The sequence below is a fragment of the Pseudorca crassidens genome, chromosome 3, assembly GCF_039906515.1.
Source record: "Pseudorca crassidens isolate mPseCra1 chromosome 3, mPseCra1.hap1, whole genome shotgun sequence".
Lineage (NCBI taxonomy): Eukaryota > Metazoa > Chordata > Mammalia > Artiodactyla > Delphinidae > Pseudorca > Pseudorca crassidens.
In genome coordinates, this window is record NC_090298.1 from 21,843,107 (window position 1) to 21,987,285 (window position 144,179).

Below are 144,179 nucleotides of genomic sequence, written 5' to 3' on the forward strand. Positions count from 1 at the left end.
TCAAAGATTTTTGGTTTGGTTTTGGTTTTGGTTTTTAGTTCAGGTCAAAGTTTTTCTCTGATTACAATAGATTATGTAGGTGTTTGAAGAACTCATTAAAGAAAGAACGCACAAGTGAAAAAGTCAAGTTAGCGAAAAGCCAGATTTTTTGCAGAGCCATAAAATTACAAGCTTTGAATTATCATTTCTTATAAAAATACACTTCAACATATTAAATAATCAGTTATCATTTTGCCTTATTTTCATGTTTGGGTAAATTATTTCTTTGTGAGTAAAAAAAAACATGAAGGGAAGAAAGAAAAAAAGGAGAGGAAAAGAAATAACTGTCTGGAAGCTTTAGAGGAATAGTCAAATTTTCAGTTGCACAATGCACAGCTTGTTAGGGAAGCATAGGGTTTCTGAACACTTTTTCCGTGATTTAATCTTCAATAAAATAGGCAAGCCTAACATTTATCCTGCTTCTGTGAATACATTTTTTCCTTAAATGAATAGAGTTTATTATCATTTTTTTGCTAATATGATTTATATAAGTATGAAGAACATTCTAATATACATAGGTTTTTTCCTTAGTCTGGTAGAGATAATTTAAAGTAGTTGACTTGGATCAGTTGAATCTCTATATTATCAGAAGTTGACACCATAAATTTTAATCAGTATGCATTTATATAACTTTCACTGTTTAACAGCATATGTACTCACCTGTTAATAACTGAAAAATATAATCTTACTGATTGAAAAATAGTAAAATGCTAACTCTAGAATATTAGGGGATTTTGTATAGTGATGAGGTTTATGATAGGATGAATTTAATATACAATTTAAATAACAGGTCTTTCATTTCACTAGTTTCATAAATGAGAATATAATTTCAAAGTCAGATGAACCCAAATATTCAGAATTTGGCCAAGAGTTAATTTTTTAGATTTATTCTGAGGGTCAGGTATATGTCTCCAACTCCAAAAGTTTTATTGTCTTCTGGGTAAATACACTACACTTTCAGTTGTATCTTGTCTTCCTTGAGTCACAAACATATTTGGATGTATATTGAGGCAGCCAGATGAATTTAAAGCAAGATTTACATGAACACAAATCTGTTAATTTTTTTCATAGTTATGGCTTCATCTCCAAAAATAGCTGCAAATCTGATTCCAATGAGCTCAGAGTTTGGCGTTAGGAAATAAATGGTTTCTTCACTTGCCAACTGCATAACTTATTTGTTCAATTTGAGTCTGAAATTTCTAGTTCATGTGTCCATAAATCTTGTCGTATGTTTATCAGTTTATTATACAGAATATGATAAAGGATATAGATGAATAGTCAGATGAAGAGTTACATAGACAAGCTCCAGAGGGTCTTGAGTGCACGAGCTTCTGTTCCCACGGCTCTGGGTGTGCCACCCTCCTGACAAATGGACGCTTTCACCAACTAGGAAGCTCCTGTGAATACTTTTTGTGAGAGAAATGTTGCTTTCTTCTATAGTTTAGGATTTTTTTCTTGTGATTTCTTAATTTAACCTAAATGCTTTGCATATATGTTTGACCCTTGTACGGTACAGGGGTTGAGGGGTTCGACCCTCAACTCAGTTGAAAATCTGCATATAATTTGTAGTCTGCCTTCCATATCCATGGTTCCACATCCCTGGATTCAACCAACCATTGATCTTGTAGTACTGTAGTATGTACTACTGAAAAAAATCCTTGTGTAAATGGACTCACACAGTTCAAACCCATGTTGTTAAAGTGTCACCTGAATTATAAATTTAATGCTTAAGCATTATTATGAAATAGTTATTCCTATCTTGCTTTATGGATATGAAAACTGAGGCTCAGAGAATTTAAGATATTGGCAATGATTCAAGACTACAATGCCTTTAATTGATATCACACTGCTCCTTGAACAGAAGTTTGTTCCTGGTAATTCCCATTTAGGCCAAACAAACAAACAAAAAACTATAAGCAGTTACATATGTGGCAATCTGTAACTATATAAGGAAAATGTCTTCCTCTCTTCTTCAGAAACATCTTGAGAAAAATATGTGCATATAGAGGAATATACACTTGAATTGTATTCTAAGTAAAAATTTTGTATGTCATATAGCAATAATGCATTGTATTTATTTAACTAATATAAAGTTTTAAGTTATGTCAGATTTTGAAAATTATATACCCTGCTTGTTCACAAAAGTGTTGTAAGACTTTTCTGCCTTTGGAGGCTGGTTGCTGTATGTTTGTTCTGCCCTAGTGCAGTTATTCTCTATAATTGGTGAATATTTTGTATCAGAATCAAGCTGAAATATCCAGTTTTCCCTTATCTTCCCTCATAAAAAGACTGATCTCACTCCTGTTGGTACTGCTGCTAGGTTAGGAAAAAGGCCTGTGAGATCAAAAAGGAGTCTTTTTCCCTACAGTATGGGTCCTTAACATTTCTCAGTTTGTACTTGTGCATCCGGCTTAGCAATTTTAAATACTGTTAATCTTCAAAGTCCTAAGTGTCTACAAATGAACAGTAGCTTATTTCACTACTCAAAGGCAAGTATTTAACCTCTCCGAGTAATAGCAAGCATTTATTGAACACTGTCTTAAAACTGCTCTATGTGCTTTTGTGAAATTGTTTCCCTAAAGTTCATTACTCTAGGAGGCAAAGTAGTCACCACAAGAATGTACCTCATAGACCCCCAACTACAGGGAGAATATTTGACCCAGGGACCTAGCAGCAATACTCTGAAACCCATCTCAGCATTTGTGCTAAATCCACACTTTCACTTAAGCAGCTCGCAGACAGTAAGTAAGCTCATCAGAGCTACTTTTGTAGACTCATTCCTGAGTCTACATACCTCTGACAGTTGTTTTTGGCTTAAAGGCTTTCCAGTGCCTTGCTGAAATTTCCTACATTGCACAGCAGTTTACAGATCTTCCCCCAAATCTATCTTCTTTTTAATATTTTTTTTCTCCTTCTTACCAGGTCAGATTTCAATTGTATTTAGATGGCTGACCTAATCTTATGAAGTTCTCTCCAATTTCTCTCTAACATCCTTGCATGTTTAAATAATCTTGGAGCCTGTTTCTCAGATGATTCAACCAGCACAGGTATATATTACTTTCATGCAATTTTAATACCGTAATAGAAATTAAGGTAAGTAATTTATCCAAGATTGCCTACTGGGGAAGGTACAAATCTGGGACTACACTGAGTTCCCCAAAGAGGAATCACCAGACAATCAACTTATTGCAAGAGTTGTAGGAAAGAGTACTTGTGAGTTGGAACTCAGGATCTCCATATAGATTGAAATATATCCCAACTATGTTATACTTAGTGGAAACTTTGTGTTCTGTAAAATGTTATTCTTCCACAATTTTTAGAACTGATGCAGTGAGTCTTATACTCCCATTTTTTTCTTCATGTTATTTTATTTTACAGTGTCCACATGTGGACAGGAAGACAACATCTTTGTAAAAGTGGGTTTGTAATTTTAATGTACAGAATAAAGTATACAAATATTTGTTTAGATTTATTTAACATAGGTGTGTCTCTAGATATTTATTTATTTAAATATTCTTTTAAGCTGTATTTGAGTTTCTATCCCTAATTATTTAGCTAAAGTATCTTTTTAACAAATGAGAAAACTAAAGGTCATTTTATACATATAATGAGCTTCTGACCTGTAGCTAACTTATATAATATTTAAAACTTCTACAAAGTAATGATATTTCCTTTTTAAATGAAACAATAGCATCTGTTTTGTTTTTTCACCTAATTAAAAGGAAGATGAGCTCCTTTGGGTCTATACCCAATGCATGCTGAGGATGTCTACATGGTTGTAATATAATATATACTTTCCTTATTCAAGATAATCAACTTCAAAAGAAAAAAGTTTATGCTTAATCGAACATGTTTAGAATTCCATAAGAACTACAATTGTCATTGTATGTAACCATTCATTGTATGAAACCATATATGTAGTATTATGTCTTTATTGAAATCTTGTTTAGTACAATTATGTTCGTACCTCATTCTAAACCCCTCACCAAAAGTATTTATAATAAAAGTATTATACAATAAAAACATTTTTATAGATGACTTCTGACCAGTACTCTTCTAAACAACTTGAGAAATACTGCTCTGGATGATCACACACATTTCAAATAAGAATTCATGTTAACTGAAAAGAAATATATAACTTTTAATTATTAATGTTGTCAATAATTCTGAATACTAAGCTATCATATTGACCATTAAATCAATACTATTGGTTTGATATAAATAAAATTGTTCCCAGATTAAAGGTTTGAGGATCTGGAGACTACACTAAATATTTAGCAGATAGGTAAGGATTCTAACAAGGATAATAGGAGTCATCAATCATTGAGCTGGTGAAATTTGATTGAAGCATGAAAATAAATAATAAGGTTTTCCTTTCTTTCATTTCTTACCTTTAATCACTTTTACAAATTTTGTAATTCTCTTAAGTATTAATCCTAGAAAACAAAAACAAGTAAGGAGATAAAACAAATTGTCAGCAGATGATCAGAGATTTCATTTGAACCAAGACTACCAACATTCACACAAAGCTAGGGAATTATTAGGAATCATTATGGAGTGAATAATACATAGTGAACAAACATTTTCCCATTCAGTAACACTGAGTGCAGGTTATACTAGATGGTATTGTTCCTTTGGAAAAAATTATTCTTATATTTATTTACAGCTGATTATCATTTTATTGCTTTGATGAATTTTTGTCTACATTCATGGATGAATGATCTGAGTCACCTGTGGTCCAAGAGAATTTGCATTTCTTCTCCTCAGTGTTTAAAAAATATATACATCTGAATCCATTAGCAAGCTTCAATTTATGGCTTGTAAGATTGTATTACTCTGAACAAATGATGTTGGATAAAAATCTAATGAATTTACATAATGGAATCTATAAATGTAATGGATTAACAGCATTAGTGTATTTGTTGCAGTAATTTACTTTTTCTTTGTAGATGGAAAAGAATGTTTTTAATTTTCCTTTAACAGATATTATTAATCTTGTTGACTTTGTAGCTAAACATGTTGTCAGATCTATTTACCACTAAAGATAAAAATGTCTTACATCTGAGCCTCTAGGGAAAAAAAATGCCACATAAATTTCTCAAAGATTGTTTTGAATATAAACAGATATATGAAAATATCTAAAACATAGCAATGAGAAATTTAAAAAATATTATATTGCACTATTTCTAGGACTTAAGCAAAAAATAATATAGTGTCAAAACAAAATGAAAAACATTTATACATAGTCATACAAGAGCATTATTGGCCTCACATGTTTTAAATATATAAACATAATTTTAAAAATGGCAGTCTTTGTTTTTAATAAGTGAGGTTGAGAATAATTATTTTATGCCCTTATTGCTATCCAGTCATGCAATAGTATGTCTATGTTATAATCATATATATTAGAAACTATATTAATTTAATTTTAATTTTCTGAATTCTGAGAAACACACATTTCTCTATTAAATAGTTACAGGTATCTGAAAATAATTAGGAAACTGAAAAAAAAAAAATATATATATATATATATATATATATATATATATATGACTGAGTTCTAAATGGCTGATTAAAAACAAATGTTACCTCTCTGAGAATCAAGATTTAAATTATGAAATAAATGTTATTTAAAATAATTAAATAAATAAAATGCAGCAGTTTAGGAATGCATATACAAATAGTGAGGACATTTGAATGACATAAAAAGAAGAATGATTTTTACAATACAATACAATAGAGCTGAGAAAAACAAAACCACATACAGATGAAAATGAGGATCACCAAAAATATCAGCTCCTTCTCATGGTGACCTAAAATATGGAGGCATTGGAAGTTAGGATTGGTAGACTGCACAGATAATTAATTAGAGGACAGTAGAACAGCTTTAATAAAGCTAAAATATATTTTAGCTTTAATACATATACAACTCCTTCAAGTAGATTTATGACAAAGTGATCTTATGAGTAGAGAATGTAATAATGCCCCAGGTAACTTAAAGAGTTAAAGAGAAGGAACTTTTATTCCTAATCCTATACGCAAAAATAAACAAATAGATACACAATCTGTATTTGTTTATTTTGCTGCAAAATCAATCACCACAATTTTACTGACTTAAAATAACATCCATTTATTTTTTCACATTTCTGTAGGTCAGAAGTCTAGGTGGCTCTGCTCAACTCAGGCTCTTCCAGGGCAAAATCAAGGTGTTGGTCAGCCTGGGCTCTTTTCTGGAGGTTCTGGAGCACAATCCACATGCACTTTTAATCATTTTATGTCAGAGTTCATTCCCATAATTGTAGGATATAGGTCTTTTATTGTTTTCTGACTGCAGTTGAGTCCCTATTTCCTTTCTTGCTGTCAGTCATCAACTCTTAGAGGCTGTCCGCATCCTAGATGCATGGCTCCCTCATAATTTTTGTCCCTTAGATAATCTCTTCTGCCTTAATTCTCTTGCTCCCTTTTCTGTCTCCGTTATTAAGGGCTCATGTGATTTTAGGGAGTCCACCAGGATAATCTTCTTATTTTAAGGTTACTGATTAGTAATATTCATTACATCAGTGAAACTCCTTTACCATGTAAGCACGTGTATTAACTGTCTCACATATTCTTGTATAGCATCTTCTTGGGGGCCATCCCTATCAAATCCCTATCAAAATACCAATGATATTTTCTTTTCAAGAAATAGGAAAAGCAATCCTGAAATTCATATGAACCACAGAGGACACCAAATAGCCAAAACAATCTTGAGAAGGAAGAACAAAACTGGAGTCATCATACTTCCTGATTTCAAAACATATTACAAAGCTAAAGTAATGAAAACAGTATAGTAGTGACAAAAAACAAAGAAACAAACAAAAAAAAACAGACATATAGACTGAAAGAACAGAATAGGAAGCCCAGAAATAAATCCACATATAAATGGTGGAACGATCTTCTACAAGGGTACAAATACTACACCATGGGGAAAGTATAGTCTCTTAAATGATGTTGGAAAAACTGGGTATCCACAGGGAAGGCATAAAATTGGACCCTTATACCATACACAAAAATAAACTAAAAAAAACTAAAGATTCAAATGTAACACATGAAACTCTAAAACTAGAAGAAAACATTCAAAGGATTCATAACATTAATCTTACCAAAGATTTCATGGATATGACAAAAAAAAAACACAGTCAAGAAAAGCAAAAATAGACAAGTGGCTACTGCACAGTAAAGGAAATAATCAACAAAGTGAAAACTAACCTGTGCAAATGAAAATATTTGCAAAACACTCTGCTTCAAAGTAAACTTCTTCATCACAGAGGTCCTGCTGATGGGGAAATCAAACTGGCAGTTATTTGAAGCTTTGCCACACTACCATTTTAACAGGGCTGAGAGATAGAAACATAGAACAATGTGTTAACCTTGTGATAGAGGCAATTAGTGATGTTCTATCATGGACTAAAACTTACTGTTCCTACATAGGAACATAATTTTAATGCAGAGAAGAAAGATTTCATACAGATTCTTAAAAGGAAACATTCAAAATTGTAGATATTATGAAATAGCCCTTCTGGTCTCCATCTTGACAAACTCTCATTGTGAGCATGTTATGACAGCTTGAAGGAGCGTAGGCTATTTTATGCAAACATCACAAGTACTGAAAAATGCCCTGAGGCAAGGTGTGCTATAATTTTTTTCAATTTTAATGTTTTATTGAAGTGTAAATATACATACAGAAAAGTATATACAAGTATCTAGCTGATGAATTTTTACAAACTGAATACACCTGTATAAGCACCCAGATCAAGATACAGAACTTCACCAGCACTCCAGAAGCCCTCTTATTTCCCTAGACCCCAACAAGGAAAACCATATCCCTGACATATTCCAAGTCTTGGATTTGTGAGTTTATTGTTTTGATCAAATTTAGACTATTTTTACCATTATTTCCTCAAATATTTTTTCTGTCTCCCCCTCTATCTTCTCCTTTTAGAACTCCAATTACACATGTATATTAGGACATTTGAAGAAATCCCACTGTTAACTGATTCTCTGTTCATTATTTTCCATTCTCCTTTCTGTTATTAATTTTGAATTGGTTTCTATTGCTACATCTTCACAGTAATCCATCTTTTCTTCTGCAGTGTCTAATCTGTTAATCTCAAACAGTATATTTTTTATCTCAATTATTATAATTTTTATCTTCAGCAATTTGATTTGTTTTTATATATTTCATACCTATGCTGAACATGTTCAATCCTTTGTTTAGCTTTTTGAACATATGGAATAAGGTTATAACAATTTTAACATCTGTTTTAGTCTTGGTCTGTTTCAATTTATTTCCTTTTTCCTCACATGGGTTTTATTTTCCTGCTGTTTTTGCATGTCTGATTACACTGCAGTTGTGAATTTGGCACCTTGTTAGTTGAAGGATATTTTTGTACTCCTCTAATTGCTGTTGCACCTTGTTCTGAAAGGTAGTTAAGTTACTTGGAAATTGGTTCTTTTGAGATTTGCTTTTAAAGTTTGCCCAGTGGGACTAGAACAGGCAGTTGTCTAGGGCTAATTATTCACTTCTACTGAGGCAGGATCTTTCTGAGTACTCTACCTTCAGGCCATGAGTCATGACATTTTCTAAATCCTCTGTAATTCTTATGGGTGGTCCTTTCCGCAGACCAGGGTAGTTGCCTCACATGCCTGCATTGATCTATATACTGTTAAATACTTGAGGGGACCCGCTATAGATCTTTAGACTTTTCTCTCACTGCATCTCTCTCCTCTGGCACTCTGCCTTGCAAGCTCAAGTATCTTTGTCTCCCTGTTTACTCTGTGACATTGCCTTACTTAAGGAATCTGTTGTGATCTGGAAGCACCCACTGGGCAATAGGCTGGGGTAATTTCAGGGCTCACCTTGTTTTCCATCTCTAAGAGATTACTGCCCTCCGTTGCCTGATTGCCAATGTCGTGAAAATGTTGTTTTTATATATTTTCATCCTGTTTTATTTTATTTTTATTATTTTTAAAATTAAACTAGATTATCCTGGAAGCCTACTACCATGGGCTACATATTTTAACCTCTAATGGAAATGCTTTTACTGAAAATGTATTTGATTGTTATTTCATTGCCCTGTGTTAATACAAAAAACTCTTAAAGGTGAATTGTTTTTCAATAGAATAATGTTGTCAATGTCATTGTTATCACAATTTTTAGTCTTTTTATGATGATCCATATAAAAATATCACAAAATCTCTTTAAAAATCTCAGTATAATGAATAGTTAGATTACTTTCTATAACTGGACTGGTATTGATATAAACAGTATTTGTGACTTTTTTTCCTTACGTAAAAGTACAGACCTAAATGCGTAATTTGACAGATCCAAATGTATAATTTGTGAATGAACTCCTCATTTTATTCTGTTTTTCTGATGACTACTTTTCCCTTGTCAAAATCCTCTCAGTGACTTTTGCTCAAACTAAATACACAAACTAAAACAGAGCAATGCATAGACAGATTGGTAGTTGTTTGACCTTCCCTGAATTTTCTAAACTGAATTTCTTGCTTGCCTAGTTCAACGTACCCCTCCTGATACTTTTAGACATATTCAGCTCTACATAATTAATTTCTTGTATGCCCACCAGTGGAATCTGCCAGAACTCTTTTACTCTAATCAATTCTTGGATTTGGTTTCTTTTCCCCAGCCATATCCTGCTGCTCCTCATCCCTTTGTATGACAGTGGCAGTACCCTGAAGGGTTGTGCCAGATGATACACTGATGAGAAAATAAAGTCATTCAATTATCAAGTGTTTATGGAAGATCAAATTTGTGCCAGCAACCGTGCTATGCTATGGAGATATGACACTGAACCGGACAGATATCAATCAGTTTTCACAAAAATCTAACAACAAAATGTACCCCTTGAATTTCCTCCTTAAGTGTTTAGCTATGGGCAATGCAGTAGTTTGTTCTGACACAGGAAAAAGTAGGACATGGTCTTTAATTTAATGGTTTACTTTCTAAGTATTTAGAAGCAAGCAATCACAGGAGTTATTTATAAGAAAATAGATCGATGTTTCACACACGATGATTATAAAATATTATTTTATCAGTGTAAACTTGAGGAACAAGGCTCCTATTCAAAGGGAGAGTATTGATGGTTATTCAAGTTAAATCTAAATATTAGTGTCACGGCTACAATAGAGTCACTAATTGTCATATTATAATTTATAGAAATACTGGGTATATTAAATGGAAATTGAAATAGATAGGTTGTAGGGTGGAGGAAGGAAGAAAGAGGTAGAAATTTAGACATGCTATTATCAAGTTCTGAGTTGTCTAAGAGTTGCCTAGGTCAGAAAATAATTTTTAAACTTTAGAATCCTGATAATTTATTACAGTCCTACAAATAAGACTAATAACAATATTACCTTTTTTTTTTTTAGTTAAAGATGCTCCAGTTATCTTTGTGGTTGTGAGACTGAGTAGTGAACAAGAATGAATCATCTCTACCCTCATACATCATGCATTATAGTAGCAGTAGAGCTATGTCTCTCTCTCTCTCTCTCTCTCTCTCTCTCTCTGTGTGTGTCTCTCTGACACACATAAACACACACACACAAACATACCAACAGATAACAGTTTATTTTGAATGAATATGTAGAATGGACAAAAACAATTTTCTCATTTTCTTTTGAATTTGTGAACATTTTGTTTAAATTTTTAAGGACTTGAAAGGAAAGAATTTTTAAGAAAATTGACTGTTTGACACTAAGGTTGATGATAGTCTTTGAAAAAATTATTTTATTCATGTATTAACTTAATATATATTGGTTTGCGTCAAGACATGCTTTCATTTCCTAGTTTATATTTTGTTCTAAACATTTATCACATGATATTAAATAATAAACTTTTATTTCTCTAAGGTTATTTTATGTTTATCCTGCCATGGTAATTCAGGATTGAATGTTTTCTACGGAGTTCCCAACTACCATCACAGAATACCTTAAACAAGATAGAGAAATACAACATTGAACTATGGCTATCTGACAGACATAACAGCATAGACTTATTCAAATAAGATGGTTCTTCTATAATGTTTTCTTAGTGCTTTTGTGTTTTTAAGGAAATGGGTACTCAGCATTGAGAAGGAAATGCCTTCCAAAAATATATATTTCATTGAATTCCTTGAAATAAGCACATGTTTTGAACCACTAAAGGTCTGCATGAGAAAGTAATTGTTCTTCATGTTTAAACAATTTCATGCTGTCTTTTGTAGCACTCAAAATATATTTCAGAAGTTTGATTTTCTGGGGGGAAAATAGGGCTGGCAACAGAAAATGTGGTGTCAACTAATAGGAATAAAGTGACAAAAATAGTATTGGATGGCACTGGAGGTTGGGATCAGATTGGAATGGAAAGGGAAAAATATGATAGAAAAAATACTTAATGAAAAGTCTTTAAATAGTCTAACAAAAAGGAAAATGTTGATTGCATTATTTTTTCTTTGCTTTTTTTGTTTTGTTTTGTTTTCCTGTTCTTAATTTAGAGAACAAGAAATATGGAGATATTAGGAATTAATACCTTTGTTAAAATCAATGATTTCCATGCCTAAATTTTCCTACATTATTCCTTTATCTAATTTTCCAAAATCTCCATAGAAAGAAGAATCAAATGATGCAAGTAATGGAAATAAATTAGATTTCTGTGTTAATAATAATAAAAACAGATATCTTTATGAGGCATTGATTTCACTCCCTCTGGGTATATATGCATAAGAGAGATTGCTGGATCGTGTGATAGTTCAATTTTTAGATTTTTGAGGACTCTGCATACTGTTTTCCATAATGGCTGTACCAGTTTATATTCCCACCAACAGGGGTTCCATTTTCTCCACATCCTGGCCAACACTTGTCATCTTTTATTTATTTATTTTTGATAATATCCATTATGGCAGGTATGGAGTGATATCTCACTGTGGTTTTGATTTGTATTTCCCTGCAGTGACATTGAGCATCTTTCTTGTACCTGTTGGCCATTTGTCTGTATCTATGTGAAAGGGTATGTTAGTTAACTTGACTAATAATTTCACTATGTATATGTATAATAATTCATTATGTTTTACACTTTAAATAAAATTTTATTTTTAAAATTAAATTAAACTAAAAAATAATTTAAATAAAATAACGAAAACACTAGTGATATGGTGCATCATTGTGGTTACTATTTATTGAGGAGTTACTATATGCCAAGCAATCTACTGTGGCTTTTATCTACATTATTATTTCATTTATTTTTCAAAATAACTGCATGAAGTAAGCCTTAATGTTATATCATGTATCAGAGAATAAGAGGTAAGGACATTTAAAAAACTTGATGTAGATTCAGGAAAATTCAAGACAATAGCATAGTTTTTTTGCCAGTGGTTATTAGATGGGATAAAATGACTGAACCCTTTTTCTGTTGTTTTTAAGTAAGGTATTCCATGATCTGTGTTCTTGTGTTAAAGATCCTCTGATTAGATATCATGCTTATTTTTCTTTTCCTGGAAAATAAATTAGAAATATTCCCTGAACTATATTATTATTGATTTTATTAGGTATTACATCAGGCCTCAAATTTCTTGCAGGGATAACAAATGGATTAATAATAGATGGATTGAGTCATAAATAGGTTTTTCTCACCATGTGAGCAGGGAATCCAACCAACACTGGCTGTGACATACATCTCTTCCCTGAGTGCAAAACAAGAGCTGATGCTCTGGACTTTTATAAAAATGTGGAGATCTCCTTTTCAGTCAGCAAGGGTAGTGGTGTGAAATGTTACTTGGCCTGTCATCTAGTAAGTCATTTAGAGACAAGTAGGGCTTTATATGAATATTGGCTGGTCTCTGCCTCTTAGGTTCCTGCAGACACTAAACACATTGCCTAATGTCACATAGATAACAATTTACTTAAGAAATGATTCAAATCACTGTCTCTACCTAAGTGACAAAGAAAAATAAAGCTTCCTAATATGGAATTAATTAGATAGTAGATATCTGATAACAGGAGAGGAAGTGGCAAAGTAGGGAAGGCAATTTTATTTCTTCAGTTTTATTTAAAACTGTAATCTTCAATTTAATGTACTTATAAATCACACTATATAACAAATGGTAGAATTTTTATAATAGATTTTTTAGAACAAACTTTTACAGAATTTGAATTATGATTTCATCTGGCTTCTTGGATATTTCCATCAGGAAAAAAAAGTTGATATGCCCAGCTACAATTCATAAAAATGCACTATTGCTTTCTGGCAGTAGAGATTGAAATGACAAAACCAATATCCAGACAGGTAATAGTAATAACCAGACTCTGGATTAAAAATCCCTGATATGATTTATTTTCCAAAAGCATTGGCATAGTGCATTCTTGATTTCAGAGTAGTAATAGCACCAGTGATGTCCCTGAAATGGGTAAGAAGAACAAGAGGAAAGAAATTAAATGTTTGCAAACCATGGAATGGAAGATGGGCAGAGAAAAGACTACAACAACAAGCTTACTCAAAGATTTGGTAGGAAACTTTGTTCAGTAATGCAAAAGCAAGGAAGGGAGAGCTGGGAAAAGATCTAAAATGCATAAGTTTATGTCTTTAAATGTCTTTAGTTTAGGATTTTAATCCTTATTGGACAAAGAAAGTCACTTCTTGGTAAGTATTATCTCCTAAACCATCATTTACCAAGTTTAGTGTAAAGGACTTGAAGATCTTGGTAAAATATAGAATCCTGGATCTTACCCTGAGAGATTCTGAATGAGTGGGGCTTGAATAGGTTGCAATAATTTTCATTTCTAGCCAACTCATAATTGATGTTTATACTATCTATTAATAGGTACAGTAGGCAAAATGATCCCTCAAAAATGCCCATGTACTAATCCCTGGGATCTGTGAAAATGTTTTGTTACATGGCAAAAGGACATTTAGGTTACAAGTGGAATTAAATTTGCTCACCATCTGGCTATAAATCAAGGAGATTATCTGGATTTATCCATATTGACACAATGTGACTAAAAGTTCCTTAAATGGGGAAGAGGGAGGTAGAAGAGTCAGAATAAGAAAGAGATGGCATCATGAGAAAAACAAGACCGGCCATTGCTGACTTTAAAGATGGAAGGGTTAATGAGCAAAGGAATGTGGGCAGTGTCTAGAAGCTGGAAAAGGCAAGGAAATGAATTCTTCTCTAGAACCTCCAGAAAGGAATGCATCTCTGCAGATACTTTGATTTTAGCCCAGTAAGACCCATATCTGACTTCTGACCTCCAGAAGTTTATCATAATTTTTTATATCAGCAAGGGGAAACTAATAGATCATGCTTTGAACAGCAAGGTTCTAAACATTGCAAATTTTCTGTGCATGTACTTATGAATTGGAACATTGGAGAGAATTCAAGAATGTTGGTGACACTAATTTATCAGTAGTCTTTCCTGGAAACTATTTAATATATTCAATATTATAATTTGCTAATTAAAAGAGTGATACTGAACATATAAACCACAATGATCAATTATGCTATTCCAAGTGTATCTGTTCAACCACAGAAAACTGTTGAAAATGAGTTAAAAACAAAAACAAAAGAAAGAGAAAACAAAACCACCTTTTATATCTTCCTCCTAGAGAAATATTAAAAGACATTTTAATATTGGAAGGTTTCCAATCTATTATACATCATTTGAACAAACTCTCTGTTTTTATCACATTATATCCCATGTTAAAATGTAAGATGATTAAATTAAAAAGAACTTTTTTGACCTGGGATTAGTGCCATAGATCCACACAGTGCCTTTCACAGCTAGGGAATTTACAATATGCTAGTTAATGACAAATAATAAAAAGTCTATATTTTTGGACATTCTGTCAGTATTTAATGAATTTTCATCATTTTAGGAAAAGGAAATGTGTTATATGTTCAAGATTTCCCACCAATTGCATCTTGTTACCTTGTCGATTCTCCCTGACATTGTCAGTGAAATGTACACATTGTGCAAAGAATTTGATGGAGGTAAATCTCACAGATATGTGCCTACAGCTATGTGCAGAATTTAAGCAATCAGAGCTACAAACCTTAAACTCTGATATGCCCAGTGTTATAGTTGTAATTTGATATCATATACTTAAAAATTAAAAAAGAAAAGCAGAAATGTATAGGATGGCACTTGGAGAGTGCTGGCTAGAGGTGACTGACATGATCTCTTCTTTTTTTTTTTCCATTCTGAACATGCCTTGTTTCAGATGAGTGTATAGCTAGTGAGTATAATCAGAGTCATGAAGTTTTGGTCACTCTATGAGTATGTAAATCCTGAGAATAAACTTCATTATAGCATATATCCAAATAATAAATTTCTTCTAGGAAAGAGGCATCATCATCCTCCTGACTTTCTATAGTATATTTTCATAATTTGTCCACTTGTATTCCATGCTTATCTTCATTAATGTGTGAATGTGTATAATAGATATAAGCAAAAGATAAAATAGGTTCCAGAAAAAGTAGGAAAAATTGGTTTTGTGTACACTATCTTATCACTTTTTCTTTTATTATCTCATTGGTTATCCTTAGGAGACTCCTCCTTTAAGGAAATGTGTGCTGTTATTTTCTTCCCTGAGTTACCAAACTTCCTTCTTTCAACTTCCATTTGCTCTTTTCCCACAATCGTAGAAAAGTCTAATACTCTTATCCACTATATTAATATGTACTGACATTCTGTAGAATAATGGTGCTTTCATTTTTTTGTCTGTTTTTAATGAAAGGGGGTGTAAAAGTTCCTAACTAATTCTGGAACCAGAGGTATTATTTATATCACCCAAGCTTTAGACACTTCAGATCACCTTAAAAAATCCATATCTTCTGTCTTCCTGAGCATGTTCCTTAAAAGAAAATAAAAGACTTTAGAATCCATAGTAGGTTCTCCTACTTTTCTAGTAGTATCAATCATTCAGGCAAAATATTAGAGTATTTTAGATGACATTATTGGAGAATAATTTCTTTAGATTCATGTCACTGAAGAACTGTTAGGCATATAAATGTCAGTGAGAATAATGAAAGTAATTTGAAGTGGGGGATTATTGTATGCATCTTTCTCAGATCCACTGTCATCCTGGTCTTGGAAAGTTAGAAAAATATTAAGATTCTAAGAATCATAGAAAGGTAGATTTGGTTTGGAATGAAGGGGCAAAAAAAAAAGAGAACATTATCCAATAATCATTTATTACTTATTGACTCAGATGCTATTCATTGTTGATTAACTTAGTGAACACGTGTACCTAATGCCTATGATATGCAAAGCACTCAGGCACTCTTCTGTGAGACTGAGATGGGAGAGTCAAAAATAAAGGATATTTCTTCACTCAGACATTTTGTTTTCACATAACAGAGATAGGTATTAAAACATATTGACTAAAATGTATAGGATGTGAATGGTGATTAATGGAGAAAAAAATAAACCAGAAGAAAAGGGTATAGGAAGTGGAAATGCTTCTTTTGGATAGAGTGTTGTCAAGCAAGGCCTCTCCAAAAGAGGTAATATTTGAATAAATACATAAATTAAGTGAGGGAGTGAGCCATGCAAGTAACTGGGGACATAGAATTTCATTAAAGGGAAAATCAAATAATAATAACTTCAGTTGGGTTAATTTTTGCAATTTCCTAGTAAATACCAGAAGACTGATATGGTAGGATGATGGAGCAAGTAAGAGTCAGAGAGGTAGGAGACAGACTCCAGATAATGAAAGGCCAGTCCATGTAAAGTCTTATCAACCGTTGTAAAGACTCAGAGTGACATGGAAATTTAGTAAAGGACTTTGAACAGGGAAATGACAGTTTATATGTAGACAAGCCTCTCTGGCTGCCTCTAGAGAATAAATTAAAGGGGGAAACAAGGAGTTACTTTAAGATACTATTGAATAATCTAATAGGAATGTTATGGTAGCTTGGGCAATATTCTACTATTGAAGTTGATAATACGTGGTTGGATTCTGGAAATAGAACCAAAGATTTTCTGGTACATTAAGTACAGGTTACAAGAAAGAAAAAGAAAAGTCAAAAATGATAAATTATTTTGGCTGAGCCACTAAAAGAATATGCTTGTTATCAATTAAGATGGAGGTAATGACAAGGGGGACAGAAATGGAAGCTGTAGAGCTCCATGTTGGACTTGCCATGTTTCAGCTGCTGGTTTGACATGGGATTGAAGACCTTGAGTAAGCATTTGAATATATGAGACTGAAGTTCAGGGGAAAGATTCAGGCTGAAAATATAAAATTTGAGTCAGCTTATTGATATTCTTGTAAGAGTGAGCCCTCCAGCTCTCCTAATTAACAAGTCAGGAAGATAGGAAGAATTAGCAAAAGAAACTAAGAGGAGAAGCGAGACTGAAGGTAAGCTAGAAGAATGTTGCGTCCTAGAAGTCAAGCAGGTAAAGTATTTCAGGTAAGATGAAAACTGAGAAATGGATTGTGTATTTCACAATTTATACATTATTTGTGACTCTGGAAAGAGCAATTTCAGTGGAGAGGAGATGAAACCTCACTAGATGCAATTCAAGGAAAAAATATAAGAAAATAATTGGAACAAGCTACAAGGACATTATTTTCATAGAGTATTTTTTCTCAAGGGAAGAAGGCAAACAGATTCATAGTTGGAGTTAAAGTTGCATCAATTTTTTTTTAGGAAATGAAGAGAAAGATATAACCTCATGCTTGTATGCAATGAGAATAAAAAGGAGGGAAGAAACAATATGGAAGATAATGTACATAGAATATTTGCATGGATATTTTTGAGTACATAACAAAGGGTGTGATCTAGGTCACAGGTGAAAGAGTTGGGCTTCATTTGAAGCAGGGGGCGATTCTTTCATAGTATCTGTAGTGAAAGAAGAGTAAATGCGTAGATAGATGCATGAAGTGGTGTAGATAGTTGGTTGGAAGCTTGTAGATTTTTAAATTATTATTACAATTTTATCAGGTGAGAGTGAGGGAGGTGGAGTAGGTATCAAAAATTTTGTTTGAAGATTTATGTATAAAACCTCACTTTATATATATTTTGGTTACAGAACCAACTACCAATTTAATGTTTGCTTTCCTTCTAATATATTTCTGCTTAACTGTTGCCCAACATCTAGGGATGGGTTCAGAAGGAAATGGTTATAATAGAAAGAAAATAAATTTGCAAATAGAGTAGACTGACCTTCATTAATATCCAGTATTTTCTACTTATTTACTTTAAGATTTTTTGTATAATTACTTAGACATTTTTGAGCTTTGGTTTTTTCATATGTAAAATGAAGATAACTGTATTCAAATATATGTCTCATATGTTTTTTGTAAAGATTGAAAGTGTCAGAAAAAATATACTGAACTTGAAAATTGGCAAAAGAGATTACTGAGTGTTCTTTCAGTGTAGTATAGGGCTTTCATCTTTAATTGGCTTTCTATAGATGAGACTTTTAGGTTTTTCACCTTTTACTTCAAGAAAAGAAAACTTTAAAAGTCACACTTATTGCTCTTAAGATATTAATCAGTTTTGTTTCTAACCCCACAATCTTAGCTCAACATTCCTTTATTAAACTACTGATAAAGGTCTAGTTCCTCAAATGCTCATTGAACTGATTTTAAATTATTTCTAGTTCCCTTATTAATTAATCAGGTAAAAAAATTGATACTTCTTTATTTTATATTTGCACAAGTGTCATGTTTAAATACATAAAATGTATACTTTAACAAATATAATATTATAATCCCTAGCAGAGTGTCTGCATATGTTACTTTAACTCCCTTGCAGCCCACTCTCATATCTATCCCAATCATATTTTTTTGTTCCTTTCACTGGAACAAAAAATTCCAATTTCTCAAATTTATTATAAACATATAGTAGAGTATTTCTTCCTACTATTATATCTTCTTACTGTCTTAATATTTGGATATATTTAGTTTGTACTTTAAATATGTTGGTAATTTCTCTTGGCTGAATATTACACATCTTTAAAATGCCCCTACAATGTGAACTGCGGTTTGGTAGAAATGTTACTAGATTTGGTGAATGATAGAATTGTGTCATAATTCTGGCTAGATTATTTAGATGGCTTGAATATCAATGTCTTTATCCATAAAATAATGAAAATAAACCCCCTAGATTTTTTTTTCCAAATTAAGGTACAGTTTTCTGCCTCTTAATAAGTGCACTGACATGTTATTTGAATTTTACTCTTAATGTTCTAAAAATGTCATAATAACCCTAGCATTTATATATGCTACTAAAATTGGGTACCCATACTGGAATTAAGCATCCTAGTGAAAAACTCCTAAACTTTTATTTGAGCCTGAAGAAAACCCAAACTCACCAGCTTTACAATGTCAACAGCTCAACAAATGGCATATCTATCTATCTTATTTCATCTCAACTTCTCCTTCTTCTATTTAATCTTTCCAATTCAGTGCTTTCATCAGCTTCCATTTCAGAAACCTGAGTCAGTCTACAGTTCTGCCTCTCTTAATGAATAATATCTTATGGTGCAAGGCTTGAAATTTTAAGATCCAATATTATGTGCTGCCTTGAAAATTTGGTAAAATTTGGAGGTCCTTAAAGGGTCTAACCACAAGATTCCCCCCTTCTCTTCTCTTCTGATTAAGGTCCCCTAGCTAAACAGCCCTCCTAAGTCAGGCCCACAGACTACTCATTTCTTGGTATCAGACATTAGTTCCCTGTCAGCTAGCCGAATTGTTCAAATAAGTCCATCAATCCCCCTCCTCATTCCAACAAAGCCTGCTTCCTGCAAGACCTGCTTGTTCACCCTGTTCTCAGTGCAGTCCCCATGTGGCCCTGTGTGTGTAGTGTCCTCCTCCCCCTGGCTGTGAGCATATGTGACTAATAACCAGCTGTTGATCTCATCTGTCTGATGTTGGGTGTTGTATGGACCGCCATCCCCATAACCCAGGGCAAAAATCTTCTCCTTACCAATGAGATGAAAAAGAGAAAAAACACATCTGTTCAAAATCAAGTTTTTCTTCATCTTCCTCCTTTTCTCCTTTATTCATCCATCCATCTCTTGAGTTCATTTATACATGCAATAAATACTTATTAGTTAGATGCATGACTATATGCACCTTAAAAAGTATATATTAGTAACTCATCAATGCTGGACATTATGATGTGGCAATTTCCTGAAATTGCCTTCTGAAATATTTCCTAAATGTATTTTTTCTAATTTTCTTGCAACTCTATGTTAATGTGGTCCCTATATGTTTTTAAAATGCATTTTTCCCAAATATATGGACAAGACTAGAGGGAAAATGCTTAATACTCATGAAATTATTATCTATCTTAATCACATAACATGCATTAGCTCAATTTGTTTTATTGAAATGCTACTTATTGCCATGAATTGTTATAACTCTTGAAGAAAGTGCAGCAAAAATCAAAGTAAAACAACACACAACATAACAAAAAAACCAAAAAACCAAATAAAACTAACAAAGAAAATGACCATTTTGTGACACATTGTACTGAGGATAAAGAGATGGAAGGTAAAGAGCAAACAAAAGAAAGATATAATCCATCATTTCCTTCTTTGAAGGAAGATAAACTAGGATGAGAAGATACATAGTAAAATGAAGACAAAATTTGATTTAAGGAGGTTGATAAGTCTTTTAAGTTATATTTGGGCTGAACATTTTTAAGTTGTAAGAGAATGACTGTAGAAAATATACAAGGAAAGAGTTGAGCCAGCACTTTAAAAAACTGCATTCTTGGCATGACCACAGAACAAGCCAGAAGCCAGTATGTCTGGTCATCCAGCAGCCAGAGTTAACAAATGATGAGGTCAGAGAAAGAGCCAGGGGCAAAAACACATTTGATGCTGAGAACAGACTTAAGGTCTTTGGTCCTAAGAAGGGGATAAATCCATTACAGGGTTTCAGCAAGGAATTGGAGAATTTTTTTCTCCACATTTTCATTTAATAAGGAACTCTTTGCTTACTCATAGAGAATAGGCTGTAGGAGCAAAGACAAAAAAGTAGGGGGGCAAATTAGGTGGCTACTGTAATGGTCCAGGTGAAATATGATGGCAACTTGAAATGTGGTGATAATTATTGAATTATTCTGACACAAATGAGGCCTGAATCTAACAAAAATGATTCAATTTCATAAATGCATTTAAGATTTTCCTCTTTTTGAAAGCATTGGGAGAATTGCTCTATTATTCAGCTACATGTGATACACAAACACACATACACACAAGCATATATATTTAAAATATTTAATACCATTTAGCAATAAACAAGGAATATGTTACTGAACAATTAAATACTTTTACTCAGAGAAGTTTAAGATTTTATACTAAGCATGAGTTTAAAATATTATAATTCAAATACTCGTGTTTGTTTCAACTACTTTGGAATTTTAAGAGGCTTGTTAGCATAAATACTTATGATCCCTGAAGGCCTTCCCTATTAACTGCCATTAAAATATTCATTGTATTTATTTTCAAATTTAGAAAACAAACTACTACAGTGAAAGCTCTGTTCATAGATACACAATAATGATACAAACAATTAATGACTGTGAGATGAGCTCAAGAGTCAGAAAATTGTCTAGATCATCTCTCTATTATCCTTTAATAAGATATGAGTAAAATCATTGACCAACCTCCCTTGACCAATATACATGAAAAAAGAATGGATGTTATCCCAAGACTTGAATTGCAAGTAATCTACAATCTATTTCCTGAACAATGAAACACATTTTAGACTTGTACATCTTCTTTTGGGATTATATACATGATATATTCATAAGAAATATTATAAGTACTTTAGCTAATAATATGATTTTTAAATAAAAATGATATTTTAATAATACTTATAATTTTAGCATTGTGATAAGCAGCTGTTTATTCATGGGACCATTCTGAAAATACATACACACTCTGCTTTATAAGAATTAGCTTAGTCATGTTAACAAGCATGCCCTATAAATTTACATTCAATATCACAATGCAGTATCTTGGGGCACCTTGGGTTTGGAACTGAAATACTTGCCCTTGGATGAATATAAATTTCTAGTGTTTATTTCATAGTACAAAATTTTATGTTGCACTGTGTAATTAAAAGTCATATTTAAAGTACACACTAAGTAAGTTTATTACCAGTCACAAACTCACATATGAATTTTGGGAATTAGCAGAGTATAAATAACAGGCACACAAGGCACTGCAGAACATCTTAAATGCCAATTTTGATCAAAGATTACAAATTGTTTATTTAGTCCTTTTCATCTCTGACTCGGGCATCTCCAAAATAAAAAAAAAAATAAGATAAAGAATCTTGAGAGAAAAGTAATAATAATAAAAAATAAGAGTCTGGAAAATTCTAAGGGAAGAAACTGAAATGACATAATTAGTTATACTTGTGACTTTTTTTTAAATCATTTAAAATTATTACATAAATATGCTACAGTAATGTTACTGTCTTATAAACAAAATTCTGAATTAGTATTTCTTAAGCTGTGCTATCCAAAAGCAAAGGATGAAATTTAACTAAAATTTTAATATTGAAGCATTCCAACATTTATCATTGACTATACACCATTTTCTTAGTGCATGTTAATTTTGTATCCTTTATATTTGAATGCCACATGATAGAAAATAAAAATAAGACAAAAAGGAGACCTTCAAGATGGTGGAGAAGGAAAATGTGGAGATTACCTTCCTCCCCACAAATACATCAAAAATACATGTACATGTGTAACAACTCCTACAGAACACCTACTGAACACTGGCAGAAGACCTCAGACTTCTCAAAAGGCAAGAAGCTCCCCACGTACCTGGCCATGTGGCTGACAGGGTCTTGGTGGTCCAGCCAGGTGTCAGGCCTGAGCCTCTGAATGTGGGAGAGCTGAGTTCAGGACATTGGACCACCAGAGACCTCCCAGCCCCACGTAATATCAATCAGCGAGAGCTATCCCAGAGATCTCCATCTCAAAGTTAAGACCCAGCTCCACTCAATGACCAGCAAGCTGCAGTGCTGCACACCCCATGACATACAACTAGCAAGACAGGAATACAACCCCACCCATTAGCAGAGAGGCTGCCTAAAATAATAATAAGGTCACAGAAACCCCCAAGAAGCACCACCAGACATGGTCCTGCCCACCAGAAAGTGCATCCACAAGAACACATGCACAAGTCCCCTCCACCAGGAAGGCTACACAACCCACTGAACCAACTTTAGCCACTGGGGGCAGACACCAAAAATAACAGGAACTACGAACCTGCAGCCTACAAAAAGGAGACCCCAAACACAGCAAGTTAAGCAAAATGAGAAAACACAGAAACACACAGCACATGAAGAAGCAAGGTAAATAACCACCAAACCAAATAAATGAAAAGGGAATAGGCAGTCTACCTGAAAAAGAATTCAGAATAATGATAGTGAAGATGATCCAAAATCTTGGAAATAGAACAGAGAAAATACAAGAAATGTTTCACAAGGACCTAGAAGAACTAAAGAGCAAACAAACAATGATGAATAACACAATAAATGAAATTAAAAATTCTCTAGAAGGAATCAATAGCAGAATAACTGAGGCAGAAGAATGGATAAGTGACCTGGAAGATAAAATAGTGAAAGTAACTACCACAGGGCAGAAGAAAAAAAAGAAGAATGAAAAGAACTGGAGACAGTCTCAGAGACATTCTAGGCCAACATTAAACACACCAACATTTGAATTATAGGGGTCCCAGAAGAAGAAGAGAATAAAAAAGGGACTGAGAAAATATTTGAAGAGATTATAGTTGAAAACTTCCCTAATATGGGAAAGGAAATAGTCAATCAAGTCCAGGAAGTGCAGAGAGTCCCATATAGGATAAATTCAAGGAGAAACACGCCTACATGTATTAATCAAAGTATTAAAAAATAAATACAAAGAAAAAAGTATTAAAAGGAGCAAGTGAAAAGCAACAAATAACATACAAGGAAATCCCTATAAGGTTAAGAGCTGATCTTTCAGCAGAAATTCTGCAAATGAGAAGGTAGTGGCGGGACATATTTAAAGTGATGAAAGGGAGAAACTTACAACAAAGATTATTCTACCCAACAAGGATCTCATTCATATTCAACAGAGAAATTAAAACCTTTAAAGACAAGCAAAAGCTAAGAGAATTCAGCACAACCAAACCAGCTTTACAAAAAAATGCTAAAGGAACTTCTCTAGGCAGGACACAAGAGAAGGAGAAGACCTACAATAACAAAGCCAAAACAATTAAGAAAATGGTAATTAGGAACATACATATCGATAATTACCCTAAATGTAAATGGATTAAATGCTCCAACCAAAAGACATAGACTGGCTGAATGGATACAAAAACAAGACCCATATATATGCTGTCTACCAGGGACCCACTTCAGACCTAGGGACACATACAGACTGAAAGTGAGGGGATGGAAAAAGATATACCATGCAAATGTAAATCAAAAAAAGCTGGAGTAGCAATTCTCATATCAGAAAAAAAAGACTTAAAAGATAGACTATTACAAGAGACAAAGAAGGACACTACATAATGATCAAGGGATCAATCCAAGAAGAAGGTAGAACAATTATAAATATTTATGCGCCCAACATAGAAGCAACTCAATAAATTAGACAAATGCTAACAGCTATAAAAGGGGAAATCAAACAAGAGTAACACAATAATAGTAGGGGACTTTAACACCACATTTTCACCAATGGACAAATTAACCAAAAGGAAAATAAATAAGGGAACACAAGCTTTAAATGATACATTAAACAAGATAGAGTTAATTGATATTTATAGGACATTCCATACAAAAACAACAGAATACACTTTCTTCTCAAGTGCTCATGGAACATTCTCCAGGATAGATCATATCTTGGGTCACAAATCATGCCTTGGGAAATTTAAGAAAATTGAAGTCATATCAAGTATCTTTTCAGACTACAACTCTATGAGACTAGATATCAATTACAGGAAAAGATGTAAAACATTCAAACACATGAAGGCTAAACAATACACTAATAAATAACCAAGAGATCATTGAAGAAATCAAAGAGGAAATCAAAAAATACCTAGAAACAAATGACAATGAAAACATGATGACCCAAAACCTATGGGATGCAGCAAAAGCAGGTCTAAGAGGGAAGTTTATAGCAATACAATCCCACCTCAAGAAACAAGAAACAACTCAAATAAACAACCTAACCTTGAACCTAAAGCAACTAGAGAAAGAAGAACAAAAAAACCCCAAAGTTAAGAGAAGGAAAGAAATCATAAAGATTAGATCAGAAATAAATGAAAAAGAAATGAAGTAAATGATAGCAAAGATCAATACATCTAAAAGCTGGTTCTCTTAGAAGATAAACAAAAATGATAAACTATTAGCTAGACTCATCAAGTAAAAAGGGAAGAAGACTCAAAACAACAGATTTATAAATGCGAAAGGAGAAGTAAAAATTGACAGTGAGAAATACAAACGATCGTGAGAGATTACTATATGCCAATAAAATGGACAACCTGGAAGAAATGGACAAATTCTTAAAAAAGAGCAACCTTCTGAGACTGAACCAGGAAAAAGTAGAAAATATAAACAGACCAATCACAAGCACTGAAATTGAAACTGTGACTAAAAATCTTTCAACAAACAAAAGCCCAGGAACAGAGGAATTCACGGATGAATTCTATCAAACATTTAGAGAGCTAACACCTATCGTTTTGAAACTCTTCCAAAATATAGCAGAGGGAAGACACTTCCAAACTCATACTACAAGGCCACCATCACCCTGATAACAAAACCAAACAAAGATGTTACAAAAAAAGAAAACTATAAGCCAATATCACTTATGAACATAGATGCAAAAATCCTCACTAAAATACTAGCAAACAGAATCCAGCAACACATTAAAAGGATCATACACCATGATCAAGTGGGGATTACCCAAGGAATGCAAGGATTCTTCAATATACGCAAATCAATCACTGTGATACACTATAATAACAAATTGAAGGATAAAACCATATGATCATCTCAATAGATGTAGGAAAAGCTTTTGACAAAATTCAACACCTTTTTATGATAAAAACCCTCCAGAAAGTAGGCATAGAGGGAACTTACCTCAACATAATAAAATCCATATATGAAAAATCCACAGCCAACATCATTCTCAATGGTGAAAAACTGACACCATTTCCACTAAGATCAAGAACAAGTTGCCCACTTTCACCACTCTTATTCAACATAGTTTTGGAAGTTTTAGCAACAGCAATCAGAGAGGAAAAAGAAATAAAAGGAATCCAAATTGGAAAGAAGAAGTAAAACTGTCACTGTTTGCAGATGACAGGATACTATACATAGAGAACCCTAAAGATGCTACCAGAAAACTACTAGAGTTAATCAATGAATTTGGCAAAGTAGCAGGATACAAAATTAATACACAGAAATCTCCTGCATTCCTATACACTAATGATGAAAAATCTGAAAGAGGAATTAAGTAAACACTCCCATTTACCATTGTAACAAAATGAATAAAATACCTAGGAATAAACCTACCTAAGGAGACAAGAGACCTGTATGCAGAAAACTATAAGACACTGACGAAAGAAATTAAAGATGACACAGTCATGTGGAGCGATATACCATGTTCTTGGATTGGAAGAATCAGCATTGTGAAAATGACTACCCAAAGCAATCTACAGATTCAATGCACTCCTTATCAAACTACCAATGACATTTTTCACAGAACTAGAGCAAAAAATTTCACAATTTGTATGGAAACACAAACGACCCCAAATAGCCAAAGCAGTCTTGAGAAAGAAAAACAAAGCTGGAGGGATCAGGCTCCCTGACTTCAAACTATATTACAAAGCTGCAGTAATCAAGACAGTATGGTACTGGCACAGAAACAGAAATATAGATCAATGGAACAGAATAGAAAGCTCAGAGATAAACCCACACACATATGGTCACCTTATTTTGATAAAGGAGGCAAGAATATACAATGGAGAAAAGACAGCCTCTTCAATAAGTGGTGCTTGGAAAACTGGACAGCTACACTTCAAAGAATGAAATTAGAACACTCCCTAACACCATATACAAAAAAAACTAAAAATTGATTAAAGACCTAAATATAAGGCCAGACACTATAAAACTCTTAGAAGAAAACATAGGTAGCACACTCTATAACATAAATCTCAGCAAGGTCTTTTTTGACCCACCTCCTAGAGAAATGAAAATAAAAACAAAAATAAACAAATGGGACCTAATGATACTTCAAAGCTTTTGCACAGCAAAGGAAACCATAAAGAAGATGAAGAGACAACCCTCAGAATGGAAGAAAATATTTGCAAATGAAGCAACTGACAAAGGATTAATCTCCAAAATATACAAAGAGCTCAAGGAGCTCAATATCAAAAAAAAAGCCCAAACCAAAAATAGGCAGAGGACCTAAATAGACATTTCTCCAAAGAAGATATCCAGATTGCCAAAAAACACATGAAAGGATGCTCAACGTCACTAATTATTAGAGAAATGCAAATCAAAACTACAATGAGGTATCACCTCACACCCATGAGAATGACTATCATCAAAAACTCTACGAGCAATAATGCTGGAGAGGGTGTGGAGAAAAGGGAACTCTCTTGCACTGTTGGTGGGAATGTAAATTGATACAGCCACTATGGAGAACAGTATGGAGATTCCTTAAAAAACTATATATAGAACTACCATATGACCCAGCAATCCCCCTACTGGGGATATACCCTGAGAAAACCATAATTCAAAAAGAGTCATATAGCACTATTTACAATAGCCCGAACATGGAAGCAACCTAAGTGTCCGTTGACAGATGAATGAATAAAGAAGGTATGGCACATATATACAATGGAATGTTAGTCAGCCATAAAAAGAAACGAAATTGAGTTATTTGTAGTGAGGTTGATGGACCTAGAGTCTGTCCTGCAGAGTGAAGTAAGTCAGAAAGAGAAAAATAAATACCGTATGCTAACACATATATATGGAATCTAAAAAAAAAAAAAAAGATGTTCTGAAGAAACTAGCAGCAGGACAGGAATAAAGACGCAGCTGTAGAGAATGGACTTGAGGACACCGGGAGGGGGAAGGGTAAGCTGGGAAGAAGTGAGAGAGTGACATGGGCATATATACACTACCAAATGTAAAATAGATAGCAAGTGGGAAGCAGCCACATAGCACAGGTGGATCAGCTCGGTGCTTTGTGACCACCTAGAGGGGTGGGATAGAGAGGTTGGGAGGGAGACGCAAGAGGGCGGGGTTATGGGGATATATGTATACGTATAGCTGATTCACTTTGTTATATAGCAGCAACTAATACAACGATGTAAAGCAATTATACTCCAATAAAGATGTTTAAAAAAAAGACAAAGTGTAGAAAAGACTATTTTAAAAAATATGAAAATAAATAATTTTGAAAACAAAATAGATAAATTAATATTTAGCTGCTATTTGTCACCCAAGTGTATAGCTCTGATCACTGTTTCTATGGCCATCCCAACACCCACTCAATTAAAAAAGAAAAAAATCGAAACAAGTTTTGTTTTCAACAAACAAAGGAAACAAGTAGTATTGTTTAGCTTACTATTCATTATACCTTAAAATCTTATATGGACTTTCAAGGTGCATCTCCAACATATCAACTCCTATTTATCCCATGTTTAAATGCTAAATCCAATGTAAAGTTTAGAGGATGTGGTTGGTCTTTACCTTTTACAATACTCCTACCTTGGAAAACCTTTGCATACTTTGCCTGTTGTAATTCTGCTCTTTGAATTCACTAAAACACCCCATTTAAACATCATTCAAGAAGAATTAACTTTTTCTGTTTCTGTACTCTGAAATTATTATTTTCCTATCTTTAGTAGAACATTGGTCTTTATACCAATGTGGAATCTATATTGTTTGTGTACATTTTCACCACTTGCTTTAGATTATAAACTATTCGGTAGTTTGTTCGGTATTGTATGTAAACTTTGGATTATCCCTATCATCTCAACTATAATTACTATTTAGTAATACAAAAACAAAGAGTTAAAGTATAACATGTCTCTTGCATCACACTAAAAGGTGGACATGTCCCTTGCCCCAGTGACATTTATAAACCTCAAGAAAGACATACTTTTGTACAAGTGTCTTTTTTTTTAGTGTGCAGGGTATAACATGAAATAGTCATTAATTTTATTAAGGCATATAAAGGGAAGCTGTAACATAGCAAAGAGTTAGTTTTTAATAAAGTTCTGTTGATTCTAAGGCTCAACGATTTTTCTTTTAAATATGATATAAATATTGTCACATTGTATTCACAATCAAAAATTGAAAATTCTCTATTTTAATGAAAATTTTGTCACATAGGAAAATAAAGCAAATATAAGGTGTCCTTTTTCTAAAACATTCCAGTTTTTAAACAATTGACTAGTGTGATTTGTTGCAAAGACCAGGATTAGGATCCTTTCTATTCCCTCATGTAGTAGAATTCCATGAAATTTATAAGCACTGAATATGTGGATCCATGCTGACATTCAAACGTCTGGCAGTTAAAAAAAATGTTTTAGTAAACATTAATCTGGCCCTATTTTAGATATATATGATGTAAAGATGAAAGACATAAAGTTTGTTTTATAGGAGTTTATATAATAATGAGAAGACAACCACAAACAGAAGTAACCATAATACAGTGAGATTAAGTGTATGATAAATGAGTAAACTGTCTGCTGGAGTAGAGAGTTTGAATACCAAATCCCCAGTGGACATACTGCTTAAGTTACCTTTTAAGTGGAATGGGCAAGGTGACCATGGAATAAAATCTGGGGCAAAGTAGGCTGGAGAGGTCAGCAGTTGGTCTGATTCCACAAGCCCTGTGTTCTAAGCCAACGAGCAGAATGTCCTACTCTGGTGAATTATTAATAAATTTAAAGTAAGGGACTGGCAAAATAAGCTTTGAATTTTCAGACAGTTCTTAGAGAAGCTACTAAAAAGGTGTGATAGTAAAAACCAAGGAATAAGTATCCAGTGCTTCAGTTTAGGAAATAGTATTGAATGGCTGAAGATATGATGTTAAGAATATGTTGGGGGTTGTATTGAAAGAAATTGGATAGCCTTTCTCTCACATGCAAGCACACACTGGAAGAGTCTATAAGTTTGAAGTTGGTTGTGCGATTTTAAGGCATTAAGAAGAGATTATCTATTCTGCTATTCTCTACTGTAATATCCTATGTGAGTCTCAAATTTGTTTACTTTTCATGCCTTGTCATTATCTGTGTGTATCTCCATATCACTGCTTTTACACAGTTGTCCCTTGAACAACGCAGGGGTTAGGGTGCTGGCCCTCCACACAATCAAAATCCAAGTTCAACTTATAGTGGGCCTTCCATATCCATGGTTCTGCATCCACGGATTCAATCAGCTGAGAATCGTGTAGTACTCTAATATCTGCTATTGAAAAAAACCCACGTAGAAGTGGACTTGTGCAAACTCATTTTGTTCAAGGGTCAGCTGTGTAACATGTCCTTATGATGCAGTGAGATTAAAAGTACATGTTTTTTCACTAAAATTTTAAGATACAGTAATCTCCCCTTATCTGCGGTTTCACTTTCTGCAGTTTTAGCTACCCGGTCAAACATAATCCTAAAATATTAAGTGGAAAATTCCAGAAATAAACAATTCATAAGTTTTGAAATTATGCCCCTTTCTGAGTAGCTGGATGAAATCTCACACAGTCTGCTCCTTCCCACCCGGGGAGTGAGTGATTCCTTTTTGCAGCATATTCTGCCCATTCGTCACTTAGTAGCTGCCTCGGTCATAGGATCAACTGTCTCAGTATTGTAGTGCTTGTGTTCAAGTAACCCTTATTTTACTTAATGGACCCCAAGTGCAAGAGTAGTTATGCTGGCAATTCAGATATGCCAAAGAGAAGCCGTAAAGTTTTTCCTTTTAGTGAATGGTGAAATTTCTCCACTTATTAAAGAAAGAAAAAAATCGTATGGTGAGGTTGCTAAGACCTAAGGTAAGAACAAATCTCTATGTGTGAAATTATAAAGAAGGAAAAAGAAATGTGTGCTAGTTTTGCTGTCAAACCTCAGATTGCAAAAGTTATAGCCACAGTGCATGATAGTGCTTAGTTAAGATGGAAAAGGCATTAAATTTGTGCAAGATACTTTGAGAGAGAGAGAGAGAGAGAGCACATTCACATAACTTTTGTAACAGTATATTGTTATAATTGTTCTATTTTATTATTAGTTATTTTTGTTAATATCTTACTGTGTCTAATTTATAAATTAAACTTTAGCATACTTATGTATATATAGTAAAAACCAGAATATATAGGGTTCGGTATAGTCTGCAGTTTCAGGCTTCCACTGAGGGTCTTGAAACATACCCCTCTGGATAAAGGAGTACTATGGTAACTCATCTGTCCCTTGACATTCTGTTGAATATAAAGATCTGGGTCATCTGTCTCATTATACAGCTCCTGTATTGATGCCTGACCATGTTGGTGAGGTGGGAAAAATATGGAACCATTCTAATTTCTTTAGCACGCAGTTGTCTTTTTCCCACAGAACCATAACTCCCTGGTAAAAGTGAGAGTTCTTTCTCAGAGTATTTCATTAATCTCTTACTTTTTCCTTCCTTTCTTCTAATCTAGCACATAATATCTTATGTCTTTTGGGCCATGAATTTGGTCCTTCTGAAACCTATAATCACCCACTACCCCCCACAAAAATGTCTTATGACTCTACTACTGCTCTTGTAATCAAAAGTCAGAATTTTAGATGCCTTTTCTGGTTCTCTTGTGACAGTCTGTCATGTGGGCACATGACAGATCTTAGTGTTGTGGTCAAAATAGGAGAATATAAAAACTTGCATAAGTTGATATTTTATATTTACAGTGCATAATACCAAAATTATTAACTAGTTTTTATTTCTAGTCAGATAACAAATTTATTGAAGTCATATTTTTCATGTCCCCAAATGCTTGCTTTGCATTTAATTCCCCAAAGTCACCAGTCAATAAACTGTAGAAGTTAGAAACAGAACAATCAATATTAACCAAGGAGTGAAACTGAAGATGGAAAACTATACACCTTTCCATGCAAATGACTGAAGACCACTAAAATACCTTCTTTTTATTCTATGCCACACTATCCCTCAAAAATCAATGGTGCAGTGCTGTCTGAATACCAAAATCACCCTCTACTACCAAGCATCTTGATGAAGTCTTCATGATTCCACTGATAGGCTTAACATTCTGCTCTTTTATTAAACATCACAATAACTGCATATATTATGTTGTCTCTTTTCAGTCATTCTCTTTAGCTCACTCAATTCTCACTCCTCTTTCCCCCAAGATTCCCAGTTTGACTTATGGAAATTTGCCCTAAAGATCAATAAAAACTTTCCCCAATCTCTCTCTCTACCCACTTATCTTAATTGAAAAATGATTCTACCCAGAGGACAATATTGCCCCTGTAAATCCCAGTTAAAATTTTCCTTTTTGTTTTATAGTTGCTTTGTAGTTCTGATAAGCCTTGAGTTTGAAGTTAGTGTAGGGCTCCTTCTTTCTCCTTAATGTTATTTCCATAACATTCTTTCTCTTTCTAATTATACAATTATACAAACGGAGAGTGAGAAACACAGCACAAACAAAACACCACAGCTTTAAATTGCATGCCATGGAAGGCCCTAATCTTCTCCCTCATCCTTTTATTTTTTAATATACCAAACTCTTATCTCTATCAGTCTTGGACAATAATAACAATTGACTTACAGATTTATTCTATGTCTAAAATCATGCCATTATTCCCAGACAATTACATAGGTATATTCATATGGATGGACATTGAGATATCCACCCAACCTGCTTCTTGAACTGCATACCGCTAACGATATTTTCTCTGTTCACTATAAACACAGATTCTTATGAGTATGCCCTACTCTTGCTGATGTTAGAAATATCACTTAAAAATTAGTAATTAAAACATCTCCTTAACTGTTCTTCTCGGACCATCCAACCATTCTCATGGCACTCTTAATCATTAATTCTTCCTATTGTTTTCACATTCCTTCTGGTCTGGCAGAGATCCTTTGGTCCACAAATATTATGACAAATTTCCAAATACCCTGAACTGACTTCCTTTTTTTTTCCTTCTGCTATATTTTACAAAACAAAACAAAACAGTTATTAGGACTCTCCTTACTTGCAATTTTCCAATGGTATCGCCATATTTTGTATGTGAGAAACAAGGACCTTTTTCTTTCTTAGAATAATATGACACTTATAAATGAACTTGGACTAAAAAATTTCAGTTGGGTTTTACAGAATTTTGATTCAATATATTGTATTTTAGACACACACACATATATGTGTGTGTGTGAATAAATAAATATATATATTAATTTAAATTAATATAAAAATTATACCTAAATAGGAAAGAAAATTCTGGACTTGCATCAATTGTAAACTTACTGGCTATTACAATATGTAATGTCAGTAAACAGAACAAGATAGATCTTTAAATTACATAGTAAATAATTATTACCAGTATAGACTTTAGAAGCATTAAGCAAACAAATCATCTGCATTTTAGATAAAATTGTTGAGTATATGATGTCAAGAAATATTAGTATTTCAAATGAAGAGCTTCTTATGTAAACATGATCAATCTTGATGATTTTTGCTTGTTTTCTGGAAACGTTTTGTTTTACTGCTTCATATATGTCATGAAACTATGTTGTTTTATGGTTAATGCCCCCTCCCAATTTTCTTTCCTCTATAGCCAATTCTCTCATTCATACACATAATTATATATTGAAAAATTCCAAGCCATAACGAGTGTAAGATTATTAGACTATGCATATGAGGTTTAAAAGATACTCTAGATTGGCCAATTTGTCAAACAGTCACCACTACTTTCCCATTTGCAGATCTCAGCAAAACTATATGCAAATAAGAAATCATCCATTTTCATGAGTAAATAACAAATGCAATGTAATCTCTTAGTTTCATTACTCAATCCCCTCCTCATCACCTCAGTGTTATCCTTCAGTATTTCAAAGTTTGAAAAATAAATTTATTTTGGATCACATAGCTTGCATCACAGAAAAATAGCTAAAGTCTGGAGCAGAATATAAATGAGCCACAGTCAATGCCAAAGCTGGTCTGTAAGCATTGTTTTCAGGTTTCACTACCTGCCATTCTCCATTTAAAAAAAAAAAACTTTTTTGAATTGAGGCACTGTCTCCAGAGGTTGCTACTAAAATGCACAAATGACACCTAGACTGCCTAGATAATATTACATGTTTTAAACACATATTAATTGACTTAATATATGCAAAACACTAAAGAGCACATATGTATAAATAAAGCCTGATATACTAGTCGGAGATTTTCAAATTTTCAAATAATCAACTTGTTCATTCTTTAAAAAAGTTTTGTATAAATATACATGCTTGCCATTACTCTCTGCTGTGCTGACACCAAAATAAACAAGCCATGAATTCTACCTTCAAGGAGTTGACAATCTGGAGAGAGAGATGGGCACAGAGACAGATATTCATGGTACAAATAATAATCACAACAAAATAAGCATGGATGCTTTCCTTTAGTCAATCATTGTTTGCTTTATCTTTACAACAGTCCTTTAATTTAGGTTCAATTCTCATTGTCATATATCATAAAATGAAATTGAGGAATAAAGATTTATCTTGCCCTAGGTCATACAACTGTAGAATAAAAATGTGTGATTGCAATGCAATTCATGTAGAATTTTTAAAATGCACACACAGTCAATACCTATATATATAATAACAAGATGGTATTGGAATGTATGAAGAACTACCTACCTGGAGAGCTTGTGGTGAATGAGGTTAAGTTAGGACATATCCTCTGAAATGTCATAAAGTTAGACAGTTAAGTAAGGGAAGAGGGTGGGAGAAGGGCTCCCAAATTGTAGAAACGGCATGAGGAATGCTGTTGTAGAGAATGTCAAGCAGTTCAGAATTCTGGAGTATGAAAGTAGAGCAGTGGAATGAAGGGATAAGAAAGGGGAAAATTCTGCAGAAGCAGATCTTGGAGGTTCCATCTGCCAGATCAAAGAGGTAATATTCAACCTTGAAGAACATAGGGAGCCCTGAGGTGTTTTGTCTCAAGGGGTGACACTGTCACATTAGTGTTTTAGATGTTCAACCTGGCATCTTTTGTGAGATATTTTGAGGAGGCCAAGATGAGAGAATAAAGGAAAACCTTTTGTACGTTGTTGTGGTAGCACTGTTGAATTGCAATACAGCATGAATGTGCGAACTGGTAATAGAATATAGTGAAAAGAATGAAATGTAGATAAATTTGTGGGCGGAAATTGGAAAATGTAAATGAACATATGCGTTCATGTTCAAAGACTAGTGCTTAAGGATAATTTCTAGGGTTTTTTTTCCCATGAGTCATTGCTAAATCCTCCAACTGAAATTAAGAGAGGTATGTAATATGGAGTTATGAGAAGGAAAAATATTTCCTTCTGATATGGAAAAGTAATGAAAGTAGTGGCATTTAAGGAAAAGAATAAATAACCTGCAGGAAGAAATGGTGATATTCTTTTGGGCAAAGGGAATATCATATTTGAACAAACACTGGAAAACGCCATCTTTATTCAGGCAAGAGCAAGTAAACAAGGTTAGAGTAATGGAAAAGAGAAATGAGGAAGTGGTGGAAATAATGCTATAAAGATAATTTGAGTAGGAGTAATGAAGATTTACATAGCTGTGTAGGAAATGTTTATATTTAGTTGTTTTTTTCCCCAGAGTGTGTATTTTCTAATAACTAATGGTTAGTCTTTGGAAATGTTTAACTTTTAAGCCTAACTGTAACATGAAAGTAGTAATCTAAAGTTTCTTAGAATGGATAGAATTTAAAGATAACCACAGTAAGGATAACCAAAATATTATTTGCATTCTATGTGGCAAGCTTCATATTTACTATTGATGAAATAAAATACTGAACAATAGAGAGTATATAAATCAAGGAAAATTAGGGCTTAGACTGTAAACAAGTAGGCAAATTTTTGTTTATGTACATCTATCTATATCTGTAGGTATAAAAGCACAGTTTGTGATAGAAATGTGTAATACACACACTGATGGGAACAGGCTGTTATGATAGAGAATAACAAAATGTAAGGGGCCTTCAGATTTTGGCAGCCAGGGAACCCACTGAGATACATTGTTAACTAATTGTCTAACTAAGAATGTGACATATAAACTGAACAATGGAGAATAAGAAGGTTTCAGTCACATGAAAAGTAGAGAGTACCTTCAAGAAGCCATAAAAGCATGTGCAAAGGCACTAAAGTAGGAAAGAAGGAGATTAGTTTGCTTATGGGATAGCAAGCAGCCAACTGAACCTGGAGCACAGTACCAGGCAAGGTTAGAAAAATGGGCAGGGTAGGGATGATGTAAAACCTATATCTTATGTAATAGTCAAGTTTATGACATAAGATATGAGGGAGAGTAAGGCTCCCAGGAATAATATCTTAGACTTGGAAATAGTAAAAGACAGAATAAGGATGTCTACAGACACAAAGGGCCTAAGAAATATAGCCATATCATGAAAGTGCTAAAGGCAGACATTTTCAACATGATCTGTACTTTTTACTTTGAAAGCATTATCCTTTTTACTTTTAAAAGATTATTTTTCTTTATTTTTAGGAATTGCATGTCACATTATCTCCCAAGGTGTTACCCATCACTGGCCTCCGGCAGGTAACATTTAAATGCATTGCTGCAACAATGATTCTTGGCAGGGAAATTCAAAAGCAATGAGCTTCAGCTGAAAAATATGATGGAGATATATATCATTTTCACTTCTTGAAATTACTGAATGGTACTTCTACTGAAACCAAAGATGAATGAACATTATAGATATTGCCATTATTCCTCCAAAGTAATATTTTCTCAAAATATTGTTTTAAAGTTGGATGGGCTCCGTTAAATTTGCTGAAAGCTACATTTCAAAATCAATATACGCTCATAATCTAAAACTTAATAATAACATATTCTCTTCATCAAATTTCTCTTTACAAATGATGAGCTTTTTGTAGTTTAAAACAGCTCTAATTAAATCTCACATCTCTACTGTGTATTGGCTCTATGAAATTCTACTGCTGGGTATGACAGCTAAGGAATAATTTTAATTTCTTAAAATAGTTTAAATATAATGTTTTCTGTGTTTTATTGGAGCTCCAAGCTTGCAAAACTGGAGTGAATATTTTCTTTAAATAAAATTGCATTAAGATAACACTTTACGTTTTAATGACACAATCTTAAATACATTTTATTCTCATCAATAATGGTCCTTTTTTCTTTAACAAAAACATATTTCATATAGTTGGGTATAATCAATGTGAAAGGCTTATTATGTATGTGCCAATTACATTAAGTTTAATTCTAAGTGTGATGAGATAACAAATTCTACCAAGCAAGCACAGGTTGAGGGCAGTCAGCTAGCTTTATAAGAGAAAAAGCCATGTTGTATATTTGGCTATTATATATTCTTCTGTTAGCCATATTTCATTCAACCATCAGCACTTTTCTAATTAGCATACTGGATAAAAAATTTTATATCGGTTAAACAATGTCTTATTGATTAGCAAAACAAATATTAGAATTGGGCTTAAGGTTCAATTAAAAGTATTCAGGAGTTTGGATTAGCTAAAATAGTTTAAAGATACTCTTCCCTCTAACTTTCAAGAATAGAATATAAAAATCCACCCAGATCTACTTCCTGAACTTTTAAGGCAAGTACCTTCACTGGTTCTTTAACAAATATTTTGTTTAAAAAGATTTCAGATTCTTGCATTAAGAGTTTGAAACCATACTTTCATGCTAGAATTCTAATCTGAACACCTAGTTATCCAAACTTGAGGAAATCACTCATTAAAGAATTTAGAACAGCTATTGGCAAAGCAATAAATATTAAAGTTCTCCTTTGATATTATAATAAATTCTTTGTAGTAATAGTTAAAACTAAAGTGAATATCACCATGAACTGTCATTATATAGTGACAGTCTTACTAAAAATAATTTGAATTTTAATGCAAAAACCAGTAATCGAGTATTCAAATTATGAAAACACATATAACCTACATTGAAACTTCTCTTTCCTACCTGTACAATTTTGCATTTATCACATGCCTTTAATTTGCTTTATATTCTACTCTCATTCTGCTTTTTTAACTTACTATTTTCAAGGAAATAATCAGCTGTATGCCTAACACAGCATGAGCCAAAATGTTGTAGGATGGAATTATTTGACTTACCTATACTAAATTTAAAAGCTGCAAACAATGTATAACAAGAAACATTAAAACTCAGCACACTGTTTTGTTTTGCTTTGTTTTTGCCACATATATAAATTTGAAAAAACAGCAAGACTAATCTAGGCTGTTAGAAGTCAGAATAGTAGTTACCCTTGAGGCAGTGGGTTACGAATGAAAGGTGACCTCGGGGGCTTCTGGATTTCAGTTAATGTTCTGTGTCTTGATTTGGTGCTGGTTACATGCGTGTGTTCTTTTTGTGAAAATTCACTAATTTGTATCCTTAGGATTTTTTATATGTACTTAACATTCAATCAATGTTTTAAATTGAGAAAAAATGATGAAGATAGAAAATTAATTTCAGAAAAAGATAAGAATGAATTCTAAAATATGGGAAAAATAGAGTTGTTTGCAGTAGAACAAAATGGAAATCTTTAGGAAAAACAAGCAGAGGGGTGTGTGTGTGTGTGTGTGTGTGTGTATGTATGTGCGTGCACATATAGGACAATGATCCCAAAAGTCCCAGAAATCCAAATTTTAGTTTTTACCTCCTTTGCCATTACCTTTCTTAACCAATCTACATACAAGTTTCTCTTATTTTCATCCTTAATATCTCTATATATCTCTGCCCACTTTCCCCTACCCCATATCATTTCTCGAGTATGCTACTGCAACTGTATAAGAATCGGATTTGGAATTGTCTGGGAATAGAAATATTTCTAACCATTTCCTTTTTTTGCCTCCTGCTGACTCATTCTGAATACCCAAACCACAATGACAACCACAAAGTGGAAGTCTGATCACACTGCTAAAATATATTCAGTCATACTTACAGCTGTTAGCGTAAAGCCATAGTCCTAATGCTAAGCCACAGGTCCTTCTCCCATTTCACAAAACCATTTTCTTTCTGTGTTCCAGTAACACTGTCCTTGTTTCATTCTCTAGAAGTTACTGCTTTACCAATTGCTGTTCCAAATTCTTTAATGAGTGATTTCCTCCAGGTTGGATACCTCCTATTACTTTTCTTGCCCATACTCTGATTGGGAAATGCGATGCTCCCTGACATTTTCACTTCAAAACTCCTACTCACTCCTCATATGGGAACTCAGTCACTTCTTCAATGGATTATTTTCCTAACTTCCCTGACTCTTGGACTGAAGCAGAGAGAAAGAGAGCAGATCTTGATGGTTTCTGACCCAGAATATTCTAATTTCATACTCAGAAATTGGGGAACTAATCAGAATGGGCTTTGGCTTCTCTTGGGTAACCATTAATGTGACTGAGATCAAAATGTTATTAGTCATCAGAATGCAATGTCTCCTTTAAATCATTGGGCTGCAAAGATATTGTAGGATTCTGGAAATTAATGATGATTTACAGTTAGTATATAAGAATTCCAGAAAATTTTGAGTTTTTCTTTCTTCAGTATATATTTAAATGGCATCGTGAGAGATCCTTTTAGATAAGGCTATAATAAATATAGCCTTAAATATTTTCTGAGTTGTTACTGCATATCCCTTTCTCAAATATACTTGAACTTATTTCTGAATCCATCAAACTTTACTAGGTTATGCTTCGTTAACATACAAATCCAAAAGCTAAGCAATATTCACAACTAAAATTTATTTTATTTTTCTCATATTACATGTTGGCTGTGTCTCTGCTTCATCTGTTTTCTTCATTTTGGGATGCATCTTAAAGAAACAACCCATTTTGAGAATATGCCATTTTTAGGGCCAGGAAAAAAGAGCCATAATCATAATGCCTTTTAAACCTTTTACTTGGAAATGGAAAATATCACTTCTGTCAATATGTCACTGGCCAAGCCTCTATAGTCTTCCCACAGAGAAGGTAGATGAGAGAGGCCATATAGACACAGGGTGAATTAGAGAGAAACAGCAAATATATTGACAGAATAATGCAACCTAACATATGTTATTCCTCAAGCTTTGCATTCTGATTTGACTCAGAGATGATTGGAGGAGGAAATCACAATTCTCTATCCTTTTGCTCAGTCATAACCTTTGGTTTCTGCCCTGAATTGATTGACTGATTGATTGTCAGATCTTTAAAGAGAGATACAAATTTAGTGAAATGCTAATCTATTTAATTCTAAGGAAAGTCATGACTACACAACCACCCAAAATGTTTATATTACCACCACAGATCCATTGTAATTATTGCAGTTCATACTAGATTCTCCATCAAAGTGACATGCCAGTAAGAGATTTCCATGGATGTTGAAACTTCCCTCAATGGAAGTATGTATCAAACCTTTGGTAATGAGTACCTTTTCTATTCTATCTTGAAAATCATAATTATGGGTTATTTGAACCCAACAAACATGATCCACCATTCCCATCTTCCCAAATATTTATATTCCTTTCCCTCAACATGGGGTGTTGTACTTGTCATACAGGTGTGCTTATATTTTGTCTCCTTCGTCCTTGTGTAGCTAGGAAGTGCCTGAGCCCTGGATTGGTCTTTCAGAGCTATGAGTAGTCTTTTCTACTTAGTGTGAGATGCCATATAAATACTAATAATTATTTTTTGACATGAATTGAAAGTTATTGAGAAACATTGTTCTTGATTATGCCAAGGCATAATCATCTTTATTTATTTAGACTGTATATATTAAAACCAGGCTTGGATTAAGCAATAGAAGTTCTAATTTGACAACCTACCATGCCAAAGTCTGAGTGTGCCTTCCAATTATCTCAGTCCTGAAGAAGTTAGAAGTATTGAGTTTGTTTCTCTACTGCCATAGAATATTTCTGAGTTTAGTTCTGATTTAAGCTAAGAAAGTTGAAGTGTGTGTGTGTGTGTGTGTGTGTGTGTGTGTGCACGTGTATGCTCATGCATGTGTGCGTTTGGTCTTGAGTTTTCTCTAGCTTGTCAAACACTGTTAAAAGCAGACACTTCCATTCAGAACTCTTGAATTCTTCCTACAATGCACTCTGCAAAATATTTCCTCAGTGAGCACTTGGTTCCAAATGATCACAGCCAATAAGTTAAAATTTCTTTCACTCTTGTGTGCCATGGTCAGCTAATTTACCATCTAGGCATAACAATATGTTTTTATAGCCTTCCACCTTGTCTGAGCCATTTAATTATTTCTAAATCCCCACATTTTCCTACAGTTCTCTTGCCTACAGCCCACTGTTTAATAGCAATTCATCTATCAGACAGGATTATGGATTACAAGTGATAAAAAGTGATCTCAAATATTTTTAAAGGCATAGAGAGAATTGATTAAAGCAATTGAAAGTAAGTTGAAAGCCCTATTTGGAAATGAGAGTAGGGGAATGGGAAATGAACCAAGAAGATTCCAGAGATAGAGACAGTAGCACCACAATAAAATCAGTCAGCCAAATAGGATCAGTGTATCCACATGAACTAGGATTTCATGAATTTGCTGATCACGTGCTGAATTTAACTCATTATCCTAAATTCCCTATATGATGGCTCCAAAGATACCCCAAATTAAAATTCCTAAAGAGAAAGGTTGGATTGGCAAGCCCACTTGCTCCTAGTTCACCATGGGGTGAAGAAAAGAATGATCTAACCACTTGAGCTTATGTAGAGAAAGACTTAGATATGCCTTATGAGAAGAAACACAAAATGAGTATATAAATAAAAATAGGATGGGAAGAAGAATTGAATTCCCAAAAGCATGAATATTAAATGTATGCTAAAATGATTTTTAAGCTATGATTCTTTTAGTGTTTTGGTGTATAAAGCATGTAAAATTCATTGGAAATCATTGTTTTTTAAGGAAAATGTTGAAAAATAGTCAAAGATGAACAATTCATCTAAATCAAGAGTGAGTTTATTAGTCTGTTTTGCCAAGAGAGCCCATGTTATGCTAGAATAAATAGAGCAGATCTTTCTGAATGTGCGTTCTGAGGGGTAGTTATAATGCAGGAAGGAGGAATTTTATTCTAAATTAGGTTTGTTTCATAGAAGCAGAATTTGATTAGTTACAGAAGGTGATTGAAAACTCTCTTTTGTGATTGGTCATTATAGTAGCATGATGTTATTTTTTGGAGAATAAAGCCAGGCCTAGTTCTCCCAGAGATGAGTCCTTTAGACTTAAGCAGATTTAAGGTCCTCTTGCAGTCAAGCTTTTGCACATATGTATAAGGTTTAAGCAGAAATTTCCTTTATCTCATATGACAAATCAATAGAAAACTAACATATATGTATCTAGGCCTTTCGTTCTATAAGATATCAAACCATTTTTGAAAATCCATATTTCTCTGTTTTGTTTTTGTGGAAGATATTATGTACATAGAAAATGAGGAGTAGGTGCCCCTATTTCAATTCTGGAAGTTGGATATTATTGGAAAAATAATTTACATGGAATCCATCCACTCTGAAATGCATTTCATGTTCCTAAATGTGTTTCTGTTAACAATCTTAAAATAAGATTATTAGTGCAATATTGCTTAGTAATATCAGTTTAATAGACAAAATTAGAATGTGTAAGTAAGCAAACATAAAAATCGAATTTTCCACCACCTATACCCATCATGACCTGCTTTTGTTTAGAGGTATAAGTGTGTATGTGTGTGTTGTATGAATGTGTGTGCATGGGAGTGTGTGTATGGATTTATATCTATGAACTGTCTAGGACCAGAGAGCTAAGACTGTAAGGGACAAAATTCTTGTCTGAGAAGTATGGCTCCTTGTTAAAAACCTACGGGTTGATATTTCAGGCTCAAACATAGGTAAGCACAAAGGCTTTACTTGGCAGGCCTCACCAGGAAAGTTGCCCTCCCCACAACAGACTTGGCCCACAGCCTCCAAAAGGAGATGCAGTCAAGGACTCAGACACCTATGACTGATCATGTTCTTCACATGTTTGCATTCCTAATACAGGTGGCTCCATACCTAGGTAGCTTTTTCTGAGGCCTTAGGCAGAGGTCTTCACGCAAACCTGTAGGGTCTGGAATGGGGAGAAGAGGGAAACTTTGAAGACATATTAATCCACTGTGACTCAGTACCCAGTGCTTTTCTACTCTTAGCACTCTCCCCTCCCCCTTCACCCAGGCCTGGGTCCAATAAACTGCCAGAGACTTTTGTTTGGCGCTCCCTCAATAGTGAGAAACCCCACAACTCTGCAGATACACCTGACTTGCGACCAGGGGACACTGTTTCATGGGGAAAAATGAAGCAGCGGGGAGGTTGGAACCTTCTCTGTGTTTAGCCTCTTGCTTATACGATCATGATAAGTGATTAAAAGCTTCTTTGTCCGCTGTTACTTTCATTTTGACTCAGTTTCATCTATTGGTGTTCCAGTACGAGGAAGCTCAGCTCTCTCCTAGCTCAACTGAGTTCCTGACATAGACAAATTCAGGTTTCTTGGCTAATTGCAACAAGGGAGACTATATATCAGAAAAACGATGTATGTCTCACTCAACAAAGAAAAACAATAGAAATTACAGTAATTGGAGGAAAAAAAACATTTTTGTGAAGTTTAGCTGAAGCAATGTTTTGATGACCAAAGTAACACAAAGCTATATTTAAAGGAGCCAACATCAGGTCTAGATTGTGAAGTGAATTCAGGGTTCTATATACTTGGAAACTACGAAGTTAAAATAGATGTATAATGTTGTGTCCAGGAACCACTGATTTACATCTGGGATTAAATGGAGGCTGGATCTTAATATTGGTATGACCAAGATCCTTCAAGCAAGAGTAGAATGTTTCAGTCATGCTGGTAGAAGTCCAAACATCATAAATATATAGAACAAAGTTTCTCAGTGGCTAAGAAATAAGTAATCACTCGAAGTCTGGACTTGTTATGACCCCTTATAGCTACAATGTGTCCTGGGAAGTATAGTGTGTGTGTGTGTGTGTGTGTGTGTGTGTGTGTATGTGTGTGTGTGTGTTACTGTCATGTATATTTGATATAATCAGGAACATCTTTCCATGCCAATACATCACCATCACTGTACATTTTCACAGAGTATAACAGTTTATAGATGTCATAATTCTTAAGGTAATTTTCATATTTTTATCTTTGGTTAAGATTTCTTCCATAAAAATATATTATTCTTTCCAATTATTGTCTTAGGTGATATTTCTAGAACTAGAGTTGGTGGAGAAAGCATTAGAAAGTACTTTTATCTTATGATATACATAATAAAGCATGTACCAATTCATATTTCTTTCAGCACTTTATGAGTATTATTGTTTCCTGTTTTTGAAATATAATAGTAATTTTATTATTGGTTTGATTATTCATAATCCAAATAATCTATTATATCCAGTATTTATTTTATATCTTTTTTTTAACATCTTTATTGGAGTATAATTGCTTTACAATGGTGTGTTAGTTTCTGCTTTACAACAAAGTGAATCAGTTATACATATACATATTTTCCCATATCTCTTCCCTCTTGCGTTTCCCTCCCTCCCACTCTCCCTATCCCACCCCTCTAGGTGATCACAAACCACCTAGCTGATCTCCCTGTGCTATGTGGCTGCTTCCCACTAGCTATCTATTTTACATTTGGTAGTGTATATATGTCCATGCCACTCTCTCACTTTGTCACATCTTACCATTCCCCCTCCCCATATCCTCAAGTCCATTCTCTAGTAGGTCTGTGTCTTTATTCCTGTCCTGCCCCTAGGTTCTTCATGACATTTTTTTTTCTTAGATTCCATATATATGTGTTACCATATGGTATTTGTTTTTCTCTTTCTGACTTACTTCACTCTGTATGACAGACTCTAGGTCCATCGACCTCACTACAAATAACTCAATTTTGTTTCTTTTTATGGCTGAGTAATATTCCATTGTATATATGTGCCACATCTTCTTTACCCATTTATCTGTTGATGGACATTTAGGTTGCTTCCATGTCCTGGCTATTGTAAATAGAGCTGCAGTGAACATTGTGGTACATGACTCTTTTTGAATTATGGTTTTCTCAGGGTATATGCCCAGTAGTGGAATTGCTGGGTCATATGGTAGTTCTATTTGTAGTTTTTTAAGAAACCTCCATACTGTTCTCCATAGTGGCTGTACCAATTTACATTACCACCAACAGTGCAAGAGTGTTCCCTTTTCTCCACACCCTCTCCAGCATTTATTGTTTCTAGATTTTTTGATGATGGCCATTCTGACCAGTGTGAGATATCTCATTGTAGTTTTGATTTGCATTTCTCTAATGATTAATGATGTTGAGCATTCTTTCATGTGTTTGTTGGCCATCTATATATCTTCTTTGGAGAAACGTCTATTTAGGTCTTCTGCCCATTTTTGGATTGGGTTTTTTGTTTTTTTGTTATTGAGCTTCATGAACTGCTTGTAAATTTTGGAGATTAATCCTTTGTCAGTTGCTTCATTTGCAAATATTTTCTCCCATTCTGAGGGTTGTCTTTTGGTCTTGTTTATGGTTTCCTTTGCTGTGCAAAAGCTTTGAAGTTTCATTAGGTCCCATTTGTTTATTTTTGTTTTTATTTCCATTTCTCTGGGAGGTGGGTCAAAAAGGATCTTGCTGTGATTTATGTCATAGGGTGTTCTGCCTATGTTTTCCTCTAAGAGTTTGATAGTGTCTGGACTTACATTTAGGTCCTTAAAATAATCTATTATATCCAGTATTTATTTTATACCTTTTTTTTTTTTTTTTTGTGGTACGCTGGCTTCTCACTGCTGTGGCCTCTCCCATTGCGGAGCACAGGCTCCGGACGCGCAGGCTCAGCGGCCATGGCTCATGGGCCCAGCCGCTCCACGGCATGTGGGATCCTCCCGGACCAGGGCATGAACCCATGTCCCCTGCATCAGCAGGCAGACTCTCAACCACTGCGCCACCAGGGAAGCCCCCTATATCTTTTTGATGAAGTCGTTTTTTCATAGATTGAGGACATTTTCCTATTGGGTTAAGAATTTGATCATAAGAATCACATTTTTCAGATTTCGTGTAATCAAAAACCTATATTTCTTGATATGGTTTATGTTTGTGTCTTCCAACACAATATTTGTATCCATCTGAAGAATATAAATGCATACCTATTCTGTCTTCTTCCACGGTGTCTTAGTTTGGTCTTTTTGCTTATTTGTTTTTATATGCCCGCCCCTGCCCCTGCAAAAGATGTCCACATTCTATTTCCCAAAACCTGTGAATATGGTTACCTTACATGGTGAAAGGGATATTGTGGATGTGACTAAGTTAATGATTTTGAGATGGGAATATTATCCTGAATCATCTGGGTAGGCCTGATGTAATCAAAAGGGTATCTGAAAGAGGGAAGCAGGAATTTCAGAGTCAGAAGAGGAGATATGATGACCAAAGTAGATGTCAGAGTGATGCAGACCCAGGAGTCAAAGAACGTTGACAACCTCTAGAACCTGGTAAAATACTAAGAAACAAGATTCTTCCCTGCTGCTCCCTGAAGTGACATAGCCCTGCCCACCCATTTTAGGTTCCTGAAAGCTAACACTCTAAAATAATAAATGTGTGTTCTTTGAAGTCACTATTTGTCGTATTTTTTTATAGCAGCAATAGGAAGTTGACATGATATGTAAATTTACAATATAACTAGAAATTATTTTGTTTCTGGCTTTTAAAAATTACTTTGCCAACTGAGTTTATGTCAGTTATTTTACCTGTGTAGTTAATTCTGAGTGCATGATATGCCATCTAGAAATGTGGGTATATGTGCACATTTTGACATGCTTTTCTACTTTCCCACCATATTTTGTAATAAATCCTACAATGTAACCTGTATTTCACACTCTTTCCTCTTTTCTCATGGAAAAATACATACTTCTTATTGGGTAAGGTCATCTTTCTAACTGCATTCAGAATCATCTCCCCTCTGGATCAACTTTGGATCTTGTATTATCACTCATTTTTTGCCCACTGTCACTATCTCATCAGAGTATAAACTTCTGTAACTCTATTTTATGTTCCTAATGGCTATTAAAATCAGATATATTTAAAATGTTATTTTTGAATTTTTATTTACTCAAATAATAATTAGAAATGATTATAGGAGAATTAATGATGTAATATTAAATCTTACTCTAGAAATGATTCTCTTGGATTTTAGGGAAAAATCATATTGTACTTGGATATGGCATTATCACCTCCTTTTTGATATTTCTCTTGTATTCAATTTTGTAATCTGCATGGCATTGAATAATAAGATGGCAGTAACTTTGATCTTTGCTTTGATCTTCATTTAATGGGAATATTCCTATCAACAGTGTGATTTGGCTGTTGGCTTCAGTTGAAGATGTGATAAAGCATATATTCTTGTATCGTGATTTACTTTTAGGAAAAGAATTTTATTCAGTTCGGAAATAACTTTTTCACATCTATATATTGTCTCATTATTGTATTTTTTTTCAAATTTAAACTATTAATGTGAAGACATTTTAAAGAGATTAAGTATTTGTTTTTCAACATCAGGAATAAAGCATATTTAGTCCTTGTATAATATTCTTTTAATGTATTTATAGGTTATATTTGTTTTCTTTTCTTAACATCTATATTTATGAGTGAGATTGTTTAATTTTGATAAGCAGCATACTGTTTTCATCTTTTCTAAAAGGCCAAATATTATTTATCTTGTTTAGACACAAAAAGATTGTGCCACAGATATATCAATCTTTTAATCAATTAATTATTTTAGTTAAATGCAGTATAATCTTTAAAATGTGATCGAAATTTAATTATTAAGTTTGCATTTTGTGAGGTGGCTTCATTATCAGTGTACTATAAAATTTTAATCTATTTAGGTTGTCTTGGTGATGTAAAAGCTAATCATGTTCAAATGTTCCACTTTGTATTTCATGGTGTGTAATATGTATAATGTGTCAAATTAACTTTATTAAGCATACAAACTGTTTCTGACTTATTTTGGGGGGCACATCTACTTTGTCAAATATTGAGAATTTTTAAAAAATTCTCTGGCTGTTGTATTTTTATAATTAAATTTCCATTCAATTTTAATTTTTTTGAAAGAAAATTTATATAGTGATTCAGAACATATACTCTTGAGCTGAGTGTTGGAATGTTAACACCACCACCAATATTCACCAGCTGTAAGAATTTGGGGCCTTTTTTTAACTCTTTGGTATTGTTTCTCAAATTTGTACTAGAAGTGTATACACACACACATATACTCTGAAATATATGTGTGTGTATATATATAGTATATATACAAAATACATAATTCCAATAGATATGTGTATCAGAAATAGTGTTTATGTGAATATATATGTATGTATAATATATTCACATTTACGAACATACATCAGGAGTTATATTGATACTTTTATTAGTCTAATTTAATCCAGTATTGCCTTTGGCCATTCGATATCGATATTTCCCTCCTTCAGTGAGAAACCCAGCTCTAAACAAAAATATATTTACTGGGCTTCCCTGGTGGTGCAGTGGTTGAGAGTCCGCCTGCCGATGCAGGGGACACGGGTTTGTGCCCCGGTCCAGGAAGATCCCACATGCCGCGGAGCGGCTAGGCCCGTGAGCCATGGCCGCTGAGCCTGCGCGTCCGGAGCCTGTGCTCCGCAACGGGAGAGGCCACAACAGTGAAAAATAAATTATTTATTGTGTTACCGAACTCAGGTTCAGCTACTTGCCACTCACAAGCGAATAGTTTGAGAGGCAAGTGTCAGTAGACAGGAATGGTGCTTTAATCAGAAAAACCAGCAATCCAGGGAGATGGTAGATTCGTGTCCAAAGACCAACTCCTAAGATTCTGCTCAGCCATGACAGTTTAAAAAAAAAAAATGGGGGAAGAATCTCAGTGAATCATCGAGTCAGAAGGTTGGGTTCTGCATCATTCTTCATCACATACAGACTGGCTGACTCTGTCTTCAAATGTCTTCTTGCCCGCATGATCTGCCTGCAGGATTCTTTAGGGGCTTTGGGAGGTAGAGAGCTAATAATCATTCTTCAACAACTTAATTCGTCATTCTTCTTTTTATCTAGAAAAAGAATCAACAGGTTAGACAAGACATAGTGTGCATTCAGGAGAGCAGAAGTCAGGAGTTAGTTTCAATTGCTTAGTGATCTCATTCCTATAATTAGGTTTTTATGGTTAGAGGGGGACAGAAATGGGTAAACAAGGAAGGGGCAAAAGAGCTGCTTTCAATTGCTCAACCCTAAAAAGTATATAGTTATGTTTCAAAAAAGTCCTAAACAACCATCATTACCACTAAAAAGAATACCAAGCGTTCAGTAGATGTGTGCACTCCTGTGTATGTGTCTGTGTGTGTTTTTGTGTATGTGTTTTACCTGAGGGTGTATAAAAAAGTATTATGTTCAAATTTCACTTGGAGAAATTATATTTGTTATTATTGTTACATTTGATTATATTTTTCATCTGAAATACACTTTGATTCTTTTGCACAGTTTGCTTTCTATTTGGGATTATTTTTTCTTATCCTTTTTATCACATGCCACTCAACCCATGTCAATTACTGATTTCATTTGTATCTGGCTTATTCTTTTTGAAGAAAAAAATAGGTTGACACAAAATCTTTCTTACACAAAATCTAGAATGTTTTCCAGGTTCCCAATATTTTCTAATTATTTTCAAAGCATAGCTTTCTGTATAAGTATTTTCATAATATTAGACGGGTATTTCTAAGGTAAATTCCTTGAATTAAAATTACTGTGTGAAAGGATAAAGGTAAAACGTAAGGTTTTTAGACGTACTAAAGTAATCTCTCTAGAGACTGGGTATTTTTCCCCTCCTTCCAGTAATGCATGCAAATGTCTGTTTCCCAATAGTTTCATTAAGAGTATACACAGCTTTCATGTTGACAATTTAATGCATTAGGAAAGCTTTCTTGTAGTATGTATTTTATGGAAATTTTCTAATCAGATTTTTTTATAGAAAAGTTTGTGGAAAATTCTGTAAATAACAATGTTGTATACCATGGAAAGACATGCATTTTAAACATACAAAATCTCTGAATGACAGAACAGCAAAATACACCTCTGGAGGAGGCATGCTCTTTAAGCTGTAGGAATTATGTTGCAAAATAAACTAACAGGAAAAGAAAATGTAGAATATTGAAGATTTTGGCAATCTGATGATTAAGAAATTATATCTCGGTGTATATTTACATATGCATTTATTTTATTAAAACTGAATTTGAGTTCATTTTTCTATATTTAAGAGCCATTTTGTATTTTTTGTGAAATATGTGCTCATATATTTCACCTATTTTTCTCTCATGCTTTAGGTCTTTATATTCTTCATTTCTAAGAGTCATTTTTTAGGCATCTAATTTTTTATATCTGATGATATATTTGGTAACTATGTTCTTCCACATATATTTTAGTCAGATTTATTAATCTTTTCTATTACTGCATCTGGATTTTCAGTCATAATTAGAAAACCTTCTTCTACACCAAGGTTATAGAGGAATCTACCCTTGTTTTCCTCTAGTGCTTATTTGATTACATTTTACATCTATATTTATGATCAATTTAAAGTTTATTATTTTGTATTGTTTGAGGAATGGCTCTGTTTTTTTTCTTCACATCACTATCCAGTTGTCCCAAGGCAATTTAGTTAAAAGTTGATGTTTTTGTTAGTGATTTAAGATATCATCTTTCACAAGTACTAATTTCTTAAGTTCTTAACTTATTTCTGGATCTTTTATCTTGTACCATCAGTTTATCTATTTATGTGTCAATACTGCAGGTTTTAAAAAAAAGTAGTTAAATTGTAGTATGCTGAAATATCTCATAAGACTGGTTATACTTTCAGTTCTGTGTCTTCCTACCAATTCCTTGCAGGTTTATTTCCCAACATGAAATTTAGTATTACATTCTTTATCACCAGAATAAGTACGTTGTTAATTTTATTGCAATCACATTACTTTAATAAATTTATTTAAAGGCAACTGACATGTTGATGAGGTTGAGACATGCCATCCAAGAGCACGGAATGTCTTTCCATTTGTTCAACTTTACTCTCAAGTCTTTTAAGAGTGTATTATGTATTATAAATATGTTTATAGGTCTACCTTACTGATTATGTTGTTAAATCATTTAAAATCATACTTATTCTTTGTTGACATGTCCTATTTTTAACTTGAGTGTAGTGTGTTAATGTGTTCTATTTTCAGTGCTTTTTAAAAATATATTACTACATAATTTCTATAGGTTACCCTTTACGTAAGTGTTTACTATGTTATTAGAATAATAGATATTAATATTTTTTGCCTTGTAGCATTAAAAAATGTTTCTTGTTAATGTTTTTGATAAGAATTCTACTTTTTATATCCATATTAAAACCCTTACTTTATTGATATTTTTATTCTATTAATATTTCCTTTTCCCTAAGTGTGTGTGTGTGTGTGTGTGTGTGTGTACTTGGCCATCCTTTTATTTTCAACTTCTATTAATCAAAATGTCTCTTTTCAGAGAATAGAGCTGAGTATTACTTTATGATTCAATATGAAGGTTTCTTTTTTATTAGTGAGTAAAACCCACTCAGATTTCTGATATGCTTGGTATATTACACAGCGACACTGTCATATTATTTTATTTTTAGAATTATTGTGTTTATATGTTATAATTACTATACTTCTTTCTCATTGTATGCATCTTTATTTTTTAATGCTCGTGGTATTTAGAATGATTAGCATATTTATTTTACCTTTTGTTTGTATTTTTATAATGTTCTTAATCTTTAACTATTCTTTAAAAACCTAGTTTGTCAAGTTTAGATGATATACTTTGCTTTCTTCCTATTACCTACACAACCATGAACGACATTATTTAATTCTCTCCTTTGTTTCTCCATTATCCTTTCCACCTTGTCCGAACACTACTCTTCCTCCCTGATCCCTCACCGGCAGTCCTTTTGCCGGTTTCTTCAATCATTTCTTGGTTGAATGAAGTTCATTCTTTACTTAAGAGATTCATGGAAAGTGTTTGTGAGAACAGTTTTTCCTGCGTAGTCAGAATTTGTGCATATTTACAGCTCTGTCTTGTTAATTGAAGGCTACTTTGACTGAATAAAAAATCAATTTTTTCCATCCATTAAAAAAAGTCTCAACACTTGTTTTCTGTTACATGTTGCTCTAGAAAAGCCAGATGTAGATACTATCCTTTTTTCATATCCTTATTACCAAGTTGGTCTTTTTCCTGGGTGACCTGAGGCTTTTTTCCCATCCATTGGCTTTAAAACCTAATAACTTTTCTAAATTAATTGGTCTCAGTTATTTTTCCCAAGCATACATTGGATACTTTCACTATAATGATTTTGGTTTTGTGTATTATAATTTTAATATTAATTTGGTTCTATTATTTTGTTTTTATTCTCTAAGACCCCCATTTATATGCATACATATAGAGATTGGTTCTTCTTTGCCTGTCTTTTATGTGAAACATTTTCCTTTGATCCTTTTTATTATCTCATTTTTATTCTCTTGGTTTTTGATCATGCCATTTTTCAATGGCCCTTTTAAAATTATCATTTTAATATTTTTAATTAAATTAATTTAATATTTAATTAATATTTTAATTTAATGTTTGTTAAAATTTATTATAAATTAAACATTAAATTTAAGTGTATTTTAATTTAAACTTGTAGCTTAGTCTTCATTTCTGATATGGCTTCTTTTTTTCTATATCTTTCTTAAGTTCAGGTAAGTTTCACTGCATTTTTTTCTTGGGTTTGGTCTACATATTTTAAATTAAAACAAATTGTATTGAAGTATAGTTGATTTACAATGTTGTATTAATTTCTGCTGCACAGCAAAGAGACTCAATTATACATATATATTCTTTTTCATATTCTTTTTCATTATGGTTTACCACAGGATATCGAATATAATTCCCTGTGCTATACAGTAGGACCTTGTTGTCTATCCATTATATATATAATAGTTTGCATCTGCTAATCCCAAACTCCCAATACTTCCCACCCCCACCCTCTCCCCCTTGGCAACTACAGTCTGTTCTCTATGTCTGTAAGTCTCTTTCTGTTTCATAGATATGTTCATTTGTGTTGTATTTTAGATTCCACATGTAAGTGATATCATGTGGTATTTGTCAGGTTTAGTTCATTTCTATTCTTAGGTTTTATTTTACTTTTTAGGTGTATTTTTTAATAAAATTTCCAAATACTTATTTGTTGATATTGACTTTATCTTGGATTATTGCACAAAATTTTAAATTGGAAAATTTCTAGAAACTGAAATATTTTAATTTCAAATTTTCTATTTTTCAAAGTGGATCTGATTTTTCCTATTCTAAGGAATTTCTTAGATGTGTTTCTAGTTAAAGATTATTGTTTTTTTCTGTCATGTTAAAATATAAACTGAGGCATGTTAAAAAAAATTAAGAGTTTTTGAGAAAAAATCAGTTTGAATTGGGCAGCACCAAACTGGAAGCGATTAGGACCTTTCCACCTGACAGTAGCTCAGGAAGACACTTGCATAAAGAAAGGCAGAAGCAAAGAAGGAAATAATTGATTGCCTTTAGCTTAAAGCCAAGTTGCTCTTTGTGATTGGTTGTCCTTGGGTTTCAGTATCATAACCTTGAGGCATTTATAGGCTTCGATTTTGCTTTGCTTACATAGGCCACCTCAGCATTGTAGCCACTTCAGCCTAATGGCCTCTGTTTAATTAATTTAACAGTCAGCATAGTGAGGTGCAGTTTTTGTTTGTTTGTTTGTTTTTAATGGATACAGTCTTCATGGGTGATATCCATGGGGAAAAGGGAAGAGTTGATATGTCCCGAAGATCTCTTTCAATTTGCAGAACCTTACATTTTCACTAGTCACTTCCTTCCACTCAGTGTCATGGTAACTCCAGTTCTCCATCTTCTTTTCTTCCAGAAGTAATTGTTTCCCAATGCTGCTACCTCTGGTCTTACTCCTTTTCCAACACCTTCTTTGCTGGGGGCAGTGAACTATAAAGTCCTGACTTGTGCTCAAAATTGTTGCACTTAAAGTTGAACTTTTTTCTCAAAGTCATTTTGCCAGTTTTGTTTGTCTGCTTTGCTATCTTCTTTTTCACTGACTTTTTTTTTTTTTTTTTTTTTGGTGGTACGCGGGCCTCTCACTGTTGTGGCCTCTCCCGTTGCAGAGCACAGGCTCCGGATGCGCAGGCTCAGCGGCCATGGTTCACGGGCCCAGCCACTCTGCACCATGTGGGATCTTCCTGGACCAGGGTACGAACCCATGTCCCCTGCATCGGCAGGCGGACTCTCAACCACTGCGCCACCAGGGAAGCCCTTCACTGACTTTTAAAGATTATCTTCCCCTACTCTCAATATCCACAGACTTACAGAAATGGCTTAAGTTTCAATGGTGTTTGTGTTGGAATTTGGTATGTACTTTTATGCTTATTAGTAATTTGAAAGTCAGGGTATTCCCTGTCCCCAAGTAATGATGAAAGTTTGGATAATGTTTGATTATATTTGTATGCTCTGTTGATCTTACACTTTTTTTTTTTAATTTTAGAGGTCACATGGAGGGATTTAAATCAAGTGGTCTCCATTTTCCTGGAGCAATAGGAACTCTCAATTTTAGAAGATTCAAGTTTTCTTTTTTTTTTAGACTAACAGTGCATAAATTTCCAAGATACTAATATTCTCTAGTTTTTTATGTCTCAAAATTAAGTATGAATTTTCTATCTATACCCCTGATTAAAGCAATAACTATAGCATATTATACTTAATTCCTTTTACTTTAACTCCACCCAAACACAGTTATTCCCATGTTTAATCCAACATACATAATGGCTTTCGATTTTTGTTCAGGGAAGTAAAATTTTAGAATTAAGTATTGTACTTTTAAAACAACTTATCTTCTCTTTTTGGATTTGCTTGTTTTACTTTAAAACATCTACACTTATTTTTTTATGTAAGATTGAAGAATATATTAGTTCATTTTTGGATAAATTGAATTTGATGTACCTACAATTTTCATGTCACTAAATTTAATTAATAGAATTAAGTCTTTATAATGCTTGACATCTTCAGATCATTTGAAATTGCTTAGCATTATCAAGCTTTTATATTTTTATGGCTTCCTTGATACCCAACTATGCCATCTCCACTCTATGTTTTGATCAATAATACAATAGTCTTTTGCAGTCTTACCTTTCTGCTGACATCAAAATGTCTAAATTATACAAGGATCAATTTCCAAGCTGTCAGCTCTTCTCTAGTACTTTCTTCTCCTTGAATAATTCCATACTCTTTCATGACATTAATTACAATGGATGTGGTAAGGACTTCACATCTCTACTGAAGTTGGATCTATTTTCCAAGTTCCATACGAATACATCTTACAACTTACTTGATAATTGCTACACTATCTTGAATAATTTGTGGAAGATATCAATTTTTGGTTAATTAAAAATGAAATAGGGCTTCCCTGGTGGCGCAGTAGTTGAGAGTCCGCCTGCCGATGCAAGGGACACGGGTTTGTGCCCCGGTCCGGGAGAGAGACCCGTGTACCACAAAAAAAAAAAAAAAAAGAAATAATATCTGATCTGTTATATTGATATAACAATAGATTAAATTATGTACTTCAAACATCTGCTAATAGTAGGTGATATGATTTACTGCTGGTAATAGAAATTTAATAGACATGTTTGGAAAGGAAAGGAAAGGCAATTGAGAGATAATAGATTAAGGGAAGAGACATAGTTGAGAACATGCAAGGCATAGTTGAAGAAAACATAAGCAATGTTTTGTGTGGAGAGAACTCAACTCCAAGCTTTGCCTCTAGCTTTCTCTCTGGTCTTTAAATGTGTTACACTAATGATTTCTAATATTACACTAATGAACAGTGGAGTCTCAACAGTAGTAACTTGAAGACACATAGATTAAAGGAACCACCATAGCCTATTCTGGGTAAGAGACTCATACTATTTAATCATATTCTTAGATGCTTCCAAGATTTCTAGGTTCCCTCCCTACTGTCACATGAGAATTCTTGAACTGAAGTCTTAAATCCAGCTGTGGAAAACAGGAGACGACTGACTTGAAAACTCCTCCCTTTGGATTGTGTTGTTCTTACCACGTAACATTACAGAAACTGAGAAGCTCACTAAGTCATGGGTCAGTTAATTTGTGCTCGACCAGGAGGATGATGAGATAGGAATGTCCCTCATTATCCCAGGGTAGCTAGAATGTGTAGTGGTTTTATTTCTAAGGAAGCTATTCCATATGATCTAGTTATATCCTTTCTGATTTTGTTACTCTAGTTATCTCTAAAGTATATTAGAGATCATTTGCACCCTTAGTTCTCACTTATTCAAAAGTCATTTGAAATGAAACAGTGCCTATGTTGGATTTCCATTAGATCATTGTATTTATTTTTATGAAAATATATTGGAATTTGGACACTGTATGGGTGAGTTCTTGAGATTTTCAAATAGGTGATTAATGTGATCTCAAAATCATTCAGAACAATTGAAAATGCACCAATCCAAGTTGGTAATATGAATCAAAGATCAATTATAATACCCATAATAAAATAGTACAAAAATGAATAAATAAAATATAGAAATAGTTTTGACCATAGAAGTCAATATGATATGATAGTTAAGATAGTAATTTGGGAGTGAAACTATGACACTTTGGTGATTCTTTGAGCAGAAGTAGTGATGTTTGAATCAGGACTGAAACCGAGATTTCATTTTAGAGATATAGAAACATGATTGTGGATTTAACAATAAGACAGAGATTAAGAGGAAGTATATTCAAGTTCTTTAATTGGGAGAAAAATAATGTCACCAAAAAATCTTTTATTTCATAGCATACCAGGTAAAATAATGGAAGTTAAAAACACATTTTGTTTTAGAGATGCCTGAGAGTTTAAAAATGAGGATAAAATGCAATATGCTTTCTATTTTTCCAAACCTCAAAGGCTTTCTGTAAGGGAGAAGGCTGGCAATTGGTTCCCAACAATGTGTCAGGGAAGTAATTAATTCATAGGACCTTTGGACCACATAGTATTACCATCTACAACAAGAGCAACAGGAGACCTTCTGTTGAGAAGATCTGTGTTGTTTTCTTGTGCCTCTTGATTTTATCTCAAGGTTTAAAATTTTATTTAAACCTGACCATTTGTTGTCCTTGCACTCCTATATGCATTCTCCACAGGAAAATAAAACAAATGGTAGCATAGTATCAAACCACTATTGCTCTTTTTTTTTTCCTATTTTCCTTCAAAAGTGTGAATTCTGTATTCACTCTATATGCATGTTGCAGGTGTTAATTAATTTTCCTAAGAAATCACTAGCAAAAAATTTTGTAGATTTATAAAATTTATAATTGAATATTTATAAGGATAATAGAGTTTATCTAACCCAAATAAGCAAAAAGAAATAAAGTTGAGAAATGAAGATAAAGAAGAAAAGACATTTCATCAAAAATAAGAAGCAAGAATTAAAAATTGGCTTAAGTAGCAATATAGTTCATGTTACCTAAGTAACCTATTCTTGATTAGAATCACTGAATTTGTCAACTAAGAACATGGTGTCATTAGGGGGAAGTAAAATGATTAATGCTACTTCAAAAAATTCTTAAATCTGTAATTTAACTTGATTTCTGGGCAAAAGAGGCTATTGAAAATCATCAAATCATTAATTAACAAAATAGCCTGGGACAAATAAAATTTATATAAAACTTGACCACACGTGATACTGAAATTTTCTTTGTTTTCTGTCAAAACACGGTTAAGTGGTGATATTGAGAGAGTGTTTCTCCAGGAAGCCTGTGATGATGGGAATTCTTTCTACTCCCAGCCACTACATCCAAAAAGTTTCCAAATACCATGTATGAGAAGTATAGAATGACTGGGAAGCTAATTACCTTTATTATTATGATGGTTTGCATCAAAATGTCAATATTAATTTAAGCTAAATGAAATCATCACCTTTTCTTTTTCTGGACTGAATGCCAGACTAGGCCCCAAAAGCAGTCAGACTTCCTTTGTATCCTTTTAAAAGACTAACATGTTAATATATTACTTGACTACTGATAATAAGTAATAAAAATGAACTAAGAAATACTTTTTGATGAAATTCCTATATGTTGATCTTGTCTAGGACTCTTACTCAAGTATTCTTCAGGTAGAGTCTCCAGTCCCTGTGTCAGTTAGCCTCTGTACTTTGAAACAACACATGCAACGAATGGGGAAAAGAACTTGACTGGGTCTTCTTCCTATGGGAAACACCTTCAATTCCCATACCCCTCGGGCTGTGTGGAACCCATAGAATGAAAAGAACCCAGTACAGACTATGTTTAGTCTTCCTACTAAATCCTACTCTAAAAACAAAAAACAAACAAAAATCATGGCTGTATCTATGTCACCAATTCCTACTTTCACTCCTCATTCCTGGGAGATAATTAAATAGGAGACTAGAAATCATGGTAGATTCCAGGAGCACCTAATACCTGAAAGGCATCATGAAGGATGCCTGGTAAACTTACTATATTTCCCAAGTGCATTTTTTTCTTTCATTTTTCAAGTTACTTTAAAGTTTCCCATACTCCTTTAACTTAGGAAGAATTGACTATGTTCCAGGCAAAGGTAAATTCTTCCTCTTGGTAAATAAAACCTACCCACTACCCATACTACAACTGCACTGTCAATTCTATCCATATCTGTTGAATCAGTCCCATTTCTTCTCAAAAAGCTGTAGTTTCATTAAACCCTATGTTGATGCCACTTTCTCCTCCAACTATTGCACAATTTTTATCTTCTATTTAGAATTAAATATCTTGAAAAAAAAGTATCATCTATACTCAACTTTTCCTCATCCCATGCACTTTGAACCTATTCCAAATAGACTTTTACTCTCTCAATAATCCCTCAGCAAGCATGCTAATGCCCTACTTGTTGCAAAACATATTAGTCATTTCTCAGTCCTTCTTGTATTTGCCCACTTTTCTTTTTTTCCATATGTATATATATTTTAACTTAGATTTCAGGACAGTATACCTTAAATTTTTTTTGAATAATGTTTAACATTATACCTGGGCACCCCACACTCCACACCCCAGTTAATGCATCAAATTTACCATCACAGACATTAAAGTAAAATGTTATATCAGCACTATGATTAATTTATAATTAAATAGCTCATTGAAATACTTTATCTTTTCTCTAACTCTTTAAAGGCAATTGTGATATTCTTCAAAGCATTGGAAAGACATTTTGTAAAACTTTATTCATGTTTTATTTTCTACTTTGTGAAAATTTTTGTGTTAAATGAATGACATTTTGTAGAGTTTCAACAACAAAAGGAAAACAAATACACACAGAATATTTTCCCTTGTTGTGCTCATCACTAAGAAAAAAATGAAATGGTAATTGTGCTTTCTTAATACAAAAAACACCTTAAAAATTAAGAGTCCTGACATTTAAAAGCAGCTGAAAATGAGTAGCTTACTGCTGGCAATATACCTCTAATATTGTAGCATTGCACACTAAAACTATAAAAAAAACTTTATTTAGATATACATTTAAACATTTCCCAATACTTTATTTTGATAATTAATATAAATTGAGAGATAAAAAACTAATTTTCATGCCAAATTTAAAGTAAAATAAAGAATGGCATAATTTTTTTTCCCAAGTAGAGCTTTATTAGAATAAACAGTATTGTTCCAGAATTATTTCCATTGGATAATTCAAATTATCACAAATGTTAGGGCAATAATTATATTAATGAGTAGAAAATGTGTCTTCCCTTTATAAAACATTAATCTGAGGTTTTATTAACTACTTATTTCAAAGTATATTTTTCAAATCAAAATATTAAAAAAGTGATAATCAGTAAAGCAATGTAAGCTAGTTTCATGACTATAGAAATATCATGCCTTAGCTTATTCCCTGAAGAAAAAATGGAAATGGAGTCTTGGGTGACATTTAGTAATCTTTGACACCGTCCACATTCAAACCATCTAGAAGTTCTCTTGAATTCATCTTTAAAATATATACCAAATATGTTCTTTTCTCCATTTCTAATATTGGAATCTTAATTCATGCCAAAATCCTCACTGACCTCCACTCTCATAATAGTTTTCTAACTATACTCCTTGGTAACCCTCTTTCCCTGAAACACTGAGCTATTAATGAGAAACAGTCTACCCCAAAACCTGGTGGCTTAAAGAAAGAATGGTTTTTGATTGCTCATAAGTCTACAGAAGAGCTAGATGCTTCTGATGATCTAGACTGGGGTTAGCAGAGCAGTTCTGGGCTTGGTGGGGAAGTTCTGGGCTTGGCTTAGGCACACTCACATGTTTGTCAGTCATTAGTCGTTGGCTGATGCAGGATAACCTCAGCTTAGACTACTGGCTCTGTTTCATGCATCTTTTCATGCAGCAGCCTAGCCTGGGCATCTTTTCATGATGACCCCAGTGAGAGAACAGAAGTGTTCAATGCCTTGTGAGACTTAGGCTCAGATCTGAAACACTGCACTCCTGTCACATTCTATTGGCCCAAAGCGTCAAGTCCAAGACAGATTTAAAAGAGGGAGAAACAGAAATGATGAGAGTTGCTTCAAAGACACATTGCAAGGATTGCAGATGTGATCTGGGGGTTGGGAGAGTGTGGACAATTGGAGTTGCATTACAGTCAATTTACCAAAAACACTAAAATCTATTTTCAAAATAGTATCCAGATTTATACTTCCAGAATATAAGTCAATATACTGCCCCAAACCTTTAATAACTTATCATTATATTTATAATACATTCCAAACTCCTAATCACGACTTACAATACCCTGTATGGTTTCTGCCTTCTCTGATCTCATCTTCTACTCTACTCAGCAGGGAGCTTTCCTGTGAGTTCATCTGTATATTCCCAGACTGTCGATAAAAAGCCCAACGTATAGTAAACAGTCGTTGAATATTTGCTAAATAAATGAATGGATTAATTAATATGCAAGTATTTTATACAAGGAATGATCAACACATTTGTTGAGAAAACAAGTATAGCATTGGGAGAAATCCAAGCGATAGATATCACGTTACTTCATTTTTCTTGTTTATTTTCCTGTTATCCTTGATAGATATTAGGGGAAAAATATAGCAGAGTTGAATTTAATCACATTCCACTTCATTGATTTCTGTCCCTCATGCTGCTAAGATCCATACATACCTGAATGTACAAACACCTACGCTATTGGAAAACTTTATGCCATAGCAAGAGAAAGCTCTTCCTACATCCAAGCATTTGAGCACTTCACATTGAGTTTCAAACCTCCATTTGTCTCTGTCAATATTATAGTACACTCTGCAATACAAAATTTTAGACTGAGGCCAACAATCGAAGAAAAAGTACTATAAAGAATATTGTTGATTCAAATGACAAAATTGTATGATGAAAAGTAAATTAGGTAAAATATTACTTGTAAATGTACTGAGGTTGATAACTATAGTGTAAATTTCCCTATTGTTACAAAACACTTATGTTTTATGGTTAGAGGGCCACAATATATTCAGCTTTACAAATTGTTCAAAAATCATTTTTGTGTGCCTGTGTGTATGTGTGTGTGGAGAGATATTCAGGGAGCACATGATAAAGTGCATATATGGATGGGTAAGATAATAATGAACTGGGTAAAAGCTTATATATGTTCTTTGCAATATTCTTCCTGTCTGTTCTCAAGATATTTTTTGCTCCAAAATTCTAGAATTTTTATGTATTTTTTTCAAAATAAAAGTTATTATATTATATACTACAATAATGAATCTAGACAAAATGTCTACCACGGTACATTTGGTGTCCCCCCCATTCCCCGCAATCTTTTATGCGTTGCATATCATTTTGTTTTCTTCATGCCTTTTGCAGACTGTTCACACGTATTAGAGCCTAATTAAAGAGCTATCATTTGAGCAGGACTTACTCTTTGGATTTTCTTTATATCAATGTGTATCAATAAAGACTAGGAAGGGAAAACTGAGTGATTGAGTTTTTCAGTTACTGCTACAGTAGTAATTTATAGCCAGATACTATGAGACACAAGAACTTGGTATTCAGGCACCTGGAATTGGAATTTAGATCTTTTCTTTCTTTATTCTACCATATACCAAATTGTAGCGAATGCCCTGTCTCATCTCATTGGAATACCTTGTGCTACTTCTTCCTTTGCTGCCAGAAAAACCACTTCATTTGATGTTTCCCTGGATTTTTCGCTCATTTTCCTCTTTATAATATTTTTGTTTCCCAGTGGGAGTGCATTTCCATAGTGATGCTGCAGTATATATACCTGTCCAGGTTGTAACCACTGCATTATAACAGAGTCTAAAGTGATGCAGAACATGCTTCAAAAGCTTAATAAACTCCAAGACTTGAGCTGACTTTCCTTAATAATAGAACGCCAGTATCAATATATAAGGTCAAATATAAATGTTGGAGTCTTTGAGGAAGTGCTCATTACCATTTTTGAGTGGTCTTGTTGATTTCTTACTCAAATAAAATATGTATAAAGTATGTACTTTTTGGCCCCACAAATGTAACAGCAATAGCATTCTAAAATATGTGACTTTGAATCAAAACCAATCCATATAAGTTTAATTTTTCTTTAATCTTCCTGGGGAATAGAGGGTAGCTGTAGAGCACTTAAACTTTGAAGTTTGATTTGCTATTTATCATCAGACCCTTCTTTGGACCTCAATCCAGCCTCTGGCTTCTTTTTGTTTTCCTGGCCACCTGCTTCAATAACATCATTATCCATTGCTGGCTATCCTCTTTCTTCATTTTGTCCAGGTATATCTTTGTCAGAGAATTGCTTAACCTTCATCATATTAACATCAGTTCTTTTCATCATAAGTTTTCTACTACTTGCACACTATACCCCATGTATACCTTAACAGAAGGAAAAGTTGGAAAACACAGCTGGGAAACAGGAGCCATGTATTGTTGGCCAAGTTTTTTCTATAGATGATTAGAGCTAACAGCATGACATAAATATCCTCTCTATAAGACAATTAAATAGAAACATTTTTTTTTTTGATCCTCAACTGAAGGAACCAGAGCAGAAAAGATGAAGTGGTTAGTTTTCATGCCAAATCAAGATGATCTATGGCTGAGTCAACAATAGAATTCCTGGTATATAACATATGTGCCCAAGGCATCTTCTGACCCATAAGAAAAGTTTCAGCCTTGTCTATGACTCTTATAGTAAAGCTAGCCATAAGGTTTGTTGAAATTACACAGTTGACCTGTTTAGAACAGGAAGTGACCTTATAACTCCTTAATATATTTATTCTAGATATTCAACTGTTGAACATTGGCTAAATAGAGCTTAGATCAAAGAAAAAAGCAACTGATTCTTCCGTTGCGGAGCACAGGCTCCGGACGCGCAGGCTCAGCAGCCGTGGCTCACAGGCCTAGCCGCTCCACGGCATGTGGGATCTTCCTGGACCGGGGCACAAACCCATGTCCCTGCATCGGCAGGTGGACTCTCAACCACTGTGCCACAAGGGAAGCCCAGTTTGATTCTTAATGGAGTGTTCTTTCAATGTTTCAATATTTTAGTGTAGAAAATGTATAATTTAATATTAGCATGTAAACATAGATTGTTTCCTCTGTAATGTTGCAGCTTTAGTAAGAAATATGTTTTTAAGAAGACAGGTAAAATTGACAGTACATGGTTTAATTGGATTTCTTTTTTCCTATAATCTTGATGCCTTGACTTTGGATATATTTGATATATGTTTATAGCATTAAATTGAATTCAACATTCCTGTTGAATTCAATCCTGTAAATCCTGTAAATTGCATAATCAAAGGTTTTAGTTTTCCAAATGGTAAATACTTCTAAATGTTGTGATGCACAATTGCAATTATAAAAGCATTGAAAAACTAACCAGTCTCTGGAAAAAGGGAACATATGTTCTACAATTTTAACTATAATTTCAAGACACAGTGTTATATTTAATTCTTAAGCAAATAGCTACTGAGAACTCACTATATTCAAGATTATTTGGTTCTATGACATTGTGGAATTTTCCAAAGATTATTAAAAGATAATCAACATGGAGAGATGTTTCATAAAATATACTCAATGGCAATGACACTTTAACAAAAGCTAATTCTTTACGACTATTTGAACCTGAGCTAACAATTCTAGGATCCCACAAAACATACCTAGGATGCCAATGGATAAGAAAAACATAGGCCATAATAGTGAGTGTTCTGGATCCATAGTTACAAAAATGGTATTTTCTTTAGTAAGAGTTGGAGAATTTGGAATGATGTATTCATATTCTATTCTTACATTGGCTGGAATGTGACTGCTGGACTCTCTGTTGGGAGTCACGGTAGATAGCCAATTTAGTCATAAGGTTAGTCTGGGATTAGGATTGTAAACATGACAATCATCATCAATACCTGTGTGCCTCTCCTTTCAGGAAGCACAGGAGACTACGCTTCCCAGACCTCTTGTACTTAGGTAGAATCTAGTTCTTCCTAAAGAGCTTCAAACAGGAATGATATGCCTGACTCCTGGGCTGAGTTATATTTTTCTTTCTCTTTCCATGCTTATGTGTGTTAGAAGCCATATCTTGACATGATCATGCCATACACTGAAAATGGACTGGATCCATGTGTCTCTAAAGAGTCATCAGACTGCAGCAGACTTTGGCAGATCAACAAATAATCTTTTGTTGTGTTAAATCACTGGGGTTTCTGGATTTTATGGTACTTCTAGTTTAAAATAACTTATCTTGAATAATATAAAGATTTAAATTTAGTAGATAGCAGTTAAGAAGCAGGAGTAAGTTATGAACTAGGGAAAATATTTGAAAGTTGGGAAGTAAGACTTTGGTCCTATGGAGACACACAAAATCAAAAGGCAGATAAGGCTAAAGTAAAAAAAAAAAAATGTCAACACTTCTTGATGTTTGGACATGACAAACAGATGTTTTGTTTTTCAGAAATTAGATAAGAAAATAAAAAGTATTATTATCTGACAAAACAATGTTGCTTATTCCACAAGCATCCTGTAGATTTGATCAAAAATTATGAAAATGTGCTGTTTTTCTTCATAGGTCTGCTCACTAAAGTTCTTTTAAAAATTTCTTAAAATAAGAGTCTCTAAATCCTTTGGAAGAATTCACTTTAGATATTTACTATATACTCACTATATATGTTTACTTATATGTTTGAAAATATATGCATTTCTATATTTCCCTATCTTAAAATGGGAATATTAATTTTTCCCATATTAGAGATTTGTTTAGTATTAAACAAATTATTACACATATTACTGGTTGGGTGCTTCTGATGGCAAACTCTTGGACAAAAGTTAGCTGGCATGATGTTTTCAGTACGTTTAGTATCAACATCTGTGCAAGGAAGGGGGAGGAAGTAAAAATGGGCCAAGGGAGTAGTTCAGCTGCAATACAGGCATGGCAACAATCTCAACTGATCATTTGAAGGAACTCTGGATTGAGAATGGTCTTTCAAAGTTTTACATAGTTGAGCTGAAATGTCCAGGCCTTTACAGTTCACAAGAATCCATCATTGGATGTGACCTACCAGGGAAGGGAAAATAGCAGGTGGGACCACATGATTTTCACTGTTCACAACAATAGGAACAGACTTAAGCATATTGTTGTAAATGCTTGTCAATTTTTTATAATATAACAGCAAAATCTATATTCCCTAGTTAATACATTAATTACATTTGAGGGTATACATTAAAATTAGACAAAATTGCTATAAAGGTAAAGTAGTTGTATTTTTTAAAGCTATCATTTATTACTGGTTCCAAAATCTGATAATTCTCGCTATGAATGAGAAGTCTATAGTGGAGAAGGTAGATGTTATAGCTGGCTTCTTTTCCCTTTGAAATTCCCCACTCCCCTGATCTCAATAATTACTTTTATGGCTCCACTTGTGTTGGGGCCAGGAAAAATGTATTTCAAAAGAAAAGAGAAAAAAAATTGTGCACAGCTTATTTACTTCAGATCTGGCTTCAGGGAGTCTGAGGCTGGTTTTGTCACCTGTGGAGTTTTGGTGCTCATTGATTGATTCAAATCTTTGGGGTTAATCACTGGCAGTGCTCAAGTCAGGATATGTCTTGTGTAGATGGCAATTCCTATTATCAATATGCCTTTACCCCTGTTTCTAGCAGCTTATATCACAGAGACTTTCTCTGAGCATTAATCTTGCACTTTCAGGCAAGCCATTATGACTTGGTACATTTAAAATTTACTCAATCCAGTGGATTTCCAAAGATTGGTCATTGGGAAAATGCAAGCATCCTTGTGCTGAAAAGCATGAAAGGACAAATCCTAATCCAGTTCTCTCTCTCTCTCTCTCTTGCTCTTCTATGTCAGCTCCAGTCAGCCACTCTCCTTTGGAAATTGTCAGTTGTAAGGTTTCAGAAAAGTTTCTAAGGCTTTTTTAGGTAAACCTTACCTTCTAAGGTTTTCTAAGGTAAAGTTTCTAAGGTTTCAGAGATAATGTCCCCCACAGTCATTGGAGGATGTGGCAGTGTGGTCCTGTGTTCCTGTGGTCAGGTGGTCACAGTGATCACCTGGTCATGTATCAGTGGTCAAGAGACATCATCTTCACTGCGCTTATAGTTGTGGGATGCAAACTCCACCCTCCTCATAGGACCATAGTATCAGGAGGATCTTGACAACTGTAATAAAGCAAATATCTTGTTTATTGATTTCTCACCTCCTTTATATCGAGTTTGAAAATGACTTATGGGTGGTAAAATCACTTTGAAGATTCTTCATGAACAGTTTAGTTACTTATATTAAAACTGGGTGGAGGTGGGGGGGATTACAAGACATCACTTTTTTTAACTCTGTGTCCTCAGCTGAAACATCAAAAGAGGAAGAATCCTACTTAACATTCTGTCATAGATTTTGTTTCATTTCATAGGCCATGTTTGAAAGACTGATAGCATAAAATATTTGGTTTATCATTCAATCTGGAAAACACACAAAGTTTCTGAGAATCAGGCATTCTTAAATCTAGTGCAAATCAAGTGAACCATATTACTGAGCACCTTATTAAATTTAAATGTATATAGACTTTGATCTAGTAATTCTATTTTTATGAGTTTATCCTATAGAAATACTCAAATTTACAGGGAATTTTCAAAATGGCATTTTTTTTTTTTTTTGTAAAAAGGTAGAGACAAATTAATTGTTTCTCAGAATGGGAGATTTATTTATCTAATATACTCTAAATGGAACATTATTTTGTACATAAGACAATATATTAGATATCTATGATGCTGAAAAGTGATTGTTAGGTGAGGAAAGATTAAAAATTACAAGGTATAATAGAATATTTCATTTATTTATAAGTTTAGATACATATACTCATATACATGTATGTATTATACATGTATTCACATATAAATGAAAATTTTGAGAAAATCAATAAGTAATTGTTAAACAGTAGATAAATCTAAGCAGATAACTCTTAATTGTAATTGAAAGGAAAATATCTTTCATGTTATATATAACAGAACTATTTTAATATAATTTAAATAATACATATGAGTATAGTGAATTATTAATATTTGCTCAATAATTTATAAAGTTATGGATATCAAATCATTCAACAAATATGAATTCAAAATTTATAGGAACATATAAATACTGATTAAATAAACAAATATAAAAACTTCCATAAGATATAACCAAAAAATATTAAGGACTGAGATTGACAGCTTGCAAAGAGCTTCCTTAGTCTTGTTTCTTTTTTTAAACATAATTGAATAAAATTTGTGATAAAATACAAACCATAAAATTTAAACATATTAAAATGTAAGTAAGCCTATATTATCTTTTGAATGAAACAATTAGAGAATTATGGAAACAGGTAATTGAAGAAAATTATCTGGTATTCCTGACATTCAAAGTAGAAAGAAATAAATTTTGATCCCCTAATTCTGACACTCAAAAGCAAGAATGAAACATTCTTTGTGGAAAAGTGGTCAGAAAGACAAGGACAACTTAAGAGGCAAAGAAACCAAACAGACATTTTTCCAAAGAAGATACACAAATAACCAACAGGTACATGAAAAGGTGCTCAACATTACTAACCATCAGGGAAATGCAAATCAAAAGCACAATGAGATATCACCTCAACCTGTTAGAATAGCTATTACTAAAAACACCAAATAAACAAACCAACAACAACATAAAAAACAAGAGACAATAAGTGCTGCCAAGAATATGGAGGAAAGGGAATGTTTGTGCACTGCTCATAGGAATGTAGATTACTACAGTTGCTGTGGAAAACTGTAGGGAGTTTCCTCAAAAATTAAAAATAAATCTATCAGGCTTCCCTGGTGACTCAGTGGTTGAGAGTCCGCCTGCCAATGCAGGGGACACAGGTTCGTGCCCCGGTCCGGGAAGATCCCATATGCGGTGGAGCGGCTAGGTCTGTGAGCCATGGCCGCTGAGCCTGTGCGTCCGGAGCCTGTGCTCCGCAACGGGAGAGGCCACAAGAGTGAGAGGCCCGCGTACTGCAAAAAAAAAAAAAAAAAAAAAAAGAGAGAGATCTATCATATGATCCAGCAATCCCACTACTCGTTATATATCCAAAGAAAATGAAAACAGGATCTTGAAGAGACATCTGCACTCCCATGTTCATTGCAGCATTATTCACAATATCTAAGGTATGGATAACCTAAGTGTCCATCAATGGAAAAATGGATAAGGAAGATGTGGTTTATATATACAATGAGAAAGTAGAAAATCCTGCCATTTGTGACAGCAAGGATGGCACTGAGGGCATTAGGATAAGTGAAATAAGTCGGAGAATGACAAATACTATATGATATCACTTACATGTGGAATCTAAAAAAGCTGAACTCAGAAACACAGAGTAGAATAGTGGTTACCAGGAGCTGGGAGGTGGAGGAAATGGGGGGATGTTGGTCAAAGGGTACAATCTTCTAGTTAGATGAGTAAGTTCTGGTGATATAATGTACAACAGCATGATTACACTTAACAAAATTAGTATATACTTGAAATTTGCTAAGAGAGTAGATCTTTAATATTCTCACCATAAAAAAGAAATGGTAATTGTGTGATGTGGTGGAGGTGTTAGCTAATACTGTGGTGGTGATTACTTTGTAACATATAAGTGTATTAAATTAAGACATTGTATACTTTAAACTTATATGTGTTATATATCACTTGTATATAGCTGGGAAAGCATAAATGAAGGAACTTGTTTCACTTTTCCTTTTCTTTCCCAAACTTTTCTCCTTAGTTTGTCTTTGGCATAAAGTTGTCTACATTTTTAAGGATAGTGAACTGTTTTTGTCCTAGAGTACAGCAGTTAAGAAGGCATTAGAACAGAAAAAAAAAAAAAAAAGGGAGGGGGGTAAAAACTGAGATTACTTATGTGCATTTTAGAATGCCATTGAATTGAAATTATAATGTAATTGTTTCCTTGATGCAATATAAAAGGACTGTGAGAAGTCAATGAGTTTTCCCTGATCTCTTCAAGAACAAACCATAGGAAAAAGTGTTCAGTACAACCAAATACATACCAGGATTAAGAATTATATATATATATATATATACACACACACACACACACACACACACACACACAAGAAAAAGAGAATCAAAGAAAAAATATTCAGTTTTGGTAAATCTAAAACACAATTTCATAGAAAAATATCTGGAAATAAATAGACATCAATCTTTTTGGGGATAGCAGAATGTAGAAGCTAATAGTAAAATTAATATTATCTATTTTCAAAAACTTAACACGTTATTTACTTGTAGTTAGAAATTAAATCAGTATGTGTACTACATGCAATTTTATCTTACTTTAACTGTGTCTAAGCATGACTGTTTTGTTTCCCATCTACACCTCCAACCACACATTTAAATAAGTTAAGATATGATAAATATTTGTTGACTTTTTTTGGGGGGTACCTTATTTTAACAATTTCTTTCTTTGAAAAAGGTATCCAGATTTTTTTGAGAATTAATTCTCTTCTATTGTTTTAAGATTTTTTTTTTTTTTTTTTTGGTGGTACGCAGGCCTCTTACTGTTGTGGCCTCTTCCGTTGCAGGGCACAGGCTCTGGACGCGCAGGCTCAGTGGCCATGGCTCACGGGCCCAGCCGCTCTGCGGCATGTGGGATTCTCCCAGACCAGGGCACGAACCCGTGTCCCCTGCATTGGCAGGCAGACTGTCAACCACTGTGCCACTAGGGAAGCCCTGTTTTAAGATTTTTTTGTGAGCATATAGTATGGGATCGTATCTCCATTTATCCCCAGATCTTTATTTTTTTCTTTTCTTTCTTTTTCTTCCTTTTTATTTCTTTTTCCTCCTCTCCTCTTCTCTTCCTTTCCCTTCCTTTCACTTAACTTCTCTGTGCATTAATACTCTCTCTCACACACACAGTTATGAAGATGAAGTATACGTTCATATCTACCACTGAAGTTAAGCTGATCTCTAGAATTCAGTACTAGAACAACAACAACAAAAAATCTGTAAATAAGCATTCACTCTAGTAACTTCATCCAGACAAGGTTGTGGAATAGTTACAGTTCTTAAGACCCCAGAGCCCATGTCCCTTTACTTGTTCTTTCAGCCTTTCCTTCAATCTGTGAGTTAGTATCTTTACAGAAAATCTCAAACACTTACAAAAATTTAGGCATTGATTTTTACTTTCATCCAAAAGAGAAATACATACAGTATATGAAAAAAATGCCCCAATACATTGGCCATTAGGTAATGAAGGATAATAATCCCTGAGAGAAGGGAAATAAGTAAGATAATCCTATGATTTCCCCAGTTTAATGCCTGTAGAGAGTTGCTAGGTCACATGGAGACAAGGGAAATGCAGATTGAGTCAGCCTGTCTCCCTAGATGAGGAGACAGAGCTGGGAGTCTCTGGAGGTCAAAGAAGCCTGATATTATGAAAGAGAGTACTGATGATGAGAGAGCTGAAACAGGGAGAATCCAGATATCTCTAGAGAGGCCCTCACTTGAATTTTCAGCTGATATTAATCAGTGCCTGGATTTGAGGACATTGTCCAAGGATAAGAAAGAACCACCTTAAAGGAACAAGATGATCAATCTCCATGCTCACCTAGGGCCAGAAATAGTTCCTGCTCCTCCAAACAAACATGCATAAACTTATAAACTTATAAAAAGAGGATTGAGTAGAATACTCATAAGAGTTTTGTGTCAATAGTGGGCAGAATTAACTCTAAAATAAACACTACTCTCATCCCAGATAATAAAGCAAAAAATAAAAATAACAAACTATTTTCAAGAAACTTAATTTTGTTCCAGAAAACAGCAAGGTATATAAGAATATCAAAATATCAACCACAAGATAAAATTCACAATGTCAGATATCCACTTAAAACTTACCAGACACACAAGAAAGAAAATATAAGCAAAATGAAAAGAAACATTAACCTCTAGAAACGTATTTGTAAGTGACACAGATTAAACACTTACTAAAAAAGCACATTAAAAGTTATTATAGGGCTTCCCTGGTGGCGCAGTGGTTGAGAGTCTGCCTGCCAATGCAGGGGACACGGGTTCGTTCCCCGGTCCGGGAAGATCCTACATGCCGTGGAGCGGCTGGGCCCGTGAGCCATGGCCACTGAGCCTGCGCGTTCGGAGCCTGTGCTCCGCAACGGGAGAGGCCACAACAGTGAGAGGCCCACGTACCGAAAAACAAAAAGTTATTATAAATGAATTTTCTGTTTTCAAAAAGTCAAGATAAAGATGAACATTTTTAGAAACTCAGAAGATTAAAAAAATAGGACTTCTGCTTCATGAAAACTATAGTGCTTACAAGGAAAAACAAATTGATGCAATTAGACATTACAGTAGTAGAAGCTAGTGAACTTGATGACATAGCGATAGAAACTACTTAAAATAAAACACAGAGAGAAAGAAAAGGCAAAAATAAACAGTCTCAGTGAGTTGTGGACAATTTCAAGCAGACTAAGGTATATGTCATTAAAATCATTGAAGGAGATCAGTAAGAAGCAGGTTCAGAAAAATATATTTCAAAAAGTATACAAAAGCTACAAATTTGATAAAAAGTATAAACCCACATATCAAAGAAGATTAAAGAACCCCAAGAACAAGAAATATGTCACCAAGGCATATAATAATTAAATTGCTTGAAAACACTGTCAAAGCAAAAACAAAAAAAAGAGGAAAAAGGACACAATAGGTACAAATGGGAGGAGGGGGAAACCCCATGAGATTGGCAGCAGATTTCTCTTCGAAAATAATGCAAGATAGGGACTTCCTTCGTGGTCCAGGGGTTAAGAATCTGCCTTCAAAAGCAGGATACACGGGTTCAATCCCTGGTCGAGGAACTAAGATCCCACATGCTGTGGGGCAACTAAGACTGCACTCTCTAGAGCCCACATACCACAACTACTGAGCCCATGCACTCTGTAGCCAGCACACAACTAGAGAGAGGAGCCCACATGCCTCAACCAAGAGCCTGTGCACCACAACTAAAGATCCCGTATGCCGCAACTAAGACCTGAAGCACTCAAATTTAAAAAAAAATGCAAGCTAGAAGTCAGTATAGCATCATCTTTAAAGTACTGGAAGGAAAAATTTGTCAAACCAAGATTATATACTTCATGAAAAAACATATTTTAAAAAGTAAGGCATTAAAAAAACATTGCAAGCATAGAAAATTTGAAAAAACTCATCATCCAAAGAACTGAAATATAAGGTAGTCCTTCAAGCATAAGGAAAATAATACCAGTAGGAATTCCTGATCTTCATGAAGGAATGAAGAGCACTTGAAATTTATGTAGGTGAAGATAACTTTTTTTTATTATTTTAATCTATTCATATGTCATCGGGTCTGAGAAACTGTCACAGTCAAGAAAGAACAGGAGACATGACTAGTTAATGTAAGGTAGTTTCCTTAATGATATCATGTAACAGAAAAAGGACATTAGGTAAAAACTAAGAAAATCTGAACAAATATCGACTTTAGTTAATAACAATATATCAATATTCGTTCACTTATTGCTACAAATGCACCATACAAATATAAAATATTGATAATAGAAGATACTAAAGACAAAATATTGATAATATTGATAATAGAAGATAATATTGATAATAGAAGATACAGGGTGGGGACTCTCAGCACTATCATCTCAATTTTTCTGTAACACTAAAACTGTTCTGAAAATAAAAAGTATTTGAAATTAAAAAAGAAAATTGCACCCAGATGGTAAAAGAAGAAAGCTATCTCTATGTTCTGACACCATTTTTGTTTTGTTTTGTTTTGTTTTTTTGGCCCCACTGTGCAGCACACGTACCTTAGGTCTCTGACCAAGGATCGAACCTGTGCCCCCTGAAATGGAAGTGCAGAGTCTTAACCACTGGACCACCAAGAAAGTCCCTGACACCATGATTTTTGATGTAAAACATCAATGCAATCTACAACGAAGCTGAGAGAGAGAGAGAGAGGGAGAGATGAAGCTACTAGTGAAGTTTTAGGATACAAGATTAATATATACAACCCATTAATTTCTCCACACACTAACAACCAAAGCTTAAAAAATGAAATTTAGAGAACAATGACATTAACAACACTGTAAAAATGTAAAATATTTAGGGAAAAATTTGTCAATTTTTTGCAAGAACTGTTTTCTGAAGAAATGTAAAACATTACCTATAAAGAGAACCTAGATAAATGGAGAGAGATATCATGTTCATGCAATGGAAACAATAATTTAAGATATCATTTTTTTCTAAACCACGTATAGATGTAGTGCAATCATAACCAAATACCAGCTAGCTTATTTGTAGAAACTGAAAATGTGACTCTAACGTTCAGTTAAATACAAAGTCACTACAGTGACCAAAACAATTTGAAAAAGAAACAGGAAAAGATGTATTTCCTTGCTTTAGGAGTTACTAAATGGCTACAGTATTCAAGATTGTGCCTTACTGTCATCAGCTTAGACCCATCACTCAATGAATAAGGATAGTGAGCCAACTCTCTTATTTTCAACAAAGGTGCAAAGGCAGTACAGTGGAAAGAGTATATATTCTTAAGAAATGGCACTGGAACAACTGGATATCCATATGCCAAACAGTGAATTTCGATCCATACCTTAGCCTATGTACAAAAATAAACTAGAATGTATTGTGGTTCTAAATACTCCTGGAAGCAAACATAGAGAAAAAGAATTGTGACCTTGGATTAATGAAGGATTTCTTAGGTACAATACCAAAAGCACAATCTATAAATATAATTTACACATTAGACTTCATACAAATTGAGACTATGTGCTCTTTGATGAAAGACACTGTTAAGAGAATGAAAAAACAATGTAAGACTGGGAAAGATATTTGCAAGTCATATTTCTGATAATGAACTTGTACTCACAACACATAAAGAATTCTCAATACTTAAAGGAAACAGATCAAATAAAAAAATAGGTAGAAGATTTAAATAGACACTTAGCAAAGAAGATGTATAGATGACAAATAAGCATATGGAAAGATACCACCATTAAACATTAGGGACATGAAAATTAACACTACAATGAAAAGATATTACATACCTATTAAAATCTTCTAGAAACAAAGGCACCCTATCCATATAGTTCCACTTTTCTTGGATTCCTCACAGCAAGATGGCTTCTTACATTGTATCTCAGTATTCTGAGTGAGGATGTTCCAGAAAACGAGGGAAAATCTGGGTCACCTTTTATGATATGGATTTGGAAGTCACACAGTTTATTAGTCAAAGCAGTACCATAGTTTATTAGTCAAAGCAGTACCTATTGATGAAAGAATGGCCAGGGTACAATGTAAAAAAGCCTGTGGGACCAGAGATATTGCTGCATCAATCTCTGGAAAATATAATGTCTTCCACAATGGGATCCACATATTCATAGAGTTTCTAAGAATTTCCCCACAAACTACTTATAATTGTAAAGGAAAAGAAAAATGCCCATACACTATCAAGATTAAGAGAGATGTCTACCAATGAGGAGCAATTAGAATGCTATCCTCCTCTACGTAGTTAGATCCAGTTCACCTAGATAAGATCATCCCTCCTAATTATGCAAATATGGGAAGATGGAAAGATATTATCCCAGGATTACCATGTTACTAAGGGATTAAATCTTCTGTTCTTTTATATACCTGGTATGGAAAGCTTGTCCTTGCAGAAGATAGGTACCAATTTTAAAAGTCTATCTTAAAATGTTCAAAGTTGACTCCCTACAAATTTCCATTCTCTCATTCCCTAGTATCACAGTATTTTCACTTTATGGTGCATATATATAAGATATAAAGTAATATATTACTGCTTCTCCCCTTGAATTTACAATGTTATCTCTTTATTTGAGACAAGCAGCCAGTCATTTTCTTCCCTCTTGTCACAAGCGCATATTGTTACTATAGTTCTTTAGATAATTGTCTTTCCTTTTTATTACCCGGTTTTTGGCTGACTTCCACATCACAGCTACTATAAGATAATATGAATGACTCCTAAGTAAAAGATAGTCTTGAGCCTGCTGACCAGAAAAATCTACATCTCTACAGGTGTTAGAGATTCAGCAATACATTTAGGATCTCTTTCGAGAAAGTGAAAAGTGGCAAATTGTGCCTGGTTATTTGGCACATTTTTAAACCCTAAGTTATATTTGTCATCATATCAGGAGTTAGAAAGGGATCCTGTTCTATCTTTGTATGATAATCAAAATATTAATTCTTTCATAGGGCTATATAATTTTAAGAACTTGGTTTCTAGTCAATCTGGGATCAAAATAAGCTAAAAATGTCCTTGTAATTTTGCCTTTCCTCTGAATAGGGTTACTATGACTAACTAAATATAAACATTTTGTTTACAAATCCAGGTCAGAGCAGAATACAAACATCTTAAATAAATTTGAAAATTGAAGATAGTATATTATGTAAAAATAAAATTATATGTGGCTAAAATGAAAGATTTGTTCTTCTATACTCAGGGAGTGGTAGTAAAAAGAGGTGAAGTAAGGAATATACCCTTTTTCATTAAATATGAGGAAAATAAAAAGATAATCTGCCCTGTCTAGGATTTTTGAAAATATATCACTTTGAATGTCACTACTGTAGAAAGTTTTGGTGATAGGTGAAACATATTCTTTTGAGAAAATAATTGGTACAGTAACATTTACATCTTTAATTGGAATGATCAATGTGAATCTGTATCTTTTATAATATATTTTCTCCAACTCTGTCCATATTATACATGGCTGAAGAATATCAGTGAATTCTTGCTTACTACCCACTCTGTTCATCCCCAGTATTTTAATTACATCTCTTACTACTGTCCTCTAAGGGGACACCTTGAATGTCACTGATCTTTCATGGCCCTAGGATGCAAGGAAAATGTCAGGTTGAATCTGGTAACACTGTTGTTGTTAGAAACCATGGGTGCTGTAAAAGATGATAGGTGCAGAATAAAAGAGATAGCTTAAGTGACTCTCATTATGCAATATTTGAAAATATCAGCTGTAACAATGGTATAAGTAGTAATAATAATTGCCGCTGTTGAGTCTGTAAAAGACTAGGATTCCCTGGTGATGTTCAAATGAGAAAAGTCAATGTAAAATGCATAAAAAGAAAAATATATTACTGAAGAAGCATAACTAGAATAAAAAGAATTTCTAAACAATTTTAATGAGAGGTTCAAAGTATTTAAATGTTTGTTTTCTCTTTTTAACAGAATAGTAGCTTGCAAAACATGAACATATATATCATACATGTAACAGAGTTAGCTTTATAGGCCTATGACTTGTGCAGTTGCACAGAACCCAGTGTTTATCCAGCCACTATGCTTGGTTTAATGCTCTGGTGTCACCATCTTGAAATTCTTAATAATTTTATCTTTGAAATTGTGTTTGGCAAGCAAAGTCTGACAAGACCATTGAGCATGCAAGTGAGCAGAGGAAATACACACAATATGCATGTCCTAGATCCTTGATACCCTATTTATATATCCAATGAGCACAGGGTTCTGGGGAAACCACAATGCATGGTAGTTCAGTGGGAGTCAAAGAAAATGCAAGGTAAACCTGTTATGGTACCATACCTTGGGTCCACTTTGAGTCTTTCTGAACTACAGTGCATTGGGAGCCATGGGGATTCTGTGCTCATTTCATCAATAGGTATAACTGAATAAACCAGCTCACCTAAAGCCCTAAGAGACTGCACTTTTCAGGTGCACTTTTTTGTATTGACCAACCACTAATACTGAATATCATGGCAAAAAAAAAAAATAAAGGGAAAAATAAAACAATCCATGGTTTCTTTTTCTTTCAGTCCATTCATACCCATTGGTAAGCAAAGGTAGAGAGTTTTGGTAGTATGTATAACATCAAAAGGTGAAACAGCCTTAGTTGAGTTAGATTTGTGCAGTGTTTCCATTTTCTCCTAAGAATGAAATGCATATGCATGTATGAGCCACAAAATACAAAGTGTGTAATTCTGGGGATTCCATGAGTGCTCATGTATCTGCATTTAAAGCTGGCATTGCACAACGTAAGTATAAATGATAATAGCCATGAAAATAATTTAAACTTTTAGTTTTTCTTTATGTCTAACAACATTAAGTGGCAAAGAAAAAAACACCATAATACATATATAAAGAGAGGTGCAGAAGAAAGAGAACAACTATATAATTTAGTTCCTTAAAATGGACTCTTTTCTTGCTTTTTTGAATGAGAGATCCAATGTTATCATTTTGCACTGGATGCCACAAATTACACAGTTGGCACTGAATGCAGTAAATATAAACGTTAAAATATGTTGTGATTAAGTGTTTTTCATTCAAGCAATACAGGATTTAATATTCAATAATTAATTGTGGTCATTCATAATATAAAAAGACTTTTAAAAACAGCGTTTTCTTTTGAGCCGTGTGGCAGACAGGGTCTTGATGCTCCAACCAAGTATCAGGCATGTGCCTCTGAGGTGAGAGAGCCGCGTTCAGGATATTGGTCCACCAGAGACCTCCTGGCTCCACATAATATCAAATGAGGAAAGCTCTCCCAGAGGTCTCTATTTCAACACTAACACCCAGCTCCATTCAACAACCAACAAGCTACAGTGCTGGACACTCTATGCCAAACAACTAGCAAGACAGGAACACAACACCACCCATTAGCAGAGAGGCTGCCTAAAATCATAATAAGGGCACAGGCACCCCAAAACACACCACCGGTCCTACTCACCAGAAAGACAAGATCCAGCCTCATCCACCAGAACACAGGCACCAGTCCCCTCCACCAGGAAACCTACACAACCCACTGAACCAACATTACCCACTGGGAGAAGACACCAAAAACAACAGGAACTATGAACCAGCAGCCTGCAAAAAGGAGACCGAAAACACAGCAAGTTAACCAAAATGAGAAGACAGAGAAAAACACAGCAGTTGAAGGAGCAAGTTAAAAACCCATCAGACAAAACAAATGAAGAGGAAATAAGCAGTCTGCCTGAAAAAGAATTCAGAGTAATGATAGTAAAGATGATCCAAAATCTTAGAAATAGAATGGAGAAAATACAAGAAACATTTAATAAGGACCTAGAAGAACTAAAGAGCAAACAAACAATGATGAACAACACAATAAATGAAATTAAAAATTCTCTACAAGGAATCAATAGCAGAATAACTGAGGCAGAAGAATGCATAAGTGACCTGGAAGATAAAATAGTGGAAATAACTACTGCAGAGCAGAATAAAGAAAAAAGAATGAAAAGAACTGAGGACAGTCTCAGAGACATCTGGGACAACATTAAACACACCAACATTTGAATTATAGGGGTCCCAGCAGAAGAAGAGGAAAAGGAAGGGACTGACAAAATATTTAAAGAGAATATAGTTGAAAACTTCCCTAATATGGAAGAGGAAATAGTCAATCAAGTCCAGGAAGTGCAGAAAGTCCCATACAGGATAAATCCAAGGAGAAACATGCCAAGACATATATTAATCAAACTATGAAAAATTAACTGCAAAGAAAAAAATATTAAAAGCAGCAAGGGAAAAACAACAAATAACATACAAGGGAATCCCCATGGGGTTAATAGCTGATCTTTCAGCAGAATCTCTGCAAGTCAGAAGGGAGTGGCAGGACATATTTAAAGTGATGAAAGGGAAAAACCTGCAACCAGGATTACTCTACCCAGCAAGCATCTCATTCAGATTTGACAGAGAAATTAAAACCTTTACAGACAAGCAAGATTTAAGAGAATTCAGCACCACCAAACCAGCTTTACAACAAATGCTCAAGGAACTTCTCTATGCAGGAAACACAAGAGAAGGAAAAGACCTACAAAAACAAACACAAAACAATTACGAAAATGGCAATAGGAACATACATATCGAAAATTACCTTAAATGTAAATGGATAAAATGTTCCAACCAAAAGACATAGACTGGCTGAATGGATACAAAAACAAGACCCATATATATGCTGTCTACAAGAGACCCACTTCAGACCTAGGGACACAACAGACTGAAAGTGAGGGGATAGAAAAAGATATTCCATGAAAATGGAAATCAAAAGAAATCTGGAGTAGCAATTCTCAATTCAGATAAAATAGATGTTAAAATAAAGACTATTACAAGAGACAAAGAAGGATACTACATAATGATTAAGGAATCAATCCAAGAAGAAGATATAACAATTGTAAATATTTATGCACCCAACACAGGAGCACCTCAATACATAAGGCAAGTGCTAACAGCTATAAAAGGGGAAATCGACAATAACACAATAATAGTAGGGGACTTTAACACCCCATTTTCACAAATGGACAGATCAACCAAAAGGAAAATAAATAAGGGAACACAAACTTTAAATGATACATTAAATGAGAGGGACTTAATTGATATTTATAGGACATTCCATCCAAAAACAACAGAATACACTTCTTCTCAAGTGTTCATGAAATATTCTCCAGGATAGATCATATCTTGGGTCATAAATCAAGCTTAAATTGGTAAATTTAAGAAACTTGAAATCTTATCAATTATCTTTTCCAACCACAACGTTGTGAGACTGATTTCAATTACAGAAAAAAAATCTGTAAACAATACAAACACATGGAAATCTGTAAAAAATACAAATCTGTAGAAATAAACTACTAAATAACGAAGAGATCACTGAAGAAATCAAAAAATACCTACAAACAAATGACAATGAAAACACTATGACCCGTAAATTATGGGATGCAGCAAAAGCAGTTCTAAGAGGGAACTTTATAGAAATACAATCCTACTCAAAAAACAAGAAACATCTCAAATATACAACCTAAACTTACACCTATAGCAATTAGAGAAATAAGAACAAAAAAACCTCCAAAGTTGACAGAAGGAAAGAAATCATAAAAGTCAGATCAGAAATAAATGAAAAAGAAATGAAGGAAAAAATAGAAAAGATCAATAAAACTAAAACCTGGTTCTTTGAGAACATAAAGTTGATAAACCATTAGCCAGACTCATCAAGAAAAAAGGGAGAAGACTCAAATCAATAGAATTAGAAATGAAAAGGAGAAGTAACCATTGACAGTGCAGAAATACAAAGGATCATGTGAGATTACTACAAGCAACTATATGCCAAGAAAATGGACAACCTGGAAGAAATGGACAAATTCTTAGCAAAGCACAACCTTCGGAGATTGAACCAGGAAGAAACAGAAAATATAAAATGGACCAATCACAGACACTGAAATTGAAACTGTGATATAAAATCTTCCAACAAACAAAAGCCAGGACCAGATGGCTTCACAGGCGAATTCTATCAAACACTTAGAGAAGAACTAATACTTATCCTTCTCAAACTCTTCTGAAATATAGCAGAGGGAGGAACACTACCAAACTCATTCTATGAGACCACCATCACCCTGATACCAAAACTAGACAAAGATGTCATAAAGAAAGAAAACTACAGGCCAATATCACGGATGAACACAGATGCAAAAATCCTCAACAAAATACTAGCAGACAGAATCCAACAGCACATTAAAAGGATCATACACCATGATTAAGGGGGTTTATCCTAGGAATGCAAGGATTCTTCAATATATGCAAATGAATCAATGTGATAAACCATATACAAAAATTGAAGGAGAAAAACCATACGATCATCACAATAGATGCACAAAAAGCTTTAGGCAAAATTTAACACCTATTTATGACAAAACCTCTCCAGAAAGTAGGCATAGAGGGAACTTACCTCAACATAATAAAGGCCATATATGACAAACCCACAGCCAACATCGTTCTCAATGATGAAAAACTGAAACCATTTCCACTAAAAGCAGGAACAAGACAAGGTTGTCCACTCTCACCACTATTATTCAACACAGTTTTGGAAGTTTTAGCCATGAAAATCAGAGAAGAAAAAGAAATAAAAACAATCTAAATTGGAAAAGAAGAAGTAAAGCTGTCACTGTTTGCAGATGACATAATACTGTACATAGAGAATGCTAAAGATGCTACCAGAAAACTACTAGTGCTAATCAATGAATTTAGTCAAGTAGCAGGATACAAAATTAATGCACAGAAATCTCTTGCATTCCTACATGCTATTGATGGAAAATCTGAAAGTAAAATTAAGGAAACACTACCATTAACCATTGCAACAAAAAGAATAAAATACCTAGGAATAAACCTACCTAAGGAGACAAAAGACCTGTATGCAGAAAACTATAAAACACTGATTAAAGAAATTAAAAATGATACAGTCAGATGGAGAGATATACAATGTTCTTTGATTGGAGGAATCAACATTGTGAAAATGACTCTACTACCCAAAGCAATCTACAGATTCAATGCAATCCCTATCAAATTACCAATGGCATTTTTCACAGAACTAGAACAAAAAATTTCACAATTTGTATGGAAACACAAAAGACCTTGAATAGCCAAAGCAATCTTGAGAAATAAAAACGGAGCTGGAGGAATCAGGCTCCTGGACTTCAGACTATACTACAAATCTACAGTAATCAAGACAGTATGGAACTGACACAAAAACAGAAATATAGATCAATGGAACAAGATAGAAAGCCCAGAGATAAACCCATGCACATATGGTCACCTTAGTTTTGATAAAGGAGGCAAGAATATGCAATGGAGTAAAGACAGCTTCTTCAATACGTGGTGCTGGGAAGACTGGACAGGTACGTGTAAAAGAATGAAATTAGAATACTCCCTAACACCATACACAAAATTAAACTCAAAATGGATTAAAGACCTGAATGTAAGGCCAGACACTATAAAACTCTTAGAGGAAAACATAGGCAGAACACTCTATGACATAAATCACAGAAATGTCCTTTTTGATCCACCTCCTAGAGAAATGGAAATAAAAACAAAAATACACAAATGGGACCTAATGAAACTTAAAAGCTTTTGGCAAAGGATTAATCTGCAAAATATACAAGCAGCTCAATATCAAATAAACAAACAACCCAATCCAAAAATGGGCAGAAGACCTAAATACACAATTCTCTTAAGAAGATATACAGATTGCCAACAAACACATGAAAGCATGCTCAACATCACTAATCATTAGAGAAATGTAAATCAAAACTACAATGAGGTATCACCTTACACCATTCAGAATGACCATCATCAAAAAATCTACAAACAGTAAGTGCTGGAGAAGGTGTGGAGAAAAGGGAACCCTCTTGCACTGTTGGTGGGAATGTAAATTGATACAGCCACTATGGAGAACAGTATGGATTTTCCTTAAAAAACTAAAAATAGAACTACCATATGACCCATCAATCCCACTACTGGGCATATACCCTGAGAAAACCATAATTCAAAAAAAGTCATGTACCACAATCTTCATTGCAGCTCTATTTACAATAGCCAGGACATGGAAACAACTTAAGTGTCCATCAACAGATGAAAGGATAAAGAAGATGTGTCACATATATACAATGGAATATTACTGAACCATAAAAAGAAACAAAATTGAGTTTTTTGTAGTGAGGTAGAAGGACCTAAAGTCTGTCATACAGAGAGAAGTAAATCAGAAAGAGAAAAACAAATACCGTATGCTAACATATATATATGGAATCTAAAAAAAAAAAAAAAAAAGGGTTTCTGAAGAACCTAGGGGCAGGACAGGAATAAAGACCCATATGTAGAGAATGGACTTGAGGTCACGGGGAAGGGGAAGGGGAAGCTGGGACCAAGTGAGAGTGTGGCATGGACATATATACACTACCAAATGTAAAATAGATGGCTAGTGGGAAGCAGCCACATAGCATAGGGAGATCAGCTCGGTGCTTTGTGACCACGTGGAGGGGTGGGATAGGGAGGGTGGGAGGGAGATGCAAGAGGGAGGAGTTATGGTGATATATGTATAGCTGATTCACTTTGTTATAAAGCAGAAACTAACACAGCATTGTATAGCAATTATACTCCAATAAAGATGTTAAAAAAAAAGAAATTTATGATCAAGGTGTCAGTCCTACCTCAGGTCACTTTTATTTTCTTAATAAAAACAATAACTGATTTATTTATTTCATTTTGGCAATTTTATTCACAGGAATTTTTCAATGAAATGTGTCTTCTGGCCCACAAATAAGTTGTACCAAGAACTTAACTACCTTATATATTCTTGGGAGAATCTAAAATATAGCTTTTAAATATGACTATGAAATTGTCATTATTATACGTTTATATTTTTAATATTCCTTATTCTAAGGTAAAATAAATAGCAGTGTTAAAGTAGCAGCATTTTACTTTGTTTCTAGATATCAAATATACTTATATATATCCGAAAAAATCAGCATTTGGAAGAAATGGAAGGTCTTTTCTTATAAATATACATTATTCAGAAGCAAACAAAGTACACCTTTGGTGTAATTGTCAGAGATTTACATACTGCCCTAAAATTTGAATATCATTTCTGAGCTAGAAATCTTAAGGACAAAGGCATATCTATGAATAATGAGAAACAAAGCTACACACATGAATTATGGTTTAAACCTTGTCATGTTAATAAAAGGTGACAAGAGCATATTATGCTGCTAGATGAAGTTTCAGCCTTTATTACATGATTTGATTTAACTGAGATCCATGGAGATAAACTGAAATATTTAGTGACAGTCCATTTTTTAAAGCCATCTCCTTCTCAGAAACAGATCAAAGAATGTAGCCATACAGTTTATTATACCTGGCAGTCTAATAAAAATCTGAATACTTGCACATTTGAATCAGTTCTCAGTTCCTTATCAATCAAAATTAGCAATTCATATGCCTAGATAAACAAAACTTCTTACAAACACATAAATATCCTTTTAGTTATAAAGGATAATGAGCATGACATTGAAAAGTAAGTAGAACAATACTTTAATATGTACTGCCTCTAGCACAAATGGAGTTCATAGTCTGTCAATATGTCCATTTTACTGTACTTGTAATTTAGCTATAAAAGATCATTCAAGCAGAAGCATGCTATTGAGGTCATATTGTTTCCCTATTTTTACGTCTCACTCTTTTATGCTATTTCAGCTATTTATAATTCAATATACATTTAGTTTATATTTATATTCATACCCAGAAATATCCCTTCAGTGTTCCCAGAAAAAATAACAAGGTTGATAGTATATAATATTTTTGTGTTCAGAGAAATATTTCAAAACATTTTTTTAGAATTTAGTATATATGGGCCAAGACCTTCCTTCCTCAAATTTGTGTTCTTATAATTCTGGATATAATATTGATTTACAGAATATGCAGCATAATATTTAGAAAAAGTTGGCTCCAAGAGTAGATAGTAAACTTCACTTCCATACTCATAAAATCCAACATCTTCTTTTACTCCTTTCTACCCTAGTGTACCCATACCAGGCACTCAACAGTGTGATTTTTCTCTTCCAGAAATCCATTTATTTTAAAATTTCTTCATGATCTTTCTAGTGTCTTTGGAAAAATATTCTATTTTAATTCCTTGTGATATTAGATTCCCTAGGTTTTCAGATATGCTCAAGGTCTTGATCAGCACACTACTACGGAAAAGAAAGGATAGCCTTTGACATATGGGAAATTATGGTATTGATCAAAATTAGTTTTGCATGTCTAGGTTTCTGGCAAAATTAACTGGAACATCAGAAGTAAAACAGACATATTCTTTCTTGGTGGCGTTGAGGAGCTAGTGATGTGAACTAACGCTAGGGTGAGCTCACACATTCTTCGTGCTTCACACGCTATGCATGTGCTATTACTTAGGGCAAGCTCATTTCTAATTTTCATACTCCACTACAAATCAAATAGAGCATGTAAAAATTGTACCATATTTCATTCCCATAAATACAACCCTTGTTCTTCCTCTTTTTGTTCATGAGGTCACTATGCCATTGGTGTTTCAAAGAATTACAAGCATCATCAATTATTACTCCGTCACATCTCCTAAGTCCATTTTTTCATTTTCTTGAGGTTTTATCTAGAATTGAGCAGGAATTGAAAAAATGATGAATTAATCAATTTGTGCTTGTAGTGTTTTGTGATGTTTTTAGTATGCCAGAATAAACTTTGTAAACCCCAGATCTGGTAGGGAGATAACACAATAGGATCTTGATCTTTGATTCATCCCATCTCATCCTAAGTATTCAGGAGTATGATGGATCTGTTAGCACTCACTTGCACATTCCTAGTGGGTTTGCCAGCACACAGCTAATGTTTCAGAAACCATTGAAAGGGATTAAGAAGATATAAAACACTCATGATAATGCACAAGTGGCCACCTTATGTGACCTAAATCAGGTGATACCTTTGGCATCCAGGACTCTTCATTGGGAATTGAAAGCCAGGGAAGAATACACCAGTACCACTGAGATAAACCTTTGTGCAGGAGCCTTCTGCTAATAGTGAGCTGTATCCTCACCAACTAAAAAAGAACTTATATGCCATGATTCCTTCTGTTGCTACTCAACAGTCACTCTCAACCATTCACTAAGTATATGAAAATCAGCAATTAAACTCTCTGGGTCTTTTTATTTTTCATCCATTTTTTGATTAAATACTAGAATTAAATAAAAGCAATTAAGTTGATGCCTCGATTGGTACTCTTGTATGAGTTTTTTCTTGCCTTTCTCTTTCAAGAATTATTTTTTATAAGATGCAATATAGAGCCAAGCATATCCATTTTTTTTAAGTCAACAATATTTGGACTCACATGGTGGCATGGATAATACTTAAGATAATGCTTTACCCTCATAAGGCAGATTATATTTTCCAAAAGTGGTCACAACAATATCTCTGGTTTCTTGTGTTCTTTTCAGAATTTTGCTACTCTACTACTGAATCGTAGAACATATGTCCCTTCATATTGAACAATGGCAGAAGTGATAAAAATATGATTTCTGAGACAAAAAGACAAGGTAGCTTTTCCTGGTTCTCTCTCAGTATGCTCAATTTTGGAACCAAATCACCAGGCTGTGATAAAGCAAAGCAGCCACATGGAAGTGTTCTTGCTGAACGCCCCTTTGTGAGGCTTCAGCTAAGAGCTAACATCAAACCATTGGACATGTGGGTGCATTGAGAATTCAAATAATTCCATGCCCCTGCTGTCCTTTGAATCACCCCAAGGGATGCCATGTAGAATGGAGCAGGACTTTTTCTACCAATTCCTCCCAGAATTGTAGATCCATGAATTAATAAAAGATTGTCATTGGCTTAAGATACTACACTTTATAGTGATTTGTTATAAAGTGGCATGTAGTACACTTATAGGGTAATGTTTCGACACGGTGCCTCTCACACCCTTCTATGTCCCCCTGAGTTTATATAATGCATTCTTTACTGAAGTCAATTGTATGGTTATTCCAATTTTTGTTGTTCTGCATCATTTTGTAGCTCTCTCTCTTCTTCCCACCACTATAAGCAAAAAGTTACCCAAAAAAGTTTGCCTCTAACTAACACTACCAGGATTGTTATTTTTCTTTATTGTGTGGTAAGCCTGACTGCTAAAAAAATTCTAAAAAATGAGGATGAATGTAATGTTCAGTAGATCTCTTTATTAGGCACATAATGCTTTTAAGCATTAGTGTACTTTGATAAGAAACTTTGAAAAAAATGTAAGGGTGGATGTTTGAGAGACACTTAAGTAGCACATGTTTATGTTCCTTGGGAAATAGCAAACCATGACACAAAATAATGGCTATATAGTTTGATAGTTCCTTACATTTTTGTCTGTTACAATCCATTTTTACTGCATTTGTTTATCCCAACATAGGTATAGCATTCAGATCTACTCTTGATCCAAAATATATCTCAATCTTCATGCTAATTCTCAGTTTTAATGTTCCAATATGTTGACTTCTCTCAGAAGTCTCAGGAGTCTATTTGCAAATATGGCTCATAAGAACTGGCTTTAATGTTCCAGAAATTTCAGGGTAGTCATAGAGTTTTACTCCTTTCAATTGCACACAATTTAACCCTCATCATCTACTAGTACAGTGGTTGGCAAACTTTTTCTGTAAAGGGTCAGATAGAAAATATTTTCAGCTTTGTAGGCCATGTGTCTTTGTTGCAATGATTCAACTCTCCTGTTGTAACACAAACGCAGCCATAGACAATACATAAACTAATGGGTCTGGCTGTGAGCAGTAAAACATCATTAACAAAAACAGGTGGCAGACTGGATTTGGACCATAGGTAGTAGTTTGCCAAACCTTCTACTGAAATAGGAACACTGTAGAAATGTTTCCATTTAATATTTGGCATCTCCACAAAGCCTATTTTCATTTATCATCTAAGCATTCTTCTTTCTACAAATTGGTTAAGAATAAATGTTAATGAATATATTTAAAAGGTTTTAACAAGATGGAAATTATATATTTTAAAGTTTAGCAAGTATCACAAATATACTTTTAACTTACAACAAAAAATTTTAAATTCTTAGAATTAAAAAAATGTTTGATGATGACAATTTGAAGATTATCCCATGAGTGATCTAATGAAAGTCACTTAAACTAAACACCTGGATTCATTAGAGAAAACAGTAGCTTCTTTTGGCAGACACAAAAAAATATTTCTTTGGGTTTTGTTGTAAATAGAAAAAAACTGTTTTGGAATTGAAGGCATAGAGAAGCATACCCTTACTTTCTAGTCTATAAGTAAATAGTAAGCTAAAGTTCAAAATAAAGTTAACAGTAATTAAAAAGATTATTTCTTTGTTTAAAACTATAGTTCAAATTCACAATGAAATAGTAGCCATAATGCATTAGTTAATTAATCCAGTTAAAAATAGTTCTGGCTCACTGTTTACAAATCATATATAGAATAAGGAACCAACCAAACAAAAATATTTCCGTTATGAAGCTTGTTTTCTGCTAGGGGATATACATAATAATCGAGATAAATATATGGCATGTGGGGATGATTATAAAACATAAAATAAAAGGATAAGCCTCTAAGGATTATAGGGAGGAAGGGTACAATTTTATATATTCCAAGAGTCATTAATGAGAAGGTTTCATTTGACAAAAGACCAGAAAGAATTGTTGCCTAGTTGTAGCTATACGGGAAAAAAGATTTGCAGGCGGAAGGTATGACAACTGTAAATGCACAGACATAGGAGTTTGCCTGATGTATTTAAGGAACACCTAGGAGGTCTGCCCATGAGATGAGAGTGGAGAGAAAAGTGAGGATGTAGTGAGGGCTAAGTTCAGAAGAATAAAGAGGGGCGCAGATCCTATGAGACCCTCCAGGCCTTTCAAAGGACTTTGGTATTTACTTTGAATTGGGAAGATATTGGAGAGTTTTGAGCTGACATTCACATGAACTGATTTTAAAGATTCTCTAGCAAAGCTAGAAAAAAGGAAATCAGTTAAGAAGCTATGAGTATTTAACAAGGATGTTACCAGTGGAGTGGTAGGAAATGGTCAGATTCTTTGATGACTAAGATGCACGATAAACCACACAACACATGAAAAACAGTACCAGTAATAATAAGGTTAATTGATAAAAGCACCTTAAAGTGGCAAGCACAGAAATTGCTCTTCATACCTATCTCATGTGGCTGTTCTCCGTTCTCCCAAAGGCTATTATGCTAAGTGAAATAGGCCAGTCACAAAAGGACATAGGCTACGATTCCACTTTTGTGAAATATCTAAAGTAGTCAAACTCATAGAAGCAGAGAGTAGAATGTTTGTTGCCAGGAGCTGGGAAGAGGTGGAAATGGGGAGTGAATGCTCAAAGGGTACGAAGTTTCAGTTATACAAGATATGTAAGTTCTGGAGATCCTATACAGTATAGTGCCTAGCACTAACAACACTGTATTATAATAAAAATTTACTAAGATGTAGGTCTTATGTTACGTGTTCTTATCGGACACACACACCACACAAGTCACTAATCATAACAGTAAAATAATAATAATATTAATAATAATAATGAGGACAAGCGGAAACTTTGAGAGGTGATAGCTATGTCTATGGACTTGATGCTGGTGATGGGTTCACAGATGTATACTTATTCCCAAGCTCATTAAGTTGTATCTACTAAATATGCTTTTCACATGTCAATCATACCTCAATGAAATGCTTTCCTTTTTTTTTACAGGACATTAGCAGGAAATGTGATAAATCCAAATAAGTTCTGTATTTTAGTTAACAGTGTTGTACTAAGGATGATTTCTTAAATTTCATAAATGTTTTATAGTTATGTAAAATATTAAAATAGAGGGAGGCTCTATGAAGTGTTACCAGGACTCTGTACTAGTTCTGTAAATCTATAAATCTGACACTATCTCAAAAGTTTTTAAATGACTACTAAAAAAAGATAAATATTGCATTGCAGATACACCTTTTATGAAGAGATAGGTCTGGTGATTTAAATAATTTTTCATGTTTATTTTTTCATGAGTCCCATAACAAAAAAATATATATTACCCAAATATAAATTTACATTGACAATACTTTGATAATAGTAGACACAAAGTAAGACCTGGATTTAAAGATATTCCCTATGGTTTAAAGTTAATCTAGTAAAATACCAAGAAATATAAGAGTTTTATCACTCTTCTATTTTTCTTAACATCTGAAATTCAAGTTTGCCAACAGGGAGGGGCAGTGTGGTATTTGATGTTCAGAGAGTAATTTTTAGCAAAATATTAATCTAGAAATATATTTGACTCTCTTTTATGGAGAAGAATGTGAGTGCAGCTCAAATATAAATATTATCAGTACATGCTAAAAGGGCAATTAGTATGTAGCTATTCCTAAAAGGATAAATTAATAATAGACATATAATATAATAAAGATTCAAAGTGTTGGCTATCTCGTGTAGCTAGTTTTTTAACTCTTCATACAAGACTCAACTGTTCTTTAAAGCTGACTTTCACATTTTATTTTCAAGTGGCATGAATCCTCAGATAACAATATGGATAACACAAACTCATGATTTTTCCATTTTAGAAACATCACAGAGATTACCATGGGAGCATCCACAAGCTTGTTAAAATTTATTCAGTCTACCAATCACTACCTATAAAAACTGTGTTAAGTCATTATTCATCCTCTTCAGTGATTTCAGTTATTCTCAGTTGCTGAATGCAGAATTATTGTCTATTTCATCCACCTTTCTTGTCAATTTTGTTGTTTTCCCTGCTCAGCATCATGGTTTAAACTAGGCAATTTTTTCAACATTCAAATTTTCCTGCAAATCCTTCTACTCCACACTTTATATTTTCGAAGGTTTCTATAAATATTTTCTGCATGGCTGTGAAGAAAATGGAAGAGCACAATAAACATGTTTATCTGCTTTCACTGTGGTTAGGCAACTAGGAGCACCACTGAGCACATCTGCCTTACACAAACAAGAAAAATATAACTGAACATATGTATTTTCAAAGAATAACAGAAGTTTTGTGGATGGAGCCTATGCATTAGTGTTTTTTAAATGTTTCCTGGGAGATTTTTACATGCAGCTAGGATTAGTTCCATTGGTATATTTATGCTTTGACATGTGTCAGCAGGGCTCAAACGCTTTGGTCTCAGGACCCCTTTGAATTCTTAAAAATTATTGAGAACCCCAAAGGACTTTCATTTCAATGAGTTATATGGCTCAGTATTTACTGTACTAGAAATTAAAACTGGGAAAACTTAAAGCTATTTATTCATTTAAAAATAGCAGTAATAAACTCATTGTACACTAACAAAATAGCATTTTAAGAAAGCTAACTATACTTTACAATCCAGTAGAAATAATGAGAAAAGTAGGCTTGTTTAAGATTTTTTTTTCAAATCTCCTGAATGACTGACAATTAGAAGACAGCTGGATTTCTATGTTTGTGTTCACATTTAATCTGTTGAGGAGTAGTCTCTGGTAAACTCCACTATATATTCTTTAGAAAATTTGGGGGGGAAAAGCACAGCAATTTTTCTTATTTTTAGGGAGATAATTTTGACCCTACACATAGCTGGTAGTTCAATGTAAAAAGTGTTGCCAGAGCATGTCAAACGGTTATTGAATAAATATACTCTTGTTATTATTTTAGTTAATTGCCAGTGTAATACTTGAAGAGTAGTTATTGGACAGCATTTTTGGAAATATATTTATTGTAGAAAGAGGGAGAACTTTATTCTTTATTATTACTTTATATACATATATTTTAATATTTAGCTTAAAATAATCTCAGTTCACATGTAAAAGAAGATTTTTTGTGTTTATTGCATCAGATACTGTAGTAAACAGATAATGGAGTTAATGGACCCTCAAAGGAAGGGTCCCATGACAATTAAAGGAGATTGCTTAGACTGCTGGGATGGATCTTAAAGAATGAATAAAATTTAATGAGGGAAAGGAAAGTGTAAAGACTTCTGGGAAGAAAAAATAGAAAATTAAGTCTTGGTTGTAAGAAAAAATATTATATTTGTGAAAATAATTACTTTAACATTCCTGATGTGGCAAGAGCTAGTAAGAAGACACAGTAGAACATATTCCATGCCCAAAACACAATGGAACACTAGAGAAGGGACTGAAGTGGGAGGGGATATTAATGGTTTTGCCTTAGAGAAAAGCAGGGACAGAAGAATTTTTGATAAATTTAAGAAGGGAAAATTCTGAAAATGTTCACCTAAGACAGTGTCTGTAAGGATGCTCTTTTAGTTTACTATTCCTGCCCTAACAGATTACCACAAACTTAGTGCCTTGAAACAACACAGATTTATTATCTTAAAGATCTGTGATAGAAGTACCTAAAATACATCAGCAGGGAAGTTCATTTCCTTGCCTTTTCCAGGTTTTAGAGGTGGCCTGAATTCCTTCACTCATGGTCTCTTTCTCCATCTTTAAAGCTCATCTCACTAACCTCTGCTTGCTTGTACATGTCCACTATGACTCTGAACTTCCTGCCTTCCTCTTACAGACCAGGATAATTTTCTCATCTCAGGATTCTTAATTACATCTGCAAAGTCCATTTTGTCATAGGAAGTAACATATTCACAAGTTTGAGGGATTAGGACAAGGACATCTTTGGAGGACATTGTTCTGCTTACTATCATTCCAAGCAAAAAAAATTTTTTTTTTTTTTTTTTTTTTTGCGGTACACGGGCCCCTCACTGTTGTGGCCTCTCCCGTTGCAGATCACAGGCTCCGGACGCGCAGGCTCAGCGGCCATGGCTCACGGGCCCAGCCGCTCCGCGGCACGTGGGATCTTCCCGGACCAGGGCACGAACCCGTGTCCCCTGCATGGGCAGGCAGACTCTCATCCACTGCGCCACCAGGGAAGCCCCAAGCAAAAATATTTTATGTATTCTTATTAATTCAAAATATAATTACCAAATATTAGTAAATAACCAAGTATTATCAATGATGTCTACTGGGGCTTTAAAATCTATATCTAATATTATTCCAAAGTAAAGTCTTATTTATATAAATAAAGGAATAACCAGTACTTTGTTTGAATTCAGAATGATGTCTTTTCCCACCCCAAAACACGTATGTAGGGAAACATCCTCATTGTATGAACCTAAAATTAATGAGATGTATCAACTAATTGCATTGACTTTTACCACATTGCATTTGATGCATGACTAGCTGCAAACATGTGCGCTTTCAGTTTTATTTGCCATTTATCAAAATTATATTATGTGCAACAATAAGTTGAAGATATTATCAATTCATAAAAAATAAAAGGCAATTTAAAAGAGGCCTGAATTTATAATTTAAAAATTTAGAAGAAACTTGATTAGAGAAAAACTTAAGAAAAAATATGAACAAAATATTTTAGTTACAAAATAAATCCATGAATAAAATATATGCAAAGCAGAAAATATACCGTGGAGTGTTAAACACAAGTCCTTGGTGGGTGACATCTTCAAACCTCTTCCTTATTAGAAAATTATTCTTTTATATAAATGAACAAAAGTATTTCCATTCCCCAGAAAAATGTGTATTATTGGTGGGTGGTAGGCAGTAGGGTGTAGAGTGACAAAATAAAAATGGAGAAGGCATGTAGAGGTTCATTTGCTTTTCCTCATATTATTGTTTGTTAATGGAAAAATATCCATTTTAAATAACATAGGTAAGAGATAATGCATAGATGTTATATGCATAGATAATGTGACAGTAATTTGTCTAATGTGATTCAATATTTTTATAGATTTTGCTCTAAATTTATTGTAAAATATTGGCTATATGTCCTGTGCTGTACAATATATCCTTGAGCTTATTTATCTTACACATAGTAGGTTGTATTTCATAAGCCCGTAGCCCTATCTTGCCCCTCCTCCTTTCCTCTTCCTGCTGGTAATCTCCAGTTTGTTCTCTATATCTGTGAGTCCATTTCTGTTTTGTTATATTCATTTTTTTGTCTTATTTTTTGATTCCACATATAAGTGATAACATTCAGTATTTGTCTTTCTCTGTCTGACTTATTTCACTAAGCATAATACCCTCCAAGTCCATCCATGCTGTTGCAAATGGCAGAACTTCATTCTTTTTTATGGCTGTGTAATATTCACACATATATATATGTATATATATATATATACATATATATATATATGCCATATCTTATTTATCCACTCATCTGCTGATAGACATTTAGATTGCTTCTATATTTGTCTATTAGTGTAAATTAGTGTAAATAACACTGCAGTGAACATTGGGGTGCATGTATTTTTTCTAATTAGTGTTTTTATTTTCTTTGAATATATACCCAGGAGTGGAATTGCTAAATCATATGGTAGTTCTATTTTTTGTCCTTTGAGGAATCTCCATACTAAACAAATATGTCTTTTTTTGCACAAAGTAAAAGTTTGTTTGCTATAATTTTGATTATTTAGTATGTTAAATTAGATCAGTTCTATGTAGTGTTTTATTTAAAATATTTAATTATAGATTAAATATGAATGAACATAACTAGGTGAAAGGCAGCTTAATATTACTATGAAATACACTTCAGTGAATCTGAAAACAAGTGCATTACAAGCCCATTATTATTCTTTCAATAAGTAAAATTATTGCCAGAAATATTGAACTCTGAGAAGACAAATGCATCAATGATTAATTAAGTGGAATCATATTATAAAATTGTAAAAAATGGTAGTCATTATATTATTAAATATTTTGATTTATTAGGCTATATCTAAACAATATCATTTTAACATATAGGTGTGATAAAATGTTTACTAATGAGAAAATGTTTAACAGGAAAATTTATATACTCAAATGCCTGTAGACATGGATATTAATTCTGTCATCTATGCTGTGATAAAACAAAATAGGAGTTAATTTTTGAGTTCTTAGTGATTTTGATCCTATTTACCATTTGCCAACTCTATCACTTTAACTGCTGCTATTTATCCATTAGTGGTAATGTTGCGGACAGATTGGGGCCACTTCCTTTTATCCATCTCATTGTTGGAAGGCTCTAAAATTGACTTTGGCCCCAAAATATTTTAGAAGATGGCTTGTTTGAATGAATTCTTATGATAACCAGCAACCTCGAATCATTGTTTACATAATAAATCCAGAGTTACACTTTTGAATGAGAACATTTCGAGATCAGAGGCAAGTACACAGCCCAGATAATCTAGTATATGTTTTTAAGTATCCACATGAATATAAGGACAGTCTATAAGTCTTACTTTCATTCATATGTAAAGAAATATATTAATTTAATCTATTAATAAAATTCAGAGAATCAGCTTTGGATTAATTGTGTACATAATATATTTACTTGGTAAGAAAGCTTATCTACAAATTAGATATGCAGTGTCTTCACTTATTTAAATCTTAATTCATATAAGAGTAGCAGATACTTATTTCGGTTACAAATTTGAGTGTGCAAGAAATATACAATTCTTTATTTTTCTATAACTAAATGTACCCCCTTTTTCTCCTGAATTCAACAGGGGAACAAAATATAATCTGCTCTGAGGCTTCATTTATGTTCTATGACCAATGACAGTAATACTTAAGTGCCAAGTCGTGGGTGTGGGGTAGAAATAAATGTCTTTTTATTTTTTTACTAAATATTTGGTTTTTATATAAATAAAGGTCATAACCACACTGTTGACATATATTGCTGTCATAATGCAACAGTTCATGTTGTGAGTCCACAACAGAAGTCATCTGTTGTGGAACAGGAAACAAAGTTGAAAAAGACTGTATTAAAACAAAACTACGGGACTGTCAGGTCGGGATTTTAAGTAGCAACAGACATATTCACTCAGCTCCTGAGTATTTCACGTTTTACAGTACACATTAAAATGATTTCTTCCATCAACACTATAAATTCAAACTGTCATATGTTTATGCATTTTGCAAGTTACATTGATTTAATGGGTATATGGGAGCGAGGCTCAGAACATATCCCAGTTTGAAGTTTACATCACCCACATGCTTACACAAACACAACGTGTTCCGTTTCCTTCCCCGATAACATTTGTCGGTTATTTTTTCAGTTTTCTTCAGTTTCTTACCCTAAATATGTTAAGTTAAAACATTTTTCAAATTTAGAATTATAGAATTATGTGAAAGCTGAAAAAATTTGGTTCAGTCAGAATTTTTATCTCTTGAGAAAGCCAATACCCATAGAGGGAAACTCATTTGCCTTGGATACATTATTCTAACCTTCTTAGATCGTCAATTACTGACAAAACAGCTAGTGGGTTGTTTTCAGTGTCAGGTTTTTGCATTTTTTAGTTATTTATTACATGTAGAGAAATTTATGACTTTCAATTTTCGCTTGTAAAACTCATACATAGTTTGCATATACAGTGTCCTTAAGAGTAATTGATCATGGTATCACGGGTATATGCATATGTCCAAACTCATCAAGTTGTATACATTAAATATGTGTAGCTTTTTGTAGTACAATTATACCTTAATAAGGCTGTAAAAAAAGAGCAATTAAGCATGAATGATTCATTGCTTTTTTTCACTGAATAATATTGATGGTGGTGTGATGTTTATATTTATAATTAATATTCATTAATTATAATGTGGGATTAATTTCATTAATAACAATCAAAACTAAATTTATGTTAAAACAGACACATTAAGTTACTTTATTTCATTTCCTCTGATACCATTTAGTTTTAAGTAATCGAGTTTGGTTTATTTGCTCAAAAGTAATGTTTGTGTTTTAAGCATACCATAAGTTGCTTGAATTTTATAAATTAATGAAAGAATATGAAAATTGAATGTAATGTGTCCATGCTGCTTTATTTTACATAAAAATAAAAATGCAAAATTATTCAAAGAACCACCTTTTAAAAATGTACGGCTCTTATATTATCACAATCTGCGTTTTTAAGTCTACAAAATCTGAAATCCAATACTTTTATAAATTATGTTTGGAAACTCTTAGTTGAACTAAACTGATTCAAAATATTCTTTTATGCTTTCTTCAGAGTTTAGTCACTGTTAAGTGAAAACTGTTTCTCTAATAGAGACATTGAAAGTAAAGACTTGTATTTTTTTATTTTAATCAAGTTAACTATTCATTTTTAGGCACTCAAATTTACTTTTTCTAATTTAATAATTTTTTTTAATGATGAGCTAAGTCCCTGAGGTGCCAATGTCAGACTCCTAATGAAATAAGAATAAAATTAGGCTCACATATCTTCTCAAACTGTAAGGTATGCAATACTTATGCAAGTGCCTGGCATAAAAGATATGTTTTATAAAAGGATATTCAATCATTCAGTGAAAACGCTTGTCCTTTTTACATATTTGCTTTGAAAAGCAACAAAATAAAGATGATTTAAGAATTCTCCTCTTGCTTTAAAAGGTTTAACTCATTGATAGTAACTGACAGAAAAAGAAACAAAAATTTAAAAGGAATTTCTCTATAAAACTAAGTAGGCATAAAGAAATATCTGTTGTGAATTAGGCATGTTGGATTTCCTAACATTGATTTTATATAATAAATGTAAGTATTAATATTCCAAGTCATTGTAAAACAAATTCTAACTCTATTGGATTATTATCTTTCAGGTACTTAAATAAGCTCCAACCATGACACACATGGACATTTTGGACTGTTTATCTATGTGGATACAATATATCTCATGGATTTTTATATACTACCATTTATATACAGCCTTTAACTTAATGAGCCACAGAAGCCTTTTACCTTAAATTTAGTTTGTATGTTATAGAATGTAACTCAACTGAAAATTGCTTTCAGGATGTATTCAAAGCACCACTGTGCATGCAGATGATTTTTACCATGATGTTTTTCCTTAACCAACTGGCTAATAAAATCCCCCATTTTAACAAACACATTTGATGTAATAAGACTTTCTTTAACAATATAACATAATATTTTTTCTCACTTATTTTTCTGATATAAAACAATCTTTGGAATAATGGAATAATTTGTACTCACTGTGGGAGGATCTATTGCATTCTCAGTAAAAGAATCTTATTTCTTATTTATTTAACTCACAACTGATTAACTTAATGTTTACTTCCATTTAAGCTAGCTTGTGGCCATCTCTCTTTGCTAGATTGTTTTACAGATGACAGATTAACTACACACATTAGGTTTCCAATGTTTATTCTCCTTCTGCAGTTGGGCAGTTTTTTCATGTAATAAATAATGCCTGCTAATCTGACATCATTACCCAGTTTTCTTTCATTGTAAATAGCAAAAATATTCTGTTTCAAAAATGCCATGCATACTGTATGAAGGACAGGTCACTGTGAGAAGGTCTTGGGCAAAGGCACTTTTGGAGGAGCAATTAAGGATGTTTCTAGGCACAAACATTATTGATACCTTTTAAGATTTGGAGAATTTTTCACTTTTACTCTAAGAGTGTTATCTAGTGAATACAGAATGTAGAGTCTTGGAATTTTGTTTTCTTTTTTTAACAAAAATATTATCATTCAAATAATTAGGTAGGTAAATATAGCTATAACCTAAACCACTGATTATTTTGAGAATAAATTAACCATTATTTTGTTGTAAAGACAAGGTGAACACAGGATACACCAAAATGGGACTAAAATATTTCCTGGGAAGGGAAGTAAACAATTAAAAGAACAAGTTGTAGAACTATATGAGGTTTTAGAGAAATTGTAGATCATTCTGTATGTTTCGACATAATATGATGAATAGGGGAGGATTGGAGAAGGAAGAGGGGAGAAGTGACATGAAAATAAATCGGACTAGATAGATAAGTTCATGTTGTATTTGTATTTTAATGTTAATCTCTGAGCCATATACCTCTGCTATCCTGATCCTCAAAGATAGAATTGGTTCCTCAAGAAGTTGAATAGGAGTATGGGAGATACTAATCTTTTTGATGTAAGTGTCAAGAAAACAATTCCAAAAAATTCATCACAGCTGGTTCCACTTCTGGTAGAGTTATGCTGTTGTACACAAATTGGAGTGAACAATTTTTCCAGTTTTCTTTTTTCTTTAGAATCAATATTCTTTATTTATTTATTTTTGGTTGCATTGGGTCTTCGTTGCTGCATGCGGGTTTCTCTAGATGTGGCGAGTGAGGGCTACTCTTCGTTGCAGTGCTTGGGCTTCTCATTGCGGTGGCTTCTCGTTGCAGAGCATGGGCTCTAGGCACGTGGGCTTCAGTAGTTGTGGCACGCGGGCTCAGTAGTTTTGGCTTGCAGGTTCTAGAGCACTGGTTCAGCAGCTGAGGCACACAGGGCTTAGTTGCTCTATGGCATGTGGGATCTTCCCAGACCAGGGCTCAAACCCGTGTCCCCTGCATTGGCAGGTGGGTTCTTAACCACTGCACCACCAGGGAAGTCCCCCAGTGTTCTTTTACATCTACTCTGGGAACACTTCTTTGGAAATAAACCTACATTGAAATAAAAAAAAAATTGGTAGATATATACAGTCTTCTTTAGTGTGACATCAGAAAGGAAGTAGGTGTCAAATAAAAACATCTAAGAGGTGGGATCAGGTAAGGTATCCCAAACAAATTCATTGCAATGATATTCAGTTTCCCTGGTACAAAAAGACTTCATTAAATCTCTCTTGGAGAGTTTCAGTAAGCTTTAGAATATTAAAACCTGCAAAGTTAGCAGTTAAAAAGGAGCTGTGCATTTATGGTTTCACACTTTTCCTACTTCATGTTATGCTTTAGTATTATATATATATATAAAGAGATATCTATCAATCTGTCTATATCTTCAAAAGTTCAACAATCAAGCATATAGGGGAAGAATGTCTCTTTCCTTATTAACTTTCTTACCACCCCCAACCATTTTCCCTTAACATACTATTAGAGTATGTTATTGTAGTTAAACAAGTCCATAAAAGATGAAGATATTCTTTTAAACTAAATTTTAGGGTATAGATATACAAAATAACTACACATAGAAAAAATGAATTTGTTAAAACCTACTTTGAAGATGTAAATAATAAATTATATCTACTATTTATGGTAATTGGCTGTTAATAAATTTGGAAACTTTTTTTGAAAGTATATGGACTCCTTAGTGAGGTCATTAAAATAGGTTATATATACCTATTTTTTTACAAATACCATTGGTGTCCTCTAAGCGAGCAGACAGGTGCCTAAGTACAGGACTAAAATATATATTTGTTATGTGTTATATTAAAATAATGATAAATGTTAGAGATAATGTTGAAGATATCCCTCCTCACCATTTGTAGGAAAGAAATATTATTTAATACTGCCTCCCAGCTGTGACTAAAATATAAGATGTTCTTCTTTGGTATTAAATATTCCTAATTTAATGTGATAGTGTCTACTATCACTGAAATCCCCTGGTGAATATAAATACATATTCTGCAAAAATAAATAAGCTTTGAAACTAGTACAGATTCAAAGAAAAGTGTCCTCCAGTGCTTTCTTTCCAAGTTATAATCCTTTTAAAACTTGATTTAATGTATATATGAACAAATATATAACAAATTTAGAAGTCATGTGAGAATACAATATAATAAATGGAAAGCAAAGTATCTGAAGAATGTAGAAAACTCTATGCTTTACAAAAAATAAGTTAAAGTATATGGTTTTGGCATGTTCATTAAAGTAATAATATCAAATGATAATGATAAAAATAACTTATGCAAAAATATATAGATGTTTAGAAACAGCTTTCATTTTTCAATAAAAAGAAAAATAAATGAAAATTGAGTATTTAGATATGTCTTTCATGTTCAGATAATTAATTAATTTAATTCATATAATTATTGTCAGACAAGTAACTCCACTTTGGAGATAAGGAAACTAAAGCAAAAAAAAAAAAAAAAAAAAAAAAAGAAGGAGTTACTTCTAGAGTTATATAATCCCCCACTGATAGCTCCAGGATTCAAAACCTAAAAGTCTAGCTTCAGAGCCCAACTTCTGCTATGTTGTGTTATCCCTCGTTGTTTTAAAATGGACTTATTTTGTAAATCAATATGATTTAAATATCCCCAAAGAATAAGTAACCAGATCCTTGGTAAGCCTCAGAGATATGTAAGTAAAGTGACCGAAATATAGAAAAACATAGATGTTCATAGCACATTAAGTGTAAACTAACTAACCAATAAACCTAAATATGAAACCTAAGAAAACCTTAAACTTAACATTTAACTGCCAAATAAATAAGGGAAAGAAGTACAGTAAATCTATTACATTCCTCAGAGTCAACTTCTTTGGATATTAATTTTACTGGCTTCAAGCAGATACGCATTCAGCGAGGGAAAAATGGCCATCTTGCAAGCGCACAAATGACATTGATGATTTTTAGGGCTCCCCTCTGAAAGACAATTTTCTCTAGTTGCCAAGATATGATAAACAGTTGTGTTCAGACCTGCATTTGCACCAAAGTAATTATGAACTCAATGTCAAATTTCAAAGTTGGGCTAAATAATGAAGTTGAGGGAAGTTTTACAGTTTTTGTTATTGTTTGGTTTTGGTTTTGGTTTTGGTTTTCAAAACGTAGGCATATTTATACAACCTTTTCTTTCATTGCTTTTACTGCTTTAGGATCCAGGTTTCTGAACAGATATCTACAACTTTTGACATTTATGTGAAATGAAGGGTTTCTTTTGTAAAATTAGAATCAATATGCTATATCAAGTGCTGAACAATTTTGAAGACATCTGTGCTTCATTTTCTATGGCTTATTTTGATGTCTACTGTTAAAAGTCACTTATGATTATACACTACAGAAACTTATGGATATTTATTTCTTTAGGTGGAAACACTGTGGGCAAAACCTAAATTCATATTCAAAATTTAATCTAAAGTATTAATATTTTTATAAAAATGATATAGGATAATTGATCAAAATCCACAGAAGTCCTTTTGTTTCCCATGTCTTTTCCTAAGAAAAGTTTAACAAACATTAATGTACTTAACCTTTCACTTTTTTTGCTTTACCTAAAATATAATTTAGTGAGAGTGCTAACAAAAGTTTAACATGTACATCCCACAGAAATCATCCTATGGGAATGATGGTGGTCAGCAGATGATGTATTTCATGTATGTGCATAGTTCAAATGGTCATTAGAACACTGCACTAAAAACACATGTTTAGGTTTTCTTCTCATTCTCTTCAACTTTCCTTAACATGATGGAAATTTGAAATCTATATTTCTTTTTATATTGCTATCATTATAAAGAAAATAAGTTTAATATAATTTTCCTTTTTTTGGGTTATGTGTTTTAACACATATTGGACAATATTTATAAGCTTATATTCTAGATAATATGCTAGTATGTATACACACACACACACACACACATATATATATATATATATATAGAGAGAGAGAGAGAGAGAGAGAGAGAGAGAGAGAGAGAAGCTGTGGTTCCTGTTTCAAAAGAGGCCTATGTTTAAAGAGAAGGTAACTTTTCAGCTGGAAAAGTGAGAAAAAAAGGACCAACTTATGGAACACCAACTTTTCAAAGAGATCAAAAGTCGGTCACAAATACATTAGATGGTTGAAACACAGAATACATACAGTAAGACGAGATGATAGACATAAAAATACCAAGGAAGATCTAGGTAAGTTTCGGTACCATGTTAAGTGGTAAGAATTTATCCAATAGGCTAGATTTTGTTGATTTTAACTGTTTATTTTAGAAAAGGAATTTCATAATTAAATAAATTTAACTTGGACACCTCCAAATATCCAAAAGAGGGATAAATGATGTAGTGTGTCTGACACTTATTCTATTAGAGAACACTTTAAAAAATCAAAACAGTTTTGTTTCATTGAACAGGTTTGGGAGCAAATAATCAAAACATGGTTTTAAAATATAAATCCTGGGGCTTCCCTGGTGGCGCAGTGGTTGAGAGTCCACCTGCCGATGCAGGGGACATGGGTTCGTGCCCCGGTCCGGGAAGATCCCACATGCCGCGGAGCAGCTGGGCCCGTGAGCCATGGCCGCTGAGCCTGTGCGTCCAGAGCCTGTGCTCCGCAACGGGAGAGACCACAACAGTGAGAGGCCCGCGTACCGCAAAAAAAAAATAATAATAATAAGTAAATAAATAAAACAAAATAAAATATAAATCCTGGAAGACTTGAACAATGAAAAGTATATAGGCCAATTATATGTTGTTATTGTTTAAACACTTACCCTAGAGTTGAAAGTTTTCTTTTACTACTGAATCTGGATATAGCTTGATTACTTCATTAGTAAATACAAACAAATGATGTATATGGTATTTACAAGAGTTTTTGTGAGGCTTTAGATATGTAGCAATTTGAGAGTCTCTACATTTCACTGTCAGGGTATAGGATATTTCCCATTATTTGGAAAATTGTTTTAGCAAATGGTGAATGTTAGAATAAAAAATAAAGTAGAACCACAAGTAATACTTACAAATAATTTCCCATCCTTGGTTGAAACCAGCATTTTATCTTTAATTACATCAACATTGCATGATTTAAAGAAACCTGACTTGGGTTCCCTGCATTTTTCCTGGATCACCATCTCTTTTTTAACTCTTTGTTCTGTACTCAAATTGGGAAGTTAGTTTCCTAATCTATTACACTTTTCAGATATTCCTAAGAATAATTTAAATCGTAAATGCAATTTAATTTTTTAAATGCAAATGCAACCAAATTTGAAAACTGGCTGAGTCAAAAAAATTTGAGCGGGTAAACAGATATTCTCGTATCAGGGTCATTGGTTCAAATCCATGCCTATCAATATCTGTTATTAGATAGAAAATTCAGAAATACATGGCATGTACACTATATGCTTGCACTTTCAATTCCTCTCTGGCCTTGCTTAACCCAGAAACTTCTCATATATTTTTCATTTGGTCTACTTATATCTAAATGCATTATGTCTGCTAGACTCTTCTAGAATGTTGTTTCTGAGTTATATTATTCTACTATAAAATTTAGCATAAAATACCATGATATGTAGTAAAAATTGCCACCTTAAAAAAATCAAATAAAAAGCTATTGTTTTTTGCAAATTTTCCCTTCATATTTAATCATACAAATTTATTTGTGTTTGCTTTACTCTCTATAGTTTTACCTATATTTTCCTTTGATCATTATTTGTATCAAAATAGAAATATGCCTTTGGTATTTTCCTGGATAGTCTTAGGAATTAGCAGGGACACAATAGATGTTAATTTATCCACAAACACAAAGTGACATTTGCATCAAATTAGAGATACCTTAAAATAATGACACGACAAAAAAAAACACAAAAACATGACATCACTTTGAACTAAACCCAAACATATAGCTGTCTGCCAAATTTGTGTTCAAATGTAAGTTTTAAAATGTTCAGCTTCTGAACATTCTAAACATTCAAGGCACATGTTCATAAGTACTGATATTTTAGTCATTTACTTATGAAATAAATCACAGTGATGATTTAAAATAGGTATTTCTGATATAGATATACCATCTTTGAATATTGCTGTCCTCTCCAGGAATATGTGTCAGAAAACTAAGACAGTTTGCCAACCTTAGATATTCTTGCTCAAATGTTCAAATGTCATTCATTCATTGATTATGTTTCTACTGTATGTGGCAAGAAGTGATTGAAATCTAATGCTCATTCTGTTTGCCACACAATGCTGTGATCAGGTCATAATTTCTGGTTTACATAAATTTGTCCTGTTTTTTAGTATATACTATGCTTCCTGCTTACAAATGTATGGAAAATTATAACTGGAAAATTTATCCAGAGAGATGTGTGGGTTATGTATGGAACATAAAAGAGAGATTGAACTATCTGGAAATTCAGGGTAATTTTCCCTGGAAAACTGATGATTCAGAAAAAATGAAGTATGAGTATAATAGAATATGAAAAGTCCCTCGGAAATGGGGCAAGACGCAATAAAAGAATATTTCAAAAGTACTGTCAATCAGTGATGAAAAGAGCAAAGGAGGGCACACTGTAGAAGAAGTGGAATAGGTATGAAAGGATTTGGGCCCACGCCTGAAAGAAATGGGAATGCTTGAATGGTAGGTAATGGGTGGGGGATGACACACTCAGATATGATATTTTCATAGATCACTTTGCCTTCAGGGAAAGAAATGGATTTGAAGGACAAGAATGTGGGTTGAGTTCAGGAACATTTTTAGGTCATTTGGAGATGACTGCAGTTTCCTGAGTTAGTGATAAAGGTAGTTGGGATCTTGTTGGAGTTAAATTAAGGGAATAGATCAATTAAAAGCTATTGAGTTGATAAAATAATGAATAGCTTTTCTGAATGTTGGAAGGTGATTTAGACAATGCCTGAACTCAGCCGTTTTCAGAAGTTGCTCTCTTGTCATTTACAGGTTAACCAAAACTTCCTTTGAATTTTTCACCACAAAGTACTATGGATTAAGTTGCTTTTAAAAATGTATTTCATATGAGTTGAGTAAAATAACATAGTGGACTATTATGAAAAAAGTATGAAGTTGTAAGTTATTTTTAAAAATTATATTCTAAAAGATACACTTTTAGGTTTCAGAAAAATATTCTCTCATTATTTCAGAAACTAAGCATGAAGTTTAGGCATATCAAAAATTGTTTTAATATGGCATTCTCTTATTTTAAAGAATTAGATTTGTAAATTATAAATGAAGGTATTAAACATGAATTGTAGCACTTTTGAGTAGGCAAGCTTAGTTTACGTGCTGTCATTTTTATGAAAGCAAAGATACCTTACAAAGGACAGTTTTTAAAAAATGTGTTAGTGTGTGTATGTATGTATATGTGTGTGTATATATATATAGGTGAATATGTACATATATACACATGTATACACACAAAAACATACATATGCATTCAAGTCCAATTTAAAATCCAGACTTTCAACCTGTCATTGTGCTTGAACTTGGTCCAGTGCTGATTTCATCTTAAAGTATTGAACCTTATGATGCTTTAAAAATTAATTAATAGTCTAAGTTCATTATCATTTAAGATATATTTTGGCTACACATTTTAATATTCTGTTTTTGTTGCAGAGCTATTTAGACACAGCCATTTGTGGATAATAAGTCATTTATTCCTCATTAAGTGTTAGGATGGATGTAGATATTCATTACAGCCAGACAACAGACTCATTTAACTGCATACAGTACATGATTATATACCACACCAATGACTAGAATGCAAATTCCATTTCACATTAGCTTCATTTTGACTTAACCATTTGCTGAGAGTTCCCTTTTCTAGCTTTTCTGAGAGAATATCACTGTTTTTATTTTTAAAAAGGAAAAACTAAAAAGGAAGAAAAGAGGAGAAAAAAACAAATGTGCACAATTTAGAATGACACTTCTCTCTGCTGTGATTCACAAGGACTCTTAAAATTTGTCTGTAAAACCATGCTTTCCCTGTTAGAAATTTATACCCTGGTCTGCTTAACCTTAAACCAGATGAGTTTCAGCTTTTAAATGCAGAAGACCTTAACAAATCATCATAGAACTGGTCACAGTTGCAAACTGTATTTGACCCTGCAGTGAAATTTGGGAATTTGCTACCCTCCTTACACAAATGATAGAATATCATTTTAAATTACATGAAAGTATATTAAAATGAAAATTATAAATTTAATTTTTATAAAATTAGAGCCACTATGTGTAGAAAATGTGAATTTCTCATGATAGTGCTTTTTTAACCTATATACTATAAATATTCATCTTTGAGATAATCGATCCATGAGTCAAAAATAGTTCATCAAAATAAATCTTAATTGAAGGAGAAAAACCATATGATAATCTCAATAGATGCAGAAAAAAGTTTTGAAAAAATTCAACACCCATTTATAATAAAAACTCTCCAAAAAGTAGGCATAGAGGGAACTTACCTCAACATAATAAAGGCCATATATGACAAACCCACAGCCAACATTTTTCTCAATGGTGAAAAACTGAAACCATTTCTTCTAAGATCAGGAACAAGAAAAGGTTGTCCACTCTCACCTGTATTACTCAACATAGTTTTGGAAGTTTTAGCCACAGCAGTCAGAGAAGAAAAAGAAATAAAAGGAATCCAAATAGGAAAAGAAGTAAAGCTGTCACTGTTTGCAGATGACATTATACTATACATAGAGAATCCTAAAGATGTTACCAGAAAACTACTAGAGCTAATCAACAAATTTGGTAAAGTAGCAGGATACAAAATTAATGCACAGAAATCTCTTGCATTCCTATATACTAATGATGAAAAATATGAAAGAGAAATTAAGGAAACACTCCCATTAACCATTGCAAAAAAAAAGAATAAAATACCTAGGAATAAACCTACCTAAGGAGATAGAAGACTTGTATGCAGAAAACTATAAGACACTGACGAAAGAAATTAAAGATGATACAAACAGATGGAGAGATATAACATGTTCTTGGATTAGAAGAATCAACATTGTGAAAAAGACTATACTACCCAAAGCAATCTACAGATTCAATGCAATCCCTGTCAAACTACCAATGGCATTTTTCACAGGACTAGAACAAAAAAATTCTCAGTTTGTATGGAAACACAAAAGACCCTGAATAGCCAAAGCAATCTTGAGAAATAAAAACGGAGCTGGAGGAATCAGGCTCCTGGACTTCAGACTATACTACAAATCTACAGTAATCAAGACAGTATGGAACTGACACAAAAACAGAAATATAGATCAATGGAACAGGACAGAAAGCCCAGAGATAAACCCACACACATATGATCACCTTATTTTTGATAAAGGAGGCAAGAATATACAATGGAGAAAAGACAACCTCTTCAATAAGTGGTGCTGGGAAAACTGGACAGCTACATGTAAAAGAATGAAATTAGAACACTCCCTAACACCATATACAAAATTAAACTCAAAATGGATTAAAGACCTAAATGTAAGGCCAGACACTATAAAACTCTTAGAGGAAAGCATAGGCAGAACACTCTTTGACATAAATCACAGCAAGATCTTTTTTGATCCACCTCCTAGACTGATGGAGATAAAAACAAAAATAAACAAATGGGACCTAATGAAACTTCAAAGCTTTTGCCCAGCCAAGGAAACCATAAACAGGATGAAAAGACAACCCACAGAATGGGAGAAAATATTTGCAAATGAAGCAACTGACAAAGGATTAATCTCCAAAATTTACAAGCAACTCATGCAGCTCAATAACAAAAAAACAAACAACCCAATCCAAAAATGGGCAGAAGAACTAAACAGACATTTCTCCAAAGAAGATATACAGATTGCCAACAAACACATGAAAGGATGCTCAACATCACTAATCATTAGAGAAATGCAAATCAAAACTACAATGAGGTATCACCTCACACCGGTCAGAATGGCCATCATCAAAACATCCACACACAGTTAATGCTGGAGAGGGTGTGGAGAAAAAGGAACACTCTTACACTGTTGGTGGGAATGTAAATTGATACAGCCACTATGGAGAACAGTAGGGAGGTTCCTTAAAAAACTAAAAATAGAACTCTCATATGACTCAGCAATCTCACTACTGGGCATATACCCTGAACAACCATAATTCAAAAAGCGTCATGTATCACAATGTTCATTGTAGCTCCATTTACTATAGTCAGGACATTGAAGCAACCTAAGTCCTTTGACAGATGAATGGGTAAAGAAGATGTGTCCCATATATACAATGGAATATTACTCAGCCATAAAAAGAAACAAAATTGAGTTATTTTTAGTGAGGTGGATGGACCCAGAGTCTGTCATACAGAGAGAAGTAAGTCAGAAACATAAAACCAAATACTGTATGCTAACACATATATATGGAATCTAAAAATAAAATGGTTCTGAAGAACCTAGGGGCAGGACAGGAATAAAAATGCAGCTGTAGAGAATGGACTTGAAGACACAGGGAGGGGAAAGGGTAAGCTGGGACGAAGTGAGAGAGTGTATGGACTTATATATACTACCAAATGTAAAATAGATAGCTCGTGGGAAGAAGCTTCATAGCACAGGGAGATCAGCTCGGTGCTTTGTGACCACCTAGAGGAGTGGGATAGGGAGTGTGGGAGGGAGATACAAGAGGGAGGAGATATCAGGATATATGTATATGTACAGCTGATTCACTTTGTTATAAAGCAGAAACTAACACACCATTGTAAAGCAATTATATTCCAATAAAGATGTTTAAAAAACTAATCTTATGTAGTTTACAATTAATTCTATGTTGAAATATTATGAAAATATATTTTGATGTGTGCTTCACTTAAATTGAATAGGCTATACTGGAGTGTCTGTATTTAAGAATTCACTTATTTTACAGGAAGATCTTGTCAATACATATTGTATATCACAATACTGATAAAAGATAGAGGAAATAAAGACAACATCGACTTTCCAATCCTCTTTCAAATCCTGGAAGACAGCTAAATTATCCCATTTGTTTTCTTACTAATCCTGGAAAAATTGTTAGAAATTTTCTCAATTCAGCTACTGGCAGCCATTAACTAATCAAGCAGGGTACACACATGAGTTAAGATCTATATGCCATGTCTGGTTTTTAAAAATTTTCCAGACTAAAATACAAGAGTAAACAATCAAAACAATCTAGTTGATTCCAAAATATGAATTGTGATTTTCCACAATTCTTTATCTTGACCATTGTATTCTATGTGGTCTTCACACAATCTTCACACAATTTGAATTTTTACTGTCATAAAGACAAATAAGCACATGGAAATGAATATCCAAAGTGGTCAGTGAGTACAAAATTAAAAGTCTTGCAGCCTTTACAACTTTTTTAGGTCCTTCCTGTTCCCCAGAATAATCTACATTTTCCTATTTCATATTTTAAAATGTTTGCTTCCTTTCTTGCAATATACAAGTACGCTATTTTTTTGAATCATCAAATTTAAACAAAATCTATTAAAATATCCTTCTAAAAAGTGGGTATTCTCACATATTTTATTCTAGTATTTTTTTTCTTTTACCAATTAAATATGTGATTCATTAGATTTTATCCCAGTGTGAAATATGGGATATGCATATAACTATTTTATTTTTAAAAAATGGTTAATCAAGTCATCACATTACAATTTAGTGAATGTTCTGTCTTTCCTTCATTGGATTGACATTCCCCAAAGTTCCAAAAATGGCTTAAGTCTAGTCCTGGATTTTTCATTCTACCTCATTGATCTTTGTGTCCATTCATGAATATCATGCTACTCTAATTATTGATATTTAAAATATATCTTCATCCAGTTAATGCCTTCTCTATTTATTTCTACCTATTAAGATCCATCTTGTTTAGTTCATATATGCATGCATTTTTATATAAATGTTATTATCTTTGTTACCTTAAAAATATCTGTACATAATTAAGCTTACCTAGCCAAAAATGCTGCAATTCATACTTAATACATTCATTTGTACTTTATTAATCTAACTTTTAAAGGGAGAGAATGCTGTATTAGAATTATATTTTAATAAACCTGAAATTCATACATAATGTTTGAAATGATGGGATTGGTTTTTGTGAAAGACAAAGAATATCTTTAGAATATAAATTTTTTTTAAACTTACAACTTTATTATTTTTCATAATAGCCTGTTATATTATTTTACTCCACTGATATGGAATTGATTTTTAAAAACAACTTAATCTATAGTGCTTTGTGGTGAAAAATTCAAAGGCAGTTTTCCTTAATGCAAATGACAATGAGAGCAACTTCAATAAAATAGCTAAATCCAGACAAAGATACATGCTTATAGTGTGACTTAACACTTTTGTCGTTAATCTTTATTACCTAACTGGAATAGTGTTTGTTAAGTTTCTTCACTGTAAAGTTACTCTTTTTTTCCCTTTTTCATACTGTACCCTTTGGAAGAAAGTCACTATATGCACCCCACACGTAGGGAGTCAGGAGTTATTTTCCACCTTCTTGAGTGTGGAGTATTTACATAAGTTGTCTGGAATTCTCCTGCACTGGAGATTTGTCTATTTTCCCCATTCATTTATTTATACAATCACTTATTTATGTCAGTATGGATTCAAGTATATGCATTTTATACTTTGGATGATAATCCAATACTACATTGTTTATATTTTTTTCCTCAACTTGTTGCAGCTCTGGCCAGTGGAAGCTCTTCTAGTCAGCTCCTCTCTTTTTTACATACTTCCATTGTCTTATTGTTTCTAACACTGTCTTAATTTCTGGCCTTAGAAAATTCTCCAGGGTCCTCTTTTATATTTCCTGCATCAATCCTTGAATCAGCCACTTTACCAAGGAGATATGATTCTTTTTATTAGAGAATGGAATTAGAAACCAAGATCTAGGTACCACATGTGCATGTTAACACTGGACTGTCATTGCATCTAGTCTGTGTTGACAGAGCAAGGAAATATATGTTTCTATCCTAACAGATGCATATACCATATCTATAAATATTTGCATATGTTGCTTTCATATCTATATTGAGCCATACATGAGTTCATACTGATGTCTTCAACTCTAATCCATGACGACATGGATCATTCGAGCCTTCTCCCTTGCTACATGTAACTTGCCACACCAACACTGAGAAAGCTAACTCCCACCATCCACCATCCATTTACTTGTGTCTCCAATTTCAATATACACATAGAGCTGTATCAGAATTGGTAACCCATGTCGCCATGTTAAATAAAATACCCACTAGAATATAGTGCTTCTATACAATTTTTTTTGGCCATTAACTTACAGACTCCACTCATTTCCAAAGTTGCTTAGGTCAACATCTTCCTTGCCCCCACCCACCTTCAATGAGGTTTCATATATTTGTAACTCAGTTGGATTTATTTTTAAAATTCTACATTCCATCCTGGTATTCTGCTAAGTTCCTGGGTTTTTTTTAATTCATTATGGTTCATTCTTTATACTGTAAAATTTCATGGCATTTGACAGATTCATAGTGTCATGCATCCACCATTACAGTATTATACCTAATAGTTTCATCGCCCTAAAATATTCCAGTGTTTTACCTACTTAACCTTCCCTTTTGACCCCCCTTACCTTATACTACTGACAAACACTTATCATCTCTATAGTTTTGAGTTTTTCATAACGACATATAATTAGAATCATGCAGCATGTAGTCTTTCCAGTCTAGTTTCCTTTACTCAGTAATATGCATTTATGATTCATTCATGTTGTTTCATATATTGATAGCTCACTTCTTTTAATCACTGAATAGTATTCTATTGTGGAGATGTACCATCATTTATCCATTTACCTATCAAAGGATATCTTGGTTATTTCAAGTTTGGGAGAGGTTGGGAGACTGAATAAGGCTGCTATAAGCATTCATGTGAAGGTTTCTGTATGGACACAGAATTTTACAATATTCTGTGTAAATACATATGAGTGTGATTGTATGGTAAGACTATGTTTGCTTTTGTAAGAAACTGCAAAACTCTCTTCCAAAGTGGCTATATTACTCTGCATTTCCATTAGTAAAGAATGAGAGTTTCTGTAACTCTACATCCTCCCCAACAATAGATATAATTAAGTTTTGAATTTTAGTCATTTTAATAGGTGTGTTTCTCTTTGTTGTTTTAATTTGCACTTCCCTAATTATAAATGATGATGAGCATCTTTTCATATGCATATTTGCCATCTCTATATCTTACTTGATGACTTGTCTGTTCACCTCATAAATGGGAATATCTTTCGCTCACTTTTCAATTGTGATATCTGATTTCTTATTAATGAATTTTAAGAATTAGTTTGTTGGTTGGCAATTATTTCTCTCATTTTTTAATTTGCATGAGAAACTATTTCTCCTTCACCTATGAATTTAATTTGATATAGAATTCTAGGTTAGTAGTATTTTATTTCAATACTTTAATATGTCACTCTACCCCCTCTTTTACTTTCAGGATTTCTGATGGGCAATCCACTGTAATTTCTATCCTTATTCTTTTCCATGTAAAGTGCTTATTTTCCATGACTTCCTTTAATATTTTTTTCCTTGTGACTGTCTTTCTGCAATTTGACTAATATGCCTAGGTGTATTTTTTATACTTCTACTTGATATTCTCCAAACATCCTACATCTGGTTCTGCAGTCTGTCATTAATTTTGGAAAGTTCTCAACCATTATTTCTTCAAGTATTTTTTTCTTCTCCATTTCCTCTTTTTTTTTCCTTCTGATATTTCAAACACAAGTGTACTAAACCTTTTGAAATTGTCCCACAGTTCTTAAATGTTCTGTTTTTCTTTTTTTATTCTCTCATTTCCCTTTGCATATCATTTGGGAAGTTTTTACTGAAGGATCTTCAAGCTCCTTGATTCTTTTCCTGGCCATATTCAGTCTACTGATGCATCCATCAAAGGCAATCTTAATTTCTATTATAGTATTGTTGCTACTTAAAATTTCTATCATGTTCTTTTTATTTTTTTCTCATAGATTATATCTCTCTGCTTACATTAATCATCTGTTCTTGCTCACTTTCTACCCTTTCCATTAGAGTATTAACATATTAATGACAATTATTATAAATTATTTAACTGATAATTCCAACATCTATGCCATATCTGCTTCTGGTTCTGATACTTGCTGTGTCTTCTCAAACAGTTTGTTTTTTCCTTGCCTTTTGGCATGCCATGTAAACTTTTGTTGAAAGCTCAGCATGTTATATTAGATAATAACAACAGCAGGTAAAAAGACTTTTAATGTGAGATTTTATATTTATCTGGCTAGAAGTTGGGATTTGTTTAATGTTTGCTGTAGATGTAGGTGCCAATGTCTTCAAATTCATCTAATGTCCTTGTTTTTGTCTCCCTTTTTGACTTTGAGCTACTCTAAAGACAACTCCTAAGACAGTGTACATCTTGCAGAACTTCAGCTATAATCTCCCATAAATGTACTTGAGCATTGCTGATATGGCAGTAAGATGGGAGCTGTGGAGTAGAAGTATTCCATAATCTTATGATTAATTCTCAGTCTTTTACTGGGCCTGTGTCTTGGGGTTTTGACTTCAACAAGTGTTTCAGAGTTCCTCATCCTCTCCCCCAGGTTTAGATGAGACAGGAAGTCTAGAGGGGCAAGGTACCAAATAAATGCCCTTTCCCTATGTGGGATATGTTTCTGATAACATGTGTTCCCATTTATAATAGGACTTTGGAGTATTCCTCTATTAATCCAGATCATAATGTTTTTATTAGAATTTAAAAATTCTGTATTCTTGCCTACATTAATTATTATGTAATTATGGTTCTTACTGATACTTGGTGATATATCTTTACAATTTAAATTTTCTAGTTGGTTAGAATATGTTGTTGACATTTGTAAATGCATGCTTTATTTGGAAATTTGACAAGTTTTTTATTTGTTTAATTAGTTTCTTAAGTCTGTCCATTTTCTAATTAAGATACTATCATTAGCAAATAAAAATAGTGCATCCCTCCTGCTCTAATCTTCACAATATTTTTGTTTTCTTTCTTTCTTTCTTTTCTTCCTTTCTGGCCAATACCTCCAATGCAAATATTTCAGTGATAGTGGACACTACTTTCTTGCTCTCAAAAAATACATCTAATATATATATATATATATATATATAATCTCCAATAAATATGTTTGCTGTCATTTTTTGTATGTAATTATTAAATTCAACAATTATCTTCCAGTCTTTATTTGGTAAGTATTTTAAATCGTAAGTGTTGAAATACATAAAGTAATTTGTTTGTACCATTTAAGAGAATTTTATGACAGTGTTATAAATTTCCAATTTATATTCTTAGATTTTCTGATGTGAAAAGAGCCTTGCATTTACAGGACAGATGTTACCTGATCATGATGTTTTATTATTTAATACTTTGTTAAATTGAGAATGCATAGTTTTGTTTGTTTGTTTGTTTGTTTGTTTTTTGGGGTTTTTTTTTTTTGTGGTACGCGGGCCTCTCACTGTTGTGGCCTCTCCCGTTGTGGAGCACAGGCTCCGGACGCGCAGGCTCAGCGGCCATGGCTCACGGGCCTAGCCGCTTAGCGGCATGTGGGATCTTCCCGGACCGGGGCACGAACCCGTGTCCCCTGCATCGGCAGGCAGACTCTCAACCACTGCGCCACCAGGGAAGCCCAAGAATGTATAGTTTTTAAGATGCAAGAATTCAGTTGTGAATTCTTCATAAGTGAAATGGGCTTCTAATTGTCTTTTATTATGATCTACATGAAACAATACAATTTCTTAATCATCTTTTACTAATTCTTTACTATGCAATGAATTCATCCTAAGCTTAGTATAGCTCTCGATATTCAGTACAGCTCTCATTCACTTTGTGCTCCTAGGTTGGTTGGTTGGTTTGTTTTTGCGGTACGCGGGCTTCTCACTGTTGTGGCCTCTCCTGTTGCGGAGCACAGGCTCCGGATGCGCAGGCCCAGTGGCCATGGCTCACGGACCCAGCCGCTCCGCAGCATGTGGGATCTTCCTGGACCGGGGCACGAACCCGTGTCCCTTGCTTCGGCAGGTGGACTTTCAACCACTGCGCCACCAGGGAAGTCCCTAGGTTTGTATTTTTATTCTACATTTTCTTTTCTAAAAATTATTTTCAATAGTAGAGGTATCAAGGATCAATTCACACTGGAACAGTGTATGAATTAAATAATTAAAATGTTTACAAACTTAAGTTCTGCCTGTAAGAAGACATTATCTGTTAGCAGTGCATTTTCCCATTAACACAAATGGACAAGGAAGCTACAGATATACAACATAATTGTTAAAGCAAGCAGAATATTTGAGCCATCTAGAGTCTTAGCTAGGATTTGAAAGAAGTAATGGAAGAGCAGGTGCCTCAGGACGAATCAACATTTATGATTCTCGGTACTTTAGGTGGAAAGTCTTATCAATGTGCTTTTCCTTTCAACTGGGGCCACTGGTCAACTGTAGTCCTATAGGTATTGGCAATGCCCCACCCAAATATTTATTCTTGAGGATTTATATGTCCTTCTTGCCACTATCTCTTTTGTCTTACTTCACCCATGCAGAAAGTAACAGAATCATGCTCTCCCAACCCTTTTGTCAATGTTATCATAGGATTTGGTCAAGAATGTACTGTAAATATTATCTGGATAATTGTAATGAATCAAATCTAAAACCATACCCAATACAATAGGGTATAATACCTGAAATGTTGTCACTGAAAGGCATCGAGAGATGGAATTTTTTTCTGTTTGAGACTAGTACTTCAAATAGCAGGTTTTTTTCATAATGATTATACTTATGCTCTAATCTCAGGTGAAAGAGTAAAAAGTTATATAAACCACCAGTTGTACATATCAGTAAAAATATTCTTAGTAGTAAATTTTATAAAAAGAAGCAAAATAAACAAAGACCTCTTGATTATAAGTCTTTAGATTACCTGAAACTATATTGAACTATAGAACTAACTCTTATCTGGTAAGTACTATCAGAAAACTTAATGAGAAAAAATTCATCTGATTATTTGTAAAATGATATATCATGACTGACAAAAAAATGCATTCACTCATAAAGTTTAATTTTTGCTGAGCCACAACTTTTAAAAAAATAGAAACGCACACAAATAAATTCAATTTGTTATATGTTTTAATTAATTCAACTATTTTCAGACTAATTTTGGCCTATATACCTCAAGTTTACATGTTTCTTTTCAAAATTTGTGTGTACATTCTGAATTATCTAAAATATATTTTACTATTGTTTCCAAATGAACAGATCAAATTAAAATGTGCAAATATTTTATTTGTGTATATTCATTCTTCATGGAAATATTTTTAGAGAATTTATTAGGTTCCAAAATAAAATTTTGACTGATAATTTTTGTTTCATCTAGTTCTTTTCTCTTTCATCAACATATAGAAAAACAACATATTTACTTTTTCTCTGAAATATACTTTTGAAAAAAATTCCAACAAAAAGTCAACCAGCTCATGACATTGCTGGTGTCAACTATATTTCTGTGATGAGCTGAGCTGCAAAACTGATGCAGGGAAAAATTTATTTGTTGTCCAGACATTTGTTGGCACTATGAAATGACAAAATAAATCATTTCACAGGTTTGATTAAATGAGGTTATATATTTTTATGTTTTATTTCTCTTATGCAACAGTGGATATAAATAGTGGTTATGATCAATTTGGTTGACTATAGGATTAAAAAATAAGAGATATTTTTGTGGTATTGTTCTACAGTGATATATCTGTTTCTCTCCTATGTCTTATATTCAAACCTAATGACATTCTGACATCATTTAATTACTATATTAGAGATAATGCATGCAAAATATTTAGAAAATTTCCAGTATTATAGTGAACAACAAATACTAACATTATTGTTCATCCTTCTCTTTAAATAGTAGTAGTAATACTGGTGATAGAATAGTCTTATTTGAAATACTCAATGCAATCTAACCATAGTAATAATACTACTAGAAGGAAGTTAATACTCGAGACTGTTTTTATGACACTTTGAGACACAAGTCTATATGCTTATTATTGGAACGTAAATGAGAGAACCTCACTGAATAGATAAGAGATCATTTAAAATGATTTTTTAAAAATGATATTCTGGGCTTTCCTGGTGGCACAGTGGTTGAGAGTCCGCCTGCCGATGCAGGGGACATGGGTTCGTGCCCCGGTCCGGGAAGATCCCACATGCCACGAGGCGGCTGGCCCATGAGCCATGGCTGTTGAGCCTGCGCATCCGGAGCCTGTGCTCCACAACGGGAGAGGCCACAGCAGTGAGAAGCCTGCATACCGCGAAAAAAAAAAAAAAAAGATATTCTTACAGCATATACATTCTTTAGTGTTAATGGAAAAATAACTTCTTGACACAGATTTGAGTCAACATATTTTATACAAGGTAAGTTCTGTACAAGAGTAGAGATCATTCTTTTGTATTGATGTGATTGTTCCTGCACAACAGAAACCAATGTTCAGTAATGTTCCTAACTTCTAAGAAATCAGCATAATCTTGTACTTTAAAACTGGCAAAGTATGAGAGTACTGGTACCTTTAATTGCTACCTTTAATATAAAATTAATTACATAAGAACTATAACTTTAATGACCATATATCCTAATGTTCTCTAAATTTTCCCCATAAAGCTATTTAATTCTTTCAAAAGTTCTATACTCATCATTTAGTCGTGAACACTATCAATATTTCTCTGCTATTATATGTACCTTGCTTTTTTGTTGTTGTTTAGAATGTTATTTCCTATTTCTGTAACAGCCGTATTCTGCTGATATTAATATTTGCATATATCGGTTACATAAAAATAAGGAATGATGATAACAGCAACTATTATGTATATAAGCATATGTGTGTATACTTGTGTGTTTGTATCATATGTTTATATGTATATGTATGTGTGTGTACATACATATGTATTCGTTCCACTAACTCATTTTGAGCTGAACAGTTGAAAAAATTTCCTAATTACGACAGTTTAATCTGATTCCCCCCAACTCCCCCGACCCCAGTGATAAAGGAAAAACAAAGTATTATCATAAGAACTTTGACCTCTAGTAATAAAACATCAAGACAAGGATGAAAACTATTTTGACTTATCAGCCGTATTTCATTTTTCTCAAATGATGATTTTTTTTTCCTTCTGCTGACAAGAAAAAAAAGGGCTTGGTTCCAACATTAAAGAACATATTATATTTATAGCCAGGCAGGCTTGAAATTCTTCACTTTAAATCCCTGCTGAACTTTAGAGAAACCTTTAAAAACTCAATTACATTTATACTAGGCTTTTACCCCAGCCTTCAGAGTCCAGAATTTTAATGCTCAGGAAAAAGCAACCAGTAATGAAAATCTACAGGACCATATAAAAGTCTTAAATGAGAGCTACCCCTAAGCTTTGATTGCCAAAAATGTGGACACGGTTCCTTTCCTTGGGAGAAAATTTTGGGTGGTATTCAAATGAAAATCATTGCTGATTGCCCCGCATGAAATAATTTCATATTGGTGTAACTTGTTAGTGGATTTTTTAAAAAATCTCCACTATTGGGATGGCAATTTATCAGATTAATTTTTTAAAGATCAATCCTGAAAATCATGAGGCAAGGTAACATTGGAGTGGACTAAATAACTTCTGAGCCATTACTTTTGTGTTAGAGAACATTTTCTAAAAGACAGTTTTGCAGCCGTGAGTCCGTATGGATACTTCACTTTATTTTACTTTTAACTGAATTTAGAAGTGGAGAGAAAGTATATTTCTAATTAATGAAAACAAGTAATTGTTGTGAGATAATTAATTGTAGAGATCTTGCAAAAGCGTAACTAATAACACAGGAGGGCATCCTTCCTCATTTGTTATTTCTTGGAATCTTTAAAGAATTAGTTATATTAATTTTTGCTCTAAAGAAGATAGAAAAGCCTATAATTTTAATAGTGAAACAAAACGGTAGAAATAAATTAATCGTAAACTTTTTGAAGATGATTATACTTCTCAGCAGAAGACTTTATCCTACTTTCATAGAATGTAACTCTATGTAACTCTAGCTTTTAAAAAAATCTAGCTGTGAAATCAGGTCTAAAGTTTGTTCTGAAAATTTCCAATCTTTTGATTATTTAAAAAAATTCTTTAGCATTGTCTGTCACTGCAGACATAAAAAAGTACATTGTAAATACAACATCTTAAAGCATATTTATATTCAACTAATGCTTCATGATATGAATACTTATGAATAATTTAAAGAGAGTTGAGTTTATTGCTCATAACAATGATAAGTCTTGATTCTTTTTTCCCCAAAAGTACAAGAAAATTTTTACTTATGTCCAAAGTATTGATTTTAATTACCAAGTTTATGCTGGGTAACTTTCATGTTTAAAAAAATCAAGCAATACTAGAGTAAAAGCTTTTCTTTAATCTGTATTATTACTAAAGGTAGTCTTTATCATTTGATTTTTTTTCTCTCATAAACAATTATTGATGACTTGTAAGGATCAGACACTCAGTAATGTGTCAGCAACATATAAGTGAACATAAATCCATTCTTCAAGTAACTCATAATGTCATAGGAAAGACAAGTTTCCCACAAAGATAATTAAAATAAAATGTGGCAGGTACTGGATAAGTCTATTCAAAGACTATTGCGAAATGTTCTTAAAGAGAAGAGGGGAAAGAAAGAAAAGTGAAAGGATATCATCTTAGGGTAGGTATCTAGTAAATGTGATGGCACAGCTGTATCTTAAGAGGTGAATAGAAGGTACGGGGAAAAATATGAGACAGGTAAAGTACCACAAAAGTAAATTTTGGATTTGGAAAACAAAGAAGTTTGTGTGGAGAACTGCAAGATGTTTAGGATTAGAATATGATGTCTTGGGCTTCCCTGGTGGCACAGTGGTTAAGAATCTGCCTGTCAATGCAGGGGACATGGGTTCGAGCCCTGCTACAGGAAGATCCCATATGCCATGGAGCAACTGAGCCCATGAGCCACAACTACTGAACCTGTGTTCTAGAGCCTGTGAGCCACAACTACTGAGCCTGTGTGCCGTAATTACTGAAGCCCATGTGCCTAGAGCCCATGCTCCACAACAGGAGAAGCCACTGCAATGAGAAACCCACACACTGCAATGAAGAGTAACCCCCACTTGCCGCAGCTAGAGAAAGACCGTGCGCAGCAACAAAGACCCAACACAGCCAAAAATAAATAAATAAATAAAATTAAAAAAAATAACCCAGCATATAAAGTGTTCTACAGAGTTGTCAGAAATAAAGCAAGGGATGTTGGTAGGAGAGAGTTTGGCAGAACCTCATATGCTCAGTTGAGAACTCAATATTATTCCTATAATGACAAGGGGCCCCTGGAGAATTTTAAGCAGAATAGTAAAATTAAATATTTAACATTTACTTTTTATCTCCTCCCTATTTAAACTGTATAAAGGATGCATTTGAAGAAAGGAAGAAAAGAGACAGAGAATTAATCAGAAGAATTCACTAGTAGCCCAGGCATGGCTTTATAAAGGGAGAATGAACTACATTGGAAGTTCTTGGAAATAGAGAAGGCAGATTGTTTGCTAGGGTATCCCTTATATCAAATCACTGTGATTTTAAAGAGTGATAATGTGATTTGATCTTTTGCAAAATGTAATTGAATGAATGGCAAGTAAAAATACTTATTGAAATGCAATTTTATTTTTACACAATTATAGCAGACATGGCCATACATATCTCTCAATGGTTTTGTGGCACCTCTTACTGTATAGTAGAAGCTTAAAAGAAAATATTTGCAAATGATGTGACTGACAAGGAATTAGTCTCCAAAATTTACAAACAGCTCATGTGGCTTAATATCATCAAAACAAATAACCCAGCGGACCTTGAAACAAGATGGAGGAGTAGAAGGACGTGCTATCACTCCCCCTTGTGAGAACACCAGAATCACAACTAGCGGCTGGACAATCATCGACAGGAAGACACTGGAACTCAGCAAACAAGATACCCCACATCCAAAGACAAAGGAGAAGCCACAATGAGACGGTAGCAGGGGTATAATCACAGTAAAATCAAATCCCATAACTGCTGGTTGGGTGATCACAGACTGGAGAACACTTATACCACAGAAGTCCACCCACTGGAATGAAGGTTCTGAGCCCCATGTCAGGCTTCCAAACCTGGGGGGCCGGCAACAGGAGGAGGAATTCCTAGAAAATCAGATTTTGAAGGCTAGTGGGATTTGACTGCAGGCCTTCTACAGGACTTGGGGAAACAGAGACTCCACTCTTGGAGGGCACACACAAAGTAGTGTGCACATGAGGACCCAGGGGAAGGATCAGTGACCCCAGGGGAGACTGAACCAGACCTACCTGCTAGTGTTGGAGGGTCTCCTGTAGAGGTGGGAGGTGGCTGTGGCTCACCATGGGGACAAGGACACTGGCAGCAGGAGTTCTGGGAAGTACTCCATGGAATGAGCCTTCCCAGAGTCTGCTATTAGCCCCACCAAAGAGCCCAGGTAGGCTCCAGTGTTGAGTTGCCTCAGGCCAAACAACCAACAGAGAGGGAACCCAGCCCCACCCATCAGCAGTCAAGCAGATTAAAGTTTTACTGCACTCTGCCCACCAGAGAAACAGTCATCTCTACCCACCACCAGTCCCTCCCATCAGGAAACTTGCACAAGCCTCTTAGATAGCCTCATCAACCGGAGGACAGACAGCAGAAGCAGGAACTACAATCCTGCACCCTGTGGAACAAAAACCACATTCACAGAAAGACAGACATGATGAAAAGGCAGAGGGCTACGTACCAGATGAAGGAACAAGATAAAACCCCAGAAAAACAACTAAATGAAGTGGAGATAAGCAACCTTCCAGAAAATAATTCAGAATAATCATAGTGAAGATGATCCAGGACCTCAGAAAAAAAATGGAGGCAAAGATCGAGAAGATGCAAGAAATGTTTAACAAAGATCTAGAAGAATTAAAGAACAAACAAAGATGAACAACACAATAACTGAAATGAAAACTACACTAGAAGGAATCAATAGCAGAATAATGAAGGCAGAAGAACAGATAAGTGACCTGGAAGACAAAATGGTAAATTCACTGCTGCAGAACAGAATAAAGAAAAAAGAATGAAAAGAAATGAAGACAGCCTAAGAGACCTCTGGGACAACATTAAATACAACAACATTCGAACTATAAGGGTCCCAGAAGGAGAAGAGAGAGAGAAAGGATCAGAGAAAATAATTGAAGTGATTATAGTCGAAAACTTCCCTAATATTGGAAAGGAAATATCGATCAGAGTCCAGGAAGTGCAGAGTCCCATACAGGATAAACCCAAGGAGAAACATGCTGAGACATATAGTAATCAAACTGGCAAAAATTAAAGACAAAGAAAAATTACTGAAAGCAGCAAGGGAAAAACGACAAATAACATACAATGGAACTCCCATAAGGTCAACAGCTGATTTCTCAGCAGAAACTCTACAAGCCAGAAGGGAGTGGCATGATATATTTAAAGTGATGAAATGGAAGAACCTACAACCAAGATTACACTACCTGGCAAGGATCTCATTCAGATTCAATGGAGAAATCAAAAGCTTTACAGGCAAGCAAAAGCTAAGAGAATTCAGCACCACCAAACCAGCTCTACAACAAATGCTAAAGGAACTTCTCTAAGTGGGAAACACAAGAGAAGAAAAGGACCTACAAAAACAAACCCAAAACAATTAAGAAAATGGTTATAGGAACATATATATTGATAATTACCTTAAAAGTGAATGGATTAAATGCTCCAACCAAAAGACACAGGCTTGCTGAATGGATACAAAAACAAGACCCATATATATGCTGTCTACAAGAGACCCACTCCAGACCTAGGGACACATATGGACTGAAAGTGAGGGGATGGAAAAAGATATAACATGCAAATGGAAATCAAAAGAAAGCTGGAGTAGCAATACTTATATCAGGTAAAATAGACTTTAAAATAAAGAATGTTACAAGAGACGAGGAAGGACACTACATAATGATCAAGAGATCAATCCAATTATAAATATATATGCACGCAACATAGGAGCACCTCAATACATAAGGCAACTACTAACAGCTCTAAAAGAGGAAATCAACAGTAACACAATAATAGTGGGGGACTTTAACACCTCACTTACACCAATGGACAGATCATTCAAAATGAAAATAAATAAGGATATGGAAGCTTTAAATGACACAATAGACCAGATAGATTTAAATGATAATTATAGGACATTCCATCCAAAAACAGCAGATTACACTTTCTTCTCAAGTGCACACGGAACATTCTCCAGGATAGATCACACCTTGGGTCACAAATCAAGCCTCAGTAAATTTAAGAAAATTGAAATCATATCAAGCATCTTTTCTGACCACAACACTGTGAGATTAGAAATGAATTGCAGGGAAAAAAACGTAAAAAACGCAAACACATGGAGGCTAAACAATATGTTACTAAATAGCCAAGAGATCACTTAAGAAACCAAAGAGGAAATCAAAAAATACCTAGAGACAAATGACAATGAAAACACAACAATCCAAAACCTATGGGATGCAGCAAAAGCAGTTCTAAGAAGGAAGTTTATAGCTATACAAGCCTACCTCAAGAAGTAAGAAAAATTTCAAATAAACAATCTAACCTTACACCTAAAGGAACTAGAGAAAGAAGAGCAAACAAAACCCAAAGTTAGCAGAAGGAAAGAAATCATAAAGATCAGAGCAGAAATAAATGAAATAGAAACAAAGAAAACAATAGCAAAGACCAATAAAACTAAAAGCTGATTCCTTGAGAAGATAAACAAAATTGATAAACCATCAGCCAGACTCATCAAGAAAAAGAGGGAGAGGACTCAAATCAATAAAATTAGAAAGGAAAAAAGAGAAGTTACAAAAGACACCACAGAAATACAAAGCATCCTAAGAGACTACTACAAACAACTCTATGCCAATAAAAGGGATAACCTGGAAGAAATGGACAAATCCTTAGAAAGGTATAACCTTCCAAGACTGAACCAGGAAGAAATAGAAAATATGAACAGACCAATCACAAGTAATGAAGTTGAAACTGTGATTAAAAATCTTCCAACAAACAGAAGTCCAGGACCAGATGGCTTCACAGGTGAATTCTATCAAACATTTAGAGAAGAGCTAACCCCCATCCTTTTCAAACTCTTCCAAAAAATTGCGGAGAAAGAAACACTTCCAAACTCATTCTATGAGACCACCATCACCCTGATACCAAAACCAGACAAAGATACTACAAAAAAATAAAATTACAGACCAATATCACTGATCAATATAGATGCAAAAATGCTCAACAAAATACTAGCAAACAGAATCCAACAACATATTAAAATGATCATACACCATGATCAAAGTGGGATTTATCCCAGGGATGCAAGGATTGTTCAGTATATGCAAATCAATAAATGTGATACACCGTATTAACAAACTGAAGAATTAAAACAATATGATCATCTCAATAGATGCAGAAAAAGCTTTTGACAAAATTCAACACTCATTTATGATAAAAACTCTCCAGAAAGAGGGCATAGAGGGAACGTGCCTCAACATAATAAAGGCCATATATTGACAAACCCACAGCAAACATCATTCTCAGTGGTGAAAAAGTGAAAGCATTTCCTCTAAGATCAGGAAGAAGACAAGGATGTCCACTCTCACCACTATTATTCAGCATAGTTTTGAAAGTCCTAGCCATGGCAATCAGAGAAGAAAAAGAAATAAAAAGAATACAAATTGGAAAAGAAGAAGTAAAACTGTCACTGTTTGCAGATGACATGATACTATACATAGAGAAACCTAAAGATGCCACCAGAAAACTACTAGAGCTAATCAATGAATTTGGTAAAGTTGCAGGATACAAAACTAATGCACAGAAATCTCTTGCATCCCTATACACTAATGATGAAAAATCTGAAAGATAAATTAAGGAAACACTCCCATTAACCACTTCAACAAAAAGAATAAAATACCTAGGAATAAACCTAGCAAGGGAGACAAAAGACCTATATGCAGAAAATTATAGACACTGATGAAAGTAATTAAAGATCATATCAACAGATGGAGAGATATACCATGTTCTTGGACTGGAAGAATGAATATTGTGAAAATGACTCTACTACCCCAAGCAATCTACAGATTCAATGCAATCCCTATCAAACTACCACTGGCATTTTTTATGGAACTAGAACAAAAAATCGTAAAATTTGTATGGAGACACAAAAGACCCTGAATAGCCAAAGCAGTCCTGAGGGAAAAAAATGGAGCTGGAGGAATCAGACTCCCTGACTTCAGACTATACTACAAAGCTACAGTAATCAAGACAATATGTGCTGGCACAAAAACAGAAACATAGATCAATGGAACAAGATAGAAAGCCCAGAGATAAACCCATGCACCTATGGTCAATCAATCTATGACAAAGGAGGCAAGGATATACAATGGAGAAAAGACAGTCGTTTCAATAAGTGGGGCTGGGAAAACTGGATAGCTACATGTAAAAGAATGAAATTAGAACACTCCCCAGCACCATACACAAAATTAAACTTAAATGGATTAGAGACCTAACTGTAAGACTGGACACTATAAAACTCTTAGAGGAAAACATAGGAAGAACACTCTTTGACATAAATCACAGCAAGATCTTTTTTGATCCACCTTCTAGACTAGTGGAGATAAAAATAAACAAATGGGACCTAATGAAACTTCAAAGCTTTTGCACAGCAAAGGAGACCATAAACAAGACAAAAAGACAACCCTCAGAATGGGAGAAAATATTCGCAAACGAATCAGTGGACAAAGGATTAATCTCCAAAATATATAAACAGCTCATGCAGCTCAATATTAAGAAAACAAACAACCCAATCCAAAAATGGGCAGAAGACCTAAATAGACATTTCTCCAAAGAGACATACAGATGGCCAAGAAGCACATGAAAAGCTGCTCAACATCACTAATTATTAGAGAAATGCAAATCAAAGCTACAATGAGGTATCCCCTCACACCAGTTAGAATAGGCATCATCAGAAAATCTACTAACAACAAATGCTGGAGAGGGTCTGGAGAAAAGGGAACACTCTTGCACTGTTGATGGGAATGTAAATTGATACAGCCACTATGGAGAACAGTATGGAGGTTCCTTAAAAAACTAAAAATAGAATTACCATATGATCCCACTACTGGGCATATACCCAGAGAAAACCAAAATTCAAAAAACACATGCACCCCAATATTCTTGCAACACTATTTACAATAGCCAGGTCATGGAAACAACCTAAATACTCATTCACAGACCAATGTATAAAGAAGTTGTGGTACATATATACAATGGAATATTACTCAGCCATAAAAAGGAACGAAATTGGGTCATTTGTAGAGACGTGGATGGATCTAGAGACTGTCATACAGATTGAAGTAAGTCAGAAAGAGAAAAACAAATATCGTATATTAATGCATATATGTGGAACCTAGAAAAATGGTACAGATGAACCAGTTTGCAGGGTAGAAATTGGGACACAGATGTAGAGAACAAACATACGGACACCAAAGGGGGAAAGCCGCAGTGGGGTGGAGGTGGTGGTGTGATGAATTGGGCGATTGGGATTGACATGTATACACTGATGTGTATAAAATTGATGACTAATAAGAACCTGCTGTATAAAAAAATAAAGAGCATGCTTAAAAGCTAAAAAACAACAACAAAAATCAAACAACCCAATTAAAAATGGGTGGCAGTCCTAAATAGACATTTCACCAAAGAAGACATACAGATGGCCAAGAGGCACAAGAAAAGATGTTCAACATCACTAATTATTAGAGAAATGCAAATCAAAACTACAATGAGGTATCACCTCATAGCAATCAGAATGGCCATGATCAAAAATTCTACAAACAATAAATACTGGAGAGAGTTTGGAGAGAAGGGTACCCTCCTACACTGTTGATGGGAATGTAAATTGGTGCAGCCACTATGGAGAACAGTATGGAGGTTCCTTAAGAAACTAAAAATAGAGGTACTATATCATCCAGCAATTCCACATGCACCCCAGTGTTCATTGCAGTGCTGTTTACAATAGCAAAGAAATGGAAGTAACCTACGTGCCCAAGGACAGAAGAATGGATAAAGAAGAACTCAGCCATTAAAAAGAATGAAATAATGCTATGTGCAGCAACATGGATGGGCCTAGAGATTGTCATACTGAGTGAAGTAAGTCAGACAGAAAAAGAGAAATATCACATGATATGGTTTATATGTGGAATCTAAAAAATGATTATACAAATGAACTTATTTACAAAATAGAAACAGACTCAGAGACTTAGAGAATGAACTTAAGGTTACCATGGGGAAGGGGTGGTGGGGGAGGGATAGTCAGGGAGTTTTGGATTGACATGTATACACTGCTACATGTAAAATGGATAACGAACAAGGACCTACTGTATCGCACAGGGAACTCTGCTCAATATTCTGTAATAATGTAATTGGGAAAAGAATTTGAAAAAGAATAGATACATGAACATGTATAACTGAATCACTCTGTAGTACACCAGAAACTAACACAACATTGTTAATCAACTATATACCAATATAAAATAAAAAGTTAAAAAAAAGTTAAAAATCACATTTTCTAAACTTCTCTTCATATAGTCTTCGTGATTATGATTTTGGTTCTATCTCATTTGGTTCCACATGAAATTTGAATTCAGGACCATTAAAGTGAGATGGTTGGAAAATGTATGAGAGCCATTGAGTAGGGCTGGAGAAGTGTAAATCTGGACCCTATATTCATAGCAGTGACATCTGGTTTCTAAGATAACCAATGTGATTCGGGGAAAGCAGTTTTGTTGGTAGTCTTCTGACAAGCAGAAGAAGCACATCCTTTGCTGGGTTAGTTCTGTTTATATGAAAGTTGTTTAAAAGTCATTACTAAAAACAAAGATTATAGCCATTCCTCAAGTTTTGGTGATTATTATAAATGTAAAATTATTTGTGTTAAATAAATAGTTTTTGGTATAAAATACCTAAAATATTTGCTATTATCTGCATATCAGGCTAGATTCTTCTTTAGAACAGATCCCAATTTATTTTGATGCAGCAATGCACTCAGCTATAAAACTACAGTCATTGGCCTATGTTGCAATTATAGTGGCCCCGTGACTGAACCAATTAGACACAAGCACAAGTCTACTGGAAAATTCTGCTAAAGTTTTGTGACCCTAATATGCCTGTCTCCTATTGCCCTTTTCATTAGTTTTTTAACCTCTTTTACTGCAGGAAATTTGTTTTAATGGCTGTATCTGCAACAATCAACACAGAAAAAGGTTAAGAGAATAATTTTTGGCTCTGTCAGCTTGTCAGTTTGTCAAACTTGTCAGTTTGAATCAATGCAGTGATCTTCTTCATCTGGATAACTTAGGACATCCTGGGAGAAAAAAAATAACCATTTTCAATATACGATCAGATTTCTGTCACTTATAGCTTATAGCAAACTTAATTCTTTAATGGATATGAGATTATTCTGTTTCAACTACAAGTCTTAGTTGCAAGCAACAGAAGCTGACTCTGTACGAATAAGCAAAAACAGATTCAATAAAAGGATATTAGGTAGTTCAGATAATTGTTGTGAGGAATAGAAAACCATTTTCAGGAATTGTGCCTAAGAACATACATTAAAAATGAGCCAAAGACAACACAACCGCTGTTTCTCAACTGAAGCTATTTCTTTGTCAAGTACTCAGTCTTGAAATCAACAGAATACCAGACTGTCATCCCTGCTGCCATCAATACCTGATAAGTTGACCATCGCCCAAAACAAGTGTCATGAAACCTCTTACCACCTTGCTTGTTTCCAGACTTAAGTTTGTAGTGTTTCTGATTTAAGAATATTCTTTCCCAGGTCTGTGTACTAGCTGACAATGATTCTAGGAATTTCTATTTCTGGGTTTTGCTTTGATGGGCAAGACCATAAGCCTGGGCATTTTCCAATAATAACTAAGAACGTTCAATATGCTGAGTAGTCAGAAACATGACAGATATGCACTACACTGTATGATTATTTTGCCTTATTCACTACACATTATATGAATATCTTGTTTTATCACTGACAATAATTTACATGACTGAATTTGTGTTTAGGTTAAGCATATAATAAAATCATATAGTATTCCATAATATTAAAAATATATTATTGGTATGTTTCAAGTCTGTATGTAATTTATGAATTTTTCAATATTGAAATACTGAGAAACACAGTCATCTACATGGAAACACATACATATAATCATGGATGCAAAAATCTAAACCCCAAATTATTAACATGAAAATTAATAAAGATTATGACAACTCATATATGAGATAATTAAGTAATTAATAGGATCTAGTGTAAAACATGGTGACCATTGTTAATATTGAATTGTATACTTGAAATTTGCCGAGAGTAGATCTCAATTGTTCTTCCCACCAAAGAAAAGTGTGATAAATATGTGAGTTGATGGATATGTTAATTAGATTGATTGTGGTTGCTAGAAGAAAGGGAGAATTATGTAGCAACAAAAGACTTTATTCTTGGATACAATATCACTCATAATAAAAAAGTTGATCATACTTTAAAGCATCTATATAAAATAAAATTATCTAGTTTAAGTGAAATAGTTGGCTATGTGCTGAAAAGACAATGAGTTAGTAAGTTCATATGTTTACTTGAAGTATATTTAGAATACCTATCCAATAGTTAACGATAAAAACTATGCTAAAGTTTTAAATTTCTGTGAATAAATGTTGACTTCAGCAATAGAGATATTAGATTCTGATTGTAATAGAATTTCAATAGTCATTGTTTAGTGTTTACTTCAGTCTTAGATTAAATCCTAAAGTTGTAGTATCTGAAAATAAATTTGAGAAATTCATAGAAAATAAGAAAAGGGCAATAGTCCAATACTGCATTAACAAACCTAATTTTATAGTTTCTAATCTTGCTATAAAACTTTATGTCCATAGAATAGTCTCTTAAAGAGTAAATTAGACTCAAATATCTGTGATAGAAATCTTCATATTTGATCTTAAATACAAACGAAAAAATCAGGTAAACACTAATATTCTACTTCAGTAATTTGTTTGGCAAAGAATACCATAAGAACATTTTTAAGCATCAAATATTGAATGATTAATTGCTAAAATAAAAATTCTTTCAAAATTATAAAACTTACTGTAAAGGAAGCTAAAAATTGATTTATATTCCTGAAAATGTGAAGCTTTATTTTCATATTTAGGTTTTATAATTATGTTGAAAGGCAGTTGATCCTAATTGGCTATTGAATATATCTTTTCTATGTGCATTTTATTTTGTTTCTTGTGGGTTAGATTGTGTGGCTAAAACTGATCATTCATGTCAGATATGTTTTGGAGATACATATGTTGCATATTGAATGCTTTCCTGAGTTTTTAGTTCAGTTTTATTTTTCATGTCTTTGCTAAATCCTGTACTTTTTTCCCATTTTTATGTCACCCTGTTTCTATTTACTACCTTTTCCACCACTAAGAAGATTTTATTGGTTTTTTTCTTTTAGTTATTATTTCTGTTGTTTCTATTGCTGTTAATATTTTAAGATTTTAAAAATTTTTATTCAGAGCTCAGGAATAATATAGGTTAATTGACTGAACCTGTATGCATACGTGTCAGAGATAATTAGCAACTAGAATGTGTCCTTTAAATGTAGTCTTATAACAAATGGTTGAACATACTCTTTGATGCAAAAATTTGAAACTCATTTGTCCTTTATAAGTTTGTAGGAGTGAGCTTTTTTTTTTTTTTTTTTTTCCGGTACGCGGGCCTCTCACTGTTGTGGCCTCTCCTGTTGCAGAGCACAGGCTCCGGACGCGCAGGTTCAGCGGCCATGGTTCACGGGCCCTGCCGCTCCGCGGCATGTGGGATCTGCCTGGACCGGGGCACGAACCCGTGTCCCCTGCATCGGCAGGCGGACTCTCAACGACTGCGCCACCAGGGAAGCCCGGAGTGAGCATTTTTAGCATACTTTTTATTTGATTGAAGGTAATATTTAATTCGACCTTTATGATAGAACTGAGTGGGTTTCCATCAGGCATATGCCAAACTCCTCAATTTTTTTAATACGGAGATATCAATTTAATTATTTTTATATGTGGATACGCTTTCAATAAGCAGTCAAAAATATTGCTTTCATACTATGTCCAGAAAATCATATCAAGCCTACGCATTTCAGATTCTATGAAAGATCCACATGTGAAAAAATGATGTTTGAAAACACTGCATGACGTAGCAAAAGTGCACTTTAAAATTTACCTTCTGACATTTTGCCCTCCAATCTTGACCTCAGTAATAACTATTCTGATGGGGGTGCATATTTATTTTAAAATATTTTACAAACATGTACATATTTATGCATTAAATATATTAGGCTGAATCATACTAAATTGCCTATATTTGTCATTATGACCTATAAAAACAATAATTATAATTTATAGTTGCACTTTTTAAATTTATATAAATACTACCAATTCTTTTCCTGCTTCTTACTGTTTTTTTTTTACTCAGTGCTCTGTCTTGATTAATTAATATTGTGACTAACTTTATTTATAACTAATTTATTTTGTTTATATAAAATATTTCATAGACTATACAATATATTATTTTCCCAATTCATAATGTATATATATTTATGTTATTTTATAATTTTTTTTTGGTTTTGCAAACATTTCTACAATTATTATCCCTATACATGTTAATTTGTGCACGTACATGGAAATGACTCTAGGGTATGCATGTAGAATTGTTATATATACTTATTACTACTCTAAATTATACCTTTGAATTGTTTCACCACCAGAAGGATACACATCTGGTGTATATAATTCTAGCACCTTGCAGAATTGCTTCACTAAGTTATGCTTAATGTTTTGTGTCCATCATTAACAGTAGTCTCATAGAAAAAACAGCAGCATGAAATGTGTTCATGCATTCGTTGTAGAAAATGCCATCACTGCATATTCCTTTGGTGTTTTCAGTACTTTCCACAGAAATTATTCCATTTTCTGAATTATCCCTGATGATAATATATAAAATTCTACAAGAGAATGACTATGGATTCAGTCATTGAATATTTTTAATTTCATTCTTTCCTACTTTACTTTGTAATTCAAAATAACAACTGAGGCTCAATTAAAACAATTTAATTGATCCCTTAGGTGGGTAAGTTTGCTTTACTCTACTTCTGTTCATATTTTTCTTATCCTAATAGTATTATTCAAATGATAGTTATTTATCCAGTATTTTAGAAAGCTATAAAGTAATTTATGATATTAGGTTCTGAATAAAATTAAAGTCTTAATATCATAATATTTACCTTTTCTCTTGGGGTGTTAAATAGTATACTTTATACCTTGTAGAATATATTAATTAGGTAAAAGAACAAAGTGTCATTTCTTCTTGATGACGACACAAAGAACAAACAGTATAGATAGATGAAACCAGTGTTCTGCAGGTATAACTTCATTGCAAGTGATGTGTAGTAAATTAGTTACTCATAAGAATAGTTTGCCCCTCAATGCTCTCAAAGGCACATCAATCTAAATGTAAACTAATATAATAAGAGAAAAATCTAAGAAAACATTCCATGTTAATAACAAACGTGCTTGGACATGTTCATTCAGTCTAAATAGTGAAAAATCAAGATAAAATTTGAGTAATAATTTTTTCAGCATTATTAAAGGAAAATACTGAGACTCTCTGGAAGATATGGGAATTCTGGAAATTATTAATGTGTTTTCTAAAGTGTTCTATACTTTCCTTAGAAAAATCTATAATGATTAACTTCAAAATTCAAGTCCATATTCTGAGTACATGAATGCACTTCTTTGGGAGTGATATTAATAAAATGGCAGAGTACAGTCTTCCCTTGGCATCTGAAGGGGATTAGTTACAGGACATGGATGTCAAAATCCAGAGGTGCTTAAGTCCCTTGTATAAAATGGTGTAGTACATTTGGCTCTTCTTGTCCATGGGTTCCACATCCTCAGATTCAACGAGCCCTGGATTGGGGTTTCCAACTTGTGTTCAGCCACATAAACAGTAATTTGATAGCCATTCATGAACCAAAGTGCTTTGGTGTGAGCTTTGGGATCCAGGAAGTAATCTGCAAAATGCTGGTGAAGCCCAAGAACAAGGAGAGATGCTTTGAAGAAGCAGGCCTGTGACATTGAAGCAGGCTTTACAATGTGGTCCTGCCTATAGACCAGAAGCAGCCCCATCTCCCTATAGACTTGGCTCCAGCCCCACTATACTGCAGTGCGCAACAACCCCCAGCCACCAATGGACCCAAAAGTAATCACACCTATTTACATCTCTGGTAATAGGCACCATGGCCACAGACCTGACCACAGATCCTGAAGTGGCCCTGTTACCTGGCTCCCCGCCTACACTGTCAAGGTAGCAGATGCAGTCTTGCATGGACAGGGCTCTGACAGAAGCCTACTCAGGGACCCAGAGGGAGCCACATCCATTATTTCCCCACTCCCAAGCCCACTGTCTGTAGATTTGATTGCAGCAATGGTCAGCTCTGATCCCAGAAGCAGTTTCCTCCACCTGGGTATCCAGCAGGAACCATGCCTAACCATACCCATGGTAAGAAGTTTGCCAACTGCAGACCCAACTGCAGAGCTGGTAACAGCCATGTTACCTGGTTCCAGCCCTACTTGATTCTGTCCCAGACTCAGACCCTTAAGGGTTTTGCCATTTGTGACAACATGCATGAACCGTGAGGTCATTAACTAAGTGAAATAAGTCACACAGAGAAAGGCAAATACTCTATGATCTTACTTATGTGGCATCTGAACCAAAGGAACTCATAGAAACAGAGAGTAGATTGGTGGTTGCTAGGGGCCAGGGCTTATTAGAGATGGTTGAAGGTGGTCAAAGGGTACAAACTTCCAGCTATAAGATGAGTAAGTTCTGGGGAACTAATGTACAGCATGGTGGTTATAATTAACCTTACTGGGAGGGTTTTTGACACTTGAAAGTCACTATGAGAGTAAATCTTAAAAGTTCTCATCACACACACAAAATATTGTAAATTATGTGAAGTGGTGGATATGTCAACTAACCTAACTGTGGTAATCATTTTGCCACAAATCATCACTTGTATACCTTAAGCTTAGAATATGTTGTATATTAATGATGTCTAAATAAAGCTAGAAAAAAAGCCCAGGCAACAAAAAAAATAATCAATTGGGACAATATCAAACTAAAAATTTTCTGCACAGCAAAGGAAACTGTCAAATTGCAAAGGCAAATTACAGAATGGGCAAAATATTTGCAAATCATATATTTAATATAGAATTAATATCAAAAATACATAAGGAACTCATGCTACTCAATAGCAAAAAACAAACTTATGAACAAAAAACACACAACCTGACTTCAAAATAGGCAAAGGACCTGAAGAGAAATTTTCCAAAGAAACATGCAAATGGCCAACAGGTATATGAAAAGGTGTTCAACACACCTAGTCATTAAGAGAATGCAAATCAAATCCACAAGACATCACTACAAACCTGTTAGGATGGCTATTATCACAAAGTCAAAAGATAACAAGTAAGAAAAATAAATAAATAAAGGGGACAGAGTTTCAGTTTAGGAAGGTGAAAAATTCGGGAGATGGATGATGGTGAGAGTTGCACAGCAATGTGAAGGTACCTAGTGCCACTGAACGGTACAGTTAAATATGGTTAAAGTAGTAAGTTTTATATTATGTGACTTTTACTACAATAAAAAAATTGTAAACCTAAAAAAGAAAAAAGAAGATAACAAGTATTGGTAGGGATGTCTTAGAGAATAGGGAACCCTTATACACTGTTGGTAGGAATGTAAATCGGTGCAGCCAGTATGGAGGTTCCTTTAAAAATTAACAGTAGAACCACCACATGATCCAGAAATTCCATTTCTATGTATATGGAAAAGGAAAATAAAATCACTGCCTTGAAGAGATAGGGAAGAAAATTGGGTTTGTTGGCCTAAAAAACAGGAAAGATGGTATTGTCACTTACTGAGAGAGGAGACACTGGGAGTGTAGTCTGGGTTGGGCAAGGATGGAGGAAGAAGGATCAAGGTGCTGGTATTGGATATTTTAACTCTGGGATACTTATGAACTCAGGTAAAACAATAAAATTGTAAAGCAGGGGAACGTATTTGCATTTATATTTAATTTTCAGTCTCTGATTTCTTATTCACAATTCAATTTCACTGTTCAAATGGTGTAGGTGTTATCCATCTTCTGCTTCAGAACGGACCATTTTATATCTCCTTCTTCCTCTTTACATGTCATTTTTTAAACACACCACACACACGCACACATTTAAACCCACTTATTCTCCAAACCTCAAGCCACAATTTCTTCCATTATTTTGCTGTCCTTTAATATATGCTCTTCATTCAACTTTACTTCATTCTTCTCATAAAATTTGCATCATTTTAAGTTCTCAGACAATCGGAGTCGCTTTCATCAACATGAATTTGATCATGTACTATTCCTGGATTTTATTTGTATTAGGTTTTTAGGGTGATCTATACAAAAATTAGTGGAAAATAACTTGATATTTTTGCAACAGATAATTAAATCAAAAATCTTTAAAGGTGTACTTTAAAATTACACTTTAATCACTTAGTATATGTTTATATCTCCTACAAAGTTCTAAATTCTTGACTTAAGGTGACTCATAACAAAAAGTTTATCTTAACTGCAAAAATGATTATTTTCTACGAATCTGGTTTCTCTGTTTACTTTTTCCTACCTATCAACAGTAGACTGAGCTTACCACAACTTTTCTAAAATTTAATCTTACAAAAATAATAAAATATAAATAACTTTGGCAGTAAAGAAAACAAATAGGATTACCAAATAAATATTGAATGTAACACATTTTTATTAAAATTATTTGTTGTTTAATTTAGATTCATATTTAACTGTGTGTCTTTTTTTTCTTAATCTAGAAATTGTAAAAAATATCAGATCAAACAAAAAAAAAGTGACACTTTGACATACAGCCACTGATTAAAAGGCCAAACTATTGACATAGATTTTTAAAAAATATGTGAAGCACTGCAATATTTACTCCAATCCTTTTAGGATTCCATGATTCTATTTTATGACAAAATGAAACTAATTAATTCATTCACTCAACAATTACTAATTGAGTATCTACCATGTCTCATTTTCTCAACAAATTCAATACTCCAGTTATTGCCTTCAGCTTTAAATGTAATTGTCTAACTGACCAGGTCCAGCTGTTTGAGCCAGATCTCTGGAAGGAAAGACCCTCTTGTATGAATGTTAAAGCCTGTTATGAGTTGAATTCTGTCCTGCAATAAAATATGTTGAAGCCTTGACCTCCAGTACCTCAAAATGTGAACTTATTTGGAAATTGAATCTTTAATAATCAAGTTAAATGAGGTTATAATGGTGGGCCTTAATCCAGAATGTTTGGTGTCCTTCCTAAAGGGGAAATTTGGACACAGAAACAAATACATATAGAAGGAAGGAAATGTGAAGAAACAAGAGAACGCCATATAAAATTTGAGGCAAAGATTAAAATATGCTGTTAGAAGCCAAGGAATGTCTGGGGCAACCAGAAGCTGGAAGAGTCAAAGAAGGAAACTTCCTCTACAAATTACAGAGGGAGCATAGACCTGCTGCCACCTTGATTTTGGAATTCTAGATTCCAGATCTATGAGTCAATACATTTCTTTTGTTTTAAGCCATCCAGTATTTGGTACTGTATTATGGCAGTCCTAGGAAACTATCAGAAAGCCCCACTCACATAGACCATTACTTATTCTCCTAGACCTGGCCTGATGTGTTTTTAACATTTTACATCAGGTGATATATAATATTAAACCAAAATATTCAGATTTCCTATGTATTTGCATAATTTGGCCAGCAGAAATACACAGATGGGAAGTCAATCTGTAGTATTTTCTTACTTTCATTTTTATTGTAAAAATTATTGATTGCTTTTAATATGCCAGTCACTTTTTAAGGTTTTACAGAGAAATCATTGAAAAAAATAATGATCTAAAGATTTTTGGAATCATGGAGCTTTCATTAAAGTGGACTCATCAAATAATGGTCCTAAAGAGATTTAATATAAACAATATGGAAAGTAAAATAAAACCTGTTGTTTTTTGTTGCTGCATATATGTGTCTATCCCTGTCCTGATCCCTATCTATATGTCAATATTTCTCTCTATTGAAATTTTATCTCTGCCTCTGTATACACATTAGCCAAGTAATTAGGAGGAAGGAGGAGGAAGAGTTTCAACAGAAAAAAATAATTTTAATTTGATGGACTTAGAAATCTATGTACTCAAATAAGGTGCCACTATGCATAGTTCTCTAATAATAATGTTAGAATTTCATTTGTACATTATAGAATGTAAGTATAATTGTGATTGATTATGCAATTCCTGGGGAAAATCATAAACCTTGTATTACTATTCAGAAAATTTAATTAATATGCCAATAGCATCTTAGGATTTACTTTTAGAATAATCAAATACTAAAATTATTCTATCTTGAAGTCAGAGTTGTATCATAAGAAAATGAAAGCAATTTTAGCAACAAAATAATATCAGGACAATGAGGCATTGTATTGGTTATGTCATTATGAACTAACAACTTTATATTAACTTTGTGAATTCAAAAGTATATGATACCGCCTATGTCTAAACAAAAATGTTAATGTTGATGTAAACCTGCTTTCAACTACTTTATGTATCTAAATATAAGTGGTCTCTTTCAATGAATAAAATATAATTAGCCATAGTTATATAAGAAGTTTTGTTTTAAACCATATATTACTTCTACATTTTCTAAGGAAAAATACCTCAGTTGGTAGAAATATCAAAAATAATAACACATTTTTTAGTACTTACCATGTGCTAGGCATTGTTACAAACAAGATATATTTGTGTGATATACGTGTGTGTATGTACATGCATTTTACATTCAATTACCTTCACGTTTAGATAGGAATGCATTGTTCTTATTATTACTTTTCAAATAAGGAAACTGTAAGTAATGCAGCTTAGATTTCAACTTTAGCAGTCTAGTTCCAAAATTCATTCCTTTAAAAACCATGCAAGGATAATATATGGTTTATAGTAAAAGTACTTACATAAAATCACTAAAGGTTAAAATACATGATGCTGTTAAAAAGAACAAACACATGGAAAATGATTTCTTTGCAAATATTGGTACACATTTATCTGTGATTTCAGAGAATCATGCTTTTTTGGAGTATGAAATAATTAAGATCAACATATATTACATTTTCCTTAAATTTTTTGTTTTTGTTTTGTTTGGATTTATTTGACTTGACTATACTGATGACATACTTTGATTTTCTTCTTTTCTCCTGCCACTTTCTCCCCTAAGTGTCTTGTGAACAGCGAACAGCATAAATCACGACTTCCTACTATGGAAATTCTTTCAAAATAATTATTTCTAAATAAAAGGAAGTAGGAAATAAGAGAGTCTTCCATTGCCCTTCCACTAAAAGAATGAAACAATATTTATATTTGATAGAATTTGTATTTTGTCATAATTTTAAAATATATCTGTTACCTATAATACAATAAGATGATTTTAAATAAGAAATGTAATGAGGATTCAAACGTTTTGTTGAAAAACTACCACTCAGTATTTGTCCAAAAAGATTTAATGAAAAGTATCTGGAAATAAGGAATAAGTAAGTAAATGAATGTCTAATTTTTTAAAATCTGCCTTTTAGTTTTTAAATGCTTGACAATAAATTAGAATATAGAAAAAATAGCTTAAAACAGTTTCCTTAGTAGGCATAATTTTAATGAAAAGAACAACGGTTTTAAAGTTAACAAAGATCTCTAACAAATTTATCTGTTTTAGTCAAATACTCAGACAAAAATAGAATTATTAACCTTATGTTGTAAATGAGGCAACTGGAGTCAGATAGTTTATCTGATAATGAAAAGTTGACTCAATAATTTCTGGAGGGGAGGACAATGGTCCAGCACAATAAGGAGGAAAGTTTTAATGGTCCTTATTTCTAAACTTTATCTCTGATATAAAATATTTTACTCTATTTTATACCGAATTATTATTATTCCAAATTAACTTTAAATATTCACAGAACACAATGTACAAATTAGTACTGCATTCTTTAATAGAATTTGGAAATCGTCCTGTTAGATTTGAATTCATATATCTAATAATAAATTAGAAAATGATGTATTTATTTTATTTAGTTAGCTGTTAATGACATGGCTTATATTTCAGAAATCACTTTGGACAACTTCAATTTTGCTTTTTGTCAGAATAATTTAGCTCTGATCAGAGAACAATACTTTAGCATTCTAGACACAGAAAGCCTTTCTGATAACTTGTCTATTTTGGAAGAACATTAGTACTTGACATATTTCACTTCTTAAGCCAATAAAAATAAATATCAAAATTGATTTTACAGTTTTTCCCTCACAGAAATTTAATTATTGCCAGTGAAAGCAGGTCACATGTAGAGGTTAAATGAAACTATTTCTAACCTGAGGAAATGTGTTTGACAAAAAATACTTTGGTTCATCAGTCTTTCCTCCTCCTTTAAATGTTCCCATAATGTGAGCTTCATTTTTATTATAAGACCAAAATATTGTAGCAAATGTACAATTAATAGCGACACTTTCTAATTCTACCAATTTCTTAGTTAACCCTTGTACTCAAACTTGACTGGATAAGAAATTTAATCTAGTAATTCCAAGAAAAAAATGTTTACACAGTGCATGGAATATATTATACAAAATTATACTTTCTGCCAGTACTAGAATACTTAGGATTGAGTCAAAACAGGGAGGGTGGGAGGGAGGGAGACACAAGAGGGAAGAGATATGGGAACATATGTATATGTATAACTGATTCACTTTGTTATAAAGCAGAAACTAACACACCATTGTAAAGCAATTATACTCCAATAAAGATGTAAAAAAACAAAAAAAATAAGATTACTGTATGCCTATACTAATGGGTCTTCTGGAGTTATCTATTTTTAAGGAAATATTAAAATTATTTGCTTATCTATCCACGTAATCTTTAAATAGTTACTGCAGAAGTAGAATTGTTTAGGCACTGAAGTTGATGCTCTGTGGGAGCATGAGGAAGAAAACTATCACATAGATGACCAGAGCATAAAAGGATAAAATGAAGAATATAATATGACTAGAGGAGAAATTTCCTGTTAGAGTAAAAGGCTAATTTAGATAGAAAAAGGGTATCAGATGGAGTTGAGGACTACACAAATGCCATTTATACAGTAGTTTAAGGCAGGATGGAAAGTTGAAAATAATATTGCTTTTATCATGATTATAAACATGATTATAATAATGCTTTAATAAATTAATATCTGAGTCTGTCACTTTTGAGCTGTGTAACTTCAGACAAGTTGTTTAAGATTTTGGTTTTTCTAAACTATGATCCGTCCTGGCTAAACTCTATGCTAACTTCTAATTGATATTCTGTAATCCATAAACCCAGAAAAGATGTCACTGTCTGTGCTTATGTTGAGGAATTAATACAATTAAACTGCTAAAGTACATAGTTTACCTTGGAAGTCATGTATAAAATGTCTTAGAATGAAGTAAGAACTTCACAATGGCTTCTCATTGTGGTGGCTTCTCTTGTTGCGGAGCATGGGCTCTAGGCACACAAGCTCAGTAGTTGTGGCTTGCGGGCCCTAGAGTGCAGGCTCAGTAGTTGTGGCTCGCGGGCTTAGTTGCTCCGCAGCATGTGGGATCTTCCTGGACCAGGGATCGAACGCGTGTCCCCTGCATTGGCAGGTGGATTCTTAACCATTGTGCCACCAGGGAAGCCATGAAAACAGTTAGAAGGAGTTTGGAATGGTTTAGATGAAAAACAAAAATCCTATACTCTTTTTGATAATTAGAATAGCAGTAAAAAGACATTGTAATGTCAGAAACCCATGTTAAGTTTTCTGCTCCCATACCACTTTCTGGAAGTAAATCTCAGTAATGTTTTTGAATATTCAGTAATTCTCTATGAATCTAGACTCAGCACAGTAACAGGGCAATATAGTCAATATAATCAGTACTAATAGCTTGAATGGAGGGAGTCAGAGAGGTTACCTATTGAGAAAAACCATCAGCAGAAAATTTGACACAGTGGAGGGCTGCCAGTTCCCACAGCAGAGTGGTCGATGAACACCACCCCTGGCTCCTAGCAGCAGCTTTCTCCATGCTTAGCTTCAGAGCTGAAAAAAGATATTTGGGAGGAGTCTACATCATAGTGCAAAGAAACCCAGTTATGGTATGAATTTCCTTCATTAGCATAGAAAATCCATATTCATTCCTGTTTCAATTTAATGCTGTAATTTAAAGACAAATGACTTTGTAGTATTCATGACAAATATTTTACAGAGCAATATTTGCCTGATGTTATACCTTGCTGCAGAAAAAATAGTTAAAATAAATGTATATTAAATTACTCTTTATATGTTTTGGAATCGACAACTTGATTAATGTACACCCATCACTATGAATGGCAGTATAAATGCCATGCCAGGAGTTCTGTAATTACCGTGATCTTTCAAATAAGAATTAGAATTAAAAAGAAGGTTGACAGCCTTCCTCTCTACAGAAACTCTGAAGTATAAGATACATCTTGCTAGACCTTAATTTTGATGCCATGCTTGTTTCTATTTTGTTAGTAATGGATTTATACAATGTGGGTCACCAAACAATGATTTAAAAAAGACAGAAACAAAAATTAATATGGAGGGGAAATATGTTTCATTTGTATCACCTTCTAAGAATGTCTTAAATTCTCATGTCAACAACAGAAAATTCCAAAATAAATTTTATGTTCTTAATATTACATAAAATCAATTTATTTTTATTTTAAACTTAAAGTTGAAGAGACAGTAAGTTCAGCTGTGTTGATAATTCAAGCATGAATAAAAAGTAAAGATTATTAAAACTAACATGATAATATCAGAAATAGAATTTTTAGCAGTATTAGCAGTATTAACTCTTATCTATCGCTCTTCTATAAGTTTGAAAGCAATTACTGTATAGTAAGTCTAATTTCCAATATAGATAATTTTTATATTATTTCCTATGGAAACTGTAATCCAAAAAAATTAGTTATAGAATAATCAACAGCTGAATAGTGGTAATAGTATTTAATTCATAGTCTTTCTATCCACATTCTTTCTAAATAAGCCGTGTGAATTTAATAAAATCTGTGACTCAAAAGTGGATGTGAGGGCTTCCCTGGTGGCACGGTGGTTGAGAGTCCGCCTGCCAATGCAGGGGACACGGGTTCGTGCCCCGGTCTGGGAAGATCCCACATGCCGCGGAGCGGCTGGGCCCGTGAGCCATGGCCGCTGAGCCTGCGCATCCGGAGCCTGTGCTCCGCAACGGGAGAGGCCACAACGGTGAGAGGCCCGCGTACCGCAAAAAAAAAAAAAGAGTGGGTGTGAGGTCTGAATAGCTAAAATCTAAAGTGCTTTAATTCTGTTTTTCCTAGTACAAACAGTCTAGGAACAAAAGGCCAGGGTAATCTGATTTTTTTTTTTTATGTTCTACCTTCCATATGAAATTAAGAAGGATATTTACGTAGGTTTCCATTCCTCAAAATAATAGTAAAATTTTAGATCAGTATATGCCTAATATCTAAATCATTCATCGATGTTTATCAAGAAATCTGTGAGAAATAGTTAAAATAATCCAATGGAATTATGCTAGTGCATCTATATTAAATACCAAAGAAGAAATAGAGCCCCAAAGTTAATAACAAAACACTAACTTAAATGGAAATAATAGAAATGAGCTTTCACTTCCCACCTCTCGATTATATACATTGCAGAGATGAATTGGGATTATTAATGTGGCTTAAAACTTTTGAGATCAGAGAAAAACCAACAACCCATTTCCTTGAAATAAAATTAGCCACGCCAGGAGACCATGTTTCTGATTATAACTCAAGCAAATTCAGCAGGGTATCATGAAATAGTCATGCACATGTTTAATTTTAGCTATTTTTGAAACATTCAAGTAAAAATGAAAGTAGGCATTTTAATATAAGTGAAAGGGCTCAAAAAAATCTGGGCTGGAGCCACAAACTTCTGAGTCTTCTGTCAGTGGGTAGTAATTGAAGTTGTGTATGTGGGTAGAAGTGCTACAGAATGAAAGGAAATCAGATCCAGTTCTAAGTCTTGATAACGGTCAGCATTAAGTGGGTGGTGGAGGAGAATTATTATGTAAAAAGGACTGAGAAGGAAGAGAGTATCAATGGAAATAATTTGTTCAGCGAATGCAAGGAGAGAAAATGTTTCAGTAGTAGGCTGTGATCAACAGTATCAGATGCTGATAAGAACTACCTAAGTTGAGGAAA